A 144,179-nucleotide genomic window follows, 5' to 3' on the forward strand; every position below is an offset into this window, starting at 1 on the left:
GGTTATGGGGCGATGCCTAAAGTGGATCAGACGCTTGCTAGTTATCTGTCCCCTGCTTCGGCATCGTCCCTGAAGGCCCCCACGCTCCCCACTAAACCATTAAAGACAACATCAGGGCTAGTGGGGAAAGCATACACGGCAGCTGGGCAGGCTGGTGCATGTTTGCATACAATGAGTATTTTGCAAGCGTACCAGGCTGAACTGCAGGGGGAATTGGGTGGCGGTGAAACAGTGAGCCCTGAGGCAGTTCGCGAACTGCGTCGGGCCACAGATTTATCTCTGAGAGCCACCAAGGAGACCGCTAGAGCTATTGGGCGGTCTATGGCAGCCTTGGTGGCGACAGAGAGACATCTGTGGCTCAATTTATCTGACATTAAGGATAAAGACAGGGCTTTTCTCCTTGATGTGCCAGTTGAACCCACTGGTCTGTTCAGCGACGCTGTAAATGAAGTCGTCGACAGATTTCAGGAGAATAAAAAACAAGCGGAGGCTTTTAAAAAATATCTCCCGTGCCGCCACCAACCCTCTGGGGCTGCTGGGCGTGAGTAGCCCCAGCCGTCTAGCTCTTCGTACAGGCAGCAGCAAAAAGAGAGTGTCGCATCTGGTGCTCCACCTCAGAGATACGGTGGGCCAGGTCGGCACTCTCAGCCGAAGCCTTCTAAGCCGAAGATCGACCTGAGGGTCGTGCTTCAGGCGAAGAAGGCTTCAGGCCAAAAGAGGTTCTGACGCCAGCAGCTTTAGGTCCCCGAGGGCGCCCCCCCGCGGGGTGGATTGGTGTTCACCTCAGTATACGGTGCCCACTCCACTTCGTTGCCCTCAGGGGACCGTTCTGCCAACCCCGCCACCCTTGGTGCTTCGGGGCGCATCGGTTTCCAGCGAGCTCGTGACTCGGCGTCCACAGGACAAGGTGTCACACTCGCAGCCTCCAAGGAGGTTAGAAACGCAGCCAGATCGGTTAGGTGCTGCCAGTACGCTTCAGGCCACCGAGATGGTTGCAGTGGAAATATCAGAGACTAGCCTCGAGAGGCTGGTTCCCTTAGTAGATTTTCTGGCAGAATGGAAACGTCTACCAAATATATCGCTATGGGTCCTGCAGACGGTAGAAAAGGGGTACAGAATTCAGTTTGGATTCCACCCACCTCGTTTCAACGGAGTGCTGGTAACATCAGTACGTCCCGAGCAGGCTCTGATAATGGAACAGGAAGTAGAAACCTTGTTAAAAAAGGAGGCTATAGAACAGGTCCCTGTTCAGAACAGAGAGTCAGGTTTTTACAGCCGGTACTTCTTAGTTCCAAAAAAGGATGGAGGGTTGCGCCCCATATTAGATCTTCGTCGTCTGAATTGTACAGTCAGAAAACTAAAATTCAAGATGCTGACGCTAAGTCAGATTGTGACCCAAATCAGATCCGAGGATTGGTTTGTCACAATAGATCTGAAGGACGCATACTTCCATGTCTCCATCCTTCCACAACACAGGAAGTTCCTGAGGTTCGCTTTCGGGGGCAAAGCGTACCAGTATCGGGTTCTTCCATTTGGTCTAGCTCTCTCACCCCGCACGTTCACGAAATGCATAGATGCAGCTCAGGCTGCAGGGCATACGCATTCTGAACTTAGCGCTTAGCGCTGCATTTGATACTATCGACCACAACATTCTTTTGAATAGACTCGAAAATAATGTAGGTATTAGTGGAATTGCTTTATCATGGTTTAAATCATACCTATGCGACCGTTATCAGTTTGTAGTAGTAAATGAAGATATGTCACACCGATCGCAAGTTCAGTATGGAGTACCACAAGGCTCAGTGCTAGGACCGCTACTCTTCACCCTGTACATGCTACCACTGGGAGATATCATTAGGAAGCATGGTGTTAGTTTTCATTGTTATGCTGACGATACTCAGCTCTATATTTCTTCACGCCCTGAAGAAACTTACCAATTCACAAGATTAACGGAATGCATAGCTGATATAAAACATTGGATGACTGGTAATTTCCTGCAACTCAATTCAGAAAAAACTGAATTTTTAATTATTGGACAAAAAGCTCCACAAGTAGTAGCCTAGACTACTGTCTAACACTTGATGGCTGTTCTGTCAAGTCCTCGTCGTCAGTGAGGAACCTGGGTGTGCTCTTTGATACCAATCTTTCGTTTGAAAGCCACGTTTCTAGCATCTGTAAAACTTCTTTCTACCATCTTAAAAATATATCTAAATTACGGCACATGCTCTCAATGCAAAATGCTGAACAGTTAGTTCATGCGTTCATGACCTCAAGGCTAGATTATTGTAATGCTCTACTGGGTGGTTGCCCTGCTCGCTTAATAAATAAACTCCAGCTGGTCCAAAACGCAGCAGCTCGAGTTCTTACTAGAACCAGGAAGTATGACCATATTAGCCCAGTTCTGTCAACACTGCACTGGCTGCCTATTAAACATCGCATAAATTTTAAAATCTTACTTATTACTTACAAAGCACTAAATGGTTTAGCTCCCCAATACTTGAGCGAGCTCTTAACATATTATACTCCATCACGTCTACTGCGGTCTCAAAATTCTGGCCAGTTGATAATACCTAGAATATCCAAATCAACTGCAGGCGGTCGATCCTTTTCCTATTTAGCTCCGAAACTCTGGAACAGTCTTCCTAACATTGTTCGGGAAGCAGACACACTCTGTCAGTTTAAATCTAGACTAAAAACACATCTCTTTACTGTGGCATACACATAAAACACTTTTTCAATGAAATGATTGTTAGGCTGCATTAACTAGGTCAGCCGGAACCGGGAACACTTCCCATAACACCTGATGTACTCGTTACATCATCAGAAGAATGGCATCTAAGCTAATGATAGTCTCTCTGTTTTATCCCGAGGTTTACTGCAGTCAGCTGGATCCGGGCCGGATCCAGTTCAGATGGTGGACCTGCCCAGAGAAGACCAACACAGGACCCCGAAGTGTCTGCAGAGACCGTGATTAGACTCCCCCTGCAACTGCCTCATCGACACGGCATCTCAATAAACCCGTCTCCGGCGTGTTGACTCAGATTGTTCGAATATTACAATTAAATAATACTTAAATCGATATGTCATCCTCAATAAACCCGTCTCCAGCGCGTTGCCTCCGATCATTCGAATATTGCACTTTAATAATTATTTAATCAACATCATCCTCAATAAACCCGTCTCCAGCATGTTGCCCCCGGTCCCTCGAATATTCCGATCTATTATGACCTCTGAGCTGTAAAGCTGCCAGAATAATAATAATAATACGCTGTTTGTTAATTGGCCAGAGGAGAACTGGCACCCCGACTGAGCCTGGTTTCTCCCAAGGTTTATTTTTCTCCATTAGGTCACCTAATGGGGTTTTGGTTTCCTTGCCACTGTTGCCTCTGGCTTGGCGTGCTCAGTTGGGGACACTCAATTTTTCAACTAAACATTGAAATAAATCTAATTAATAAACTAAATTAACCATTTAAACTAAATTACTGATCGAATTATTGATCTAAAGCCCACACTGTCACTGTATGATAATTGAAATGAACTGATGACATCAGCGTTTTTTCCAGAATGGCTATACAGCTGAATAAAATTATGCTGCATTATTTTCCTGTTTAACACTGTAAAGCTGCTTTGAAACAATCTACATTGTTAAAAGTGCTATATAAATAAAGTTGACTTGACTTGACTTGAACTATATAGACGACTGGCTGATTCTGGCACAGTCGCAGGAGATGGCGGTTCGGCATCGAGATGTTGTCCTCGCGCATATTCAAAAGTTGGGGTTGAGGCTGAACGCGAAGAAGAGTGTGCTTTCTCCAGTACAGAGGACCACTTTTCTAGGTGTGGTTTGGGATTCCGTAGCAATGCGGCAGTGCTTTCACCCACGCGCATTGCTGCGATTCTGTCAGCTGTAAAGAGAGTAAAACTAGGCCAGTCATTCACTGTCAAGCAGTTTCAAAAGTTGCTGGGGTTAATGGCAGCGGCATCCAACGTGATTCCTTTTGGCCTGCTGTACATGAGGCCCTTACAGTGGTGGCTCAGGCCCAGAGGGTTTTCCCCGAGGGGGAACCCTTTTCGTATGATCAAGATCACGCGGCGGTGTCTCCGCGCCTTGGTCATATGGAAGAAAGCCTGGTTCCTGTCCCAGGGTCCGGTGTTGGGGGCACAATGTCGTCGAGTCACCCTGACGACAGATGCCTCTCTCATGGGCTGGGGAGCGGTAATGGAAGGCCGCTCAGCTCAGGGTCTGTGGGGGGACCATCATCTTTCGTGGCACATCAACTGCCTGGAGATGATGGCAGTCTTCAGTGCGTTGAAGTTCTTCCTCCCGGACCTGAGGGGCCATCATGTGTTGGTCCGTACGGACAACACATCGGTGGTTTCCAATGTAAATCGTCAGGGGGGTCTGCGTTCACGCCCACTGTGCAAGCTAGCGCACCAGATCCTCCTGTGGTCTCTGGGGAAGTTACTCTCCTTGAGAGCAATCTTTATCCCGGGGGCCCAGAATATAGGAGCGGACATCCTGTCGAGACAGGGGCTGAGGCCAGGGGAATGGAGACTTCACCCCGAGGTGGTGAAGCTCATTTGGGAGATTTACGGCCAGGCGGAAGTGGATCTGTTTGCGTCTCAGAATACGACGCACTGTCCACTCTGGTTCTCGTTGACACATCCAGCTCCTCTGGGACTGGATGCCATGGTACACACGTGGCCGAGGCAGCGTCTGTACGCATTTCCCCCAGTTGTTCTGCTCCAGGGAGTTCTGGAGAAAGTTCGCCGGGAGGGGATAAGTCTACTGCTAGTAGCTCCTTTCTGGCCAAGCCGGATTTGGTTCTCGAACCTCGTAACACTGCTCGATGGCTCACCTTGGAAGATTCCGATCAGGAGGGATCTTCTATCTCAGGCGGAGGGCTCAATATTTCACCCCCGCCCAGAAATGTGGAACCTGTGGGTTTGGCCGCTGAGGGGGCCGAGCTCATAGAGTCTGGTCTCTCTACCGAGGTAGTGGAGACCATTCTTAGCTCCAGAGCTCCATCCACGAGGAGACTATATGCCCTGAAGTGGAGGTTGTTCACTTCTTGGGGTCAAGAACGACAGTTAGATCCAGTCAACTGCCCTGTTGGTTCAGTGCTAGATTTTCTACAAGAGCGATTCTCTTCTGGGTTGACCCCTGCTACACTAAAGGTGTATGTTTCATCTATTTCTGCTTACCATGCCCATGTGGATGGTATTACTGTGGGGAGGAACCCGTTGGTAACTCGTTTCCTTCGTGGCACTAAGAGGCTGAGGCCTGCGGTGCACACTAGAGTTCCTACTTGGGATTTGGCTATAGTGTTGGAAGGTTTATCTGTGGCTCCGTTCGAGCCACTTGACATCCTCTCAGAAAAGTCTGAAAACCATCTTCCTTCTTGCCATCTCTTCTATTAAGAGAGTAGGAGACCTTCAGGCCTTATCAATATCCCCTTCGTGCTTGGAGTTTGCACCAGGGATGGTTAAAGCTTTCCTTTACCCTAGATTAGGGTATGTTCCGAAGGTGTTAACCAATGTTCCACAGCCTATAGTGCTGCAAGCTCTCTGTCCTCCTCCATTTGTTAATCCAGACCAGGAAAGATTGAACCTTGTATGTCCAGTGCGAGCACTGGATGCTTATGTCCACAGAGCTGCCCTGTGGAGGAAAGCAGATCAATTGTTTGTTTGTTTTGGACCTCAGAACAGGGGTCTCCCTGCGTCCAAACATACAATGAGCAAGTGGATAGTCGAGGCTATCTCACTGGCTTATGGGTCTTCTGATCAGCAGTGTCCCTTAGCTGTCAAAGCCCACTCTACTAGGAGTATGGCGGCCTCTAAGGCCTTGGAATGTGCTCCAGGTTCTTCAGTGCTCCTGTCTTGAATGTGCCACAGTTTCCCACGACAGGCATTTGGTATTATGGCGTTTTGGTACTTCGTTCCCAGAGCTGTCCCTAGTGGACGCAGTGTGAAGTTCCCTCGAAAGGGAATGTCTCAGGTTATGACTATAACCATAGTTCCCTGAGAAGGGAACGAAACACTGCGTCCATTTGCCATACTCCCTGCATCCCTGTGATCCCTTGCTTCGGCAGTTTAGCTGAAGTGCGATCGGACCGGATGTATATTTATCCTTTCCTGGACGTGACGTCACCTGCCCGTGACGCTCACTCTCGCCATTGGCTGAGTTGACATACGTGCATCAGACGCTATCACGCTGTGGGCGTTCCCAGAGCTGTCCCTAGTGGACGCAGTGTTTCGTTCCCTTCTCAGGGAACTATGGTTATAGTCATAACCTGAGACATTTTTAACAATATGCATCGCTTTAAAGTTTTAAATTAGTATGTGGAAATGTTACATGTGTGTAAAAACTTTCTTCAAATGTAAGAAAAAACTTTCTTTAAAAAAATCACCATGATGATCACCATGTTTACTACTCACGTTTCGTGCTTTTTAAAGTTTAAAGCGTTTAGTTTTGAACAATTTAAACTTTTTTATATTTTTTAAAGTAAAACACTCGAAGCGCCAGAATTCCAAAACTACTAGAACAGCCGCGAGGGGTCATTTTGACCGCTATATTATAAACTCTATAATCTCTAAATAAATTGTCCAAATGAGAGATTAATGTATTAACTGTGTTAGGATATCTTTAAAAAAACAAATAACATCAACATGTAAATTTTTTATTTAGTTAAAAATGATAATTATACATTTAGAAATTTTCGCATCATTTCATGGTAAAATGTAATTATTGCATATTCAGTATTTCTCTGTATTTATTTTACATAACTCAGAACAACAAAATAACATTTAAAATGATCTATTTGATTATTACATTTTTTTATTTTACAACATTTATGATACATTATAACACAGAACATAAGCTGGAAACAAGCAGCTCTAAAGTTAAAAAGAGTCACGAACGAAGTTTGGAGCCATAAAACAATTACGCTACAAATTTTATATCAAATAAATATATGATATATTATATATCTATATCGTGCTCGGCTATTTAAGATTCACAGTCAACACAAGTTACTTCTGTTCTTCTCGCACAATTTCCACACACGGGTTTGTGGCATTTGCAGCAGGTGTCGTGCGTTTTATTTTGTTTGCAGATTCTCCGCACCTGGCACTGTCTCTGTTTTGGTGTCAGTTGCGGGGGTTGATTTTGCTTTTGTTTGGGACCTTGTGTCAACTGCGATGCTGCCCTTTTTCCCTCCATGAACTCCGCTCTCAGCTCCTCTGCCAGTCGCAGCAGGAACTTCCTCCAGGCAATATTGCTGCTGGTGCACTCCTTGAAGAGGATGTTGCAAAATACAGTCACTGGCCATCTACGCGTACCGCCTTTCACAGAGTATGCCCGTGCCATCTGATCTAGGACATCCACCCCATACTTGGTGTTGTTGTAATAGGTCACCAGTGATGGGAATAACGGCGTTACAGATAAACGGCGTTACTAACGGAATTATTTTTTTCAGTAACGAGTAATCAAACGAATTACTGTTCCTCCCGTTACAACGCCGTTAGCGTTACTGAGGAAAAAAAAAAGCGGCGTTAGTCGCGTTACTATAATTGAGCTCACTGAAGCGCTTTTCATCCGAACAGGCTCTCTGTCAGTCGGACCTGCAACGTGTGTGTGTGTGTGTGTGTGTGTGCGCGCGCACCAGCCATGCGTGTTGGGGGTGGGTGCGGTGGTGCACATAACTGATGATGATTGGTGGGTGGGAGACAAGGTTGAAGTTGATAGGTTGAGTTCACACCTATTTTTTTCACGGTCTATGGTTCACACACACACACACACACACACACACACACACACTAATGACGCACACGCATATGCACATTCAGCGATGGTCCAACGACTTCAATGGTAGCTTTCGCAAACTGGAAGTATAAGCGCTACTTTTCCCTCGTTGAGGTGAAAGGTAAGAATATTTATGTAACATGCAACTTATGCCCAGGAAGAAAGAGTCTCTCCACGCCGGTGGCAAGTGATTCTGAAGCGCCTCACATCATCATATGCCACAAAATTAGTGGCTAAAAACCCAGGTGATAACGTGAGCTCCACTACCAAAGGAAAGTATAGTACTGATAATATTTACACAATATTTACACTATAGTAGGCCTACTGATAATATTTACAATAATGCATTCAATTTGATAGGTGTCTCTTACATTGTCCCACAGCAACATTACAATAGTGTACATTAATGTACAATGTTTTATAATAATAATTTATTCTATTTAGTGTCCAATTCATTCATTTAACATATCTAATATTGGGGGCATCCAAGTTATTTGACATATTTGAACATTTGGAGAAAAAAAAAAAAGTAACGCAGTAATTACTTTCCATGGTAATTAGTTACTTTTATAATGATGTAACTCAGTTACTAACTCAGTTACTATTTGTAAGAAGTAACTAGTAACTATAACTAATTACTTTTTTAAAGTAACGTGCCCAACACTGTAGGTCACAGACTCCGGCTTTGCTTTCGGCCCATCGGTGATGCCCACGCTTGTGTGCACGGAGCTCAAAATGCACACATTCTTCCTCTGCTTTCCCTGGTATATCGTGAGCGTCGCAACCGCACATTTTAGCACTTTTGTTTTATACAACTCCGCTTGCTCTTTTGCGGAGGGGGGCAACTCGCGCTTACTTTTTCCCATAGTGCCAACCAGGCTGGTCTTCTTGGCCTGTAAGGCGATGGCCAGTTTCAGTGAAGTGAAGAAATTATCCGTTGTAATATTTCTTCCCTTGCCCAAGAATGGTTCCGCCAGTTTCAGCACCACACTCTCTCCCACGAGCTGACCTCTGCTCCGTTCCTCTTCTTTACCCAGATACAGAGCCCCGTTCAGCATGTATTTCGAACGGACATCAGCAGCCAGCCAAAATTTGATGCCAAATTTATCAGGCTTATTCCCCATGTACTGAAGAAATCTGCACCGGGCCTTGGTGGGGAACAGCTGCTCATCTATGGTTATGTCGGCACCGGGCTTGTAACAGGCTATGCTGTTCTGAATAAACTTGTTCCAAGTGGCCGATACCAGGGCAAACCTGTCATCCTGCAGACGCACACGTCGGGTTTCTTTTTTATCGAACCGCAGGAATCTCATTATCTACCTGAAATGATTTCTGGCTATGGTTTCTTTGAAAAACGGGAAGCCCCATTTCTCCGACCAAAGGCTCCCCAATTCCATGATCTTCGCACCCTGTGCTCCACGGATATACAACAGTGCTATGAAGGCTTTCAGTTCAGCCACTGTCAGGTCCCATGAGCTGTCACCACGGTGCTGATGTGCCTCAGCCACAGTGCAGTCCCTGATGTGTTTCAACATGCCATCGTCAAACAAACACAGAAAGGCAGTGAGCGCATCTTCGATGTTGCGCTTCGCGTGCGCGGTGGGACCGGCAGTTTCAGTCAGAACATTTTGGCTATGCCTTCTCCCTGGATGTTTAGTTGACTGAAGGATGGTCCACACCGTCCCATCCTTTCCCTTTTCCACAGCCACCTCCGGCCGAGATGACTCTAAGGGCGGGCTGAGCACTCCAGCTTGCTCAAGTGCAGGTACTGGTTCGGGAAGGCCTAGGATATCTGGTTCCCTAATCTCCGAGGAAGGTAGCCGCGTCTTTTTCCTTTTTACGGACTTTGACTCACTCTCTGATGAGGATGAACTGTTGTCTTGCACCCAGGAATGGTCGCTGTCACTTTCTACCTCAGACAGCACCCCTGCATCAGAGTCATCACTGTCCAGATTGTGAAGTATTTCCAAGGCCATGGCAAAAGTCATATTTCTCTTCATTCTATTATTTGTATTAGACATTTTATAAACGCTCCCTATAAACTCTTTATAAATCAATTTTTTAAAAGGCAATAATAATTTGTAGTCCAAGAATTTGTATTTATAATCAAATGAGCGCTAATAGTAGCCTAATGGAGACGCTGACAGAGACAATAAACCGCGGGAAAGAACAATAGAATCGCGCGAGATTTAGAGCGGTCAATATGACCGTTATGGCTTTAATAGTTAGAAATGCTCATATTTTTTTTGCCTTTTATGTAATTTATATAAAATCTATTGTAAGTAAAAATAGAAACACTTTTAGGAAAAGTCACAAATCAGCAAGATTGTATTTTTTTCTTCAACAAAGTTATTGTACATATACATTTCAAAACGGTCATTTTGACCGTCATGGCAGTTCTAGTGTTAAAGAACTATTATTTTTATAAATGTTATTTAATTATTTTGCCAACATTTAAATCTATGTGTGTGTGTGTGTGTGTCATTTGTTAATTATATTACTGTTATATTAAATCTGTATGGACTGGGGTGTATTCTTCTGCACCAAGGGGAGTGGTGGTGGGGGGGGGGGGGGGGGGGCGGAATCTGGGGGGGTTTACACACAGCTCCCCATAATCCATTCATGTTTTCATCGTCAGAGAGAAAGGATGCATTCGCTTTTTTCCTCAACTCTATAAACATTTAACCGATTGCAATTTTTTTGTGACTCCATTTTATTTAAACCGAAATGGTAAGCATACCTGCTGATATCCATTAGTACATCTCAGAGACCTACGCCATCAGAGGAGGGCCACTGGGGGCCAGCAGCTAATTAGGGCACTTCAACTCTGTAAAAGTAATTTGATGACACTGATGTGAGAGATTGATATTCACGCTTCACCTCACTCTCCGTCCACTCGAGCGTGCTGTTTACCTCCCGAAGCAATTAGACACCAAGCAACTTATTTGCATTGAAGATACAATACACCACCATCAGTCTATCAGCACAATCAACAGCTTTCTAAACACTTTAAACAAGGTCAATTTCAACACAACATTAATAGTTTGAAATTACCATTGTTTCCTCTGAGCAGTGTTTATCTAGTGCTTTAGGGAAAACTCCATAAGCAAAATCTCTGTACATTTTAAAAATCAGAAAATGGAATCAGGTAGATATAAAGATAAGTGATGTACAAATACCCTCAGAATGCTAATTTCACTCCGTGTGAAGGAGTGTCCTGATGACGATGTTTGTCTCAGTAAAAATGTAGACTTGCTTTCTTTTTCTATTTTTCTTTCATAGAGTTACAGTGTCCTCTAGTGACAGAATAGGCTTTAGAACATTGGCAATACATGATAATCAAATAATCTGTTTTGTAGTAATTATAACAAAAAGTACACTGTAAAACCCAACAAGTTAAGCTAACTCATTTAATTTGAGGAAACTGATTACCTCAATTAAATTGAGTTTAACAAACTTAATTTGTATGTATAACCAGAGCATAAAACTCTGAATGAGATAAGTGATTTAGTCATTACATTACGATAATATCATCAGCAAAAAACAACCAACACCATTTGATCACATTTCCTCTTGGCTTTTCTTATCATAACAAATGTGCTTCGTTAAAGCAGCCAGAGTAAGACATGTTTTGTCAAGGGTCAAGATCCCAACAAACGCAAACACTGAACACCATCATGGTGAATTCAAACAAAACTATTATTTTCAATATATCAGAAATGACAGAAATAAAGTTAGTCTGGTTAGTAATGTGTGAAGCTGGTAGTGCTGTTTGTGGAGTTGTTTAATCCTCCTCTGCTGAGATCTTCAGAGATTTAATGTCTTCTTTTATCCTAGTTGATTTAATCTAAAGCTGTGGCTGAAGTCTGTTGTAGTTCTTGTGTTTCTATTTCCTTCAGTGATTCTGCTCGTTACCATCATCAGGTGTCACCATCAATTTGCAATTATCACTTATTTAATCACTTAACAATACAATTATTATCCAATTATCATGCTGGGAACTAGAAATGTTCTATAACTCATTTATTTTGAGTTCTGTTTCAGTCATTGTGTCCACACAACATTCGGTAATGTTTGAGTGCAGTGAACTCATTTTTATTTAGTACATACAACTGTTAGGTTTTACAGTGTAGCAGCTTTGCTTATACCATGGCAGTTAATGTACATTTTAGTTACACTAAAAAAAAAGTACATTGCAGGCAATGCTGTCACTGTACCACAGTACATACACTCAGGGGTGGGGCCAGAGGGGGGGCCTGGGGTGGCAGGGGCCACCCCCAAAATGTAATTGGCCACCCCAACTAGCAAAGAATTAATACTGACAAGTCCAACAACATATTACATATTAGGGGGCATATTTACAGTGCATTGATTTATTTATATTTAATTTTATGCATGCAAGTGGCCACTGCACTCATCCCCCTGTTGTTGTTGTGGTTGTGGAGTACCTCCGCACTGGGGAGGAACCACTCTACCATGACGTGTTGTTATCGGAGTAAATAGTGGGCACAAACGGACGGCGAAGTGCGGTGGTTGGTTTCTCTGCTTTAAAGCTTATAAAAAATCATTTGCGCACAAAAAAAAACTAAAATTAAAGCTGCAAGCAGCATTTAGCGGGGTTCAAGCATTCAAGGCCTTTAAGGCACACATGCATAAAAAGTTATTATGTTTTATTTAGCAAGCTTATAAACATCTTGATCATTTATGGAAAAGACCATTTACAGCCAATACAGGCAATTTAACATAGGAAATGCATGGTTTTAAAGCTTTTTAACAGTTATTGCACCAGTTATAGTCCGATATGCATATTGTGTGGATATGTCAAACACCACGTGATTACAGAGCCAGAAAACTCGTTAGCGCCAACTAGTGGCCGATTTCTTTCAAAATTCTTACAGACCTCTAGGACCATGAGTCGAACATACCCACGAGTTTCAATCCGATCGGCCTCCATTAACCTTGTCTAATAGGTGCTCAAATTTCATTGGCCGATGACGGACATGTTTTTAGAGATACGGCAATGTCCTCATAGACATACATGGCATCTTGGACCAAGACACTGCATACCAATTTTCAAGTCAATCGGACTAACGGTCAAGTGGTCATAGACCTTTTTATGTTTTTTTCATGTTATAGCGCCACCAGGTGTTCAATCGTTGTGATTTTTTTTATCGTTACCAAAGACTGAGCCCATAAACATGTAGGCCAACTTTGGTGAAGATATCTCATTGCATTCTTGAGTTATAGCCATTTTAGTAAAATAGGCTCCTCCCACAACATTCTTTTCCGCCCCTTAGCGACCGTGAATCGTAATGTCAACTTTTTTTTTGATAATTATTGATATTCAGACTCCAGAGAACATTTCTGCACTGGTTTGGTTCCGATCGGGCGAAAAACCTAGGACTAGTTTTCAAAAGAAGTTTTTTGACAAAATTCTAAAGGGCGGAAAATCTATCATGGCGGTAATGAAATCGGAGATATACATATATTTTGTTCGGCATTGACTCAGCTTTCCAATGATATAAGACACTTGAGTGTGAACCAAACGGTTTAGGAGTTATGAGCCATTTTGCTCTTTTGATCACTGTAGCGCCACCTATTGGCCAATTGGGGTCATACTTTGTCAACCTCTCCTCGATTTTTGTACTACCATCTGACAAAGTTTTAAGTCTCCAGCATTTACGGTTTGGTCTGCACGATCACAGTTTAAATATGATTGAACAATAGTAGTCAGAAGGATAAGCCAATGAGTGGCCTTCTGCTGCCCTCTGGTGGCTTTATGGCAATTGTATGGAATGTTTTCCATATTAACTAATTTAAACATGCTTACACACATCTATATTTTGTTGCAGATAAAGATTTAGACATTTGATATAAATTATTTTGACAAAATGTGATTTTAAACGTTATAATTGTGATTTTATATGAATTATAGAACAACATCAATGAGTAGAATGACAAAATGACTATTTTAACCAGCAGGGGACAGCAGAGTATGTATGTTTGTTTATATATATATATATAGATAGATAGATAGATAGATAGATAGATAGATAGATAGATAGATAGATAGATAGATAGATAGATAGATAGATAGATAGATAGATAGATAGATAGATTTGAAATACATTATTTGACAAAAAATGATTGTAAATGTTATAATAGTAATTTTATAATGTCTAAATATAAATTATAGAACAAAATGTCTATTTTTTTGTAGATACAGATATTTAAAAATGAATGAGAAAATATTTATTCCAGGTTTCCCCTTTAAAACATCATGTTCAGGTCTCATTGTAAATGCAATGTGTTATTATTGCAAAAACATACCACAAATAAAACAACAAAGTAAACCTTGACATAAATGTGATTTTTAATATTACTATAATGATTTTGAAAAATTTAAATGTGATTTTATATGAAATAAAACCTTGAAAAGAACAATATGAATGAATGAGCCAATGACTGGTATTTTGGTGCCATCTGGTGGTTTTAATGGGGAATTTCAGGGAATGTGTTATTAAAATAATAGGAACAGTTATTTTTTAAATGTTATAGAGGCACCTATTGCCCGATCTCTTAAAAATGTTGCATGCTTGTTTAGAGTCATATGTACTTACCTCTTTTTGAGAAGATCTGAGCATTCGTTGAGGAGTTAAAGGCTCTCGGGGACATTTGGTCAAAGCCACATATTGATATAACCCTATTATAGCCATTCAAGTGCAAAAGTTTTTTTTGTGGATAATTATTGACCTAGAGAGTCAGAATGAGTAGATCTAACAAATGATATGAACATTTTATGATCATAAATGAAAAAAGACCATTTATAGCCAATGAAGGCAATTTACCATATGAAAATGCATGGTTTTAAAGCTTTTTAACAGTTATTATGCCAGTTATAGTCAGATCTCCATAAAAGTTTGTATTCTTCTTTATAGTCACAGGCTGCACGTGCCCACCTATTTTTGTGAAGTTTTGAGTTTTTGTTGAGGATTAATAGGCTTTTGAGCATGTTTTGCCACACCCATTCTCTAAATGACCCTGTTATAGCTACCCAAAGGGTAAAGTTCAACATTTTGTTGATAATTATTGATCAGGAGAGTCCAGAGAATCATACTGCAGTGGTTTGGTTTCGATCTGGCAAAAAACCTAGGACTAGTTCGCAAAAGTAGGTTTTTAACATAATTGCAAATATTTAATGAACGATTTGATTGACAGCAGTGGTTCTTGAGGCAAAGTTGTTTAGCATGAGGAGATCTTTTAATTAATATGCATATTGTGTGGATATGTCAAACACCACATGATTACAGAGCCGTAAAACTCGTTAGCACCAACTAGTGGCCGATTTCTTTCAAAATTCTTACAGACCTTTTTATTTTTTTATTGTTTATTCATATAAATATATTATTTTTGTTTCCCACAGGATTTTTTGAGACTGTGCTGTATAGACATTGGTCCCTCTAGGCTAGGGATGTGCTCCCCAAAAGAAAATTTTGTTTATTTTAAATTTAAATGCATAAATCTGGTGCATTTTGAGAGAAAAATTAAGTGACTAGATCCATGAAGAAATTTGTTTTTTGTAAACAATTTTGTACTTTAGTAGTAATTTATTTATTGGTTGCATAGATATGAATGGTGATGGTATAGGGCACATAAATGATAGTTCATAAATGGTAAAACATGTAGGAGTATGTATTCAAACCATTAAAAATATACAGCAAAAGAGGTTCCTTTGTTGAATTAACTTATTTCTAGAATAATTAGGGGGGGCCTGTAATACACAGGGGTGGAAATGGGGGGGTTCGCGGGGGGGACGGAGTCCAGGGAGTGAATTTCGAGGGGGGACGGAGTTCCAGTTGAAAAAAAAATGGTTCAATTTTATTTTATTTTTAATTAAAAGGATTTTTATATTTTAGCAACTGAATATTCTACAATATAATTGCCACATATAAACGTAATGTAATGTATAATAATAAAAACGTAGCGGAATATTCTGTGATAAAGGCTGCGCAATGTCAACTTTTGTGATTGGCCAATACCGGCAGACTGCAGCCAATGGAAATGCTTCTCCATTGGTGCGTGCTTGAGGTAAATTATCTGGAATGATGAACTGCGATTTTTGATCGAAAACCCGTTACTTTAACAGATGCCATAACAGAAACTTTGAAATGATAAAGCTGTGCTAACATACCTGAAATGATCCTGTCTATAAATATAATAATAATACATAGATGGTCATCTAAAAATGATCCGGCCATCTTTCCCAAAAAGAGCTTGAATTTCCGTTATATCGAGTGAAATCAGATCCACAAGACACACACAAATGGCGACCCATGCTGGTCAAAATTGGAAATGCAATGAAAACACAGGCCAAGCATGTAATAATACCTGGAAAATAAAATAAGGATTAAAAGGGATTTAAGGTAATAAATAAAAAATAAATAAAGAAATAAGATGGGTAAAAGCAGTTCTAGTTTAATTGTAGCCTAGATGTGAGGTAATACATTTAGGCTAAACTCTTTGCAAATAGTATTTTATTTAAAATATGCACGCATTCAATATTCACTAATATGTCAAAAGTCTTATAACATATTTTAATAAAATATGGCGAAATTCCATAAAAAATATGAACAGTTTCCATCACTGTATTATTACTGTGGATCGTTGAATACATCTATCATAAACAGTTGTCAAATATTAAATGTTTAGCTACTTATATCTAAACACGCACCCCAAAAATTATAAGAGTCGTTTTCATTGTTATAATAATGATCACTGCCAGTTGTATATTGTGTATATAACTGTGTATGTGACAAATAAAACTCTTGAATCTTGATTGTCTAAAATGTCTAAACATAAAGGTAAAAATAGTATTATTTTATAAGTGTTTTATAAGTTTTATAATTATTTTTTAATTTTAAAAGTGTTTGTTTTCCAGTAGATGGCAGCAATCCTCCACTGAACCAAAGCACATGTTCACGTTATCATCATGAATGAAAATGAGAAATGTAGATATTTTTTAAAAGTGGATTTTAGGGTACATAAAATGTTGCCATTTTATATAAATGTATTAATTTGTAGTAATTTAAATAGAGGCCAAAAAAAAAAAAACATAAATCCCCCTTAAACTGCACAACTTTAAGGCCTGTACACACCGGGACGAATATCGCGCGCGCTTATCGCCAGCGTTTTTCGTGCCGTTTTTCGGCGCGTCTTGAGTGTTCACACCCAAGCGATTTTCACTGGCGCTGCGCCGAGTGAACGTGCACATTCAGTCGATGCGCTCCCGGTACACAAGATGGTGCTGCGGCACTTTAAGCCTCTGACACTCGCTTGTCACACAGAAGGAGAAGAGAGACAGTATTTACGTGCTTGCCAAAACCATAGACATATTATGTATATGGACAAAACCATTCACACACTTTTAGCTAACTGGCAAGCAGCATTAGCAGTTCATCTTCTTCTTTGTCTACTTACTACTTCTTCGTCGTATCAATGTGTGCTCGGCAAGACCGTTTTGTGCTCGAGCGCCACCAAGTCGTGTTTTACTGTCACTTCAGCAGCTCCAGGCACGTGAACAAAAGCGCCGATCTCATTGGTCGGACAGTTTTTTACGCGCCGCGTCAAAATAAAAAAACGAACCCGAGGCGTTTTTTTAAAAATGACGCTTTTACGCCTGGCGTTTTGCGCGTCGGTGTGAACACTCACATTGGCGCCCATTGTTTAGTCCCGAGGCGTTAAACGTCGGCGATAAACGCGTGCGAAAATCGTCCCGGTGTGAACAGGCCTTTACAGTAAAAACATTAATAAAGCTTGTGATATTACAATGTGTGTGGTGTGTGTGGTGGTTACGGCCCTGCTTGTCTTGTGTTTTTTAGCGGGCTTAGCTAATGAGGCCAATTAGAGAGAATTATTAATATTTTCTTTCATTTCTTTCATTTCTTTCACAACTTTAAGGCCTGTACACACCGGGACGAATATCGCGCGCGCTTATCGCCAGCGTTTTTCGTGCCGTTTTTCGGCGCGTCTTGAGTGTTCACACCCAAGCGATTTTCACTGGCGCTGCGCCGAGTGAACGTGCACATTCAGTCGATGCGCTCCCGGTACACAAGATGGTGCTGCGGCACTTTAAGCCTCTGACACTCGCTTGTCACACAGAAGGAGAAGAGAGACAGTATTTACGTGCTTGCCAAAACCATAGACATATTATGTATATGGACAAAACCATTCACACACTTTTAGCTAACTGGCAAGCAGCATTAGCAGTTCATCTTCTTCTTTGTCTACTTACTACTTCTTCGTCGTATCAATGTGTGCTCGGCAAGACCGTTTTGTGCTCGAGCGCCACCAAGTCGTGTTTTACTGTCACTTCAGCAGCTCCAGGCACGTGAACAAAAGCGCCGATCTCATTGGTCGGACAGTTTTTTACGCGCCGCATCAAAATAAAAAAACGAACCCGAGGCGTTTTTTTAAAAATGACGCTTTTACGCCTGGCGTTTTGCGCGTCGGTGTGAACACTCACATTGGCGCCCATTGTTTAGTCCCGAGGCGTTAAACGTCGGCGATAAACGCGTGCGAAAATCGTCCCGGTGTGAACAGGCCTTTACAGTAAAAACATTAATAAAGCTTGTGATATTACAATGTGTGTGGTGTGTGGTGGTTACGGCCCTGCTTGTCTTGTGTTTTTTAGCGGGCTTAGCTAATGAGGCCAATTAGAGAGAATTATTAATATTTTCTTTCATTTATAACAAGGGGTTATCAATGATGCGTAGGCTATATTATTAAACTAACCCAAGACAAAATGTAGAATTCAGAAAATAATGTAGAAAATGTTTTTTTCCAAATATTATACTGTAACAAAGCCTTGTTTGTGTAACCTTTTCCCACACAAGTTTGAAATGTTCCAAATGACCCCCAGACTTTTTTTATAATAGGTTTGTGTGAATATTGTTTTAAGTTCACTTGGAATTGATATAGCTTTTATTTATACAGTAATGTTGAATGTCTATCATTAATGAAAAAAATTCAGAGACATCGGTAGCAGTTTTCATAGAAATATGCCATTACAACAAATATTTCAAAAGTTGTTTCTACATACATTTGGAAAAAAATATTAAAAATGCAGATGTTGAGTGTGCAATTAATTAGTTACTTTTTTAATCAAGATTTATTTTTTAATCAAGATTATATATATATATATATATATATATATATATATATATATATATATATATATATATATATATAAACTGCCTTACAACTAGATTCACCTTTACATGTTTAATAGTTAATTTTCAAAGCACTAAACTGAGATGTACAGTAACCATCCAAAACATTCAACAGATTTATTTAACCTGAGGACAATTTATTTAGAAGGTTTTTGTGACCTCTTAAACTGTGCAACTCAAAAAAAAAAACTAAAAAAAACCTTTCCAAACTAGAGTCCGCCTAGTGAATTTCAGCCATTTCAACCACTGGTAATATAGGCTATAGGGTGTAACTGTTCAAATTACTCATGGTTCAGTCTGTATGTGCTATATTCAGGGGGAAAAGAACTACTGTCAAATAAGAATAAAGAAAATAAAAACAAATAATCTAACTATGCAAAAGCACAAATACATACAATCAGAGCAAAGATACTTATAAAATAAACAGTGCTTTTTCTCATGTACAGAAATTGAATATCAGTAATCAAATGTAAAATGGCATTGCATATTTGACTGTATAAATTAAAGATTGTTATTAAAGTTACAAAATCTAAAGTAGTGAGTGATTTCCTTGTCTTTTGTTGTTTGATTAATATTAAAAGCACAGACAGCAGGAATATTAGGCCTATTTTAATAGAATACTCAAGACGCTCATGTTGACAATTTCTGTGTGAATTTGTCCGTTTAAGCGCAAGACTTTAAAGAGAACTCAATATTTGCTCGCTATCTGAGACGCGGGTTTGCGCGCCTCGGATGAGCGCGCACACACACACACATATAAATAAATCAATGCACTTTAAAATATTATTTTTAGTTTAGAAAACCGCTGGAACTACTAGTAAAGAATTAATACTGACAAGTCCAACAACATATTACCTTCCGACTCTGATGGGTGGGGGGGCATTTGGGGTGGCCAATTACATTTTGGGGGTGGCCCGTGCCTCCCTCTCATTATAATACGTTTTGTTATCAATAATATACAGTATTATTACCTCCAGTGTAGGACTATTTACTGGTTCACTTAAATGTGCCACCCCTCTCTAAGTCGAAAAATTGTCTAGACCCGCCCGGCCCCTGCATACACTGTAGTACTTGTAACAGATATACATAGTTCTTGTATCTGGCAGTGCTGTGATGCGATGTGATCATGTACGATACTGAAACTCATGTTCCATGGTATTTATAAGATACTTTCAAGAATACAATGGTACTACCACGATACATGTCCATAAAATACATGATACCACATAGTACTTTTTAGTATTTTTGCAATTAAATGTAATTGAGCATCAGCACCATATTACTATCATTGTACCATAATACCAAATCTTTTTTGTAAGAGTAAAAAAATGCACACAAACACACACACAAAAACGTTACCGTGGTGCTTCGTTTTTTTACATGTCCCAATGCTATTTTTTGAAGTGCCATATAAATACCATTTGTTTTTTGACATGGAACCATATGGCACAAGCTATTCTTAGAAATATCTTAAAGAGCCATGCAAATAATAAGATGTGCTATGATAGTGACCAGGACTCAAATGGCTCATTTATGAATTTATTAAAAAAATAAAAAAGGACAGTGTCATTAACAGTTCTATTACCAAATAACTGACGTGGTATAAAAAAAGTATTCCAAAATCTACCCACTGCAACCCAGAATAAACATAAATAAATGAAGCCACTGTAAACAGTCATATCTAGGGCACCCTTATAAAAGTATAAGGGTACTTATACTTAAATTAACACCAGTACAACATCCTACAGCCATGATGGAGTTCCCACATACACAAATACAAAACTTTAAAAGAAAAATTAAGTTGAAGCAAAACCATTCACTCAACACAAACAAAAGAAGTCTGGGCAGCATTTCTTTTGGTTTCATTAGAATATTAGAATAACGCACTTGTGGTTTCAAAACAAGACTTTCTATTGTGAAAAACAGACAAATGCAGTTTTATATATATAGTTATATAAATACATCAAAATAGGTTAAAATGTTGTAAAAACATTCTTAGATTACAAAAACAATGCCAAATAAAAGCCTGTGTAAAAACTTCAATAATTTAAACAAAGCAAACACTCTCACATTATGTTCCAGCCCTGATTACACATTTTCTGCTTTAGTTTCACACAATTTATTCATTTTGTCCATTTGTTCCAGCATCACTTAGTAATTATGCTGGGTATAATTCACTAAAATGTATAAATACTATAAAAATGTATGTACAGAACACATTACTGTAAATCTTCAGATTTAAGTTAGTGTTACGTGATTTACATTATTTACAGAATTTCTGTGGAAATGAGACTGGAGTGGAAGATATGGAGTAGCAAAAACTACAGAAGTCACACAGCAGGTGCCAGTCAGGAATGACGGTTACGAAGTTGAAATATCCCTGCATTTGCCAGTCTTAGTCAATGTCACTGAGGTCACTAACAGGTTCATCTTGGACATGACTCAGGTGGTTCATGGCACGGTTGAAGGCGGTCTGAACAGCTTTGCGGATGGCTGAGGTGCGTCCCTCCATCATTTTAATCTTGTCGATGGTTTTGTCAATACCGAGAGGAACCATCTTGGATTTAGAAAGCCACTGCCTGGAGAAGGAAAACAGCACACAACAAGCCTATTAGATAAAGCTTCCCCAGATACAAGTTGTTGCTCTTGCCTTTTTTATGTGCTTTAATGAAGGTACATGTTCAGCCCAGTGTTGCCCACACATAGACTAATTTGTGGCGGTGCGCCACAGAATCAACACTGGCCGCCACATATTGCGTGTCGTTATTCATTAACTGTTTTAAGGCTATTTAAAACACGCAGCATATTCGTTCATTTCCTTTCCTTTCCTTTCCTCTCTCTCTCTCTAACCTGCCTTTGATATGAAAGTCTAAGCTTTTAAAATTTAATACAAAATTAAAACAATAAATAGCGTTTTGGCGCTAATTTGTAACAGTTAAAGCCAGAGGCGTTGAAAAACAGTTGTGACATGCTCTCATCTCTCTCCAGCGCGCACGGTCACGTGGTTCACGGAGCGCTCCAAAGTTCTAAACAAACCAGCTGTCAATACATTTGAATGGCTTAAGCAGATACACAACAGCTTCACATCACTATACAGGTATTTGCAGCAATTTTTGGTAAACAGTACAGCATAGTGTGCATTGATTATTACATGATACAACATCGTTAAAATTAATTTGAATGTTTTTCTTGTATTTAGCCCTCAGGTATTCCTTACTAATTGGTCACACTCATACTCATTGGTGGTCAAATGTGACCATAAACCTTAACTATTTTTCAATTAAATAAATGTTCTATATTTTAGTTTAATAATATTTATTGATTTTGAGGAGATCTTTTGGTACTAAATAGGCCTACTATTTGTGCAATAATTATGGTCCATTAAAGACCACTTAAAATATTTTTTATTATATATATTACAATTAGTGTAGTAATTAAGGTTCAAATAGAGAATTCCAATGCAAAGAGGCAAATTACAGCCATTTTGTGGCTGGAAAAATAATAATTTTCATTTGCAATGCCACACCAGGTGCCTGTATTGCTCTTTAATAAAAGTCTAGTTGCTCAAAAAAGTATTGCAGATCATAACTGCTTACTTATTTTTAGGTTTTGCATTTGAATAAATATTTAGACATGATCAAACACTAGATTTCTTTAAATGTGAAATTTTGAAAAGTTAATTACCTACATCCTAATATTTTTAATGATACTTATATAAGCAAGCACACACAAGTGAATATTAATGAATGCAAGCTTATATAATTTAACCCAAGAAAAGTTTAAAATAGTGCTAAAAAGGCAAACTTATTTTCCCTTATACTGTATGTACAGTAGGCTATATACATATGAATTGATACTGAATCAAGATCGAAATCGATACTTGTGACAGTCACCAACCCCCTCCCCCCAACCCCCAACGCACATCACGCACATAACTTTCCATTCCCATCAGCACTTTTTTGGATTTGCGTTCTCACGCTAATTTGCCCTGTATAGTAAATCTGGCCCTTAATAGTAAAAAAAATAATAATAATTTCCTAAAAAAACGTTGAATACAACGAATACACGTTTTGCGCATATTTATGTGACGCGTGTGTTTTTAGTGATTGAATCATACTCTACCACATTAAAAGCCAGGTATATAAACATTGTTATCTGATAATGATCAAGTAACTGAAACCACATTTAGAGGAAGTCTGGCACCTGATTATGACACATTTAATGGCTTTTCAGCTAAATAAGTAATATGTAACTTTTTTTTAAAAGGGTTGGCCTGGGGAGATCACGTGACGCTTTCATGGGCCCAGACGCACATTAGCCAAGCGCCGCACATGTAGCCCTTATTTTTTGCTATTTGACTCTCCTTCTCACGTTTGGGGTAGTTTTTTTCGTTTGCCGTTGTTTTGCAAATGTCGCACAGTCGGAAACTCGCCTATCTTTCACAAACATCCTCTCCAATAAAGAAGAAAACTAAAGCAACAGCCGCGGCAGGACGAACGGACATGGACGACAACATGGCGATCACTATAAAGCGATTTGAGGACATTTTGAAAACTGAATTAACAGCAATGCGCACCGAATTCGCCTCTCATATGACCATAATCCAGAATATGTGCTCTATAGTTGACTTTTTATCTGGTGAACAAAGAGAGCAGAAAAGACTGGTCAACGATCACACTAGGCGTCTGGATTCCCTCGAGCAACAAGTGACTGATCTACAAGATCGTAGCAGACGCAGTAATCTCCGGGTACTAGGGCTACCCGAAGGGGCCGAGAAAGATGACCCAATTGGCTTTCTGAAGCGGTCACTACCGATCTGGATTCCATCACTAGCGGGCAAAGATATCGAAATCAAAACGTGCGCACCGAATTTACTCCAGAGCTTCAACTGATCACGCCAAACCGCGAGTATTTATTTTCAAACTGTTACGCTACAACGATAGGAATCTGATTCTAAACGAAGCAAGACGCCACGCACCGCTAAAAACCAACGGCGGTGCAATGCTGAACTTCTTCCCCGACTTCTCTCCCACGACGGCAAAGAAGCGAAGCTCCTTCATACAATACGGAAGGAATGTAAAGAGGCAGGCCTGCAGACCTTTCTTCAGTATCCAGCTACGCTGAAGATCGTCATGAAACACGGTGAGACTAAACTACTATACTCTTCGGAAGAAGCGTGTCAGTTCCTAAGCTCGATTCCCGGACCTCACTCTTCAAGGATGGACATGGCAGAAGGGATTGTTAATACTGAGTGACTCGACTCCTGATCCTGATCTAATAATATAGATCTAACGTTGCATATGATGATCGTCTACTGACAGTTTCTTTTTCTTTTCTTCTTCATGTAAGCTAGGAGACAAGGTATCACTAATGTACTATTATTTACGTTTGCATCCTCTTTTAGAGCATTATTTTATTTTATTTTTCACCCCACTTCATTACTGATGTGAATTTAAGGTGATTCTATTCTCTTATAATAGGGCTATTGGCGGTGTACTAATGTTGTACAGGCTGTCATGTTGCTGTCACTGATAATGACAGGGGAGGGTGACAGCCTGGGGGTTGTTCTTACCCCAGTCTGTAATAGTTCTAGAGGGTGGGTTTTCTTTATGTTACAGGGTTTTTCAGTGGGTAAGGGAGGGGTTAAAGGTAGACTTAAGATAATTCACTTGCAGTGGTTTTACTTTGTCACATTTTTTCAATTCACATATTTGTTTGATACTTATGACTGAATTGAATATTCTAAGTTGTAATGTAAATGGTTTAAATGGCCCCCATAAATGTACAAGTTTTTTAGAATTATTGCGACGAAGAAAAGTGGACATTGCTTTAATCCAGGAATCTCATTTACGGAAGGATGATGTTCATAGATGCAATAATAAATATTATGAGGTGGTCTCTTTCGCAGCGACTGACAATAAAACTAAAGGTGTTTTAATAATTGTTAGACGAAATTTAAATATCTCCATACTAGAAAGAAATGGTGATAATGCTGGCAGAATAACTTGTATAAAAACTGTGGTTGAAAACAGAAAAATAGCTTTTCTCTCAGTTTATGCACCATGTAGTCCAGATCCAACTTTTTCCCCCGAATTATCTACCTATCTCACTGATCTAACAGACTTTGAGATAGTAATGGGAACAGATATGAACGCTGTAATGTCCCACAACCTCGATAGGTCTGGTGACAAATTGTCTTATTCCCAGACTGTTTCTACGGAACAACTTAAACAATGCATTTCCACTTTTTCATTAATAGATGCATGGCGTTTATTTAACCCTTCCCAAAAATCATATACATTTTTCTCAGCTAGACACAAATCATATTCACGGATCGACTACATTTTTGCTTCCTCTTCCTTGATTTCAGTGATACTTGAAGTCAACATTTTTCCACTATCTTTGTCAGACCATAGTAGCAATTTTTTGAAGCTTTCAATTACCCAGCGACCTCCACGAGCCCCCAGGTGGCGTTTTAATACTAACTTGTTAAAAGATGAGGTTCTCTTACGAGAGGTTCTCTCGTATTGCGTAAGTTTCCTTACGCATCGGGAAAGTATTCTTTCTTCGAGATTTCTGAAAAAACCAAAATTATCCTTAATTTTGTAACATTGTCAACGCAGTGCGGCAGCCTGGCAGACCATAGCAGGCTATTCCAGCGTGCTATTGGCTGCTCTGCTGGCAACTGCAGCAGCCTATCGGTGAGCCCGCGTGACGTGGCGACCAATGAGGGCGCTTCGCGCCCACCTGGCTTCATTTGCCTACAGGTGGGGCGTGGCCACGTGTATATAAGCGGGGCTCACGGGCTGCGTATTCGATTTTCTTTTCTTCAGCGAAGCCCTTCGCATCGCTGGATCTGGAACCCGCCGCCGTGATCGTGCAGACGAGCAAGCAGAGGACAGCGCCTGAAGAAGCCGGCAGCATCGCGCCACCTTCAGCCATCCGTGCCTGCTCTGCTATCCGGCAGCCCATATCCTTTTACGCTCAAGTGTTGTCGCCGCTGCGTCACACTTTCTCAAAAAGAGCCGAGCGTTTGATACAAAATGTCTCGTTCCACCTGCGGCTCGTGTCACGCGCAGCTCAGTTCCGGGGACCGGCATGTGATCTGCGCTCTCTGCCTGGGCCGTGATCATGCCGCCGCCGCACTACTCGCCGGCGGATGCCCGGAGTGCGAGGAACTGACGATGTCGACCCTGCGGGCTCGACTCAATCAGTTCGATGACGACATCCCTCCAGTCCCTGCTAAGCCGCGCAGAAAGAAGCGCCGCTCGCAGCGGACTCCGGAGTTCGCAGAGAGAAGCTCGCCGGAACCCTTCCCGCCGGCTTCACTCTCGCCTTCCCCGCCCCCACCCCAGGCCGCCATTTCTGTTGCCGCCTCCGGGGATGAGGCGGATGCGGCCGCGGAACGCGCCGACAGCTGCTCCATCATGGCTTCCGACAGCGAGGACTGGTCTTCCGCGACCTCTTCAGTCCGGGCCTCCGGACGCTCTCGAGCGGGTGAGGACGCGGAACTGTTGCGCCTTCTCACCCGGGCTGTCGAGCAGCTAGGCCTCGAATGGGCCCCGCCCAAGGTGGCAGCGCTGAATCGACTTGACGGATGCTTCCTAAACAGTCGCCGCCGTGCGCCCACCTCCAGGACTGCACCTTTTCTGCCAGAGCTTCACGAGGAGCTCGCGAAGTCCTGGAACGCGCCATTCTCCGCGAGGGTCTCGTCTCAGGCTTCTTCGGCGCTCTCACAAGTTGACGGCGCGGCTGAGAAAGGCTACAATGCTATCCCTCCAGTGGAAGAGGCGGTCGCAGCGCACCTTTGCCCGCCTTCTGGTTGGCGCTCAAAGGCTGCCCTCCCGTCTAAGGCCTGCAGAGTGACGTCATCGCTGATCGGCCACGCTTTCGCTGCCTCCGGTCAAGCGGCATCTGCTCTGCACTCTATGGCCGTGCTGCAAATCCTCCAAGCTAATCTCCTCCGCGACCTGGACGAGAAAAGCTATGACACTGAGTTGGTCACGGATTTGCGAAGCGCGACAGATCTCGCCCTTCACGCTACCAAGACCGCAGCACAGGCCCTCGGACGCTCTATGGCCTCCCTCATGGTAGCTGAGCGCCACCTCTGGCTCACGCTCGCGGATATGCGAGAAACAGAGCGTGCAGCCTTTCTAAACGCCCCGCTCTCCCCGTCTGGGCTCTTCGTACCAGCGGTCAAGGGGATCGTCGATCGTTTCTCTGAAGTGCAGAAGACGACTCAGGCCATGAACCTCTTCCTGCCTCGACGCACCGGCGCTAGCAATAGCTCCGTTGCTCGCCGTCCTCGTGACCAGCCAGCACCGAGCTCCGCGCAGCGCCCAGCGCGGCCCCCTTCGTCTCAGCGAAGACCGAGCGGCCGCCCCAGATCGCGCTCTTCCAGCCGTGGTAAGCCGCCTCCCCCTCGGGGCCCCCGGCCTAGGATCGTGAAGAAGTCCGAGCCTCCAAAGTCCTCCTAGCCAGAGGCGAGAAACGACGGTTAAGTCCCGCCGCGGCCGGACCACCGTCAAAACTCTCTTTCCTGTCAGCCCCCACCACTGTGGCTGCTGCAGATGGATTTCACACAGCCAACGAGCTGGCAAAACTGCCCTCTCGCCTGTCAATAACCGCCGTTTTTACGGCGAACCAGAGAAATCACAAAAGTTGCATTATTTCTGGTTGCACGGCTCACGCCGTAGGTGTTTCAAATGCAGTAAATGTGTCCACTTTTCTGTGTTCACCCCTGCACACAAGCACTATAAACCCCGTGTCTCTCACTCACATAAAGCGGCCACCGGCCGCTCGAGTGCTAGAGTTAGGTCACGTGTCCGCTTGTTTGCATCCACGCCTAACCACCACACGCGCTGTCACACAGCCACTCTTAACCGGTCATGTTCCACGCGTAAGAGTTGTGCCCGCTCAAACGCGCGCACACATTTTCGCGAACATTATGCCTCAGGCGCTACGCGCCGCGCCACACACCATTTGTTCTCCGCCCAGGGTGGCCGGAGCGATGAGTGTAGGGCAACACACAAGCCACTCCCCGCTCGAAGCGGCAGAGATACAGTGTGTAGAGCGATCGGCTGGCCCACAGCACAGAGAGCGCGCGCACTGCGCCCGCCCCTCCTATACAGGCCGTCAAACCCGCGAAGCGCGGCGTTTCGAGCCCGGAGGCCAGTAGCACATCTACTTCGAGCAGAGATAGCCACGCTGCTGTGCAAAGGGGCTATAGAACCGGTTCCCCATTCTATGAACGAGTCAGGCTTTTACAGCCGGTATTTTCTCGTGCCAAAAAGGGATGGGTCGCTCAGACCGATTCTGGATCTGAGGCGTCTGAACAAAGCTCTTATGAGAAGATCGTTCAAGATGCTCACGACCAAGCAGATCCTCGCGCATATTCGCCCGAGAGACTGGCTAATCTCCCTAGATTTGAAAGATGCATATTTTCAAATCAAGATAACGCCGCGTCACAGGCCATTCTTACGATTCGCCTTCGATGGCCAGGCTTATCAATACACCGTCCTTCCGTTCGGCCTGTCACTAGCACCCCGTACATTTACGAAGTGCATGGACGCGGCCCTCGCTCCCCTGAGAAGTCGAGGGATGCGAGTATTGAACTATCTGGACGATTGGCTCATCCTGGCGCAGTCAGAGACCGAGCTCCTCGCCCACAGGGCAATGCTGCTCAGCCATCTGGACAGCCTGGGGCTCACGGTCAATTGGACCAAGAGCTCATTAGTGCCCACGCAATCAACCTCATTTCTGGGTTTGAATCTGGACACTGTGGCAATGTCAGCCCGCCTGTCACCCCAACGCGCGCGCCAAGTTTGGCGCATGGCTGCGTACTTCCGGCCGGGCAAAATCGCACCTCTCAAGCTCTTTCAGAGGATGCTGGGACGTATGGCCTCAGCTGCAGCTGTGCTCCAGCTGGGCTTAATGCGCATGCGCCCGCTGCAATGCTGGTTAAACGCCCGAGTGCCTCACAGAGCCTGGACGTCCGGAGGCTTCAGGATCAGAGTGACTCAGGGCTGCGTTTCAGCCCTAGAGCCCTGGTTAGTAGCCGACTGGTACCAGCGGGGAGTGACGATGGGAGCCATCTCACACCGCAAGGTCATCTCGACGGACGCCTCCACCTCGGGTTGGGGCGCCGTTTTCGAGGGCAGATCGGCCTCGGGCCTCTGGTCGAGCGGAGAAAAGCTCCTACACATAAACTGTTTGCAGATGATAGCGGTAGAGAACGCGCTCAAGCAGTTTGTCCCGCTTATACGAGGACACCACGTGTTGGTCCGGTCGGACAATACCACAGTGGTGTCCTACGTGAACCGGCAGGGCGGTGTCAGGTCCAGGTGTCTGGGCAATCAGACAGAACGCCTGCTCGTGTGGGCACACAGCTCGCTGCGCTCGCTGAGAGCTGTGCACGTACCGGGCCACCTCAATGTGGGCCCGGACAAGCTGTCCCAGGAGAATGGTCCCTGCACCATCAGACAGTCCAGCTGGTATGGCGCCTATTCGGCAGAGCGGAGCTCGACCTCTTTGCAACAAGAGAGAACGCCCGCTGCCCGAGGTTTCTGTCCAAAAGCGAGGATGCGCTGTCCCAACCTTGGCCCAGCCTCCCGCTGTATGCTTTCCCGCCGATTTCCCTATTGCCCCAGGTCATAGCGAAAATCAGGGAGACGCGCCGCCCGGTGCTCCTTATAGCGCCGCGCTGGGAGAACCAGATTTGGTACCCAGAGCTGGTGAAGCTGTCGCACTCACCCCCCTGGCCAGTTCCGCTGAGAGCAGACCTCCTCTCTCACGCAGGAGGGTCAGTTTGGGATCCCCATCCAGAGCGATGGTCTCTGCATGTATGGGTGACCAACGGATACCCGTTGACCTGCCCGAAGGGGTTATGAACACGATTTCACACTCTAGAGCCCCCTCGACGAGGCGGTTATATAGTTGTAAGTGGTCGGTGTTCACTGAGTGGTGTGTTTCCAAGGGATTGGACCCACAGCAATGTGGGGTCCAGCGAGTGCTCTCCTTCCTCCAGGAGCTTTTGGAACTGGGCAGGTCCCCTTCCACGCTCAAAGTGTATGTGGCGGCTATAGCAGCGTTCGCTCAGACGACGCTAGGTAGCACGCTAGGAAGGAACGAGCTCATCATCCGTTTCCTCAGAGGAGCCAGACGGATGAATCCCCCGCGGCCCCCATCGGTTCCTATATGGGATCTGGCCTTGGTCCTAGAGGCCCTGAAGGCTCATCCCTTTGAACCGCTCGAGACTGTGGAACCAAGGTTCCTTTCGCTAAAAAACGCATTCCTGATAGCTCTGGCTTCAGTAAAACGCGTGGGGGATCTACACGCGCTCTCAGTGAGCCCGACGTGTATGGAGTTCGGCCCGAATGACTCCAAGGTCATTCTTAGGCCGAGGCATGGTTATGTCCCCAAAGCAATAGACACTCCCTTCAGGGCGCAGATTGTCTCCCTCTCGGCTCTGCCAGCATCCGATGAGGGGGACGGTGGCAATGTCCTCTGCCCTGTCAGGGCATTGAGGGTTTACGTCACACGCTCCGCCGCCTTCAGGCGCTCTGAGCAGCTATTTGTTTTGTTTGGAGGGCGCACTAAAGGTCTCGCCTCCTCGAAACAGACCCTGTCCAGGTGGATAGTGGACGCGATTGCAGCAGCTTACGCTTCCAAACACCTGCAGTGCCCGCTAGGTGTCAGAGCACACTCCACTAGAGGCATGGCCTCTTCGTGGGCTTGGGCCAGAGGGATTTCCATCCACGATATCTGTATGGCGGCAGGCTGGGCCTCCCCGTCTACGTTCGTGAGATTTTACAATCTGGAAGTTCCTGCCTTACAGGCGAAAGTGTTATCAGTTCAATAGGGCTGTTGGTTCTGCCCAGTGATTCTGGGCAGACATAGCTCACATACTGGTAGTAAGTTCGGTACTAGGCTTATGTGAATTTGAAGGAGACCGGCGGTGCCGTTCCCTCATTTACGAGACAAGCTGTTGTGAGTTTGAAGGTGACCGGCGGTGCCGTTACCTCACTCATATAACAAGATATTGTGAATTTGAAGGCAACCGGCGTTGCCGTTCCCTCATTCATGAGACAAGGTGTGGCGAATTTGAAGGAGACCGGCAGGTGCCGTTCCCTCATTCATGGGACAGGGTGTTGTAACCACCCGTTGTAACCACCCGTCAGTTCGAATGAAGTGTCTGTATATGTGGTGGCCCGTTTTCCTTACCGGCCACCCTGCCCGAGCAGTGTTATGGTCCCCGGTTCCCTGGGATACATATGCTGTACGGGAGGCGCGCACGGCGTTGACAATGTGTTCCCGATGCGTAAGGAAACTTACGCAATACGAGAGAACCTCTCGTAAGAGAACGATACTCGGTTACTTAACGTAACCTCGGTTCTCTCTAGAAGAGGGAACGAGTATTGCGTTCCTTGCCGTGCGCCCAGCGGGCTTTTACGCTTCAGAACTACGAAAACCGACTACGCAGCCCGTGAGCCCCGCTTATATACACGTGGCCACGCCCCACCTGTAGGCAAATGAAGCCAGGTGGGCGCGAAGCGCCCTCATTGGTCGCCACATCACGCGGGCTCACCGATAGGCTGCTGCAGTTGCCAGCAGAGCAGCCAATAGCACGCTGGAATAGCCTGCTATGGTCTGCCAGGCTGCCGCACTGCGTTGACAATGTTACAAAATTAAGGATAATTTTGGGTTTTTCAGAAATCTCGAAGAAAGAATACTTTCCCGATGCGTAAGGAAACTTACGCAATACTCGTTCCCTCTTCTAGAGAGAACCGAGGTTACGTTAAGTAACCGAGTATCGTTTTCTGTGATCAATTCAGAACTAAGCTTTGTGAATTTATTGACATCAATAAAGGCTCGGTAGATGACCCACGAATACTGTGGGAGGCTACAAAGGGCTTTATAAGGAATTTCTCAATTTCCTTTGTTTCTTTTTTCCAGAAAATTAATCGTAAGAAAATATCTGACCTAGAATCCAAACTTCGATCACTAGAACAGGCAAACCAACACTCTTTTTCTGATAATACTGCAGCTAAAATTGAAACCGTTAGGAAGGATCTTAATTAATTATATAGACACAGAGCGGAATTTCTTATTCAAAGATCCAGACAAAACTATTATTTTCAAGGTAGCAGACCTAGCCACTTACTGGCTTTAAGAATACGTAATAGCGAAAAATTTGCAAATATTACAGCAGTGAAATCTCAAACTGGTGTTGTTCTGACTGACCAGAAGAGTATAAACGACACATTTTGTTCCTTCTATTGTGAACTATACAGCTCCAGCTCTAAATGCGAATCTACCTCCTTTTTTATCTACTCTTAATCTTCCACGCCTGTCAGATTCAGACTCTGAGTTTTTAGCCAGACCTATATCACTTGTCGAATTAGAATCATCGGTCAAAGACATGAGCAAGGGAAAATCCCCAGGCCTAGATGGCATACCAGTGGAGTTTTATTTGACCTTCTGGTCCGATTTGGGTCCACTTATGCTGGATATGATGCATTTTTCAATTGATCAAGGATCCTTTCCACAAAATATGAACATGGCCATTATATCTCTTCTATTAAAAAAAGATAAGGACTCTACATTATGTTCTAGTTACCGCCCACTCTCTCTAATTGGTACAGATGTTAAAATATATGCAAAAGTTTTAGCCTACCGTCTAGAAAGCTATATGACCAAACTTGTTCATCATGATCCAACAGGGTTTATCAAATCTCGCTCTGCCTGATAACTTGCAAAGACTACTTCATATAATTCACTCATCAGAACAATTGACCTCTCCCTCTGCAATACTTTCCTTAGATGCAATGAAAGCATTCGACCATTTGGAGTGGAATTATTTGTGGGCAGTGCTAGTTCACCTAGGTTTTAGCTCTATCTTTATAAACATGATCAAAATCCTGTATGCTAAACCCTCAGCTTCCATTCTTACTGGCCAGGTATGTTCACAATCTTTTCCAATTGGAAGAGGCACCCGTCAGGGTTGTCCTCTTTCACCTTTACTGTTTGCTTTATCTTTAGAACCTCTTGCTCAAGCTGTACGTCAGTCAGAACTTATACTTCCTATATCGGTTAGGAACACCTCACATCACATATCTTTATTTGCAGATGACATACTGCTTTTTTTAGACAATCCAGTTCATTCAGTCCCTCACGTTTTAAATTTATTTAATCAGTTTAGTAACCTATCTGGGTATACAATTAATTGGACAAAGTCATATCTGCTCCCTCTTAATTTCTGTGTTGGATCTGTGACGTTTTCTGATTTTATTCCGGTGGTACATTTCTTCAAATATTTAGGTGTAGATATCTATCCGTCTATGCAGGATATAGTTTCAAAACATTTTAATAACAACTTGGCTAGTCACCTCAGATCTTGCAAATTGGATGCACCTTCCTACTTCTTTACATGCAAGAATATCTGTTGTTAAAATGAACATCCTTCCTCGCGTTCATTTCTATTCCTCTATGATTCCTTTACCCCCACCTGCTGGCTATTGGAAAAAACTTAATTCAGTAATTTCGCATTATATCTGGAATGGTAAACGTCCCCGAATAAAGCTATCTACTTTACAGCACAGCAGAACAGATGGTGGCTTGTCCTTTCCAAACTTTAAGTTATATGCTATATCCTTTACTCTCTGTGCACTGTCAACCTGGTTTAAACCAAATGTGTCAACTTCATGGTGGGCTATTGAAGAATCCCTTGTATCTCCTCACAATATAAAACATTTGGTTTTTGCTGGTGTCTCACTTAGACAATGTAAACTTAGTTTTGGCCCCATCATAACACATTTTATTTCTACTTGGAGAACGGTTACCAGAAAGATGGAGCCAAATCTGAAGTGGCATCGTCATTCACCTCTGTTCCATAATAATAATTTTTTATCAGGAAAGAACCCATTTCACTGTCCACAATGGGCCAAATGCAAAGTAAACTCCTTTGGTGACATCTATGCACAATTGCCTGTACATCCCTTGCGAAAAGTAATCCTTCCAACTGATAATTCTGTTACTTCTGCCTCAGGTATTTACTCTTTTCTCCTTAAAAAATCCTACCAACCATTATCAATATCATCTGGTCTAAGGATATCAGCGGTGACGCGCAAACCTTATTTTCTGACCAAACTTGGGAGACAATTACATCATCCTCAAAAAATCCAAATCATCAGGGGCCTCATTTATAAACGTTGCGTACGTACAAAAGGCGTACGCCGCTCTCTACGCAATAATTGGTATTTATAAAAAGCAAACTTGACGGGAAAATGTGCGGTCCTTCACGTAAGCTCTGACCCAGGCGTACGCACAAAAACGGGTGAAATGAGAAATGGCGACACCGTCGGCAGATGGAAGAAACACGTGAAAGTGTGTGAAACTGTAGACCGTTGTGTAAAAGAAATGGCAAGCTGCCTCTCATAAATAACATAGACTTCACAAAGCAAGTCTTACAATTAAAAGCCTACACGAACACCCGTTTGATCGATCTGCAGTGTAAAACAAACTAAATCAAACGAAAATTACAACAGAAATGCAAATTAACACATATTTGTGAAATATGTTCTGCAATAATATTGCCATGTTATGCAATTCATCCTCATAAATAATATGGTAAACAGAACAAAATAATGTACAAAACTGATATTCTCGTCAATGTGTCCGTCTGGCGGAGCAGATAAAGATGCAATTACAGACAGACAGACAGACAGACAGACAGACAGACAGACAGACAGACAGACAGACAGACAGACAGACAGACAGACAGACAGACAGACAGACAGACAGACAGACAGACAGACAGACAGACAGACAGACAGACAGACAGACAGACAGACAGACAGACAGACAGACAGACAGACAGACAGACAGACAGACAGACAGACAGATAGATAGATAGATAGATAGATAGATAGATAGATAGATAGATAGATAGATAGATAGATAGATAGATAGATAGATAGATAGAATTGTCCACTGGGGATAGTTGTTTTCATTGTATAAAATTATTCATCAGCTACGGAATCATGGTATTCATGCATATGCCTTTAGTTTGTTTTATTTTTGATCAAATAACGTATGATATGTCTCAACCATTCAGAAAGCTGCAAGAAATTACATTTGCACTGAACTATTTCCCATTTCCACGTAGATTATAACCGACATCTGTAGCTTGTCAGATGCAATTAAATGGATGGAAATAAAATGCCCTATCACAATGCGAAATGCACAATGGCTGATCTTGCGCTCTTAGAAGATGTGGCAAATGGAAGGAGTCGGAGTGAACACATCTTCAGACAGCAAGAAGACTTTCTGGCAAACGAGGACACACTCTGGCGATGGAGCGCTAGACGCTTTTTTGCCTCGACTTAGATGTCCGACCATTTCTTTTTTATTTCGGCCATGGTCCGAGGTTGTGAGGCTACAGTATTTACGGCTTCTGCAACCTTTTGCCACTCAAGTGCCTTTTTGGCATTAGTAATGCCCACACTGTGCCCTCCAAAACAACGTTTTTCTCCTCTTTTCTCCACCTCGCCAACGATAACTTCTAATTCACATTGAGTGAAGTTATGTTTTTTGATTTCCTCTCTGTGTTTTCCATGATTTCGCAATCGATGAATATTAACTTGTGGGCGTTTCACGGACTATATATGGGCAACTATGGGCGTGACATGAAGCCGCAAAAGCTGCGCTACATTTAGAATTGATTGTGATTTATTAAGGGAAAACTGCGTAGGATGTGCGTGCGCACGGTTTAATAAATCCGAATATTTCTGTGCGTACGCACGTCCTATGTTTCATCCATACGCCACTTCTGACGCAAATCCTACGCAAAGTTTTATAAATGAGGCCCCAGATGATCCATTGGAAACTTCTACATAGACTTTATCTGTCACCTTTAAAACGTTTTTATAAGCATCTGTCTCCTTCCCCAAATTGTAATTTATGTCCGCAGAGGGTTCTTGGTTCATATTTACATTTTTTTTGGGAATGCCCTGCACTCTTTCCCTTCTGGACTCAGCTTGCTCATGACATATCATTCCTGTTAGATAAGGTTATGGTGTTGACTCCGGAACTCTTCTTCTTAAATAACTTCTCTGATCTGGCATTGTCTTCACAACAGAGGAACTTGCTTTTAGCTGCTCTCACTGCTGCAAAGAAAATGTTAGTCAGTCGCTGGATTCCTCCACATACGATGTGCAGGCGTGTATGGGGCCTATGTATATTTTCTATCTATCTGATGATCAGGTATTTTACTTTTTCCACTGCAATGTCTTGTAATTCCCCAGTACAATATAAGTCTACCGTGGGTGGGTGGGGATGTGGGTGATGGCTATTATGTAATATGCTGTATTTTCTTTATATTGAACTGACTACGCAATAAAAATAATTGTTCACAAAAAAAAGGGTTGGCCTGGAAATAAAATGTAATGTTTTTTTGTTTTTTAAAGTAACGTAACTTTGTTTTTATGTTATTTATTCTTATTTAATTGTTTCCTTGTTTTATTGTCTTTAATAATGTTTGAACTTTATATTAGTTAGACGTAGTTCTTGCTGTGGTATCAAAATTGGAATTGTGAATTATGAAATTTAACTGGTATCTAACATTTTTGTCATAGCAGCAAACAAAAATTAGTTTTCTTTTTTGTAATAGTAATTATAATAATAGTGATTCTTGACTTGGCAAACATTAATAATTAACCTCTAAAAATCTCACCAGCTACGTTTGTTGTCAAAGAAGAGAACAAGGTAAAGTTTCTCTTCGGACTTGTACTGCATCTGTTCTCCGATCCGTAGCACGTCCAGTGGGGGCATTGGGATAGAGACTCCATTGTGCTGGCACCCCACCCGTGGCATATGAGGGTCTATGATCTGTAATAAAACAATAACATTAAAGAAAATCATGACAATCCGGGAAACAGTGAAATAACTAGGGCTGCCCCCTAATCATCAATCAAGCGTTAGTCGATGAGAAAAGGTTTGTTCGGCAACATTTTAATTAGTCGGTTGGTCACAGAACAACAAAGCTCCACAAGAAGTGGCAAAGTCTGTGGTGGATAAATCGTTAACACAGCAGAATTTTTTTTTTTATGTTTGTATAAAAGCAATATCATGTTTGCAATCATGCTTAAATTTGTGAAAACAGCTCTCTTGCTCTTGTGATATTGCTTAATTATATCACGTTATAATATAAAAATCCAGATCTCGTACAAGTACTTTTTTGCAACATTATATTGAATTTTGTGAGCATTTGTATTAATTTTAGTGACATTTTTGACAATCCTTCGTTAATTTCTGAAACGGCATATTTATAACTTGTAGAAATAAGTTATTGATTGCATCGAAGCAGCCAGTTTTACAATCCAATCATAGTAATGATGTTAACAAATGAATCAGACAATGCGCCGGCAATTTAGTGATATCCTCGCAGTTGTGGTCTTGACCGGTCTTGAAACAAAATCCAGAGACCTCCAAGTCTGAGACTGAGACAAGACAAGAGTCTCGATTACTACAAGTGTAAAGCATGTAATGTGCTTGCAGTTTTGCAGACTTGGTCTGAAGATTAAGTAAAAGAGTGAGTGGTTTCGCTAGGTATGCCTCAAGTACCACTTTTAGTGAGTAAACATTAAAAAAAAAACTGTAATATGTATTTATATGTACATCTCCACATTCATAGGGGACAGCAGAACAAAATAAGAGCAATAGGTTAATTATTAGTTTATCGTTGTTAGTATGACTACAGGGAAAACTAAATGATCAGACAAAATGGCCCCAATATGCTAAAAAATTACTTCTCCAAAAAACAAACACAGAAATTGCTGATAGAGGACAGGTAACTGAACAGACAAGTGTCACTCATTCAGAAGATGCAAATTCCCGATGTGAGCCGTCAGCTCCGTTGCAATTTCGAACGGACAGCAAGAATAATTTCTCAGCAGACTGCTTTATAAACGAGGGTCAGTATAAAGCAGGTTTTGCTAATAAGCTGCTCTTGAAAAAAGGATTGTGTTCCTGCTGCACCTCAGGAAGAAGTGAGTGTAACGTTTTATTAACCTTTATATTAATCTTTGCAAATCGCTTGCACGCTTCACGATGAATGAGGCTAAAGTTTAAAGGGTAAGTTACATTACGGCATGCTTTCTGTGTATGACGTTCTCAATATAATTCATAATCCCACGTTTATAATGAACAACGCGTTATGGTTGTTATTACAAACTGTGTACGTGGGTGATAAAGTTAACATGGTAATACTACACTAAGCTTACTTTTGTAGATGGTTTATAACGGTGTCTGTTACTGATTAAGAAGTAATGTCAAAAAAAAATCTTATAACAACATCAATCTGTCAGTGAACTAACGTAAACATCAGTAAACACATAGCATTCGTATCTCACTACGCTACTCTGCCAGTACAACGATAGATCAAAGTGACATGACGTTAACCAACCATTCAGAAACGTCCGGTTCGAACTTCGTTGGGTTCGTCATCTTGTTCCTGGTCCGACTCTGGTTCAAAATGATAAGGTTGCTCAGATGTGTCCTCAGAGACTCCCGTTGCCATTATTTCTCGAAAATATACCCTCAACTGTTGTCAAGGCAACACTCCACGTGTGTTGTGGTGTTGTCGAACCGAACAACCCACAGAGCAGAGGGGCGGGGTGAGCAAAGCTCATTATCATTTAAAGTCACATACACTGAAATGACTTGCTGAAAACAGAGCTGGTTTTGACCAGGTAAAAGGAGTGTTTTCTTACAATACTAATGAGAATTTTTAATTAAAGTATATTACAAACTTTTCATTTAGACACTAAAGAATCATATTACCTTTTACAAAAATGGCATTATATGACCCCTTTAAAATGGAAATATTTTCAATATTTACGATTCACATTTCGTGAGCATCCTTTCCCATGATAATAAAATTAAGTAAATTATTAAATAAATTATAAAAATAACAATTAGGTAAATATTGCACATGAAACTGAAAAGTATCTAGTAAGATTTTATCTAATTGGCTGGCTCCAACTTGTGGGAATGAAAGCATACAGGTGTTTTTTAACAGTCCATCTGGACTCATGTGACAAGTGCCAAGGTTTGCAATATTGAGAGTTTGAGAACACAGCCAAAAGCCCAGGTATAAATGGCTTTCCACTTTCTGCTCCATCTTGTGCACAGTTTAGTGTGCAAGGCTGCAAGCCTTTCAAAGTATACTCCACTGACTGTGAATCTGGAGGGACATGTTCACCACATACTGATGGATTTTGCCGATGACAAAAATGTGCACACTCCCCAATAACTGATAACTTAGATATAATGCTAAAACATTTTTAAACACAATACTAAGGCTTTATAAATCACATTCTAAAAAATACAGAGGTAAAAAAGGAAAAATACACTGCTACACTCACAGAGTTTAGCCAAATGAACATGTAATTCAGAACTATTAATGTCTAAGTCTTGATTACAAGACTACAGCTGCCTAACTAGGAGAAGAGCTACTAATAAGCCCAATGAAAATTGTAAGTTCAGTTGTTACTGTATATTTTGAAATATTATAGAAAGCATGGTAGATGCATTAGGAATGACCCAACATTTCAGCCACAAAAAAATGTCATCCGAAAATGCAAGAGAAAAATGATTGGCTGAATTTTTTAATAAAAACCATTACTTTAAATTCCAATAACAAAAAAATGACATGGATAAAAAGTGTGAAATTATCCCTGCTTTATGTAAACAGTGACTAATGATAGATGCTATATTGACGGCAATAAAGTTGAGCATACAGTTGAGATATGCACAACCTCTCTCTGTCTGTGAGTGTGTGTAAGGAGAGAGAATATGGAATAAAATTTGTGCCATAATTAAACAAACAAATCCATCATTTTGCAAACAAACACTATCTGCTTCGCAAAGGAAATCTCGACTTGCAAACAAATAGAAAGTGATGTGCAAATACAAAGTCAGTTTGAGCGAGAACGCAGAGGAGTAACAAACATGTGTTGTGTTTTGCAAATAATAAATGAGTGAGCACACATCATATCTCACAAATAAATACAAACCATCCTACAAATTACATGTAACCTTTGAACAAATCTAGTCCATACAAATGCAATATCTGTCTGTTACAAGACTCGCGCAGATTTTCTCACAAATGCAGCTCGCGCAGATTTTCTCACAAATGCAGCTCGCGCAGATTTTCTCACAAATGTAGAGCAACTTCCTCTTCCAAAACAGCAGATGGCGCTTTGGGTCAATTTACACGATTCTGGTCTCCCCCGAGAAACCCTGAAACCAACACTTTTCCAGCTGACGAAATGAGCGGTGAACAGGTGAGTTTCTGTATAATAACCCATTTTGAGATGTTCTTTTGCTAATTGTTCATTACATATCTAAACAACAAGCCACGTTAGCACTTATTAGCAACCCATTATCTGTATATAGGCTATAGTCCTGCCATCATAGGTTGCTTTTTACATCGTGTCTACACTGCATGCGAGCGACGCATTGCAAACTATAGTGAATGTGAACTTGCATATGACATATGCAGTCCCCAAATTATTATTTTGGACAGAAAAATTAAATCCACTTTTAAATTAGATTAAAATGTTCCTATTAAGTTATTATAGAGAACAACAAACTTGTTCAGTGTAGACCAGGGTTATTCAAATCTTGCCCTGGAGGGCAAATGCACTGCAGATTTTAGCTCTAACCCTAATTAAACACACCTGAACATGCTAAACAAGGTCTTCCGGATCATTAGAAAATCACAGGTAGGTGAGTTTGAATAATCATTTTAATCTAATTTAAAAGTGGATTTAATTTTTCTGTCCAAAATAATAATTTGGGGACTGCATATGTCATATGCAAGTTCACATTCACTATAGTTTGCAATGCGTCGCTCGCATGCAGTGTAGACACGATGTAAAAAGCAACCTATGATGGCAGGACTATAGCCTATATACAGATAATGGGTTGCTAATAAGTGCTAACGTGGCTTGTTGTTTAGATATGTAATGAACAATTAGCAAAAGAACATCTCAAAAAGGGTTATTATACAGAAACTCACCTGTTCACCGCTCATTTCGTCAGCTGGAAAAGTGTTGGTTTCAGGGTTTCTCGGGGGAGACCAGAATCGTGTAAATTGACCCAAAGCGCCATCTGCTGTTTTGGAAGAGGAAGTTGCTCTACATTTGTGAGAAAATCTGCGCGAGCTGCATTTGTGAGAAAATCTGCGCTAGTCTTGTAACAGACAGATATTGCATTTGTATGGACTAGATTTGTTCAAAGGTTACATGTAATTTGTAGGGTGGTTTGTATTTATTTGTGAGATATGATGTGTGCTCACTCATTTATTATTTGCAAAACACAACACATATGTTTGTTACTCCTCTGCGTTCTCGCTCAAACTGACTTTGTATTTGCACATCACTTTCTATTTGTTTGCAAGTCGAGATTTCCTTTGCGAAGCAGATAGTGTTTGTTTGCAAAATGCTGGATTTGTTTGTTTAATTATGGCACAAATTTTATTCCATAAGAGAATCTATTGTTAAAAAAAAAAAAAAAAAAGTTTAACGGAAAAATTCACTAAAGCTTCTGAAAGCATACTGTAGTAAAACTAATTTAAAAGGGATAGTTCACCTAAAAATGTAAATTCTCTCATAATTTACTCACCCTCAAGCCATCCTAGGTGTATATGATTTTTTTCTTTCAGCCAAACACAATCAGTTATATTAAAAAAATATCCTGGCTCTTCCAAGCTTTATAATGGGAGTGAGTAGAGCCTGAGCCTAAACTAACCATTTAAGGCCCCATCCCTGATAGTTATAACTTAAAGGGTTAGTTCACCCAAAAATGAAAATTCTGTCATTAATTACTTACCCTCATGTCGTTCGACACCCGTAATGCTGCGTTCACACCAAACGCGAATTGAGCGTCAAAATCGCGTCTACCGCGTCTAGTTTCACGCGCGTACATTTTGAATGCATTCGCGCGTCAGCAGAGAATTGGACGCGCGTAGAAATCGAGCGCTGGAAGCGAAATTGACGCGCGTTCAAGGCACTCCAGGAGAAATATGTCATAAAACACCACTCTGCCTCTTTTCATTTTCATTAAACATATATATTAAGCATTAATAGCCACACAAATGTGGTCCAGGCAACTCCTACATTATCTTCACTGCATGTATGTTTAAATATCCTTAAAATATAAAGTTATGAAACTTCTCTTTGCCCTCAGTCAAAACGATTTGGCAGACAACAAATTATATATTCATGAGAGCAAAGATCGCCCGTTAGATCCACACAAGATGAACCACTACAGGACATCAGAGCCAGCGGCAGACGCCAGAAGGACTGGCCGAGGAAAGGCTGCCTTCGCTGGGGTTATGAGCAGTGATTGCCCGGTGATAGCCTGGATCTCACAACTCCAAAAACACAAGATTATTTTTTTTAAATAGGCGCTCTCTTTATAAATAAACCACAGATTTGAGCTTTAAACAACTACATTCCCACCTGAAAACGTCTTAAAACTACATTTTGTGACACAATACTACTGTTTTTAATTTATGCAGGGTTTCTCATACACGTCACTTTACCACGTGACAGCAGCGAGCAGGCTCCTGATTGGTTAACGCGGCGCGAATTGACGCCAAAGTTCAAATTTTTCAACTCGGGCGTCAGACGCGAATTCGCTTCAAACGCGTGAATGCACAAAAGCACCATTCGCGTGTAACGCGCGTATCGCGCAAGACGCTCAATTTGCGTCCAATTCGCGTCATTCGCGCGAACTGGACGCGCGAATGAGGCGGATTCGCGTCCTTCGCGCCGCGCGTAACGCGCCTCCCGCGCCGCGGGACCTCCAGACGCGCGTCAACGCGCCTTTCCATTGACTTAACATTGAAATCACTCGCGCCTGACGCTCAATTCGCGTTTGGTGTGAACGCAGCATTAGACCTCCGTTCATCTTCGGAACAGAAATGAAGATATTTTAGGGTCACTCTCAAGACCCTTAAAAGGTACTAAAGACGTCGTTACAAAGTCCATCTCACTACAGTGGTTCTAAAATAACTTTATGAATCGGCGACAATAGTTTTTGTGCTATAATCAGTGAGCCGAATGATGATTCGGATCGCGTGTCAAACCGCCAAACTGCTGAAATTTGGCGATTCAAACCGCTGAATCGACTCGCTGATTCATAACGCTTCGAAGCTTCATGATGCCTTGTTTTGAAATCGTCATCACTATGTAAGTCGTTATTTAGGGTTTTTTTGCGCACAAAAACTATTGTCGCCAATTCATAGTTATTTTATAACCACTGTAGTGAGATGGACTTTGTAACGACGTCTTTAGTACCTTTTAAGGGTCTTGAGAGTGAACCGTGCCATTGTGTCAATGGAGGCCTTTCAGAGCCATCAGATTTCAACTAAAATATCTTAATTTCTGTTCCGAAGATGAACGGAGGTCTGACGGGTGTCGAACGACATGAGGGTAAGTAATTAATGACAGAATTTTCTGAAAAAATTTGCTTTAATAAAAAAAAAAAAGAAGTGTTTACTCTTATTTGTGCAAAGGCTGTTTAACACAAAATTAACGCTTTACACGATAGAAAACAAATGGTCACATGTTTTACTTCTATCTGTAATGTTAAAACAATTGTAAGTATTATGAAGAATTAATAAAACATTACATGAATTTATGTTTATGTTTTTGTGTTTTTTAAAGCAATTTTCTGTAGATAGGCTTCATGAGTGTCCGTAGATAGAAAATAGGGAAGCTTGCACGATTGATAAGAAGAAAAGAGTGAAAGAGAGTCCAAATAGACATCACAGCTCATGCACAAGACTGAAACTATAAGCACAAAGTGGAGTGGCCAAATGAGCATCAGCTCAACAGTTTACATTTTATGTGAACCATGCAGGAAGGTGGTGCTGGAGGTAGAGGTAGAGGTAGAGAGAGAGAGAGGTAGAGAGAGAGAGAGAGAGGTAGAGAGAGAGAGAGAGAGAGAGAGAGAGAGAGCTAGAGAGGTAGAGAGAGAGAGAGGTAGAGAGAGAGAGGAAGAGAGAGAGAGAGAGAGAGAGAGAGAGAGAGAGAGAGAGAGAGGTAGAGAGAGGTAGAGAGAGAGGGAGAGAGGGAGAGAGAGAGAGAGAGAGAGAGAGAGAGAGAGAGAGAGAGAGAGAGAGAGAGAGAGAGAGAGAGAGAGAGAGAGAGAGAGAGAGAGAGAGAGAGAGAGAGAGAGAGAGAGAGAGAGAGAGAGAGAGAGAGAGAGGGAGAGAGAGAGGGAGAGAGAGAGAGAGAGAGAGAGAGAGAGAGAGAGAGAGAGAGAGAGAGAGAGAGAGAGAGAGAGAGAGAGAGAGAGAGAGAGAGAGAGAGAGAGAGAGAGAGAGAGAGAGAAGAGAGAGAGAGAGAGAGAGAGAGAGAGAGAGAGAGAGAGAGAAATAGCTAGTTTCGACACATGCACACTCACCAGAGCAGGGTAGGAGGGGTAGCCACTACATTTAGCCCAAACTAGTTTGAGAGGTTCCAGCATAACTGTGGCAGGACTAGAGGGCATCCAAATACTGCTGTTGCCAACTTCTATGAAAGCAGAAATATCAACACACCATGTTACGATAGTGCAACCATTCAACAATGATACTGTCAATTACTTTAGTTAAAGTATTAGTTCACTTCAAAATTAAAATTTCCTGATAAATACCCCCATGCTATCCAAGCCAATTCCATGTTCATTTCTTTCTTTCTTCAGTGGAAAAGAAATTAGGTTTTTTGAGGAAAACATTTCAGGATTTTTCTCCATATATAATGGACTTCAATGGCAACCAAAATGTTGAAGGTCCAAATCAATGCAGTTTGTAAGTGCGAAGATTAATACAAACATCCTTTAGCAAAAAAAAGGTTAAAAAATGATGTTGGGCGATTTTGAAGTTGGAGGTTTTTTTTGTAAAGGGCGTTTGTATTAGTCTTTGCATGTTTGCTTGGGGTCGTACTTCCGTCTACGTCTAGCGTGACCTTTCCAACGTGATTGCGCAATCTGTGGCATGTCGCAGAGCAGCGCAAGATGAGCAATTTAATAATAATAATTTGTTACATTTATATAGCGCTATTCTGGGTACTCAAAGCGTTTTTACTTATAGAAGGGGGGAGTCTCCTCAACCACCACCAATGTGCAGCAGTCACCTGGATGATGCGACGGCAGCCATATTGTGCCAGAACGCCCACCACACACCAGCTAAGGTTAAAAGTTTTAGGTTAAAAAGTATATTTTTTTTCTTGAAAATGACAGATGGTTTTGCTAGATAAGACCCTATTCCTCAGCTGGGATTGTGCAGAGCCTCTGAAGCCCTTCGAAGCCCTTTGAAACTGCATAGATTTGGACCTTCAACCCGTTGGTTACAATTGAAGTACATTATGTGAAGAAAAATCCAGGAATGTTTTCCTCAAAAAACATAATATATTTTCGACTGAAGAAAGAAAGACACAAACATCTTGGATGAGATGGGGGTGAGCAAATTATCAGGAAATTTTCATTTTAAAGTGAACTAATCCTTTAAGACTATTAAGTCCTATATTAGGACTTTACCTATTAATGATTGCCAAAAAAAATCTCAATATTTTAGATAATATCATGTAGTATTTATTTACACTGATTTTTTTTTTTTTTTTTACTATCAAATAGCTACTATAGACAATTTGATTCATAAGGTTTAATGTGAAAGTAAAACAAAAGTTAAATCTTTAAAATAATCAAGGCACATTTTCATGCATATGGACAGTTTTCATTAAAACAGTTAGCTCTGCCTAGAAAAGAGGCATCCCAATGGTGTTGATACAATTCTGGATAAATTAAGAATCACAATTATTTTACAAAATTCTTGTCATTCTAAAGAAAAATGTTTGGTAACCGTTTATTTTAGGGTTCAATTCTCACTATTAAATAGTTTTTTATTTGCATGCATATCACTAGTACTGTATATTGGCTGTTTATTAGTACTTATAAAGCACATATGAATGCCTCATTCTACATCCCTTAATCCTACCCAATACCAACTGCAAACTACCTTACTAACAACTAATAAGCAGCATTAGGAGTTTGAGGCAAAAGTGAATATGTGTTTCCCATACTAAAATGTTACCAAATGATTTAAAAAACCCTGATCATTAGGCAATTAAACAAAATAACATGTAACTCACTAGAAGTTCAGACAAAATGTTAGTCTAATAAAAAATAAAAATATACATTAAAGGTTTACATACATTGTTTAGCTTACACCATTTGAAGGTAGTCTGACACACTTACTTATACAAAAACATTAAAGCGCAAAAGCGTAGCCATGTTCGTTTACATTGAAATGCGGAGTTAAAAAAAGACCTAGCCCATCCACTGTTATTTGTTGTTTAGAAAGAAATGAGAATGATTTATTGCCAAACTGGGAGATGTCGTCAAATTACAAAAGGTGATTTAATCTATTTTTGACTGCAATTATAGACATCAGTGTTTAGATCCTTACAAAAAAATTGCTTCTGTTTGTAATATACCAATTAAAATTGTTTGTGAAGCAGTTTCATATATGACAATGGCTTCGTCTGGGTCAGTGGCAGCATGCCAGATAAGAATGCATGGGTGTTTGTAATTAACTGTGAAGTGTAAACTGGAGCATTTCTGTATTTGGACCTGTTTATCTGTGTTTCACACATGCTATCAGAAACAAAAGGGTTTATGGTAGGGATGTCCAGATCCGATCACGTGATCGGAAATCGGGCCCGATCACGTGGTTTCAGACTTGATCGGAATCGGACGTTACCTCCCGATCAGGACTCGGATATACGTATATGTATATATATTCTCATAATTTTTTAACACATCTATAGTTATGCAGTGCACAGAGTTAGACCCTTTGACTCCACTTTGTTGCAGAGACGCTATTGGTTAAATAAGGTGAATTAAATAAAAAAAATAAGGAACATTCTGGATCTGTTTTTTCGCTCTTCTTTATTCTTTTTTTATGTATTATAGAAGTATCGGATCGGGACTCGGTATCGGTAGATACTCAAAATCAAATGACTCGGACTCAGACTCGAGGGCAAAAAAACCTGATCGGGACATCTCTAGTTTATGGCTTTGTTTGTAAGTTGTAACTATATGGCGGTGCAGGGATGACGTCAAAACCCGGAAGACTAATTCACTGCTGGTTCCCTTGAGATTTTACTACAAGGTTTTATAATGTGGTTTTTCCATTTATGAGTAAAATAAAGCCTGTGGTAAACATAACTTGGTGATACTTTGACTTTTTTTTTTTCTACAAGTAAATGACACATACCGAAAATGCTAATTTTGAAGCAGTTATGTTCATTTTTGAAAACATACATTTCTAATAATTAACTAGATAAGACAGTTTGGGGTATGAGTGTGTACAGTGTACGTTGTAGAACAAAATATCAAAGTATCGTCAAGTTATGTTTACCACAGTAACAGGTTTGTTTACCCATGTTTACACATTATAAAACAGCAAAAGACAATCTCAAAGGAACCACTGGCAAATTAGTCTTGTCAATGATAAATACAATAGCCAACTTGCTAATACAATACTAACTTGTTTATAGAATTGTTGTATAAAAACAGTTTCACACACATAACTGTGATTACATTTTTCACTGATTACAATGAACAAATTGCACAGGAGTTAAACAGATGGCAAATACACATCAGTAAAAAAGAATCGAGATGTGGATACCTACCAGCAGCTATTCTAGCAGCTTTGGCAAAGTTTCTACTCTCGATGCAAGCAATAATATCACTCTTGTCCTCCACTGTGTTCCTCCGGATGAGGGCTGGCTTTCCCTTCCCACACTTCGGAAGGTTAAGTGCGATACTGCTAAAGACAGATGAAAAACATGATGGTGTGGTGTGCGAGAGGAGCTAAAAAAACCCCACATGAAAATAAGAATAGTGCAGGGATACAGGGATGTGCATTTTGACTACTCCAGTACTTGACAGTTAAATCAGATGAGTATTCAGAGTACGGTTGTCGGTGCAATATGTGTTCCTGTAGCTAAAACAGTTGAGCATGGTGATAGCAATGTCACGGTCATGGGTTTGATTTTCAAGGGATGAATTAACTGATAAAAATGATTTGGAAAAAATATGCAAATATAAATATGTTCCAAACCGAACATTGTTGCTGACCTGTACTGAATGTCACTATGCTATACAGTTGATGTCCCAACTCTAACAAATTGAACCACAGTGTACTGCTCAATATAAAAATGAAAATGTTATAATAATATTTTTACTTAAGAAAAAAAGGTTTAGTCAGAAAACACCTTTTCAATACAGTGCCATGGAAAATGTTATGGTTTTTTTATGCTCATGGTCTTTCATTCAAAATATTAACAAAAAAGTGGTCCACATCCAGGTTTGTGCGCACACATTAGGAGCATTGAGTAGTGAACACACAACTATAGTGGAACTATAGAACCGGCAGTCTGACTCTCTAAAAAATAGAAATCCCTTTAAAAAGAATCCCCCCTTTGGGCCAGGGGACTGATATGTCCATGGTAAAAGCTTCATTTTGTGGTCAGTGAACCTTTTTGTTTTTGTTGATTTTGAGGTGTGCTTTGAACCATTGTTCTGTTGGAAGATCCTACCACAGCCCAGTTATGCTTCCCGACAGGTTTTGATATCTACCGGAGTTTATGATACCATGTGTCCTAACAAGTTGTCCCGGGTGTTTGGGGAAAAAAATAACCAAACATAAAAAGTATGAATATTTTGCAGAAAAACATTTATTTCATGTTGTCCATGTTTATTTTTTGTCTAATTTTACTTCAATTGACGGTTTGATTTTTGTGAATATTTTGAATCAAAGACGAAGATGAGAAACAGTAAAAAAAAAAAAAAAAAAAACTCACTGTTTAATATTATTGTACTGTACTGTAAGTGACAGATTGTTTTTAGAGGGATCTCAAAAACATGGACTAAATGTGACAATTATCTGGTTGTATATTTCAATGTTAATCAACTACCATTGAGGATTTTTCCTTGGAATGTATAAGAGAAACTGTATATTATAGTTCAGTGATGGACATGATTTGTTTTTCTTAACTATTTAATTTGAAATGTTCCTGCAATGTAAAAAAAAAAAAAAAAAAGTAGTCGAGAGACTCCATGAAATAAGCACAATGCTATTGCAAAAAGTTTTAGATGGAATATGTTACATCAGTACGTCATCCTCTCAAAAGTACTTTGTCAACTTCCTACCTGCTGCTGGAAGACATGCTGGATTCAGATGCACACCTGCGACGAGGCTCCAACTGCCTGCTAGAAGACGACAACTCCTTCTCCTGATTCAGGCCAAACCCGTTTGACAGCCCTGACAGACACAAGGAAGAGGGAGAGAGAGCACATTAGCCTTTTACAAAAGTGCCAACACTATTAAAGGAACACTCCACCGTTTTTAGAAATAGGGCTTATTCAACATCTTTCCTACATTTAGATATGTGGGCAAATGCATTTTTGTCTCAGTGCATGCATTGTTTTAGTTTGGCAGGGTCGCCGCTAGCTTAGCTTAGCATAATGAATGGAATCCTATGTTGCCAGCTAGCATGTCCAGAGTAAAAGTGATTAAAAAAAAAAACACCTAATTACTTCTTGTGGCCTGCGTATTCACAACGAATACAAATAGCGATGCAGATTAAGACTAGGCGATTTCCTAGGCAGATATTGACTTGGGACTATATTATGGGGAAGCACAGGCGAAGCACTGCTACTTGGGCGCAGAGATATCACGCAACACATGAAATCCCCAAACTTCCGTCAACATACTGGCGTGCAATTATCTTTTGGATTGTTTCTTTTGAGAAGTTACAGCTACAGTTACAGCAAACATGGTAATTGCCTGCATAGTAAAAGAACAAGCAACGGACATACACTAATGTAATGTTTCACAGAATACCATCGAATGTGGAACTGAGAAATAAACGGCTAGCTGCTCTGGATATCTGTACTTCAACGCCTCTCTACAAAATTAAACAGCATTGTTTTTGCGAAGAGCATTTTGCACCGGAGGACGAAAAAATGCAAAATTGGGGCAAGAAAGAAGGTACTACGTCTGAAAGATATGGCCGTCCCATTCATTTTCAAAGCACAGGCAGAACAAAGTGCACATGTGAGTTGCCTTTTATTACTCTTCCTTATGTTATTGTTTGTCTTTATTCGGTTGTAAGATAGATGCTGAGAAGCTGTAAATAGACTACGGTTCAAATAAAGTTAGCCTCCTCTAGTATAACCATGTTGAATTCTACCTGTTTAGCGTGAACAACCGAAACTAAAATAAAAAACGATGTTATTGTTACCTATGAAATTAAATGAATGAGGGCTAAGTTAGCTATTTTTCTCTCACCGAGTTAGCCTGGTTCTTTTGACTCAGGAGTTTTAATATAACTACCAAAGAGAAGGCTACAAGCAGTTTGAACAAAGGAAGTAGCAGAACAGTCTTCAATGTTTATGTAAATTTTATAAGTTGACATATATGACATTGCATTCATGTTGAGCGATCGCAACCTCCTTCTCCTGTTGTTCTATTTCCAAAGCACGCAGGCGTAGCTCCTCTTCTGAAAACTCTGGATCATAGAGTTATGGTTCTGGATCTTGACTGTCTAAGAAGTAACCCTCTTCGTCTCTCACAAAATCAGCCATGTTAATCGCCATTCATGTACTGTATGAAAAATAGCCAGCTACTATTCACGCCGGTATGTTGACGGAAGTTGTGGGATTTCATGTGTTGCGTGATATCTCTGCGCCCAAGTAGCAGTCCTTCGCCTGTGCTTCCCCATAATATAGTCCCAAGTCAATATCTGCCAAGGAAATCGCCTAGTCTTAATCTGCATCGCTATTTGTACTCGTTGTGAATACGCAGGCCACAAGAAGTAATTTTTGGATCACTTTTACTCTGGACATGCTAGGTGGCAACATAGGATTCGATTCATTATGCTAAGCTAAGCTAGCGGCGACCCTACCAAACTAAAACAATGCATGCACTGAGACAAAAATGCATTTGCCGACATATCTAAATGTAGGAAAGAAGTTGAATAAGCCCTATTTCAAAAAACGGTGGAGTGTTCCTTTAACTTGCATTTATATCAATCACAACGGTCTTTTTGACTCTTTTCCTGCAGATTCTACCTGTGTCCAGCCGTTTGATGGGAGATTCGTCCTCACAGCTGTCTCCACTGGCACTCCGTGGCCTCTTCCTGGTGTGGAGTAGCGTCTCCAAGCGCGGTATGACGACTGACAGGAATGTTTTTGTACCTAGCCGAGAACTGTCCTTGGGAGTTTCACCGTCATTCATGGGCTTATGAGGGCTTGTGCTTTTTGATTTGCGGAAAAGCACAGAAGTCCGTCGGTTTACTGGGCTTGATGGCTCGGCCAGAGTTGAAGTAGCTACTACACTGACATCGCTGTCCTCTATCTGCAGATGGGAGTGTCCATTGAGTGGTTGGTAAATGCCATCCCTTTGGCGTCGGTGTTTGTCGGGACAGGGTTCAATAGGTTTCAGTGTGGGTGGTTCAGAGTGATTTTCCGTGTTAATGAGGGGCAGCAGAGAAACAGATGGCTCAAGCTTAGGTGGGACAGATTTATCACCTGCCAAGAAACAAGGAGATACTGTCACACATCGTATAAACTGTCAGTGCATGGAATTTTTTAATTTTCTGAGAAAAAAAACGTAAGCTGTATTTTATGCAAGTGCAAAAAGTCTACGTCATGACCATCCCAACGTGCATATGTCACACAAGAGGTTGTGAACTCAACCCTCTCGTGAACAAGCATCACAGAGCTGAACCAAGACAAGCATTTGTAGTTAAAAAGGTTTTTTGTTTTTTTTTCTGAGCGTTTCAATAGAGAAGACCACTCTTCTTGGACGGTTTTGGGGAAAGTAAATAAGCAGGACGTTTTCATTTTTTAACTATCCCTTTAACTGATGGACTTAAAGAGCACCTATCATGGCATTTAAAATGTTCCAAATATTGTTTTAGAAGTCCCCAACAACAGTTTTGCATGCATGCAATGACAAAAAAGACTTTAGTTTTCTTATAATGTGCATTTATTTTTACCTGTTTTGACAGCGATTCTCAAATGATTCCTTTAGTGATTCACTTTTCAAAACCCCACCTTTACGTGACGCTAATCTGCGGTGATTGGTCCAATGACCCAGTCAGTTGTGATTGGTATAGTCTGTGCAGATATTCTCGGAAACGGAACGCCCATCAAAGTCTTATAATGACAGTAATTTGTTAATATGTGTCAGGAGTTATGAATATGAAAACCGCGTCGGTACTGTTTGATTGTAATATGAGCCTCAGCTGATCTCATTCATAAAAAAACTCCTCACGAAGACTCGCGACAAATCAACATCCCTCAGGGCTTTTAGTTCAAAAGTGTGCAGATGAGGAGAAATATTGGTAGATTCTCAGATGTCTGTCAAATTTCTAAACAGAGGAGTATTTTTTATTCAATACTTCCTCAAAATGGGCAGAAATAGCCTAATCGTGAGCGATTGAGTCTCTTATGTGTTGTTTTCAATTCATACTGGCAGCCGGAGGGCGCTCTGTGCACATGTAATCCATATATGGTACAGACAGACGAAGAAGAAACCATGTGCCATAATAAAAGTCCATAATAAAAGCTTCCTGAGATCGCGAAACATACATTTGACGACTAATAATAAACACTCAATCGCGACGATGTATGGTTTGTCTTCAAGCGACTTAGTCTTCAAATGCTCATCCTTGGGCAGATGAAAAAAGTTTGCTTTTGAGTCACACTTCAGAACACAGCGTCTCGTGGCCATGATGTTTTCTAGTTTTAACTGGCGTCTTGGAGCGCAATAAGTGGGCGTATCGTATTCAAATAACTTGACAAGTCGACGTCATCTAGTCAGAGAAAAAGCTTCGGTCTTCTAACGATTCTTAAAAATGACTCCGAGTCGACTCTTACTTTTGAAAGAAAATAACTATATATACGGTGCACTGTCATATTTCAAGCTATCACAGGATGTTTTTGTTCACTTAGATCTATGTTACACACTACATGAAAGGTAAATTTCAAAATTCCATGATAGGTGCTCTTTAAGAACTTTCACAGTGAAACCATGCATTAAAAAATAATGACTTCAATGAGCTCTGTTTCTGCCGTAAATTTAAACATTGTTAGCTAACTGCGCGATTTGTATATGTACATTTCTGAAATACATTACTTGGACACAATTACCTCTGATAACATATCACTCTAAATTGTAGACATGCATTTTTTGTAAAGCCGCTTTGAAATGATGTGTATTGTGAAAAGCGCTATACAAATAAATTTTTTATTGAATTGAAGTGAATTTAAACAATACATCTACATCTACATCTACAAACCTGGACTAGAGACAACAAAGCAAGATGAAAGAATTCTCTCTCTCCTCAATCGTCTTCTATCCTGAGCTTATCTCTCCCAAGTCCACTAGGCTCAGATCATTAAAAGTTAACTCATAATGCCAAAAGTTTACTTAGAATGCTTATACACTGTAAATGTATTATTCTTGTCATAATATATCCAAGTGCGATTGGTAAAATTGTGTCAATTTCACAGCGGATTAAAAAAACTACACTTTTTGCACAAGCAATCATAAAGTGCAACCACTGACTATACTATACTGTGTATACACCAATCAGGCATAACATTATGATCAGATGAAGTGAATAACACTGAGTCTCTTCATCAAGGCACCTGTTAGTGAGTGGGATATATTAGACAGCAAGTGAACATTTTGTCCTCAAAGTTGATGTATTAGAAGCTGGAAAAATGGGTAAGCATATGGATTTGAGCGAGTTTGATAAGGGCCAAATTATGATGGCTAGACGACTGGGTCAGAGCATCTCCAAAACTGCAGCTCTTGTGGGGTGTTCCCGGTCTGCAGTGGTCAGTATCTATCAAAAGTGGTCCAAGGAAGGAACTGTGGTGAACCGGCGACAGGGTCATGGACAGCCATGGCTCATTGATGCACGTGGGGAGCGAAGGCTGGTCCCATGTGGTCCGATCAAACAGACGAGCTACTGTAGCTCATATTGAATTAGTTAATGCTGGTTCTGATGGAACGGTGTCAGAATACACAGTGCATCGCAGTTTGTTGCATATGGGGCTGCAAAGCTGCAGACCAAAAGCGGTGAAAAAAAAAATGAATTATAATAATTGAAATGGGAATACAGGAATAATCAAAAATCTAAATCAATAACAGAACTAAAATTTCAGAACTAAAATTTTTTAATCATTAGAAACTGGAGCAAAATTAAAGGTCCTGTTCTTCGTGATCCCATTTTTCAAACTTTAGTTAGTGTGTAATGTTGCTGTTAGAGCATAAATAATACCTGTAAAATTATAAAGCTCAAAGTTCAATGCCAAGCGAGATATTTTATTTAACAGAAGTTCCCTTTCAAAGCCTACAGCGAACGGCCGGTCTGGACTACATCCTGGTACATCCTGCTTTAATTACATCAGTAGAACAGTTTGTCGACTAACCTCCGCCCACAAGAATACGTGAAAAAGGGGGCGTGGTCTTGTTGCTCCCTCGTGGAGAAGAGGAAGTGTTGCGTTCGGTTCGGTTCGGTTCGGTTCGGTTGCGTTTGTCGCCATGTCGTTCAGACGCTGTTATTTTCATCCCGGAGTCAAATCACCTTTGTTTGGCCTTCAGGGGCTGTAGTTTGAGCGCGTTCATCTAGTCAAGTCAAGTCAAGTCAACTTTATTTATATAGCGCTTTTAACAATGTAGATTGTTTCAAAGCAGCTTTACAGTGTTAAACAGGAAAATAATGCAGCATAATTTTATTCAGCTGTATAGCCATTCTGGAAAAATTTCAAGTATCATACAGTGACAGTGTGGGCTTTAGATCAATAATTTGATCAGTAATTTAGTTTAAATGGTTAATTTAGTTTATTATTTAGATGTATTTCGATGTTTAGTTGAAAAATTTAGTGTCCCCAACTGAGCACGCCAAGCCAGAGGCAACAGAACTAGTATCTCCCCGTTATGGTAAGAGGCGTGACCTTTCCGGGCAACGTGCGCTAAGCTGCTGTCGAATCACAACACGGGAACCGCTGGCACAATCAGAACTCGTTACGTATTTCTGAAGGAGGGACTTCATAGAACGAGGAAATTCTCAGGCCGTTTTGAGGACAGTGAAAACAGCAGTATACAGATAAGTAAATTGTGTGAAAAATACTGTGTTTTTTTACACATGAAACATGAACACATGTTATATTGCACACTGTAAACACAATCAAAGCTTCAAAAAAACACGAAAAACGGGACCTTTAAACATGTAGCTAAAATTAAATTAAGTGTACTTTACAGAAACGCAAGAAAAAGACCTGCTAGCAGAATACATTCAACTATGCTGTTGTATTCTGTTGTTGGGCTAAGAGGTGGTACATACAATAGTCACGTTTCCACCGCGGGAACTTTCCCCTGGAACTAGGGACTTTGGGGTGGTACTCAGTGTGTTTCGACCGCAGGAAGTGGGGTCTAAAAGTTCCGGGTAAAGATTTCCCCATCAAAACGGCCTTGTTCAGGAACTTTTTGGGGTGGGACTAGGGCGCTGAACATGCTGATTAGTTGAGCTCACACTTTATTACGTTTATTTGCGGAGGACGAAATCCAGTGGGCTCTGGAAAGTCATGCGCAGTCCTACGTCACCGGACTAATCTTCACGGTACTTAAGACCGCGATGGAAACGCAGACAGCAGCAGGTCTGAGGGAAAAAGAGTTCCAGGGAAAAAAGTTCCTGGGACAAATTGTTCCAGGTAATTTTGGAGGAAATGGGGCTAATGTCTTGGAGTCTCTACTAATGAGTTGAATAAGGTGTCTTTGATATAGGAAACGGTGAAAAATGATACATCCAATTGATTAGAAATGTATTATCACATCTGGATACAAACAAGTAGCTGTTTGTTTGTTTGTATGATTTTAATAAAGGGTATTTCGGGGAAACATTCACACCAAGATTTTTCAAACAAACCTTTTTGAAGAATATGACCAGCTTGTTCCTCAGCATTCTTGTGTTCAACCGCAGGAAGAGCTTTCCTCAAACTCAGCTCCATCCTCACGTCACTGATGATTTTCTTGAGCAGCTTCAGTCGTCTGCTCCGTGATGGGCTAGATTTCATTGCTGTAGTTAGATCCAACTTTTCTAGTAGCTCCTTCAGCTGCTCTTCAAATGACATGTGCTCCCGGTTGGCTGAAATCAATAAGCGGTCCACTGAAAGAAGCAGAATTGTTTATTAAAGCCACATTTTTTGATTAATTTGCTAAAATGTAGGGATGGGAACTGCAAGGAATTTAATAGTTCTGATTCCACTTAACTATTCCGATTTAAAAATTCCATTAGTGATTCTTAGTTTCGAGGAAGCACTAACTTGACCAGTACTAGTACATCTAGGAGTAGCATGTAAATTAATGCCATTGCTTAGACACAAAGCTTGAATAAAATACACTTATTTTGCTATATTTTTAAAAGCAGAATAAAGAAAAACAGTGTGTGTGTGTGTGTGTGTGTGTGTGTGTGTGTGTGTGTGTGTGTGTGTGTGTGTGTGTGTGTGTGTGTGTGTGTGTGTGTGTGTGTGTGTGTGTGTGTGTGTGTGTGTGTGTGTGTGTGTGTGTTTCACAATTTGCTTTACACGTAAATCCAGCAAATTATCTCACACCATCACATAAGGTGCAGTGAGTTAAGTTTGCTTTATGTCCATGAGCAATTCCCTTTTACATGCAGGTTCATGTAATTTTGATATTCCCAAACCACTGTGGTTACAGATTAATTGTCACATGCACAAATTGTAAATGTGACAAAACAACTCTGTACCCCGACCAGTATTCCAGTATATTTTTTGTGCATTTACCATCTTCCCAGGAGAAAGATGCAGAGGGCTCAATCTTGGGCTGTTCAAGCAGGTGCATGCCAGTTTCAAAATCAAAGCCAATTGTCTGAACATCTCGACGAGTTTTCCTGAGCACAGCTCCACCCTGGTCCCTCAATCTAACAGCTGCCCTGTAGAAGAATGTATCCTTGCCATTGTACTTCATGCAGTTTTCGATAATGAGATTAAAGTCTGCTTCAAATTCATCCAGATATTTATAGCCTTGTGCATCAATGCGTTTGCTCATGGTGGAAAAATCCATTGGGTATATGATGTGGTCCATATAGTCAGGCACCTGTGAGAGAAACACACAAAATAAGGGTGAAATTCTTATCAGTGATAAAGACTCTCAAGCCTCTTTACATAAAATAATCCTAGACACTGTCTTTTTACCTGTATTTTCAAGTCATATATCAATAGAGGAATTATCATTAAATGTTGTGTGTGCTAAAAAAATCAGGTATGGGCTGATTTGCAGAAATAAGTTATCAGAATCAGATTGGTAAAGGATCTGAAAAAAAGTGGTATTGGTACTAGGGCTGCACAACCGAAATTCGAAATGATCTAAATATCGCAAATGTACATATCGCAATAAGCATATCTCAAGGGCACGCAATATTTGAATGATTTTAATAGGCTACTTCAACATTGTAAAAATGTAACGTTTTAGGTTGATGCATATGGCAGAGAATAGACTGGGCACACGACTGTTACTTATGTGACTTGCTTGAAGTTAAAAAGAGTTATTAAACACAATAACTTGCGAAAAACAACTCCTTGCAGTCTCGCGCTGTCTGCTGTCTGACACACACACCGAAATGTGTGCACAAGCCGTTCTTTTTTTCGTGTCTTGTTACACACTCAAATACACACAGTTATGTCAAAATGGCCGTCTTGATGAGTATTCATATAAACATATCAGTTGGGGAAAGAAACCAAATGTGTGTCAATAGGATCCGTGCATTAGGTCTTAAAGTGACAGCCTGCTAATACAGTAAACCTGCCGCTGTCTGACAAACAACAAAAGAAAAAGAGAAAATCAATCTGCTCTTGGCTGAACAAACTTTGTAGCTTTATTATGTATCAGTGCATATTTAATTAATGTGAAGACTACTGTTTTTAGTTCTAATTTTTATTAACAAAGATAAATGAAAACAAAAATAATCGTCCACCCCTAGTAGTTCAGGTGTCTTTGTTTACCTGGATGTCCTTGATATTAAGTTTTAGGTTGATGTAATATTACCAAGCAAAGAGTTTTTGGTATTTAAATATTGGCATTACATGTTTTGTTTGTTTACGTTGATGTTAAAATTATATTGTCAGATTTGTGACATAAAAAACACTGCTGGTCACTTTTAGAAGTTGTAGCGATGCTTTCTTTTCCCAGAAAGAATGTGAAACACAAATGTTAATGTTTTTAAATATTTCTTTAAATATAATTTAAATAGATTTTACACACTTAAAGCAATATCGTATCGCATATTGAATATTGCATTATTTAACAAGGATATCGCATATTGTATTTTTCTTCAACATCGCACAGCCCGAATTGGTACACAACTACTTGTGAATAGATTTCATCACGCACTATGTCAGAGTGTTAAAAACATAACAATAATTGCAAATGAAAAAGAACATTTGAGATGCTTGTCTTCTTATTGGATATAAATGTATGTGCATCTTGGCATTTCCAGCACGCTTTTTATGTGATATCCCAAAATGTGCATAAAAATAGGTGGATGGAAACATGAAAGCGAAACAAAACTGCTGTCTGTCTCCCTTCTTCCCCCTTCACTTCGCTTAACAAAACCACTTTTTTAGCATTTTTCAAAACTGCATTGAGAACTATCAGAACTGAAACAGGCTGTTAGATGCCCGTTTGATTCAAGTTGGGTGCGACATGCAAGACCCATATGCAGGATGTCCAAATATGGCAAGCTAAGTCTGGCTACGACTTTTTGACCATTTCAGTAACATGCTTGTCTCAATTATTAAGTGTAAGTGTGGAAATATGAATACTTGCGATACTGATGTTGTATCGAGAGAATCGATCCTCACATTAAAAACACTGATACAAAATACCATTTCAGTACCAAACAGTAAGTTTGGTCATTTTATTACTTATCAGTAATAATTTATTAGCTTTGGGAAGATAGGGAAAAATATGTGAATATTGTTTGCTATAATTATAAATTTTCTCCAGAAATTGAATTAGAATGAATGAATGATCTGTATTGGTGATATTGGCCTTCATTCACAGTATTTAGTAAGAATATGCCATTAAACAAGTACTTGTGTGAAAATATATTCATGAATGCAAATTTTTATGTTGGGTGTGATTAATCATGATTAATTACAGAAAGGAACCTGTAAGACTAATTACTTTTTAATCGATTCACATTACTATTATTTTCATCTTTGTAAATAAACTTTCATCATTCAAACTGACTATATTTTGTAGTGCAATGGCTGCAATAATAAGGCAGGCAGCTCAAATTCAAACTGTACTTTATTTTTAAACACATTAAATAAAGTTATATTTCATAAAAATAAAGTGCAGTGAGCTGTTTGGTCATTCCTATAATGGTCTTAATAGTGGTTATATAGATACTTTACAGTGTATATGGTTCACTGTATTATTAATTTACATACTAAACCTTTGTTGTGTAACCGGATCATGACCCACTGACGTTTATGCTGTGTCTCTGACCTCGCTCAATTGTTCATTTCAAATAAAAAATAATGTCTTTGTGTCATTGTGTGTGATGTTCTTTTTATAATTTTGATAATGTTAAGAAAATCTGTGTTTCAATTAGGGGTGCACCGATCCGATATTAGGATCGGATATCGGCCGCGATACTGACAAAATAGCTGGATCGGGGATCGGAAAAATTAACAGATCCACAAGCCGATCCAGGTGTTTTTTTCCGTCGCAGCAGAACCTACGTCATTCGTCAGCTTCACGTGTGTCGCATGCTAGGAGCAACATGGAGCGAGCCAGAGAGTCGGCTGTGTGGAGGAGATATTTCACGCTTGCCACGCCAACTAGTTCGTCGCTGTTTCGAGGGTATTACTGCAAAGTCAGGGTCTTTCCTGCATTGACATTTTTTTGACGGCCAAAGCCTAATTTGATGAGTTATTGTGATTTACGAGTGATGTAGAACAGATGCTGCGCTTGTGACTGAGTGACAGAGAGACCGATCTGAGAGCTCCTCCCCCGCGCGCGCTCTCTGGGTCTTCAAAATAATCAGTGTTCGCTCTCATATTTCACATATTAATCCAAATCAAAAGCTCGGAAGACCGAAACCATGTTGCACGTGACACATTCGGACAATTTTGTCCTTGAATTATCACTGGGTGTGAATTGCGCTCAAAAAACATTGACTCTTCTCTGACCAGCTGACATAAAGCATACTTTCAATAAGCGGGAGACAAATTATATCCAGTTATGAAGTGTTTTCTGTGTGTTGACATCTTTCGCGATGTTCTAACAGACGGGATTCGCACACAATCCCTGCTAATGTCTGCTAATGTCCGATTCGTGACCTAATGACTCCTTTGAACCGAATCATTTTAACGACTGGCCAGAACAACTGATCTGTCCAACACTGAACTCATGAACTCAGTTTATTAATTTACTCAGAACGCAACTGAAATGAGAACACAAGTGTGCTTACCCATTTTAGCAAGAGTGGGTAGTAAGAATTATTTTTAATTATCAACAGTATTTCATCTTATTTCTGTTGACAATGTGTAGTAAAATAAATAGGCCTAGCCTACAATCATTTAATCTGGAGTGAGGTGAAACCAGAACAAAGTTGTTATTAGCTAGCTGAAAATTTTTATTAAATTGCATATGGTAGAAAATTAGACTATTTGTTAATTTGTAATGCTACTTTTTAATATTGATATGATTATAAACCAAAACAATTATCTGTAGTGTAAAAAATGTTTGGTAACTGTCAGATTACTATTGTATGTTTGACCAATACACTGTTTTTTGTTTCCACTGCTACATTTTATTTATTTAAAGAAGTTAGATTACATTCTATTTTAGATTTGAATGCACAATTGTTTTTTAAATAAATAAGAATTCAACACCTTACATACATCTGTTATTTTGTCTTAGTTATGTTTAGTTAGTAAAGTCTGGTGCCTTTAGTCTCTTCAAGGAAGGTATAAGGTGGAAGATATACAGTTTATTATTAATTCAACAATATATCGGATCGGTATCGGGTATCGACAGATACACAAAGCCCAGGCATCGGTATCGGTATCGGGACTGAAAAAGTCGGATCGGTGCACCCCTAGTTTCAATGCCTTAATTTAGCTTAATTTATCATGGGTTGTAGACTCTTTATTTGGCAACTATTCATTATTTAAAGGTATTAATACAGGAGCTGTTTATATTAATTTTCAATTCATATTTCTTCTAGGTAAAAACCTGATAAATATTGTGCACCCTGATTTAGCTTGAAAAATTCTCCAAACAAATGTTTTGCTTGAAAATCGTGCTTGTTCTATGTTTCTTTAAAATACATTTCTGTAAAATTTGCTTTCATATTGTTTTGCCTTCCAACTTCTTTTAAAGTTAAGGAAACTGCAGACCAACCTCTTTAATGCTGACAGGCTCTGCAAAAATGCGTGCCTGATCTTTCTCCTGTAACTGATCAAGCACAGCCCTCAGAAGGATTGTGAAAGGAGTGAGTTGGAACTCCATTAAAGTCTGCTGAAGCTTTATCTGCAACAGAATCACAAGAGTCTTCATCCAAGAACACGTACATGCAAACAGTAAACATTAGCAATACAAATGCTTATCTTGACCTAAAGCATACCTCCTCTCTCTTGAGTTTCTCTCTCTTCCTAATCAGCTCCAGCAGGAGTCGCGCTCGCTCAAGGTCATGTCTCAACCGTTGCCACTCCTTCAGCTGCTCCTTCAATGCTTGAGTCTCCTCCTCTGACTGTTTCTGTCATTACAACGTTTTAAAGTTGAGTAAACTATTATTAAAATTCAAAAATTTGCATCACCATATTCAAGTGCTGAGTAAGGCTATATTTACCGGCCGTGTGTTTTTCTGGGAATGTAAGCTAGTTTGGAGGCGTCTATTGAGTGGCACTCCATTCCTTGATTGTCTTTTAAGGGTCCAATAGTTCAAGACAAGTTCTCCAAATGCCGCCTTCTTCTGTAGAGAAACTTGATTGAGGATTGTGTTTAACCTGTAGGAGAATGACAGTGTACAATGAAATTAAATATTATAATCAATCTTGTGATCTGATCTTGTAGCTATTGCTAAAAAATAGCATAGTTTTAATTTTGCACAATCATTGTAAAATAATATGGTGTGACAGAATGGCTAAAAACATTAGTTTTTTAGCCTTTTGGTGATTATGCCAATATATAATCTTGATATTTGCGCTGAAATGGCTTAAAAGGGTCTGATATCTCATAAACTTTTGCAAAATCTACAGACTCGAACATACCTTTCAGCTGAAAAGCTGGGTACAGACACCGATGGAACAGGGGCTACAACATCTACCTCACTGTTTTTAAGTCTCTTCTGTTTTTTTAATCCTGTCCTGCTGCTCTTTTTGTCCACAGACTGACAAAGTATGTCATTTGTCTTAGTTGCATTATATATTGTAAGAGGTCTTTTAACGGAGCCGTTTGGGGTGTGAGCCCCACAGTAGGCTGTCTTTTTTACTGAGAAGGTGAGGACCCCTGAGTCAGTCAACTCTTTAATGGGCTCCATCTTCATAAAGAGACCGGCCTTCTGCGCACAGCTGACATGGAAAGCGGTGTAGCAGTTGGCTTTGTGGCACTGGATACAAGCCCCAACACCTTTTTCTTTACAGAGGTAGCAGGTAAGCTTCCATCGAGCAGGCGGAATGTTTGAGACACCATCAATAGGCTCAATGAATACCGTATTGGAGAACCCAACCTCTGGAACCCATAAAGCACAAACCACGTGACCCCATCGGTCATCTTCTGTCTTTTTGACCGCTCCTCCCTTGTTAGGGCAGAGGATGCAGTTAGCGGGTTGTGTAGGAGACTGCAGACAATGTCGGCAAAGCCACTGGCCCTCTGGAATATACGGAACACCATAACAATCCTGATGAACGGCTAGGTTGCACATATCGCAGAAAAGGATGGCGTTGCTGTCCATGCAATCTCCATCTGTACATATGCAGCAAACAGCATCTTCATCGATTAAGGACTGGAGGTTCTGTTGGCCCTGACTCTCTAAGAATGATTCTTTTTCAAAACGGTCAAGAAGGAATTCGAAGGCATTGGGGGAAACCTGGTTAAGGCCTTCACACTTTCTTTTCTCGTTGACCAGCTCAAGCCAGGCAAAGTCTTCTTCGTCCATATCATACTCCACCTCCTCATTCAACTCTTCTAAAGTTCTCTCCTCATACTTGTAATATGTAGAAGGTCTACTTGGGATTGCGGGGAGATTGTAATCCACTGTGCGGAATTTGGGTTCGGGAAGGGTGCAATCTTGAACCAAAGTCTTTTGTGCAGTGACAGCAGCGTTCTTTTTCTGCTGGTTGTTTTTGAGGCGTGCAGAACGTACCAAAACCTGCTGGTGTTTTTCAGCATTCTCCTTATTGCTCGTGCACTCTATAATTTCCTGTGCCATGGGATCCTCATCCGTGATGACATCAAGCTTGTCAAAGATGCTGATCCGGTGCAGCCGGCCGTCGACTTCTAGTTCCACCATCCTCTGGGCCTGGGCGTAAGTCAGTGTCTCACGGTTTGGGGAATGTTTGATGGGAGAAGGCAGCCGCTGAGGGATGGATACTTTGTTAGGCAGAGATTTTCTTTTCATTGGGGATCCCTACAAAGCTGAAAAGAGAGAACAACTACTGTTATTCCGAATACAACACTGAATTAGATGTAGATGCATCCCTCAAAAGTCAAACCATGCTTATTTACTTGACTGTTTCTTAAGAACTTATCCATGCCATCAAGGAGGAAGTTATTCAAAGGTACTGTTGCCATGGTACTATGATAGTATCAGAAAGGCTAGCAATACTATGATACTTTTAATGTATAACATGGCAGTGAAGTGTAATGTATTTTTAATTATACTGCAGTTTTACCACGGTATTGTTAAGGTACTACAGGAGAATATTGATTACTGTTGCAGAGTAGGTGCAATTCAAATCGAAGCAAATCCGGCATCACAGGCGAGTGATCAGAGACACGTTTCGGACGTACGAATCAAATCATTCTGGTCATTATATGTGCATTGCAAACATTCGAATCGAAGCTTTTTTTCTTTCTTTACAGGGCCGCGTCTATGATCCCCTACAATGCTGTCTAGGCAGGCATTTCCTTATGTTTTGAGACACCAAGGATGCGCATTGAAACCGTATCGCTTTATAACCCCATGCATTATAGGCGTACCCCTGCAAATCGCAAAACATTGGCCGATATTTTAGGATCGTATTACCTCTGATATCTGTTGGATAAAGAGAGGAGCAGCTTTGCGATGGCGAGATGGCCTGCAGTGATTCCGTACACAATGTCCTCATCCAAAGCCCACTATTTTAGTTCTGTATGGATAAATCTGGAATGCTGCCCAACCTTATCCACAGCTGCCGCCAGGACTATAATACTGGACTAATAATCACTAGGAAAACACTTGGTGTAATTGCCATTCAAAGGCAGTCTCGTTCCCTTTCCTGCAACGAGCGCCTGCAACCAACAACAATGCGGATGGTTCACTACGAATAGACGTCCCACCCGCAACGCACTACGTCATGACGTACTAGCAATAGGGCACAGGCTAGCCGCTAGACAACATTGTTATGAATGATATTTCATAAACAAAATTTATTTTATTAATTCGGTTCTGTCCAGACAACCTTTTTAAAATATTTTTTTTAGTCTATACAATTGTTTTACTTTCTGAAGAAAGAAAGCACAAGGAAGGGTGATCAGAAAACGTGTGACTTAGTTTTATTCATTTGAGTTTATACTACTGTTTTGAATTTGCACTGTTTATATTCTTAATTTACAATATGACCATGATTTTTGCTTGTAATGTTATGCATTTTCAATTGTTTCAACAACAACAAAATCCCAACATTTATACATTCATGAGTGTAAGTTTTCTAACAAAAAGCCCCTTTTCTCAGTAGCCCTCAAATAATTTGAAAATGACTTCTCTACTATTCAAACTAGTACTAATGGAAAAGCTATTAAGACTGTTCATCTGTTTACTGTCTTTAAAATCTTTGAATGATACAAAGGTCTTGTATCTCTGTGAATGTTTTTTTTGTGTTGTTTTTGTTTTTAAATATATGTATTTATTTATTTATTTATTGTTCTTTTTCTTTTATGCATGTGTGTTATTTGCTCCCCTGGCTCCAAAGTGTATGTTGTATTGTTTTGTTGTCCAAAGCATAATAATATTTTTTTTAAAAAAAAGAAAAGTCCTTATACATTTTTTTAAAAGGCTAGACAACCTTACTTCCTTGTTATGAATATGATATTTCATAAAGGAAAATGTATTCATTTCAACTTTTTTCATAATTTTTAGTCTATACCATTTTCTTTCTAACTTTCTAAAGAAAGAAAGCAGAAGGAATGATGAAACGCGTGACTTAGTTTTATTCATTTGAGTTTATAGCCTACTGTTTTGTATTTGCATTATTTATATTCTTGTTATTTTATAATATGATCATGATTATTGTTTGTAATGTTATGATTTTTCAAAACAACAAAAAAAATCCCAACATTTAGGCTATACATATGATACATATACATTTTGATCACTTAATTGCAAACAGGAAGTATACATTATAGAACGCTGGACACGGACAATCGAGTATCTCTTTATCAGCAAATATACCACGTTTTTTTCCACTGTCCTTAATACATTTAAATATCAAAGGGCCTGGTGTTTTGCCCCACCCCTTTTGGTGCCTGACTGCCCCTGAGAGAGACCCTCGGGTCAAGAAACCCCGTATGTTTGCTTTAGTGAACAAGCTCTGCCCTTGTCATTTTGTAGTTTTCGTTGTCTTTGATTTGAATGTCTATACACGAGTATACAAAATGCAGAAGCAAGTGCTTCGTAATTTTATTTACATGATTATGACCTTTCATTAGCTATGGAACAAAATGACTGTAGTTTTGTTTTGTTAACCCCACCCACCATATAGAAAGCCTCTATGACGCCATAGCTCCCTGTTTCTTCCGTCTGACGCCGTGTGGCGCTACTACTGCGCACTGTTTACGGCACAGGAGACAAAGCAACCAACTCAATTACAACACTGGATCAACCATACGCTTTACTTAACCATTTCACAGCCGAAACTCACTTAAGTAAACCTCAGGACACAAAGGTAAGCGATACGTATGTCTTTAATCGAGTGCTTTACATAGTCTCAGACGCATGCATGATTTTGGTTTAGATCTAGTGATCCGGGTAGTTCGACGAGCTTCTCTGTTTTGTGCGACGAGGATCCGGTTCTGCCTCATCAGGTTATGTCCTGTGTGGCCTAACGTAGCCACACCATTGACTTGTCACTGAGTCAAAAATCCTCATTCTACGACTTTAAATGATTCAGTGTAGGCATTTTAAAACCACAGGCATTCGTTTTTACAAATTTAGAAGGAAATACAAACAAATAAATCGTGTCGCTTATATCGTTATGGTAAGAGAGAAGTGTTTTCCTGTTGTTTTGTCTGCGAGCTAATGCACTAGCCGCTAGCATGTGTTGCTAGAGCTAGCACATACATCTCGCCAGGTCGCGAGAGCGTGCGTTGATGAGTAGCTCGAGCTGCACTGCAACTTCCTCAATAGAAACGCCTCAGATCAATTGTACATATTTTTATTAAAACTATATGTATATATAATTGCATTCAGTTATTATTAAAGTTGGTTGCCCAAATGTACATTTTTGGTTATTCGTTTTATTTATGCCTTAATCGTGACAACTGACAGAAAATGTCAGTTGAATACATTCTTCGAATACACCAATTCAAATAGTAATAGTTTATATAGATATATGTCTATAGGGTTCCTCTTAAAGTCAAGGATTACAAACTCTTTAATCAATAAACACTATTGCAGTTCATTAAATTAGGTACCTGTGAATATCATAGTATAGATTTTTCATACTTTTGTTTAGTGCACAAATGTTTTTTGCTATAGATACATTTTTGCTAATGTTTTTTTGCATGAATGGGATAATAAAAAATCAAGTTTTATTAATCTAAACACTGAATGAATCGGCAGAAGAATAACACAAACCGCACAATACATAAATGTGAACTAGCCAAGAGCAACTGAAACACAGGGGTATATAAACTGGGGTAGAACAAAGAAAAGTAAACTAGACCTATCTGAAACGTATATGTAACTATAGAAAAACGAGGACATAATCGGTAACCACTGAAACTAAACAGAGCAGGGAGACAGGAATAAAGGAAAAAGTACAGAATGTCAAAATAAGGGTCCAAATAACAAGAGCTAAAGTTATTAACTGTCCCGATCCTTGAATCTGACTGGACGAAAACTGCTGATATTTCCCTGTAGTATCCAGCATCAGCACTGCTGTCTTTGAGTGAGTCATTAAACCGTTCATTCAACTAATATGTTCAAAAATGCTGATTCATTCATTAATGAAACAAGGTGTTAAAATTATTTTAACTTTGAGCACCACTTTACAAGGCTCAACCAAACAGCAATGCATCGCCGGGGTAACAATGAACCTGATGCTTCACTTCATGGCATTGATTCAATACATTGACCAGCACTAATGCCACTAAATCCCGTTAAACGTTGATAGGAAGCTACAACAAAGATTGCTTTCCTTTTCGTATATGGCATCTTGGCAAATTTTTTTTTTTTTTTTACAAAGATATGACTTGACCTGATGAAGGACAAACACAGGTAATCGCACAAGCTAAGTCGATCTCTCTCTCACTCACTGTCTGTTTAGCCTCTGTACAAATCACAATGGTACACCGAGTCTTAAAGGGTTAGTTCACCCACAAATGAAAATTCTGTCATTAATTACTTACCCTCATGTCGTTAGACACCCGTAAGACCTTTGTTCATCTTCGGAACACAAATTAAAGGGTTAGTTCACCCAAAAATGAAAATTCTGTCATTAATTACTTACCCTCATGTCGTTCGACACCCGTAAGACCTCCATTCATCTTCGGAACACAAATGAAGATATTTTAGTTGAAATCTGATGGCTCTGAAAGGCCTCCATTGGCACAATGCACGGTTCACTCTCAAGACCCTTAAAAGGTACTAAAGACGTCGTTACAAAGTCCATCTCACTACAGTGGTTCTACAATAACTTTATGAATCGGCGAGAATAGTTTTTGTGCGCAAAAAAACCCCCTAAATAACGACTTGTATAGTGATGACGATTTCAAAACACGGCCTCATGAAGCTTTGAAGCGTTATGAATCAGTGAGTCGAATCATGATTCGGATCGCGTGTCAAACCGCCAAACTGCTAAAATTTGGCGATCCAAACTGCTGATTCGACTCACTGATTCATAACGCTTCGAAGCTTCATGAGGCCGTGTTTTGAAATCGTCATCACTATATAAGTCGTTATTTAGGGTTTTTTTGCACACAAAAACTATTCTCGCCGATTCATAAAGTTATTTTAGAACCACAGTAGTGAGATGGACTTTGTAACGACGTCTTTAGTACCTTTTAAGGGTCTTGAGAGTGAGCCGTGCATTGTGCCAATGGAGGCCTTTCAGAGCCATCAGATTTTAACTAAAATATCTTCATTTGTGTTCCGAAGATGAACGGAGGTCTTACGGGTGTCAAACGATATGAGGGTAAGTTTAATGACAGAATTTTCATTTTTGGGTGAACTAACCCTTTAAGATATTTTTGTTGAAATCCGATGGCTCAGAAAGGCCTCCATTGGCAGCAATGTATTTTGCACTCACAAGACCTATAAAAGGTACTAAAGACGTTGTTACAAAGTCCATCTCACTTTATTCAACAAGTTCTTATCTTCCGTCTAGGCCTCAGAAACTCACAAAGCACCATGACGTATGCGCGAGAATAGAGCCAGAGTTCTGACACATGACCCAGAAGCGAGGAGCTTTGTTTACAAGCTGAGGAACACGCGCCGTATCTAAGCTGTTGAATTCTACATTGATTGTGCTTTAGGTCTTGTCGTAGTGCTCAAAATGGGGCTCAAGTGTGCATTTCCTGAATGCCCGAACGCCGGCGCTGCGTCATATTCTCTGCCATGCGTTGTGGTGCTTCGTGAGTTCACATCTGAAGCCTAGACAGAAGACAAGCACTTTTTGAATAAAGTCGTTATTTTGTTTTGTTTTTTGTGCACAAAAACTATTCTCGTCACTTCATAAAATTATTGTAGAACCACTGAAGTGAGATGAACTTTGTAACAACTAGAGATGCTCCGATCAGCATTTTTGGGGCCGATCACGATTACCGATCACCAAGATTATGATCTGCCGATTGCCGATCACAGAATGGCAAGGGAATGGAAATCTTTTATCTATAATCTTGCAGAGTTTGCACCATTTGTAGAAATGAAACTAACTCTAAATTAACTGTATTGAGAAAAAAAACTGTAGAAATAGGCTAGAGTCAAGATCTTGAAGAACCACCAAGTGTTTATTTTAGAAAATGAGATAACTTAAGGCTATTGTAGGCCATCTTTCCCAAATAAATGTATATAATAAATGTATATAATTCTCACCTAAATATTTGATCATGCAGTGCATTTTTGTTTTTAAAGACAAATTTTCAGGTAGGTCTAACATTAGTATTGAGATAAGAAATACTAAAGACATTTAATAAGAAATCAAATGTAAATTAATATTGGTCTTCCCTGAATAAGTTAAATTAGATTAATCCTTACACTTAAGGTTGCAAAAGTTAGTCATTCAAGAGCAGTGAGTGTCATAAAGGTTCATCAAACAAGACAAAGAGAAACTCAGAGACAGCAGCAGTTTATTCGACAGCTGTCACTTTAAGAGCGAACACGGTTACAGTTACATGCTGCACAAACGTTCACTCGCGAGTCACGGCGGGGTTTACGTGCACACTCGTCAAGACGGTAATTTAGTACATACATTTGTGTGTATCTGACCATTTCAGCGCAATTTGTACTCGCAAGCTTTTTGTGAGATGGCCTGTGTGTGTGTGTGTGTGTGTGTGTGTGCGTGCGCGCTCGCTCACGGTCTGGAGAGCGCGCGAGTGCTGAACGGTTTGAACACTGGCAAGACTTAAATAAATTAGTAAATTAAATAAATGCAAATGATAAACTTTAGTGACGATGCGACACTGCCTCGATTGTGCAAGTGGCAAATCCTGTGTCAACTGTGCATCTTGATTTTAGTGCAGATGCGCTGATGTGAAGCCATTTGAGCATTTTGAGGGAAAGAGAGAGAGAGCACGCGCACGCGGTGATTCACTCGCGCTGTTTGTGAACTTACGTCTCACAGAAAGTTTTCAAATGACTGCGTAAGTTATTTAATATAGAAATATGAATTTTACCTCACCTTCAGCATTATAATTATTTTACCCGCACCGGAAAGAGAATGAGACGGTGTCGCTGCATGTCATGCCCTAGCTCTCACGGCAGGCACAGGGTTTTATGTGTCGTCAGCATGCGATCGGTTCATGAGATCGGCCTTTTTAGAGACCGCCGATCAATCATCCCAAAGCGATTATCGGCAGATAGAGATCGGTTGCCGATCAATCGGAGCACCCCTAGTAACAACGTCTTTAGTACCTTTTATGGGTCTTGTGAGTGCAAATTACATTACTGCCAATGGAGACCTTTCTGAGCCATCGGATTTCAACAAAAATAACTTAATTTGTGTTCCGAAGATGAACAAAGATCTTACGGGTGTCGAACGACATGAGGGTAAGTAATTAATGACAGAATTTTCATTTTTGGGTGAACTAACCCTAAGGAAAAAAGAGCTAGTTGGTGGAAAAAATTTTATTCTTCACACTTTTTAGAGGTGTAACGGTACACAAAACTGACGGTTCTGTACGTACCTCGTACCTGTTAGGTACAGCAGTTTTACAAAATTGCTTTTTATTTATTTTTATTAAACAGTGGTTTACTGAAAAAATTGTCTGTCCTTAAATTAATTCAAACATAACAAAAATGTTCTTAAAGATAATGCTGTAATCTATATAGGGAGCCCTTGCACATTACTATAATATTAAAGGACAGAGCCCAAACTATTAGCCTAAATTCAGTTGCCATTTATTTTTAGATTAAATAATCAGCACTCAAATAACACATTGTATGCAAACGTGTACCGTTACACCCCTACTTGTTATCATTATTAACTTAAATAACATTCAATACACATGCATGAAGTTTAAAACATGAGCATATCGCAATATTATATGTGGACTCGAGTCGCATGACTTGGACTTGGCTTGGACACGAGTCCTAAATTTGAAGATTAGCGACTCGACTCAACATAATCATAGACTTTACGACCTGACCTACACAGATGCGCCAGTTGTAGCACAAGCACTTGAAGTACATCAGAAATAGAATGGGGCATCAGTTTACTGTCGGGAATTTGTCGTGTCATGCCACTTGCATCTTGTGTAGATACCGTGTGGCTGGCACTGAGTCAGAGAGGGACTTACTCTGCCAGTGCTTGTCATATAGCAAAACTGCTTAGTGTTTTCTTTTCAACCACATAATGTTTATTTTAAATTTCAGACATACATGCACATAAGTACTAGCAAACCATTTATAATTTGAAAGAAAAAAGAGTACTGATGTTAATGGAAGCGCCATAATAAACCTTTCAAACTTAATTTGAAGACTTCCACTCACATTTATATTTTTCGTCTTTTGGGAGAAATGGATGAATTTGTGATGTAAATTCGAAAGGCACTGGTAGCGCATATAGCCCCTAAACTTAGCGATCAACTATGATCATCATAAACCTATTTAAAACACAAAATACATTTACTCACATATATTTGAGAATCGGAATATCAGATATTAAAATCTAGTTAAAGGTGCACTATGTAAAAAAAATTCTGTAAAATTTCCAAAAATCACTAGGCCAGTGTTATATATTTTGTTCAGTTGAGTACTTACAATATCCCAAATGTTTCCAACTATTTGTAAATCGTGAGAATTTTAACCAAGGAACCGGGACGTGTGAGGGAGTCGCCTGTCGATGGCATCATATCTGTGTTCCCCTCGGTTTCCGGTTTTATTTTGCAGAAACGCTTTACTCTTACTGCAGTGTTCAACCAGTGTCATAGCAGCCGCCGAGCGAACGCACAGAGTAACGTCATTACATCATTTTCAACACACTCAGATGTATCTAATATGACAAACAGAGCTGTGTTACCTAGGGGTGTAACGGTACACTAAACTGACGGTTCAGTGCGTACCTCGGTTTTGAAGTCACGGTTCGATACGGGTTCAGTTCAGCAGTTTTACAAAATTGCTTTTTATTTATTTTTATTAAACAGTGGTTTATTGAAAAAAAAGTGTCTGTCCTTAAATTTATTAAATTATAACTAAAAATGTATTGAAGATATTGCTGTAAACTATATTAATCAATATTAAAGGTTAACAACAGATCCCAAACTATTAGCCTAAATTCAGTTGCTATTTATATTTAGGTATAATAATCAAGACACAACTAACATGCTACGCAAACATGTAAACTTCACACAAGGCAGTTTTTGCAATAACTTCTAAATCTAATTATAAAATAGTTTTTTCTCCAATTCGTTGTTGAAATAATCATTTATACACAGTGTCTGTCATTTTCATGACAGGTTTATTTAAACATACATTATATAGTCAAGACATCACTAACAGGTTAAGTATAATATAATGAATATATAGGCTAGATATAGTGCATATATTTAGTGAAATAGTTGATTTCTCTAGTGAATAAAATTCTGTACTGAATGACTGCCTGAGGTAGGCCTAAATGTGATGCTACATGACATTTAGTTTACAAGCAGTTATTGAGGTCTGTCTGCCGTTGAAACACTGATTGAGCGATTACACCACATATGACTAAAAACTCAGCTCTTCCGTGAGCACTTATCCTCATAAAAAAATAAATAACCTTTCTTTTCCTCTTTTTCCCCCTCTTTTCCCCTCCCTACTCTAGCCTGTGCTACACTGAGCAATGTACACGGTCTCAGTATTTCAGGCACTTGTTGCACTTACTCGACTCTTCATGACCAATCGCTTCGTGTACCCCCAAGTTGTAAGTCGCTTTGGATAAAAGCGTCTGCTAAGTGCATAAATCTAAATATGATCCGTGACAGTAAGTTGTAATGTATCCTCAACATACCTTCATTCACGTTTATTCTTTAGGAAGAGATGATCGATCGCGTTCACAGATGATCGCGTCGCGCGGCCGCTTGAACTGTGATCTGTGGTCATCAGTCACGCCACATTAAACAGCGTCAAAACGGCAATTTATCGTTTGAATGTTGTGATAAAATGGACTGTATACTTATGTTCATGTCGGAACTCAGATTGAGGAACTCAGGTTGCCTGGGGTGGCACGGGCCACCCCCAAAATCGAATTGGCCACCCCAAGTGCCCCCCCCACCCATCAGAGTTGGAAGGTAATATGTTGTTGGACTTGTCAGTATTAATTCTTTACTAGTAGTTCTAGCGGTTTTCTAAACTAAAACTAATATTTTACAGTGCATTGATGAATTTATATTTAATTGTATCCATGCAAGTGGCCACTGCACTCATCCCCCTGTTGATATGGTTGTGGAGCGCATCCACACCAAGGTTATTATAGTTTTGCATTTTTAAAATAGTTTTTATTTTATTATCGCTTTCAATTTTGCAACAAATTTCAGTTTAGTTTTAGTTAGTTTTATAAATGATTTTGTTAGTTTTAGTTTAGTTTTTATTTTGTAAACACATTTCTATTTAGTTTTTATATATTTCGTTTCAGTTTTAGTTTTAGTAATTATAGTTTAGCAGAGTTACCAGAACAAAGTGTAGAGACCAAATCAAGATTTTTAATTTCAGCAAAGTTTAATGTTTGCACCAATTAGAGTTCTTATGCAGACATCTTAAAGGTCCCATGGCATGAAATTTTCATTTTATGAGGTTTTTCAACATTAATATGAGTTCCCCTAGCCTGAATATTGTCCCCAAGTGGATAGAAATGTTGATCGGTGTAAACCCGAGTTCTGGCTGTCTTTCTCTGCCTTTGAGAAAATGACAGGCCAGACGAGCCAATCCTGAAGTCTCCTGGTTTGACGTCCAAGCAGGAACGGTTACCTTCCTTTCCTCCGCCCAGAGAATCTGGCACGCCCATGCAAACGCTCGAGAGATCATGGGTTGTGAACGAGTGAACGCTGGCAGTTACTCAGTGTTTGGATGTACAAATGAAAACAGAAGTCTTTTTTCAGTTCCTTCTGATCTGTGATCAGTGATTTCTGATGTGTAGCTAATTATTTATTATTCGTGCACACACTGCAGCTCTCTCTCTCCAGACAGAACGGTGTTTTCTATCTTGTGAGTCAGTGTTTTTGTACGTCCTCGTCGCGTCTATCGGTTCTAAAATGTGCATACAGTCATGAGTTTCTGCTCAACATCGGCAGAGTCAGATCTTTAGAGATAAACTTCACACACGCCGAAGCTCGGGCTGCACTGGCCGGTGGCCTTCAACATCCCCGACCCCCAGTACTGCATCTGGCCCACAGCGGAGGCACCAAACGCAGCGTGAGATTAAGCAGAAGGGGGGTAAGCGTGAGCATATTCGGGCTAGCCAGCCTAGCCCCACAATAAACTGGATTACATTCGATTACTGCTGTTGTGTCTTTGTTTGCGCTGTGTACTCAATGCGCGTCACTGACGCTTTTATTTTATTTTAAAAATAATGCTATTATCAACACTTTAACTCGTTCATCTCGACAGCTGTAATGGTACTTTGCATGTGTTACAAAGTTGGTAATAATGATGAAGACGGACTCGGTGTGACTGGGACTCGTGTTTATTCAGAACTCTCAGATACAAACACAATAAACTCGCGCTGACTGACAGCGCTCCCATAACTCAGTAGGTACTATAAATAACTTTGTTAGCAATCGCTCCGTCTCTGGTACATTAGTGATGTCCGGTTCGCGAACGATCTTTCTTTTGAACCGGTTCTTTTTAGTGAACCGAATCAGTTCACCAAACCGGACTGAATCGTTCTAAACGGTTCACGTCTCCAGTCAGCGCTGATCCATAATTTACTAAAGTTACTAACTTTCTGACATGAGTGACAGCCCCTCCGACTAGAAATAGACTAATAACCTGAAGTATATGCTGTAACTACAACAGTTCAGACATGCTGAGAACTGATGTGAAGTGAACTCAGGTCCATCCGTCTCTCTGGCAGCAGCTCGTGCCTGCTCGTGCCTCGTAGACCTCGTTAAACCACGCCCCCTCCGCTCATTTAAAATGCAAAGATGTCAGCCAATCACAACAGTGGGCGTTTTTACTGAAGTCTCACTGCAGACACGCCTCTTGAAGCAGGGCATTCAGCCACAGGGCAAACAGCAGTATAGAAAAAATGCCTTTTATTTCTAAATTATGACATTTTATGATGTAAAAGTCATACTAACAATATAAGTACACCTCAGGAAACATTATAAAATAATAGAAAAATGCCATGCCATGGGACCTTTAATAATAAAAATAAAATAACGGAATACAGATTGTTTTGTTTAATGCCATGTCAGCATCTAAGGCTATATTCATGGCAAAACTTAATTACAAAAATACAAATATCATATAAATACAATAAAACCAAGCAAACAAACACAACACGTCATTATACAAGATTTTTTTAAATCAACTTATGATAAAAAAAAAAAATCCAAAACCTTTTCATGCATAATCTTACTAAATAAGTCCTTAAAGTGAAATAACTTAATAAAAGAGCATTCTTGTTTTAACCCAGGACAGTCCAACAAAACATGTTTAACGGAGAGGGGAATCTTACAAAACATGCATAAAGTTGGGTCTTCACCTTTAAGACTCAAACTATGACCTATACGACAAACAATGGTCTGAGATTGAACAAAGAACCAAATAAATGCAATGTAAAAATATGAAAGTAAAAATGATAAATTCCAGACAAACTCATTCATATTAAAGATGAAATATTGTTAAACAATTAAAAGCTTATTTATTTAAAGATTATTTCTTCTGTAGTAGGCTACAATGTAGGCTAGCAGTGTGATCACAGCTAAAGTCGTCTGACTACAGCCAACTTTGTGTGGAAATGTCTCCACACGGATGATAATATTATTAGTAGTAAATGATTTGTAAAAACAATGATAACACCTTTGAGCCTGTCATGCTAACATGAAATCTCAAACACACAGTAGCTACTATAGTTTCTGTTGCACCTGCGTCTCTCGTCGCGCGTATGAAACAGTGTTCTAAAAGCAGTGAACTCAAGTTCAACGTGCATCTCGTTTCCTTGTGTCATTTACCATTTCATTGCCACGAACGCATTCTTTGTGAACAGCCGTTTAGGACTAGCGATGTGTGTTCACTGCACGCGTCGTGTCACAGGACAGCGGTTAATCTCCTCAGATCACTTCACGCGCAGTAGCGCCATATACAGACACTCCCTCAACCACCACAGGTCAGATTTTCCGCCACAGTAAAGAGAGCTTATTAAATACGAAAACGAATATTTATTTTTGCTAATTATTATTTTATTTCAGTTAGTTTTTCAGTAAGAGTTGTTAGTTTTGTTTAGTTTTAGTTTTTCATTTATTATGATTTTTTAATTTTATTTCAGTTTACTAAAATGTTTTTTGACCAATAGTTTTAGTCTTAGTTTCAGTTTTCGTTTACGAAAATAACCTTGCTCCACACTGGAGAGGAACCACTCTACCGCGACGTGTTATTAGAGTAGATGGTGGGCGCAAGCGGACGGCGAAGTGCGGTGGTTGGTTTCTCTGCTTTAAAGCTTATAAAAAATAATTTAGGCACAAAAATAAACTAAAACTAAGCCAATTCAGGAGCCAGAAGACGTGAATGAGAAGTTGCGCTCGCTCTGTGAGAAGATTGTGTGTGTGCGCTCATCCGAAGCACGCAAATCCTAGTCTCAGATAGTTTGCAAATATTGAGTTCTCTTTCGAGTCGTGCGCTTAACCGTCTTGAGTATTCTAGCAAATTAATATTCCTGCTGTCTGTGTTTTTAAAGTTAATCAATCAACAAAAGACAAGGAAATCACTCACTGCTCTAGCTTTTGTAACTTTAATAACGATCTTTAATTTATACAGTCAAATATGCAATGTTATTTTACATTTGAATATTGATATTCAATCTCTGTACCTGAGAACTAATGTTAGACCTACCAGAAAAACCTGAAAAGCACTTTTTTTTTTTATAAGTATCTTTGCTCTGATTGTATTTATTTGTGCTTTTGCAAAGTTCGATTATTTGTTTTTGTTTTCTTTATTTTTATTTGACAGTAGTTCTTTTTTCCCTGAATATAGCACATACAGACTGAACCATGAGCAATTTGAACAGTTAGACCCCTAGTAGCCTAAATATTCACATAATAAATATGTATTACAGGCCCCCACTAATTATTAAGTTAAATTCAACGAAGGTAACCTCTTTTGCTACATATTTTTTATGGTTTGAATGCATACTCCTACATGTTTTACCATTTATGAACTATAATTGATGCGCCCTATACCGTCACCATTCATATCTATGCAACCAATAAATAAATTACTACTAAAGTACAAAATTGTTTACAAAAAACAAATTTCTTCATGGATCTAGTCACTTAATTTTGCTCTCAAAATGCACCAGATTTATGCATTTAAATTTAAAATGAACAAAATTTTATTTTGGGGAGCACATCCCTAGCCTAGAGGGACCAATGTCTACCCACCACAGTCTCACAAAATCCTGTGGGAAACAAAAATAATATATTTATAATGTAATATATGAATAAACACTGCTAGCTTCTTGTTGAGCTCAAAAGCCTTTCTACTGTTGTCAATTATGTTGGTCCATCTTGTTTAAAACTATATACAACTATGATGGAAAAAAATCTTGCTTGCATTGCATTTACCACAGCCCATGTGCTTCTACTTCTACTATACTGTTGAGTTATTTATTTCATATCACATTTGAAGTTGCTCATTTTGAATTCCTTTTCACTCATTATAATACGTTTTGTTATCAATAATATACAGTATTATTACCTCCAGTGTAGGGCTATTTATACTGGTTCACTGTTTACATGTATTTAAATGTGCCACCCCTCTCGGGGGTCTGTGTCCCAGCCTGGCCCCCCCACGAAAAATTGTCTAGACCCGCCCCTGCCCAATACTAACACGCAGTCATGAGGAAAAATCCAGCAGAACACGCATTCGCCGTGTTCAGAGGGTTAACTCCACTGAATGAGAGGAGGTGGGTGCGTGTCAACTCGCTGTCGGTTGGAGAGGAGAGGAGAGAACAGCTGGTATCGATACTGTAGAAAAGGAGTATCGTTTCAGATATTTCAGTATCGATACATATCGAAATATCGATATTTTTGACAGCACTAGTATATTATATTGCATTTCTGTCAATAGATCCTCATAAATACTACACATTGCACCTTTAAAGGATTAGTTCACCCAAAAATTTAAATTCGTTCATTAATGACTCGCCCTCATGTCGCAAGACCTTTGTTCATCTTTGGAACACAAATTAAGATATGACCCCTCCATAGACAGCAATGTACAGCAATGTATTCTTGTCGCTTCATAACAATGAACCACTCGAGTCACATGGACGATTTTACAATGTCTTTCCTACATTTTTGGGCCTTGAAAAGTGGTAATTACATTGCTGTCAAAATGGCTGAAAAGCTAAATTCAAAATTATTTCATAAATATTAGCAAGGCAATATTTAAATGTTAGAGGGAAAATGTACTGTATTGTCTCCTATGGCCACAGGAGGGCGCAAGCGAGCGCAACAAGCAAATGTAAACCAAATGAAGCATTGCATATCAGGGCTCTACGCTAACATTTTTCTTGAGGAGCACTTGTGCTCCTAATTTAAAAAAATTAGGAGCACAGTCAAAAATTTAGGAGCACTTTCTGATCAATAACACGCATTCCAATTATAACTTTCCCATTACAGGACTATCTTTGTCCCTTTAAATTAATGTCCAGGGGCATTTTTACCATTATAAGAGCAATTTTTTCTAATCTTATTAAATATATGGATCATCTTATCAATTTCTTCAATTAAAATAAAAAAGTTGTTTTTAAAATGTTAATTTAAACAATAAATTCAGTTAGAGCAATAAGACACAATCAGACTGTTACCAATCTAATTAAATCAGCATCAAAAGATCCATCTTTGCAGTGTAGAAATGGCACAGCAGCTCTATCTGAAGTGGTGTTTAGACACGTTTACATAGATTTAATGCAGCTCATGGGTAAATAATGTTGTATGAATGTTTTAAATATAAGTTTTTGAATTTAGAAATGGGTTATGTACAAGTTAAACTTTAAAAGTTTGATATTTTAAATAAAAAGTTCATGCAAAGTATAAATATGAAAATAAAACCGCCAATAGGGGGTGTCAAGTCTATGTGGGAGTCATTCATTCAATCGTTCAAACGCAAATTAATTCGAATCGCTTGGAGATGCGCAACAGTTCTGATGTAGTTTTGATTTTCACGAAATAAACAGTATTGTGCCTAAAACGTTGTTACTTAACATCAGCTTGTCTATTGGACTTTTGTACAAGGTCAGTATAACATTTGCATAATGCCAACTTGGAGCAATAGAAGTCCGTAACTTTAGGCGCTCTGGCGCTTAATAAACAGAACTGCATGCGTCTCGCGGAAGAACATTGCAGCCGGATCTACTTCTCTCTGTGTGTGTCTATGGCGAGTCACACAGGGACTGTGCTCCTCCGCAGCGCTGCGAACCAAACTGGAATAAAATAGTCCGAATATAAACACGTATTATATGTGTACCGTAGTGATTCAGGGTAAGATAAAAACACGGTTTGGAAAATGGATTCATGATGTACTCACTCATATATACATCTCAGTGTTTCCCCTACCATTGTTTTGGGGGGGCACCCCGCCCCCCCTGAATGAATGACAAAAAATATTTGTCATTACGGTCGACAATAAGAATTGCCCGATGGTTCAGTGCCAGCGTGAAAGACACTCCCAGAGCTGCATCTTCACGGATACTGATCATTTGCGCATTTTTAAGCCTTGCCAATTTAAATATTCAAGCGCTCCTAGACGAGAAAGTATGTCTCTCAGTTTGATACTCGCGAAGGGCAGCAACACAACACACACACGCACGGCCGGCCACGCGTCTCACAGCGTGCGAATATTCACACAAAATTATATCAAAATGACTGTCTTGTTGAGTATCATCGTAAACATAGTCGGTTAGGTCTTTTAAATGAACGTAAACATGAAATTAGCCAGTCACCGCCAGCATTTATGGTCATTTTCACAAGTTTTAATGGTCCACAGAATATCTAAACATGCAATATATCAAAAGAAAGAACAGACCCACTGTTTTATTCCAGCTTCATATATTATTTTTTTAATCAACACTTGAATGTTGCAAGTTTCATGAAAAAGCAACATTTTGAGCATAAAGCTGAAAAAATCACGTTTTTGTAAAAGACTAACGTTACGTCCGAACGATGAACAAAACACAGATGTTGTAGATCGTGTCCATCAACACCCCAAAGCTTGACAGTCCTATAACTCGTCCTGGGTTGACATTTCATTCAATAACATTAGGCAGTTGTGATTTATATGCTGTTTAATGGTGATGATCGCGTTATTTTACATATGCATCTGCTTAAACATGATATCGCACGTTGCTTCTTCGGCTGTGTTTTGATCACGAGATTCTGTAAAAAAAAAAAAAAATCCCTCACTGCTCTTGACTGAATAACTTTTAATAAGGGTTCATTTGTATTTATATGCAGTGACATATAATTTTATGCAGAGACTATGCAGTGATATTTTACATTTGATTACTATTTTTGTACCTGACAATCTAGTTCAGACCTACATGAAAATAACTGTTTATTTCATTTGTATATGTTTGTTCTGCTGTATTTATTTGTGCTTTTGCTCATAATTTGATTATTTGTTCTTATTTTATTACTGACGGTCTTTAACAATGTAAAAAAATTATATGAGTTAGGATATTAGTTTTTAGAGTCATAACCTTATTTATTAAGCTTATATGGCTCAAAAACAATACTAGGCCTATTTTATTTTATTTTATTTGTCGTTTTTTTTGGTGGTGGGGTCAGTGAAAATTCTGACAGGGCAAGCAAAAATTTGAACCCCTGAAAAAAATCCTAAGCATTGAGCCCTGAAATAGACACGCTTCAACAGGCAACGTAATGTGGACACAAAATAGCAAACGGACATTCAGAAACAATCCATTTCCACTCACTAAACATCTACATATTGTTGGTGAAAAACACCAAACAGTCAACTTGACCTGCAGTTGTGCAGTTGGTATGATCAAGTATGTCTTTGGCAGCTGCGCAATATGCGGATACATATATACCGCTTGATTTTTGCCACCAACTGAGAGCATTTTCGTCAGCATGTAGCGTATCTTCCCTTTCATTTATATCCATCTCATGCGCCAAAGCCCTGATTGCCTTCTTCTGCACTGCACTGCACTGCTCTGTGTCTGACTGAATACGCCGTTGAAAACAGGTTGCCCATTTTTTACGCATTTTTATAGCCGCACCGCGCTAAACTGGATAAACAAACCGCGTCAGTTACGTCATCACCATGTCTCGCGTGCCTCTACCAAAAATTGAATGTGCACTTTTTTTGTAAATTCAACGAATATTCGAAATTCTGATTTATTTATTTTTGACAGCCCTAACTTGGAATATAACTTTTTAACCAGATCGTTAATATATAGAATGCTACTTAAATCATATTGTAGATATGTTTTTAAGTTGACTAGTTAAACATTTAAAAAATATGTATAAATAGCGAATCGGTCAATTGTTCTGAAACAAATCTAGATTTTATTTTAACCAATAGTAATGCTGAATCTCTTAGGAGTCATTTGTTTTGTTTTGTTTTGTGTCAATGTGTATAGCATGTTTTATCACGCATGCAGAGAACTTTATACTGTTAATTGTATTTTTAGTTATCTTAATGTTTTTCTATCTCTTATCTAATTTTGCAGATTCTACAAATGAACACAAGTGATTTACAACATCCTAAATGGAGGTCTATACATGTCTGTTGCATCTGGGCTCAGATATAACATGTTAAAGTGAACATCTGGATGGAAGAAAGAACCACACCCATGACACTTGAACACTTAAAAAGCTGCTTTGAATAGAGAGAGTTTTTTCTTTCACTGCAGAAATTCTTTCTGCAATAATGGACGGAGAGGACAGCCTCTCAAAGAAGACTGAGGATGCAACCTACGAGCATAATGGCTCCAAAGATAACAAGAGAATAGAGGCCAAAGGAACCTGTTTAAAAATCGAAGGGAAAGATGGTTATGTGTTCAAATCATACAGAATTACTCCTCAAGAGATATTGGAAGAAGAACCCCATACCTGTCCCTCTGAGACACTGGAAAAAAACTCTTCTTTGGTGTCTTTGTCATTTGAGGGCGCAGAGGAAGATGGATCTTCTGAGGTTGATGGGCTTTCAACAGAGGATTCAGCAGCAGAAATTTGTGAAAAGCACGACTCTCAAACGTCTCCAGCTATTTCAAATAAGAGCCAGAACATTGAAATCAATAATTCAGAAATTGAAACAAGTGTATGTATCAAAGCAGAACCAAATGAAACGGGTGAAATCATTCAGGATGATGAAAAGTTATCATTTGATGGAGCCTTTGGCCCCTTTGCCACTAGAGGTTATGATGATGATTATGGTAACTTGTTCAGTGGGTACTCAAGTACTCTTTATGATGTTGCAATGGATGCGGTCACACAAAGCCTTCTATCATCCATAAGAAGTCCCCTTAACCCTAGAAAAAAATCTCCTGCCTGGAACCATTTTTTCATATCACCACGTGATAGTACCAAAGCAATCTGTATGTACTGTATGAAAGAATTCAGCAGGGGTAAAAATGAGAAAGACCTCAGTACTAGTTGTTTAATGAGGCATGTGCGAAGGGCTCATCCCACTGTTCTTCTGCAAGATAGTGATTCATTAAATAATTTGTCCAGTTCTTCATCTTTAATACCTCCCAATAAATCACCAAACAATGGAGACTCGTCTGTAAGCATCAAGCAACCTACAGACAACCATACTCCACTGTCCTCCTTTCAAGCTGAGGCCACAGACATAGTGTCCAAAGACTCTTTACAAAAGGTCAAACCAAAAGCAGAAAAGAGTGTCAAGAGTGACTCTAGTGCGGTTCCTTCCCCACATTCCTTTAACAACCATAATGACGATGCCACAGACTTGTTGACTGAATCCCCTGGATCAGCCCCGAAGAGCTCAAGTTCTCGGCGGCGCTCAGCAGTGTGGAAACACTTTTATTTATCCCCTGCTGATAGCTCAAAAGCAGTGTGTATTCACTGCATGAATGAGTTCAGTCGTGGCAAAAATGGGAAAGACTTGGGGACGAGCTGCCTTATTCGCCACATGTGGCGGGCCCATCGAGATATAGTCATTGAAGAAAACGGACAGGGCTCAACCATTCCTCCGCCTTACACCACTCCGCCAACATTGCTGTCACGCTCACAAGAATCCACAGAGGTCAAAAAGGAATTCCTCTGTAACTCACATCGCCCTGATACCATATCAGATGAAGTGCCCAATGATGACAGCGAGCACATGACTCTTGAAGATGAGTCAAATGATGTTACATATCAATCTGGACAAGAGTCCTCACTTGATGCATCTTTTAGACTGAAAGTGGAAAATATACCTCTGTCATCCTCTCCAGAAGAACACATTGAGGGGCACAGCGTATCCCAAGATCAGAGCTCGGTCTTTCAACAAAACAAGAAAATAATGAAAAGGGTGAAATCAGAAGTATGGCATCATTTCATTGTCTCTCCTGTTGACCAACTCAAAGCTTTGTGTCGATATTGTCCTTGTGTCATAAGCCGTGGCAAACGAGGGGACTTTGGCACAAGCTGTTTAATGAGACATTTGATGCGGCGGCATCCTGATGTTCTCAAAACGCAAAAAAGCACAAGTGACAAAGTTTCCTTACCTCAGTCACCTCATTCAACTCCTGCTGCAGAGGACGACATGACAACAAATGCAACGGACAGCCCTACTGTTGAGAACAAACCCCATACTCTGCCTGTTTTCAGCAAAAAGACTTCAAAGCTATGGAATCACTTTTCTATTTCCTCTGCGGACCCAACTAAGGTGGTCTGTTTGCACTGTAGCCGCACAATTAGCAGAGGGAAAAAGACAACCAATTTAGGCACTAGTTGCTTATTTAGGCACATGCAGAGATTTCATGGACATGTGCTTGAAAATAATAGTAATATCTCAGGTGATGTGTCATCTGCTGAAATTCAAGTTAAGCAGGAGCTCATGGACATTTCTACTTATGAGGAGAATGCAGGAAAGTTCAGTGAATGCCACCCAGCTGCCAAAAAAATTACCAAACTCATTGCAGAAATGCTTGCATTGGATCTTCAGCCATCAACTCTAGTGGAAAATCTTGGCCTGAACCGGTTACTGGAATACCTCCAACCTCAGTATTCTCTACCTTCCTCATCCTACTTTACCAGCACTGCAATCCCAGAAATGTATGAAAGTGTGAAAGAAGTAGTTCTGACCCACCTAAAGGAGGCTGAAGGTGGAATCATCCATTTCACAACAAGTGTTTGGGTGAGCAGCCAAACTCAAGAGCACTTGATTCTTACAGCCCACTGGGTAACATTTGAGTCTCAAGTTCTAGCTCAGGGTCAAGATTTCCACTGTTCGGCCCTCCTTGGTGTTTCCTCAATTGACTGTGACTACAATATGCTGAACGTACAGAAGCAGCTTGAATATCTTTGGGACACCTGGATTGGTTCCTCAGGCCTTAAAATTGGATTTACTGTAACAGATAACCAAACTATTGGAAGCATACTAGAGAGCAGTGACCACACCACCATGCAGTGTTTTGGTCATAACATAGACCTCATTGTTAACGAAGCCATAAAAAGTCAGAGGATGGTTCAGAACTTGCTTAGTATTGCTCGAAAAATCTGTGAAAGAGTGCATCGTTCTGCTAAAGCAAAGGAGAAGTTGGCAGAGCTGCAAAAAGCTTATCAGTTACCTGAAAACCAGCTGGTTCAGGATGTTCCCTCTAAGTGGAAAACATCATACTTTATGCTTGAGCGATTAGTAGAGCAAAAGAAAGCCATTGATGAGATGTCGATAGAGTGCAATTTCAGGGAACTGATAAGCTGTGACCAGTGGGAAGTCATGCAATCGGTCTGCAATGCTCTTAAGCCTTTTGAGGTAGCCTGCAGGGAGATGAGCAATCGCACTGCAACACTAGGTCAGGTCATTCCACTCATTCACATACTTAACCGAAAGATAGATATGCTTTTTGATGAGACGATTGGTATTGATAATATGTTGAAGTCTTTAAAGGAGGCAATGGTGACTAGAATGTCCCCTACACTTCATGACCCAAGGTACATATGGGCAACCATGTTGGACCCGAGGTATAAGACATCCCTCTTTACTGAGGAAGAAGCAGAGCAGTGTAAGCATGACCTCATACAAGAGCTCGAGGTGTCTGCATCTAACTCTGTGGAGACCAAGACACCACTGTCAAATGGATGTAGTGAAATACCAGCTTCATCAAACAGCATGGCCTCAAACAAAGAGAACCTCTGGGCTCTAATGGATGACATTAGACAGAAAATCAAGCAAGAGGAGAGACCAAAATCACTGGAGCTTGCTGTGCTGGAGTATTTGGAGGAGGACATTCTTGACCAGAGTTGTGATCCTTTGGATTATTGGAACCTGAAGAAGTTACTGTGGCCTGACCTTGCCAAAGTAGCTGTACGCTATGTGGGTTGTCCACCCAGCATTGTACCAGCAGACACACTTTTTAGCACATCAAGTGTCAACTGTGCTCTGAATCAGTCCCGACCATTGCTAGAAAATCTTGAAGGACTTCTATTTTTAAAGGTCAACCTTCCTTTGATATATTTTCAGTACTGATGATTATGTATTTATATTTGCAAGGCTGTTTCTTAGACTCTGATGAACTTCAAACTAGGACCACTCGAGTAACTTTCTGAGAAGGCCTACTTAACCACAATTAATTTGACTGTGGTTCATATTCAATACGCAGAGCATCTGAATATTTAACTGAATAAAAGACTGCTTTGAGTACTACTGTTGAGTACACTTGATAACTGGAGTCTTATTCCTGGTGAAAAGTGTTTTCAGGGAGGGAGGGTTATCTAGTTATAGGGGTAGTTATTGTTTGTTGCTGTACTGATTCTTTTTATTTGATAAAATGTATCGTTGTCTTCTCTCTCCTTGTGCCTTATACAAACTACTTCAGGTCAACATGCTGTAAATATTAATTGATGTGCAAAGCAAGTCGTAGTCTTCTGATTTTATAAAATTGAAACTACATGCTGAATACTGTTTTTATATAAATACATGGCCCAAAATAAATGCTGTGACAGAGATGTTTTAAATGTATTTTATTTAATTCTTTTATTGTGATTTTTGTGGCTCATGGTACTGTTAGAATTAGTTTATTTTTATTTTTTTGCTGATGATTTTGTTTGTATTTGTTTAAAGAAAATGTACATAATGCTGTACTTTCAGGTTGAAATCTATTTGAAAATTTGTCTCAAGCACAAATCGTTTTTTATATAAATCTAAAGGGTTAAATTATGGGACATCAAGGAAATGTACTGTACATTTATAAATACTTTCCTAAAATATAATTTGATAAGAGGAAAAAATCAAACTGGAATTTTTTTTTTTTTTTTTGCAATTTGTAAATAAAACTTTACACTTTGAAACAATGTTGCTTTAAATTTTTTTTATATTTCAGGTCATGATTTTTTTTCCTTGTTATTTTCACTTGATGCATATATTTTCCATATCTGGATGATCTTGCTAAATCTATTCTAGATCTAAATCTAATCTTATTCTAATCCAAACTGAAAAATGTGATCGTAGTTGTATTTCTTTAAAAAAACGGGGTTTTTTGGCCTTTGTTGGAGAGGGCAGTCTGACAGGAAAATCTGTATGACTTTCATTCTTCTGTGAAACATTAAAGAAGCTATTCTTAAAAATATATTTTGTGTTCCACAGAAGAAAGTCAAACTTGTTTGGAATGACATGAGGGTGAGTAAATGACAGAATTTAAGCGTCACGTTATCATTCATGCAAAGGATACAGTTGACGCAAACCACTGGGAGGTGTAGTAATAACATGCTAAAGTGACTGCAATTGCAAAAATCTTAAAGTCTGCAGAAGAAGCCACAATTAATAAAACATTTTTTGGTAACACTTTAGAATAATGGTCATTAGTTAACATTATTTAATGTATTAACTAACATGGAACTAACCATGAGCAGTTCATTTGTTACTGTATTTGTTAATCTTTGTTAATGTCAGTTAATAAAAATACAGCTGGTTTGTTCATGGTTTGTTCATGTTAGTTCACAGAGCATTAACTAATGTTAACAAGATTTTAATAATGTATTAGTAAATGTTGAAATTAAGATTAACAAAGATCAATAAATGCTTTATAAGTGCAGTTCATTATTAGCTCATGTTAACTAATGACCATTATTCTAAAGTGTTACCCATTTTTTAAAAATGTGTGTGCATACTATGAAATTAAGCCACAGTGAAGAGTATTAAACTGCACTTAGAATAAACCCGCTCCCCTCTCAGTAAAACAGACCAGCAACAGAATTCAGATAAACAATTCTGTAAACATTTATTGGCCTTATGAAATTCAGTTTTTATTATTCAATTTCACTCCAAGCTTTTGTTATCTAGGTTCATTATTTAAATGTCTTTCTAGAAGCACAAGTTTGTTGTTTAGCTTGATTTTGAGTGTTGGAAAGTGGGACATCTCAAATACAAGGCTTTGGTATGCTGGGATGAACACCAAAGGTTTGTAAGAGTCTTTGAGCAGCAATATCTTAGTTGCATTCGCTTCCATTAACAGGTGTGAATACGTTTTCATAACTTGATCTTCAAGGGTCAAATCCTCTTTCTTGTCATATCTAGGAAATTAAAGGAAAAACATTCAGACAAATAACTCGTTGCACAATTATCTTTGATAGTTTGATGGTCACACACCTCCAGTTACTATTTAGCTCCAGAAAACGTGAGACTCCCGTTTGTGCAGCAAGTACATCAATGTGTAATGACACATCTGTGTGGAAAGTGTGCAACTTAATCAGATTACTTGGATTACAATAATAATTCAATATTAAATATGCAAAAAAAATTACATACCTGCTGTTGCTGGTATTACTCTATGCAGCTCCTGCATTGCTTTCCCTCCTGGGTAGTTATGATGGGAAACATACAGAGAAACACTTGAGTATACTCCATTTAACATCAAATGTCCAACCACAACTATGGAGCCAATTTTATACATCCATGACTTTTGGTAGTTCTTCAAACTGCAATAAAACAAAAGAGAAATAAAAAATGTGGTGATATAAAAAATATGACCAATATAGGAGCAATTCATTTGCAAGATTTAATATTTTTCTGAAAGTCAAATCTGATACTAAAGCCCCTAATAAATACAGCATATATTTGCAAAATGCTGTCTTTTTTAAATTATATTAATATTCATTGTACATTAGACTATATCAACATTTGCCAATATACGCTAATAAGAGGATAACCATCCTTTGTTTGGAGTTAAGACATCAATTCAATTGCTGGGGGGGGGGGGGGGGGTAAGGGTCAATTATCGATTTTTTTTAATGCCAAAAATCATTAGGATATTAAGTAAAGATCATGTTCCATGAAGATATTTAGAAAATTAATAAAAAATAATAAAAGTATTATTAGTAGTAGTAATATGCATTACTAAGGACTTAATTTGGCCACCTTTAAAGGTGATTTTCACAATATTTAGAGTATAATTTTTTTTGGCACCCTCAGATTCCAGATTTTCAAATAGTTGTATCTCGGCCAAATATTGTCCTACCCTAAAATCAATGGAAAGCTTTTATTCAGCTTTTATATGATGTATAAATCTCAATTTCCAAAAATTGACCCTTATGATTTTGTGGTCCAGGGTCACATTTAGTCTGGCTCCATTTTGGTAATGCTCACTTTTTATGTTCCAATAAAAATCCACAAATTTTATTTTGCAACAAAATTTCTTAGATGGAAGAAATAAAATCTTATCATACATTTCTCATCCAGTATTGTTTCACTCTAAAATGTTCCACATTAAGTGGAGTTCCAGCAAGAAAACTCATTACTACTATTAATAGGGGTGTAACGGATCATAGTTACATAGACAGATGATCTGACCCAAATGTTCAGGACGCATGTGATACATGGGTAAACTGCTAACTATCATAAAGTGAAAGACGGTTTCCAGCCAATGTTACTTTTTAAAGTAATAATTTATAATAAGTATTAAATTCGAAGCAGAGTTGCAGCTACAAAAGCAGTCCATCTTCATGTGAATAGGGCACGTTAAGCATTGATAATAACAGTCATAGTCAGGTATCATCATGCCTCATAATGCACTTTAATGGGGTCATGAAATGCAGTTTCAGATTTTTATTTTAAGTTTTGTGGGGTTACAGATTTTAGAAAGTACATTGCATTTAGCATTTTAGGTAAAAATGATGATATCAGATGAATTAGTCTGCTACGCAAATCTTCCAGACCTGTTTTACTGATTTCAGAGGCTCTAGCAAGAATCTCCTTTCCTGCCAGACCTGTTTTCTCTATTGTGTTTTAAATGAGTCAGATCACTGAGAGTCCACCTTTCGGAGACCAGACGTTGCCCCTTTTGTCTTTAATGGCTCTGGGATGGCTCTTGGAATTGGAGTTCCTGGCCAGAATCAGTATGCGAATGGTTATGCTGATTCAATGGGACTGGTAGGGATTTCATAGTAGGGTGTGTCCTTTACCTACACAACATATGCATTCCTTTGTTTGAATGTCTCCTTCTCTGCTGTATAACCCTTCCCCCTGAAATGCAGATAAATTGCATTATTTTGTACTGTTAAATCAGACTGTTTTCGGACGACCTGCAGCACAGAGAGTTCTCATTAAAAGAATCATTTCTGTTTTGATCCCGACGTCTCCTGGGGCCTATACCATGAAGCCGGTTTAGCTGGCTAGCCAGATATGTTTAAGCTTAGTTTGTGCCAATCCTGGGTTTTAGGTACCATTAAAGTGGTTTGGATTTTAGCAGTTTTTATCGCCATAGTAACTAACAACAGCTGTGTTCTGAATAAGAGATCTCAAACTGAAATTAGACCAATCAGCTGTGAGCACACCTCTGATGCAATAAAGCCACTCCTCCTTTTTCTACTCCAAATTAAAGGTCACTTTATATCAAATGGTTTATAAAGACTAAAGCGTCTGGCTTTTAACAATGCTTATTTATAATGATTAGGGGTGTAACGGATCGCAGTTGATCCGTGATCCGTACGGATCACGACCCACGGTTCGGCACGCGCGTGACCCGCGGATTTATTGTGCTTTTTTTTTAAACTTGTGGATTAATCTGAATTGTTTAGCGATCGCAGACTAAAATACAGTTTTTCTGCCGATATTGCTTAAGTGATCTCGTTCCTTTAAACTCGATGCTGAGTTTCAGAGAAACACATGTGTTCACGTGAACAGGGCATGTTAATCAGTCAGCAGTGGCTAGCGGAGAAGTAGAAGAACTTGAAAAGCCTCCCGCATCATTCAAATCCCGTGTATGGGAGCATTTTGTCTTCCCTGTAAAATATAATGATGACGGAAGAAGGGTGTGGACAAAACTCTAACAGTATGTAGGCACTGTGGCACGAGAAAGCTGTATGAAAGTGGCGCATACATCGAGCATGGCACCTGCTGACTCCCGTTTCGCACATACTCCGTTTGCAGTGCGTATGCGGTGCGTATTTTTTCCGTACCCTTGTTAACGGATACAGCTTTCACTGCACGCGGCTTCGGTCCGTCAGTGCGTTCAGGAGCGTGTAGCCATACAGCTGTGCTGCCATCGTTTCCGCACAGAGTCTATTGTTTGATGTGCTGGCGCTGAATTAAAGTGACAGATTTAAAAACGAAAGAAAAGCGTAGTTTTAATTTAAAATGTTTATTTTAACATAGTATATTGTCTGTTTTGCAATTTGCATGAGCAACATAATATATACATCTAAAGTAGGTATTAGGCTATATAAATACAAAGTAATGAATTCAATAAAACGTTGTTTAAGTGTAGTGCGTTTAAACATGATATCTATAAAATAGTGTATAGGCCTACAAAGAGAATTGCAATGCTGACAAGTGTGAGAGGTCTACTCTCTCCCTGAGAATGTTGACATCCTAATCTTTAAAAAAAAAAAAAAGAAGAAGAAAAAAGCTCATGCCCATTTTCACGTCTCAGGCTGTTTTTAGTCAAATTTGATTTATTCAGATGGTTATTCATTTATTTTATTTTTGTTAACACCAAAAGTTCCTTGTTAACCTATAAACCATATAGGTTATGTTAACACCAAAAGTTTTCATGTAATAAATGGAAAGCAAATAAAAATAGTCTCCTCCCCCTTTTATTCTGATCCGAAAAATTATCCGATCCGTGACTCATGATCCGTAGTCGATCCGAACCGTGAGTTTTGTGATCCGTTGCACCACTAATAATGATAATTTTGAATGATTTAGATATAATTTATGTAATTATATCCTTAAATCAATTAGCCTACACATATTATTTTAGTTAATCAATCATTAATAGGCACTTAGTTATAATTAATATAAATAGCCTATATAAAAGGTCATACAAATAAGCTAAAATCAATAATAAAGCTATAAAAATTACTACATGTGAGCTTAAATGTTCAATTCTCTCTATACATCAACTAAACTAACTTCATAACTTTTACTTGCATTGAAGTAGTAAGATTTTATCTTTAAGCTGTAGCTCTTTTCTTCTTGCTGTGTAAATTAGTTTACATTTTTAATATTTTTCAATCATGTAATATTCTGCAGAAGAGAGAAATGAATCTCAGTTCCACTGATCCACAGCATGTGATTGGCTGTTCACTACTGATGTCACAGCTAAACTCCTAAACTCAGGATCAAAGCCTGAGTTAACAGAGAAAGCTGATGGTCAGCATCATGGGACCAACAAAGCCTGAATAGATTGGTTTGGTTTTGTCAACTCTAAACTAATCCTGAAACCTTGAGTTTGTTAAACTACCATCATGGTACATGCCCCAGGTCTCTATACTTCAAGAAACAACAGAAGTTCACAACAGTTTCTCAAGGTCAGCTTTTAAGGTTTTAAAGTTTTTTGCACTACAAAAGGTCAAATATTTGTAAAAATATATATAAATTTTCCATCCTCAGCTGTTAAACATTAAACAAATAAATGTATTTACCAGCGTTGCCTCTGAGGACAAAATGCTTGGCACTGCCATATCTTTTAATAAAAGATATTTTGAAAAGACTTTGAGAATAATCTTCCAATTTCATATCTGTTTCAGAAGGGTAGAAATAATTAATATTTTAAACTGGAGAGTTAGTTGAGTTCTGAAACTTGCAGTATGTTTTTATTGTAGAGTAACCTATTAAATGTGTAAATATCAAAAACATTTTGATTCTCTATTTCATGACCCCTTTAACAAATACTAATCAAAATATGTTCTGCTTACATGAAGGAACAACCGCAGGAAGCAATCATGTTGAACACAGGGAAGGTGTAGATGATAAAACGGAGCTCCTTGTGGGGCAGAAGAGAGTACAGTAGAATAAAGCCTACAGTTACAATGAGTAGTTTTCTTGTCCGTCTGTCCAATAGGCCAAGTGGGATAAAAAATATTGTGCTGCCAAGAGCTCGAGGAAGAGCAGAGTAGAAATACCACAGAAAAGGGGAAGTTTGAGGCACGGAAGAAGTCAAGGAAAGATACAACATTTTGACAGGAGACCGAATCATGCAGAAATACTTTTTTTGTGAAGTTGGCCCAAAAATTAAAATTCTGGGTAAATGTTGACAATCTCACATTTATCCATGCTGTAGTTTACAAAAGGATATTCCCCAGTTGGAGCTTTTATTCAAGACGGTGTTGTACCACAGTACCTGACCCTCAGGCCAGAGCAGCTTATTCCAGAAAACGGTGTCGACCATGACTGTGAGACCTACAAAAGAAAGCAAACACACTTCAGTCTATGAAGGCTGTGTCAAGCAGACAAAATATTGACAGAATTAAAAGCATCACTGACCTAAAGATAAAACACCAGCAGGTATGGCATGGTAAAGCAGCTGTAGAAAATTTAGTTTCCTGCTCAGGAGTGACATCAACAACATCAGGCCGAATAGGAGACACAATTCAGAGCGGAACACAATAATGGCCAAAGCAGAGAGCCAAATGAAGGCACTGTGTCTCTGGGCCAGCCAAGATGTGAATGCCAGCAGAACTATTCAATAAAACACAATTTGGATGCTGTTACAATGCCAGTTTTATGAATATGATTCTTATTGTGTTGTTTTAACCACATACTGCAAAGGTTTGGGAGTGATGACCACTTAATAAACAGGGTTTCTGCAGGTTTTTATTAAGGTAAATTTAAGACCTTTTTAAGACCAATTAAAGAAAATTTAAGGAATAAATAGAAGAAAATAACACATCAATATGTTCTCTAAATGTATATGTCTAAGCACACAATGAGTTGTAAGTTTGAGTTAAAATTTTGAAAATACAATTTCCAAAAGATCTCCATAACTTTTTAATTAATTTTACAACAATTAGGCTAACTGACCGTTAATCATGAATATAAATATAGTACTCAAAACCACTCAAAGCCTAATAATGAAGGACAATGACATTTCACGCAATTAGTAGTAAACAAAACTGTGTTATATTAAGACATGTTGCTTTAGCTTTGTTTTTGTTTTTAAACCAAAAGAATGAAATGGCTCCATGAAACTCCACCTAAGAACCGTATTTACTGGCAGTGTTATATGTGAACTTTGTTCTTTATAGCCTGTACCTAAAGGCAAAACGATCATATTTGGGAGGGTTCTGGTACTGTAAAACATTAGATGGAACTGTGTAGTGCAGATGACGCAGAACAGTCTGGCCACCATTGACCCAAACTGCCTCCGGACCTCTCTCTGCATCTGCCATAGTGACAGAATCACACATAGTCCAAGAACGCCTCTCACTGCGGAACAGAGAAAAAGTTAATGAAACAGAAACAACAATTTGTAGCTTAATATTCTAAAAAAAAATTTATCTCAGATATACCTAGGATGAGAGTGTAAAACTTTGGTGTTTGAAGGAGAGCAAGCACACACTTCATTGGTGCACTGAGTGCTGATATGAACAGGGGTCCAAGAAATGTCCGTGGAACAACACCAGGAAACTCATGATGATCATACTGGAGAAACCGTAATAACAAGGAATTAATAGAGACTATGCCATTTTGTAGTATAAATATTTAAGTATTTTATACTTATATAATATATATAAGTATTTTGTCTAGTTTTAGAAAACACAAAAGTGTCGAAGTACTACTACAATATTTTTTTTGAACATACACATATACTGTATGTATAATTATATAATTATATATATATTAGGGCCATCAATTGATTAAAATTTTTAATCTATTTAATTACATACTCTGTGATTAATTCATCGAAATTAATCGCATACATAATTTTTGTTGTGAAAGTATTTTAAATATTTCAATTCAAATGAATCAATGAATAATCAGCATTAGTGATATTAAAGTTCAAAAACTCTTTTATTATTATTTTCACTGTTCAAATATTGGCCATAACAATTACCTAATATGCTGAGAAAAATAAATTAAAAAGTGCTTCAGGAAGAATATTTTTTTCACTGTACATACAAACAGGGCTTCACATTAACTTTTTTCCTCACCAGCCACTGTGGCTAGTGGTTTTCCAAAGTTACTAGCCACTCAGCATTTTCACTGGCCACAATTTTGCTGCTTGGAAATTACATTTTATATGGTTAAAGTTGAATTTGGCATGCTTAAATTACCAGATTTTGAGTCATTTTACTTGATTTAGAAGATTTAAAACCCTTTCAAACTTTCAATGCAGAGTGACCACCCAAATCAAGACTGCATTGTATATCAGCTGGTATGTGCAGGTGGGCTAATATGAGAAATTGAATATAGGCTAAATAAAAGAACAAAGAAGCAAATTACAAAAACAATAATACATTTCTTTAAAAAAATATACAGATACAGTAGGTTTATTTAATATGTATACATTTATTTAACACCTGAAGTTGTTTGTTTAACAACAACAATGACAGACAGGTATTCATTTGGGCTGCTGAATGCATGGACGTTGTAATGCTGCGTTCACACCAAACGCGAATTGAGCGTCTGGCGCGAGTGATTTCAATGTTAAGTAAATGGAAAGGCGCGTTGACGCGCGTCTGGAGGTCTCGCGGCGCGGAAGGCGCGTTTCGCGCGGCGCGAAGGACGCGAATCCGCCTCATTCGCGCGTCCAGTTCGCGCGCGAATTGAGCGTATTGCGCAATACGCGCGTTACACGCGAATGGTGCTTTTGTGCATTCAGGCGTTTGAAGCGAATTCGCGTCTGACGCCCGAGTTGAAAAATTTGAACTTTGGCGTCAATTCGCGCCACGTTAACCAATCAGGAGCCTGCTTGCTGCTGTCACGTGGTAAAGTGACGTGTATGAGAAACCCTGCATAAATTAAAAATATTACTATTGTGTCACAAAATGTAGTTTTAAGACTTTTTCAGGTGGGAATGTAGTTGTTTAAAGCTCAAATCTGTGGTTTATTTATAAAGAGAGCGCCTATTTAAAAACAAATAATCTTGTGTTTTTGGAGTTGTGAGATCCAGGCGATCACCGGGCAATCACTGCTCATAACCCCGGCGAAGGCAGCCTTTCCTCGGCCAGTCCTTCTGGTGTCTGCCGCTGGCGCTGATGTCCTGTAGTGGTTCGTTTTGTGTGGATCTAACGGCCGAGCTTTGCTCTCATGAATCTATAACTTGTTGTCTGCCAAATCGTTTTGACTGAGGGCAAAGAGAAGTTTCATAACTTTATATTTTAAGGATATTTAAATATACATGTAGTGAAGATAATGTAGGAGTTGCCTGGACCACATTTGTATGGCTATTAATGCTTAATATATATGTTTAATGAAAATGAAAAGAGGCAGAGTGGTGTTTTGTGACATATTTCTCCTGGAGTGCCTTGAACGCGCGTCAATTTCGCTTCAAACGCTCGATTTCTACGCGCGTCCAATTCTCTGCGGACGCGCGAATGCATTCAAAATGTTCGTGCGTGAAACTAGACGCGGTAGACGCGATTTTGACGCTCAATTCGCGTTTGGTGTGAACGCAGCATAACGAGTAGGAATATAGTGTGGCCCCTTTAAGAGTGTGCGCCTCCTGTTGAGAATGCGTATTAATCAATAGTATCCAGCTGCAGCCAAGGGCTCTGAACCGGTTCAAGGAACGAAAACGAAAACCGGAAACGAACAAAATTTTAAGAGGAACAAAAACGAAAACGAAATCAAAATCAATTTGAATCGTTCTGAACAGAAACGTTAATTTGAAATGACCATTAACCGGTTAATAACGTTATTTTATCGTTCTTTTAATATTTTAATTTGGCAGTGAACAATCATGAATTGAGTAGTCCAGCATGTGATGTGACGGATCAAGCGTGAGTGAAATGCCCGCGCACCAGTCTATGAATCTACCGTCAGTGCAGAGCGTGCATTTTCATGCCTCAAGTACATTTCTTTCCCCGCTGAGGTCTACAATGAATGTGCAGGTATTGGAGGACATTCTTTTCGAACGTTTAAATAAGCAGTACGGACTTTAAGCTCAAATAGACTGATTTAGGCTAGTTTATGGATTCTGTTTAAGCCTATCCAAGTAGGTTACTAGCATCTATCAAACATTTTTCCTATAGTCTTTCAGATTGCCAATACAGGACAGCTCAATGTTTTCTATATAGACGGTTGATGCTTCGTATTAAATGGTATGTTATATTGCATTAAAAGATCAAGCTTTATTAGCTGACTGAATTTCATTGTGTGATGCAAGGACGTGTTGCGCAGTGTTTGCTTTGAAATTAGCAGTTGACGGTGCATTAAAAGAGCAATGGTTCTCCAGTTTATTTATTCTTTATTCATGCAATTTTTAAAACAAGTCGTGTTGAAAAAAAGTTATGTACAAAGAATGTTATCACTCTTCTGAAAAGAATTAGGCATAAGAGGGCCACTTTCGATTGTCTAACGCTCCATTAAAACAGGTCCGCTGTTTATGCTTTGTAATTAATGCATGTATTTCTGTTGTGGTTTTAAAAATGTTATGAAATAAATATTCAAGTTTAATTACCATGCATGATGCGTTATATTATTATTGAGTGAAAAATAAGTCTATTTATACATAGTTGTTTAAAGTATAGGCTAAATTAAAATAACGTTATTAACCGGTATTTTTTCAAATCAAACCGTTTTCGGAACAGTAATGTTTATTGAGGAACGCAAAAACGGAAACGCTATAATATCGATTCTGCTCGGAGTGAACCGATTTATATTTTTTTTCCGTTTTTAAGCCCTGCAGCCCCGCAGCACACCAGTTTCAGAACCCCATCCACAGAACCGGAAGTGAGGGGCGGGGCTTAAACAGTCATATAGCCTATTGATCATGCTTAAAGGGTTAGTTCACCCAAAAATGAAAATTCTGTCATTAATTACTTACCCTCATGTCGTTCGACACCTGTAAGACCTCCGTTCGTCTTCGGAACACAAATGAAGATATTTTAGTTGAAATCTGATGGCTCTGAAAGGCCATTGGCACAATGCACGGTTCACTCTCAAGACCCTTAAAAGGTACTAAAGACATCGTTAAAAAGTCCATCTCACAACAGTGGTTCTAAAATAACTTTGTGAATCGGCGAGAATAGTTTTTGTGCGCAAAAAACCCTAAATAACGACTTATATAGTGATGACGATTTCAAAACACGGCCTCATGAAGCTTCGAAGCGTTATGAATCAGTGAGTCGAATGAGCAGTTTGGATCGCCAAATTTCAGCAGTTTGGCGGTTTGAATCAAGATTCGACTCACTGATTCATAACGCTTCATGAGGCCGTGTTTTGAAATCGTCATCACTATAGAAGTCGTTATTTAGGGTTTTTTTGCGCACAAAAACTATTCTCCCCAATTCATAAAGTTATTGTAGAACCACTGTAGTGAGATGGACTTTGTAACGACGTCTTTAGTACCTTTTAAGGGTCTTGAGAGTGAACCGTGCATTGTGCCAATGGAGGCCTTTCAGAGCCATCAGATTTCAACTAAAATATCTTCATTTGTGTTCGGAAGATGAACGGAGGTCTTACGGGTGTCGAACGACATGAGGGTAAGTAATTAAAGACAGAATTTTCATTTTTGGGTGAACTAACCCTTTAAATCAATGAATACAAAGACAGCAGTTTATACTTCATGGAAACAGGCTAAAACTATACACAGTTTGTATAACGTTGTAAAGTGTTTCCCATTTGACTATAGAATAATAATACTATATTAGTATTATTTCGTTCACATTCATGTTGTTACAAATAATACTGACAGAAAATAGCCTATGAGATTTAATGTTAATGGACACAAACACTGTAGTTTATTGTTACTTTAACAATTCTACAACTTTTTTTATTATTTTAAAAATATATTAGGCCTAATTTAGGCCTATTTGTAACATGTTATAAAGTGTTTCCCATTTGATTCTATATTCAATCGTATTATTTCGATTGAAAATAATAGACCGAGAATGAGACATTTCTATTTTTCAAATGTCAAATAAAAATAACCATTTAATGCAAGGCCTTAAAACGAAACATGTGTTTCTCTGAAAGAAAACAAATAGGACGTATATAAAATATTTCTAAAATAATAGGTTTAAAACGAATTTAAATGGCATAAAAATAAAAACATGCAAAAAAAAAAGTTATCTTAATACACAAAAACTTGTGACACTTCAGCCTGCATTTCTGCATTTCTGCAGAAATACTTGAAAAGATGAAAGTGTTTTCATCCCTGAAAACGAAATGAATATGTTTTATTAATTAATAATTATTTAATATTAAGACAAATACTATATTTTGACAAATGCAAAAAAAGCTTTAATGATAAAACGTGAAAGACGTGAAAAGATTCAATATTCGTTCACCACCACTTGTATCATGACAGAAATATCACACACAACTCTCCTTCTCCAACATATTCATGCTTCTATTCACATCTCCCTGGCTTAAATGCATGTTTCTCTTGTTCAAGGATATGAATAGAAAAGTAACTTTAAAATCCATATGAAAACAACGTGTATGGGTAGCGCCGCTCACTTCCGGTGGATGGGGTTCTGAAACTGGTGTGCTGCGGGGCTGCAGCTGGATATATCTTGTATTAATAGTACAAGTGTGCAGTGTCGTGGATAGTGGACATTTTATATAAATAAAATACAAACATGTCTCTGGACATGTTCCACTACCATGTTCTTTTAGTTATTTTCAAATAACGTACACATATCATGAATAGTATTCAATCTGGAGCATGGTAGACTATTACAATCTGATATAATACAAACGTGTAATATATAACGTTATAATACAAACATGACTCTGGACATGTTCCACTACCAGGATGTTCTTTTAGTTTTTTTTTCAAATAACGTACACATATCATGGAATTTGAATAGTATTCATTCTGGAGCATGGTAGGCTATTACAATCTGATTTGTAATCTGATGAGTATATTAGCCTTCCGCCATAGTAATTTAGTTTTCACGGAACGATTTCACTAAAATGCTCAAAATCCATCTAAACACGTCATCATCAAAGATCACGAACCTCTTGAGTTTCACACTTAACATATCAAACAGAACACAACCCTAACCCTAAACGTGTAAAAAGCGTCGCGTTTAACTTACCTTTTCGATTTCAAATCCGTGATACAGAACATCGTGAATTGCTTGTAAATTAAAACTTTCTTCGACTTTAGTGTAGGGACAGGTAAACAGATGTAAAAATACAACACCGATCATTAAAATTAGGAGACGTGGCTCATTCACAGCTTCCTTCCGCGCCATCTTTGCGCGTATACACGTTCACAGGGGCATGCGCAAAACGTCTGGGCTAAAGAAAAGAGTGGGTAGAATCGAATTTTGACAGCAAGGCATGTTATGAAATGGGCGGGGCTTAGGAGCCCGATCGTTTTCTCGAGAGGGAGTAAAATCTTTGCTGGGCAGGGGGAGCTGCCACAAAAACCTGCCAGGATTAAGGCAGCTGTCACAAAACCCGTCACTGATCAAGGCAGCTCCTCTTAAACCTGCCAGTGCTGGCAGGGGCGGGTCTAGACAATTTCTCGTGGGGGGGCCAGGCTGGGACACAGACTCCGAGAAGGGTGGCACATTTAAATACATGTAAACAGTGAACCAGTATAAATAGCCCTACACTGGAGGTAATAATACTGTATATTATTGATAACAAAACGTATTATAATGAGTGAAAAGGAATTCAAAATGATCGACTTCAAATGTGATATGAAATAAATAACTCAACAGTATAGTACAAGTAGAAGCACATGGGCTGTGTTAAATGCAATGCAAGCAAGATTTTTTTCCATCATAGTTGTATATAGTTTTAAACAAGATGGACCAACATAATTGACAACAGTAGAAAGGCTTTTGAGCTCAACAAGAAGCTAGCAGTGTTTATTCATATTTATATTACATTATAAATATATTATTTTTGTTTCCCACAGGATTTTGTGAGACTGTGGTGGGTAGACATTGGTCCCTCTAGGGCGCATCAATTATAGTTCATAAATGGTAAAACATGTAGGAGTATGCATTCAAACCATCAAAAATATGTAGCCAAAGAGGTTACCTTCGTTGAATTTAACTTAATAAGTGGGGGCCTGTAATACATATTTATTATGTGAATATTTAAGCTACTAGGGGTCTAACTGTTCAAATTGCTCATGGTTCAGTCTGTATGTGCTATATTCAGGGAAAAAGAACTACTGTCAAATAAAAAAAAAGAAAATAAAAACAAATAATCTAACTATGCAAAAGCACAAATAAATACAATCAGAGCAAAGATACTTATAAAATAAACAGTGCTTTTCAGGTTTTTCTGGTAGGTCTAACATTAGACGGCAATAGGGGCGGCAGTGGCTCAGTGGTTCATGTAGGTTGTCTACAAACCGGAAGGTTGGTGGTTCGATCCCCGGTTCCACCTGACCAAGTGTCGAGGTGTCCATGAGCAAGACACCTAACCCCAGCTGCTCCCGACGAGCTGGATGGCGCCTTGCATGGCTGACACCGCCGTCGGTGTGTGAATGGGTGAATGTGAGGCAAAAATGTAAAGCGCTTTGGATGGCCGTAGGTCTGTTAAAAGCGCTATATAAATGCAGTCCATTTACCATTTACCATTAGTTCTCAGGTACAGAAATTGAATATCAGTATTCAAATGTTAAATAACATTGCATATTTGACTGTATAAATTAAAGATCGTTATTAAAGTTACAAAAGCTAGAGCAGTGAGTGATTTCCTTGTCTTTTGTTGCTTGATTAACTTTAAAAACACAGACAGCAGGAATATTAATTTGCTAGAATACTCAAGACGGTTAAGCGCACGACTCGAAAGAGAACTCAATATTTGCGTGCTATCTGAGACTAGGATTCCCACTGAGCAAAGGCGTACGTTGAAAAGACGTCCACTGAGGAGCCAGAATGAAAGTTTTGATGACATCTGTTTTTGACGTGTTCTGCACGTCCGATATAGAGGTTCATGGAACCTCAAGGTTAAAAACTAGTTCAAATTGTGGACATATTTTCCATTTGTAATTGCAAAGCACCTCACATACAGTGTGTGTTTGTCCAGAAATCATGAAAATAAAAGAAACTTAGCTCACACCTTTAGACACTTTAGACAACTTAGCATCTGTAATTCACACATCTTTGGATCGTGAGAGAATCGTGGGATTCAATCCAGGATCTTCTTGCTGTGAAGAGACAGTGTTTGCCACTGAGACACTGGTGCTGCCCTTAATCACAGACATAAGACACACTTTGACTATTTCTGTCAGACGTCTACAGAAGCTCTTACTGAGAATTAACAGAGCTTTAGATGTTGATGTTTATGTTTCATTTGAAGTCACCATTGTGGTGGGAAGTGTTTGCTTTAGTTGGGCTCTTGGTCCCCGTATTTGTGTTAGCATTTCTTTGGATGTTATAACTGTGTGTGTAAAACACAATATATGGCTGAGAAAGCAAAGATAAAGTGACTTCAGGTGTTGTCATCTCCTTGTTGATGACTAAATCATCAGAAGTCTAGAATCTGATGTCCCAGCAAACATTGCTCCGATGGCAACGTCGTGTCCCTGGCCAAAAATAGTCGCGGTAGGATGGCATAAATCGGTAAAAGTATGTAACACAGAACATTTCTTAAAAATGCACTCAGATATATTTGTACATGTCTACAGTTCTCTCCGGTTGCATGTATAATAATTACTTTGACTTTTAGCTACGTGTAGTTCAATATATACCCTGTTGTGAATCCGTCGTGAGAGGACGTCACTATGGTGACGTCTTTTACACGTGAGTAGTAAGTATGCTATACGTTATGTCAGAATGATTTATGGCTTTGACCTTTGACCTTTAGGGGGCGGGGCTTTCCGGGTGAGGGGGGCTATCCGGTATAGGTCATAATGACCTTTGACCTGGTTGTTTCCCTTCCCCTCCCCTCCGGTATAATATATCATGTTTTGACAGAAAGTTTGAGTTTTTGACATACGTTTTTTTTGTTTGAAGTTAGTATAATATATCATGTTTTGACAGAAAGTTTGAGTTTTTGATGTCGCTGTACTGTGAAAACTGAAGTGTATTTCACACAAACAGGATTCACAATATATCATGTTTTGACAGAAAGTTTTTATCTTTGATGTCAGGATCTCCCTCCCACCCTCCGCATTTCCATAGCATATCTGGCTGTGTTGTGAAAACTGAAGTGTATCACACACGCACAAGCATTCTGTTCTTTTAAAATAATATTGATGAAAATATAGCTCGCAAAAGTTGAATGTTTATAAAATAGCTTACTAAAAAATCCAAATGTTTACAGAGTTGAAGGAAAACAAACCTGCTTTTGAAGCAGCACAATACATCATGTCTTGACACAAAGTTTGAGTTTTTGAAGACTCAGGGTGTGTGTGTGTGTGTGTGTGTGTGTGTGTGTGTGTGTGTGTGTGTGTGTGTGTGTGTGTGTGTGTGTGTGTGTGTGTGTGTGTGTGTGTGTGTGTGTGTGTGTGTGTGACAGGTTCGGGTGAATAAGCATACCGCTTTAGATCTCTCCTAATTTATTACCCAATTATAATCTTTTAGCAGCGTAGTAGCCTACATCCTTAGGATCCCCCTCCGCATTCCAGAGTATACAGACTGTCTGTGACAGTCTGAAGCGTATCACACACACACAAACATTCTGTTCTTTTAAAATAATATAAATGAATGTGCTTGAAACGTTTTAAAATTTGAGAGATTGTGTTGGGATAACAGTGACAAGATCAGGGAATAGTTTTTATTAAACAAAGATTGTATTTCACATAAAACTTTGTAAAAAGTCAATGTTCAATCATTTAAAATGTTTTTAAACATAAATATAAAAACAAGTTAAAGAATATATTTGACGTACGGTTTGTAAAGATAGAGAAAACGTCTCCGGTTACGTATGTAACCTAGGTTCCCTGAGAACAGGGAACGAGACGCTGCGTCAGCTTGACGCTACGGGGAACGCCTCCAGCGTGACAGGTGTCTGAACTACTATCGAATCACGGCAATCCTATTGACCGGCGACAGCCTATGATGTCATCAAGGTGCGACCAGGAAGTATAAAAGGGCGCCTTGCCAACATGACACCGCCCTTCGTCTGAAGGGACTGTTTGGCAGGCAAACCCTGAGGCATGGCAAAGCGACGCAGCGTCTCGTTCCCTGTTCTCAGGGAACCTAGGTTACATACGTAACCGGAGACGTTCCCTTTCGAAAGGGAACTCGCGCTGCGTCAGCTTGACGCTACGGGGAACGAAATACCAACGCCGCCATGCCGAGGGGAGTGCATGCCTACTGGCAGTGACAACTGTCAGAACAAGCAAATTCAACTGAAATGCCTGAACCACTCCCCCTCTGGTCACATAAGGCTGTCAGTGACAGCATTCCCTACGGTCATAGCCCAAGCTATAAGCCTGAGTAGGAAGCTTCGAACACTTAGAGAAGTTCTACCCAGGCCGCTCAAAGGCCTGGATCCGACCCATTCGAAAGAAGGGGGCTCCTTTAAGGGAATGTGGCTAGGGGGCCCTAGGGCGCCCCAGCCAGCCACTACTGCCACCAAGGAGGCCTAGCTTGGTGCCTTTTTTAACGGGCACTTCAGCCGGGCCATCCCTGTATGTTCGATAACAGAGCCTCTGGACACTCGCCTCCTGAAGAGGCATCCAGTCCCAGGGACTGCAGAATGGCAGTGGCCTCCTCGGACCGGATCTCAGAGACGGGAATCCCGGAGAGCAGCACTCAGCTTAGCGCTTTCTACCCTTGCCAGCGAGGGGAGTAATCTGCTCAATCCTAGGATCTACTGAGCTATTATCAGATAGAAACACTCAGGAGGCCAGACTGGCCTAAAAACTGATCTAATTGGGAGGCCACCCTAGGGGCCTACGACCACCCGATCAGGCCCAGGCAGCCTTGGCTCACATATGACCCTTCCGAAAGGAGGGGAGCTTAAAGGGGGCTGCCCGGTAGGTAAACCAGGTTGCAGGCTGAAATCCCCTCCTTGGGGACCAAGTAGCAGAAGCGACACCAGTCGCGCTAGGGTGACCACTAGCTGTCAGCATCATGCCAGTTAATAGTCTTTGTACTGAGAACCAAAGACCCATTAGGGAGGCCTAGTGAGGCCCAGTGTATGCCAGAGAAGCCTGAGATGCTCAGGAACTCGCTTAGAGGGAGGCCTGGTGAGGCCTACTACCTGATAGCAGTTGAAGCCGACTGTCAAAGTAGCTGGAAAACGGAAACTTGTTTTCTCAGGGAGGCCTAGTGAAAGCCTACTACCTGAAGGTCAAGCTACACCAGCTAGCCGAGTATCCTGACTCGGGAACTCGCCCTCAGGGAGGCCTAGTGAGGCCTACTACCTGATAGCAAGCCTTAGGGAGGCCTGGAGGGGCCTACTACCTGATAGCAAGCTATGCTAGCTACCCGAGCATCCTAACTCAGGAGCTCGCCCTCAAGGGAGGCCTAGTGAGGCCTACTACCTGATAGCGGGCCTGCAGGGAGGCCCAGTGTGGCCTGCTACCTGCTAGCGACTCGTGCTAGCTGTTTCTCAGGTGACTGGAGCCCAGGAACATGCCCTTAGGGAGGCCCGGTGAGGCCTACTACCTTACGTCCAGTCTTCAGGGAGGCCTAGTGCGGCCTACTACCCAGCAACAGCCTAGCAACTCCTGTACTAGCTGACACGGCGACTGGCAAACAGGAGCCCTCCTTCAGGGAGGCCTGGTGAGGCCTACTACCTGCCAGCAGTTCATCACAACCTGCCAAGTGACTGAACCCAAGAATGCGTCCTCAAGGGAGGCCTGGTGAGGCCTGCTACCTCATGCCGAGTCTTCAGGGAGGCCTGGTGCGGCCTACCACCCATCAACAGCTTAGCAGCCCATGCTAGCTGACACAGCGACTGGCGAATGGGAGCCTGCTTTCAGGGAGGCCTAATGGGGCCTACCATCTCACAGCAGGCCTGCAGGGACGGCTTCCTGGTGACAGGAGTGAAAAACTGTGATGTTATAACCTTGGGCTGACAGTAGCTTCTCTGCTGGCTGACAAAAATTAACATCCAACTGCTGACAAGGGTTAAAGTTGGGAAAAACTGGTACTTGAAAGCCGACATCGTTGGGGAGTAATATATACCGCAATACACAAGGGGCCGAACTTTGCAGAGGCCTACCAAGGCTGACTACCTATGTTCAAGGTTGCAGCTAGTAATTTGCCAACCTCCCCAAACGTCGGGACTCACTCGCAAGGAGGCCTAACTCTGAGGCCTACCACCTGACCTGGAGTCTACTGCCAAGACTGCCCCAGCTGGCTACCCACAGCCAGCTGGCCTAAAAATCATCCCAGCCTAGCTGGGTGACCCATCCCGGAGGCCTCCAATTCCTTCTGGAGCCAACTGTACAATGGTGCAGTCTTATCGGCAGCGCCTACAAACACTGGAACCTAATCACATTGTCCATAGCAGGGTACTCGGCAAACCAAACGCCTTGTACCCCCTAAGCGGGGGGGAGTACCACATACGCCACCCACCTCATGAAGGTCCTAGCTTTAATAGCGCCTATCATACCGTGTGAGGGCGCCAGCCATGGCAATGCTCTGGCTACAAGGGAGCTCACGACCAAACCTACATAAACCAAAAGGTTGTGAAGTGCTGCTCAACCCGAGCCATGGGTGAGGCAGAATGATACAGAGCTGGGTGTGGAGGTACTCAAATCTACCCTGCCTTGTCAGGGGAGTACGACCAACTGGCCAGGGCATGTACAAGAAAGGCCAGCGCCTGCCAAAAAACTGGAGGCCTCTAAAAACTAGCTCTGGAGGGCCGGGTTGAGCTATGCATACGGAATTTTCGTACTTGCATGAAAAACGCCTTAACCCTGCCCCACGACTACTGGCTAAGTCGCTATCAGTTCTGCACAGCACCAACCTGCATTACTAGCAAAGGCCCCAGAACGCAGGTAAGGGGGCGGGCCTTGGCCGGACTACTCTGCGTAAGAGGAGGCTACATTAGGGACAACTAATAAAGCTAAGTTCAAAAATGGAACAGCTACCCGGAGCGCGACCGCTTCTTGGCGTGCGACTCCGTAATCCCTAGAAAGCCTAGACCAATCTAGATCTATACCCGAGGTCCAAGAAAGGGCCGCTACTATTGCACCATGCAAAAGGGGCACTCGGGTAGAAGTGCCAGTCGTTAAATAGATCTGGCTCTAGATCTAACTGTAGTTCTAGCATGGTCTGATCCTGTATTCTCCAGAAATTTACACTGAGAGAAGATACAGACCGCCTTACCCTGAGGCGGCTACCAGTTAGCAGCTTAATACTAGGAGGAAAAATGCCTAGCCTTCCCTTAACACAAAAACCCCCTTTTTTTTTTTTTTCTTCTTTTTTTTTTTTTTTTCATATATAACCGCTACACACCCGCAGGAAATGAGTGGCATTCCCAGCGCTAATTCTAGCGCATCTTAGCTTTTTAGGTCTGGGAATAAAAAGGGCTGTACAGCTCTCACAGCGTGTACCATATATAGTGTTTGCTGGCTTCCACTAGCAATACTAGCTCACTTATTCCAAGCTTAAGCAACTGGTAAATAATATTTTATCGTTCTAGCCAACCTAACAGGGGAACTACAGGCCCTAGGAAATATCCAACGATCCACAGCGACCCCCGAAGCCCTCTACAGGGAGCATAAGTCAGAAAATATATAATATTTTTCCCTCTTATAGGGGACTTACCCGCTCGCCTGCGGCGCGCCATGATATCCACCCACGAGCTTAATTCACATGTATGCTTAGGTGTACCACTACCACGGGCCTGAGGGGGCGCACTCACAAACCAGCCAGGCAGGGCCCTAGCACATCATCGTGGACCCACCTAGGCCGGATGTAAGAAGCGCCTGGGGAGATGATGAAGAAGAGGAGTGAGGGTCAATGTAATTTCTCATCTCACCCTCAGGGAGGAGATCCATCATGAACGCTGACTGCGTTTTGTGATACACAGCTCCTACTTCACTCGGGAGCCCGCCTCTCTGTGCCCCACCCCCGACTGTGGGGGCGCACGAGAGGCAATGCTGGCCATTGGGCCCTGTCTCCGGTCCTCGGACCGTGACGCCTCCCGCCTGCCTGGGACCCGGATCTCAGTGGCATGCAGGTCCTCAGACACTGCCAAATGTTCGCTATTCCTCGGCGATGCTGGCCCTCAGGCCCAGACTCCGCCTGTTGCGCAACCACCGCATCAGGAAAAAACCTTCCCTGATCGAGATCCCTCAGCAAACCGGCCTGGTGCACATGAAACACCACCATGGTGTAAGAAGTAGCACCGGGCTGACCCGCTGCTGTGTATGCCCTGCCATTAAAAAGACACATCGTTTAAGTGGCAGGGTTGGAGCGCTCAGCTTCCCAGAGATAAACATCCCATTAATCGGAGGCAACCATATTCTACCATCCTCCCGACATCAGCGGCATACTGCTGATGTCATACCGCTGATATCAGTGAACATGAACCGAACATAGGTTATTCCATGCCCTCTCGATCTAATTAGGAAGATCAGGAAGGAATGAAAGCCCAACTGAGCCAATGATTATGGCTGGGGAGAGATCGATCATTTATTCCAACATGAGCGATCTCTCCTCTAACGCAACAACACAGCGGCCGCAGCCCGCCTGCAGCGCGTTTCATAACATTAAATGGCTCAGCATACACAGTCGGGATGGCTGAGAAGATTAATCCTCCTTCTCACAGCCATCCTAGAGCACTTGGAAACAAGTCTCGTCAGCCGCCAGATCGTCAAAGGGAAGAATGCCTTCCCGTGACGATTCAGCGAGCTCTATCCAGGAAACCATGACGTGAGTCCGCGCTCAGCCTCGGCATGAACGGGGACCGCATCATCAGTCTCGGATGCCAAACCCTCTTCCCTCAGGAAGAGAATCAGACGAGAGCAGAGCGATCTCAGATTGACAAACGCTCACTTTAAACAAACAAACAGACAACTCGATAAGAGCTGACTGTGCATGCTCTTGATCCCAGGCAGAAACACACAGCTTGTGTGTATACAATAATGAATTTGGATTACCTTACTCTAAGCAATTCAGACAAAACAGTCCCTGAAGACGAAGAAGCGGTGTCATGTTGGCAAGGCGCCCTTTTATACTTCCTGGTCGCACCTTGATGACATCATAGGCTGTCGCCGGTCAATAGGATTGCCGTGATTCGATAGTAGTTCAGACACCTGTCACGCTGGAGGCGTTCCCCGTAGCGTCAAGCTGACGCAGCGCGAGTTCCCTTTCGAAAGGGAACACTGTTTTCAAACAAGTATATGCATTAAACATATCAAAGAAATGTGGTTAAAAATCACATCAAACAAACAATGTTAAGTTGTTTCACATTACATCTTCAAAACATTACATCTTACTGAGCTCTGCGCGAAAGCGTCCTTCCAAGCTGTTAAATTTGTATTTAGTTTAGGCAAAAACAGTTGTTTCTTACTCACTAAGAAGCAAATACATCCTTTCTCTCTGACGATGAAACATGAATGGACTCTGGGGAGCTGTGCGTAAACTCCCCCAGACTCCGCCCCCCTTACACTCCCCTCGGCACAGAAGAATACACCCCAGTCCATACAGATTTAATATCACGGTAAAATAATTGAACAAATGACACACACACGTAGATTTAAATGTTGGCAAAATAATTAAATAACATTTATAAAAATAATAGAGTTTTACTTAAAAAGTACTACAAAGTAAAAACTTTTTACTTAAAAAAGTTTAAACTGTTCAAAACTATGCGCTTTAAACTTTAAAAGCGTGAAACGTGGTTAGTAAACATCATCATGGTAATTTTCATTAAAGAAAGTTTTTTTCTTACATTTGAAGAAAGTTTTTACACGCATGTAACATTTCTACATACTAACTTAAAACTTTTAAGCGATGCAGATCGTTAACAACTAAAACATTTCTTATTCAGGCATTTATCAGAAAAAGTCAAACGTGTTTCTGAAATAGTATAAAACTATATGATTTTAAAATGGTAAAAATGTGAAACAAGGTTTTGAGATTAAAGATTCAGGGGTTGTTTTTATTAAAAAATCTTGCCCCATACAGTTGGGGTGGTAAACATTGTGATCAAGAATAAAGAACGTTTTTCTTACATTTGAAAGTTTTTTCACACGCATTTAACATTTTCACATACAACTAAAACTTTAAAGTGATGCAGACCATTAAATACAAAAACGTAGCCTACTATATTCAGGAATTTATCAGAAAAGTTAAATGTGTTTCTGAAGCAGTATAAACCTATATGCTTTAAAATTATAAAATGTGAAAAGTTTTAGATTAAACGCTGGATTCAGGTTTTTTAATTAAAAATCTTATACTTTTGTCTCCAAACAGTAGGCTACGATCGACGGGGGGGTTTTTTTCATTAAAGAACATTTTTATTACATTTGAAGAAAGTTTTTCACACACACTTTCACATATAACTTTAAAACTTTAAAGTGATGCAGACCTCTAAATACAAAAACGTAATATATTCAGGCATTTGTCAGAAAAGTAAAAATGTGTTTCTGAAGCAGTATAAAACTATATGCTTTTTAAATGTGAAACTTTTGAGGTTAAACACTGCAATCAGGGTTGTTTTTATAAAAAATCTCTTCACACAGGCCTACATTTGAAGAGTGGTTCCCCATTAAAACATTACACAACATTAAAAATGCTAAAAACTAAAAAGTCAAGACAGGATAGGATAGGTACAATGTTTTCACATGATGTAAACAATTTCAGAAGAGGTAAAATGTGTTTCTAAACCACTGTTTCAAACCAGGTTTAACGCAAAGTTGAAATGTTCCGTTGCCATGAAAGGTACCAGATGAACAGATGCACCAGTAAGTTACTGTAAGTGACGATTACAATGCGTAAGCATTAGACATATCACGCAACAGTAGTTTAAATTTTTCCAACGAGCAGTTTTTAACATTTAACATCAAATAGCTTAATCTGTTCTGTTTGAGACGTCATCACACACAAACGACAAACGAGGATAGAACTGGTGTGTATAGCTGTATCTCCCCGACCACAGTAAAAGGTAGCCCCATGCAAAGTGTAGTTTTTTTAGACTTTGGTAAAATAATTTAACCAAATATCGTTTTAAAATGTTATTTTTAGGTAATTTAGTTATTTACTCATTCTTTGATCTTTCAACCATCTAACACCTTGCACACACACACACACACAAACACGCACAGACAGTTGAACGTCTAAACTTTTACGACATCATACAGAATGTAAATACTTTGTATCATGCTGTTTTGTATTTTTCTGTTTTTGTGTACGAGAAAGGATGTCTGGTCGGAACATGGAATCAGTAAAGCGTCAAAGGCTGTAAAACATGGTCTAACGATGTTTTGCGATGTTTTACAACACAGCTCTGGTAATTCGGCAAGGGTCTGGCATCGTGAACTCTAGATGGCATTGTGAACTTTGGTTGGCATTGCAAACCTTTCGGTTTCTCTCAAGAAATTGATTAGACATAATAAAAACATTAATGCAACTTTTGATTGACCAAGTAGGCTACGGTTATGTTACTAAAACAAGACAAAAAGTCACTTACACCCACAGTTATCTTCCCCCAGTAAGCCATATAGTTATTCCTTTATTTCTGTATTTTTCAAAACTAAAACCATGATGCTCTAAACCATGTATTCCAATTAAATGACCCAAAGTCGATTTAAACATTTATACATGTTGTGTCACAAAAGCAGAACACCTACATTTCAAATTAATTACCTGAAGTGTTTAACAACCACAGGGAATACCTTCTTGATTACACAGTAGTTGTGCTAAAATCAGATGTTTTTATTTTTACACACCTACATATTTTGTCAGGGAAATGTCACAACGCTGTGATGCAAAGTTCCACACTCGTGTAAAGGCTAAGATAACTTTCAAACATAAACTCTACACAGGAATTATGTGTATCTAGAACATCCATGTAAAATTCAAAAGACTAAATAACTAAGAAAAGAGGGCACAGCACATATTGTGAAGTACCAATTATAATAAATATACAAAATCCATTCGTGAGCAGTTTTGGAAGTTTGCAAAATGTTGCAAAAGTTAGACAAGTTTTTAGTCATCTTGTTCAGAAAGCAGACGACACTGTTCACATTTCACTGTTTTTAGGTGAAGACTCTTTTTGAGAGCTGTCAACATTCAATGTTTATTGGAATAAATAAAATAATGAATTTAAGTAATAGTCCTTGCTGTTTGAGAAGGTTTGAACAACTTTACAGCTATTTATGATGTGGGGTCCCATGAAGCATCAACACAAATGAATTTGTGCAGTTTACACTTAAAACAATTACATCTGAATCACATCTGACTATTGTACTGAAAGCCTCACATTCATTAAAGTTTGAGGTTGTTAAACAAAGGTACAACTCTGGTAAAACCCGTAGACAAAATGAGAAGAAAAAAAAAAGATGAGTGTGCAACACACCATGTAAATTCAAGACCCCCAAATAAATAAAATATAGCTCAAATATACACCATACAAGAAAAGCACTTGGGGTTACTTGACTGTAACCCTGTTCCCTGATAAAGCGGAACGAGATGCTGCATAAGCTTATGCAAACGGGAATGTCTTTGACATAACCAGCTGTGAAAATAGTGTGAAAACACGTCAATGAAATTGACCCGGAGGTATTTATAGCCTCGGCCGGTGACGTCATAGGCGCACCTGCTGCACGAGGCTATAAATAGATGAGCTTCAGCTGGAGCAAACCAGATCTTCTTTGTTTGAAGACCAGTCCTGAAGCATCATCAGCACGGCCTAGCAATGCAGCATCTCGTTCCGCTTTATCAGGGAACAGGGTTACAGTCAAGTAACCCCAAGTGTTCCCTTTCAAAAGCTACACTCAATGCTGCATAAGCTTATGCAAATGGGAACGAGAATACCCACGCCGCCGTGCTTGATGGTGCCTGGACCCCTTACGGTTGTGTAGGTGTGCACAAGAACGCAAGAAGCCTCAGGCATTAGCCTGTGATGTCGACTCAAGGACATGAGAGCCCAGAGTGGCATGAGCATCCAAGCTATAAAGTCTTAAGAATGTGTGCGGAGAGGACCAACCTGCCGCATCACAAACACTTTGTAAGGGAGCACCCCTTGCTAACGCAGTAGAAGAGGCGACTCCCCTGGTGGAGTGAGCCCTTAATCCTATAGGCGAAGCTTGACCGCGCACCTCATAGGCAAGAGCAGTAGCATCCCTGACCCAATGTGACATTGTTTGATGGTGGCAGAACCTCTGTTACGGCCCCCATGGCAAACAAACAGTTGCTCTGACTTACGCCACTGGCTAGTGCGGTGGACGTAGGCCTGGAGAGCATGGACTGGACACAGTCTATGAAGTTTCTCCTGATCCGGCGTTGTGAACGGCAGAGGTCAGAAGGTTTCTAGAGTGACAGGATGTACAGTCGACAAAGGAACCTTAGGCAGGTAGTCAGGGTGGGGATGCAAAATCACTTTCACCAAACCTGGGGCAAAGTCTAAGCAGGATGGCGATATTGACAGAGCCTGCATGTCCCCAATTCTTTTCAGAGAAGTTATAGCCATAAGAAAAACCATCTTTAGAGTCAGAAGTTCGTCATACGCTGATTCTAGAGGTTCAAAGGGGGTCTCAACCAGACCCTCGAGGGCTAAAACTAAGTCCCATGAAGGGATCTTGGCTCTTAATGGAGGCCACAACTGCCTGGCACAACAAAGTGAGCAGGCAGAAGATGCCTCCCAAGCGGCACCCCGTCCACCAGGGCGTGGCAAGCCAAAAGAGCGGCCACATAAACCCTGAGAGTGGAGGGGCAAGCTAATGTTTCAAAGGGGGTCTCAACCAGACCCTCGAAGACTAAAGCTAAGTCCCATGAAGGGATCTTGGTTCTAACAGGTGGCCTCAACCGCCTACCCCACGAATGAAGCGAGCGAGTAGAGGATGTCTCCCGAGCGGCACCCCATCCACCAAGGCGTGGCAAGCCGAAAGAGCGGCCACATGAACCCTGAGAGTGGAGGGGCAGGTGCCTGATGACAACTTTTCTTGCAGAAAATCCAGAACTGAAGTTACCTGGCAGTTGACTGAATCTACATTGTGTCGTACACCACCATGTTGAAAACTAACTCCTAACAAAGATCTCGAGTTGAGTCATGAAAGAGAGAGAGAATTTTTTTTTTTTTTTTTTTTCAGAGACTTTGTAACACACCATAACACAGAGTTGGTCTGAAAACAAAAAGACCTGGTTTGCTCCAGCTGAAGCTCATCTATTTATAGCCTCGTGCAGCAGGTGCGCCTATGACGTCACCGGCCGAGGCTATAAATACCTCCGGGTCAATTTCATTGACGTGTTTTCACACTATTTTCACAGCTGGTTATGTCAAAGACATTCCCGTTTGCATAAGCTTATGCAGCATTGAGTGTAGCTTTTGAAAGGGAACACTGTTTATAATGCATTGTGGTTTTTCAAATGGTGTTTTTTTTACTCGATTTATCCACCTTGTCCAGATAGCATAACACTGTTCACGTTTCTTTGTTTGCTGGAGTGAGTTCTGTTTTAGGTGAAGATGCTTGTTGTCAACAAAGAGTTGTGAGTTCAAGCTATTCCTCACATGGGAAAGCGTGTGTTGAACGCAGACCTTTCATTTAAGAATTTTTTTTAAAATATATGATTGAACTTTCTCTTTTGACAAACATTTCAAATATATTTTTTTCCCTAAAGTGTGTAATGTACACAGAATGGTTTCTTTCAACATCCTACTTGACATTAAAGATTACAGTATTTTTCAACTATCATCATCATCATCATCATCATCATCATGCAAATAAAACTACTATATGTGCTAAAAATCTTTGCACATTTTTGCTCTTCTGTGGGATTTGTTATATTAACTATGCCCCACTGCTGTAATAAATACATTTAAGAAATTTTAAAGACTATGGATAAGATTCAAACATCATCTTTATACAGAAATTATGTTTGCACAAAAGTATATTCAAGAGAGCAACTTACTAAACATAAATAGCATGAACCATTTAAAATGAATACAGAAAATCTTCTCTCCTGGTCTATTGTGAAAATTTATGTCGATTTGTAAGTGACATTTTTCCTCTAGTCGATGACGATGTTCACATTTTGTTTCTTTTGTTTTGTACAGTTTGTAATACATTCATAGGAAACATGTTCATAGGAATTAATTAAAAACACAAACAAATACAGCATAAAGAGAATTAAATGACAGTCCTTCTACATGAGAGTGTTTAAGACTAAACAAATTATATTTCTTTTAGGACATCTTTCTGGTTTGTCTATGCTGTGGACATGACACCTCAACATGAAAAAGTGAGTCTTTCTGTTTTTCTGTTACAACTAATACATTTCAAACTTTTCTAACCATTATGCTTTAAGCTGTGCATTTCACAGCAGTCATACACATTTATTTTTTGACCGTCTCTAAACAACGGCTAAGTAAATTAATTACAGTTGATAAGTAGACATTTTAGGTGAAAGGTGGGATGATTCATGTTTTTATTTTATTTATTTATTTTTATTTTTATTTTATTCGCTGCACACCAATTCTGTAACACCAGTGTTTTAGGCGTCTGTCTATTAGGTCTTGTCCAAAAACCGACGTGCGTTTTATGTTTTAATATTTTGTTTTCTTTATAAGAAAATGCTAAACATATGGTAAGCAGTTTTTGTCCTCATCGGCACAATACCAAAATGTTTTTAACATATTGTACATTTCAATAGTTAGCTAGCAACTGCAAGTGAAGTCATTTACAGTAATGTGAAACAAACACATCAGAGTTGGGTTCTTGTTTGTATTAAACAGTTACTACCCACAGCATGTTTATCAGTGTTTGCCTGCTTAACAAAGTTTACACAAGGCACAAAGTTTTCATTGTAGTATACTGACTCTGAAACCATACCAAACCGTTATGCGTGTGACAGTTTGGAGATATTTGTGTGTCATGCATCTTAGATTTTGTTTGCATTTCTCTTGAAACACACTGCTTTTGAAATCATTTACCAATTTTTAACATCACCATTCTCAATGTAATGCGTGCGTGTGCGCGTGTGCGTGCGTGCGCTTTCCTTACACTTTGTCCGGAAGAAATATTTTATCTTGTAAGACATGTAGGTTTTGAACTCATTTAAGATCATTATTTTATTATTCAGATAATTAAGATTTTTATTATGATTATTTATTTATTTTATTTGTATTTTTACCCCCCTAAGAACCAGTCTAATGAATCCTTTGCTGAATAATCTCACTTAAGTGTTTTAAAGTGCATCTTAAGTGTATTAAAGCAGCTGGTGTTTAATGAATATTCAAGGTCACCGTTTGAGATATCCAATATTCGTTCGCATTTTAGCATCTTCCGTATCTTTGTTTCATGTTGACCGAGTTTGGTGGAGATTGAATAAATCGCCTACGAGGAGAACGTAAAAACTCAGACCCCGATTTAACCAAAAATTCACCTTCAAACCAAAATATCTGACTTCCTGTTGGTCGGAGCTAATGACTGTAAATTAGAAAGTTGTCCGGCTCGATGAGGTCAATATATATACTGAGTTTGGTGATTGTAGATGAAACGAAGCCCTTCACTTTTGTCAAAAGGTGGCGCTAGAGAGCCCCTCATCCCCGCCCGTTTCTGAGGCTTTGCCCATGTGTACTGACTGACATCTCTGATGTGTGTGTTGAGTTTCAAGCAGTTTCAAGCAATTTCAAGCATGCTAAGAGCCTCAAAACAGCCAAAAGATTATTAAACTTTGACACGTTGCCATGGCAACAGTATTTGAAATTTTAGGAATCCATTTCATACGTCTCTATCTGTCATGTTTTCACATTATACTGATGAAGTTTGAAGTAAATCAGGTGAAAATAAGATGGTGATTCAAAGCATTTTTGAAAGTGACACACTTCCTGCTGCCAGTTGGTGGCGCTATAACTTTGACTCACAAAAGTCATATCCATGTGATCGGCCTCTTACAACAAACACACAGCTGAAGTTTCATCCAAATCAGTCAATATTTGCACAAGTTAAAACACACTTCCTGTTTCCCTTTTCTCGCCATAAATTCGTTGCTTCGCCACAGCCAAACCATTTGACATATAAAAAATCCGCTCGCAATTTAGCATCCTGGATATGTTCACTTCATGCTGACCGAGTTTGGCAATGATCGAAACAATGGCCTCGGAGGAGTATATTAAATTCCAGAGCATGGGTTTTCCGAACAACCCATAATAGCTCACTTCCTGTTGGGCTGACGCATAACTATGAGCACGAAAGTTGTTCGGCCCGATAAGGTCTATATGTGTACCGAGTTTCATACATGTACGTGCAAGTGTGTTTGATATATGGACCAAGTTTCTGAACGCGTTCTAGGGGGCGCTGTCGAGTCCCCCTGCCACGCCCAGGTACCAGCTTCAGCCCGGCTCTGATGGCCGCGCATTCCGACGTGTGTGCAAAGTTTCAAGAGTTTTCGAGCATGTTAAGTTCCCCAAAAGTACCCGAGAAGTCGAAAAAAAAAAGAAGCCCAAGCCGGTGGCACCGCCACGCCGGTGGCATCAGCATAACTGTGCACGGCAGGCAATATGCATTTAAACAGGATAATTTTTTTAAATCGCTCGAATATGTCACATTTACCGCAGCAGCTGGTGCCACTATCACCACAAGCCACACCCATGATGTAATTTAAATGTAGATGATTTTTAATGTCATGGGATGAAATAGATCTCTTTCAAATATGTGAAAAGTTATCTTTTCCTGCTCAAAATGTTATAAGTCCAGAAGGCCAGTATTTAATTCAAGGTATTTGTATAGTTCTTTTTTTACTTATTCACAAGTGATAGTTATTTGTGATAGTCTATGATATGAAAGGGGTAAATTATCATCATCAAGAGAGAAAGGCACACACACAAACTCACAGGGTGAGAGAGAGACCCCCCACACACACACACCCAGGGTGAGCCTGAGAGTGAGGGGGGAGGGGAAGGACTGAGAGAGAGGCAATCTGCACATTGAACAAGATTCACAAGATTTTAACAACAAAAATAAATAAAATCTAAATGGTGGGAGAAAGTTTTTTTTTACTTCAATCTCTGAAAACATTATTTTGAATATATTTGAAATCACAGATGTTGGGTGATGAGAATTGTAACTCAAATATAATTTACAAAAACTAGTCCTGTCTGAATAGTGATATATCAGTGAGATCAGCTCGGGCGCGCACACCGTCTATGGGTGATGTCACGTATTTTGCGAAATGCGCAGTTAGGTGATGTGTCGCCCTCCACGCGTTGCGAAACAGACTCCGAAATGGGGAAATGTAAATTTGCGGACTCCTGGTTGGAGTAGGATGAGTTTAAACAATGACCGCAGGGTTTTTCTATGGTTTTTCCTGCATAGCGGCCGCCTCCGTCACATTTCGTGCCACCTCCGTCGAGTAGTATGAAGCTGCAGCCTCGGAGCCTGCTGCATCTACAGTCCCCCGCACCCAGAGTCCCGCATTCTCAGGCCCCTCGGTTTTCGAGACAGCGCCTCCTATCCAATTGTATCAGGTAAACATCTTTGCAACGTGAAGGATAAACGTGAGTATAGTCAATTTTATTTATCGTATTTCTTTTTTAATCAAACCACTTTATAGCTCATCGATACAAAAACATATGAATAGTTCATTTAATATGTGTAAAGATAGTTTGTAACAAAATGTGAGCCGTTAATGTAGGTTTTTTCGCCTTTTTCCCCCCGAAAATATTTTGATAGCTTAGCTAACGTTAGCCTTTAACCTTTGACTTTTTGTAGATAACAAGCCATTGTGTTAATATCAAAGAATGTCATTATTAATTAATGCCAGATGGAGCAATTATTTTACTTTATATAATTTATGTAGCCTACTTAAATTAGTACTTATAAAACGTATGTATTAAAATGAATCCATGTTAATTTAACTGTGATATGAAGTTGTTGCCAGCCATTTACAACTCATACAATTGCATAATAATCTAATTAACTATGCCTTCACTATGTATTAACCGAGCTAGAATGTGTCATTTGGCCTTTTGACTGGGTTCCTTGTTTTCTTGTTTTAATTCGTATTGACTGAAATTTGACTGTATGGGCTCTGTCAGGTGATTTTAATTTGACTCTCTCTCTCTCTCTATCTCTATCTCTATCTCTATCTCTATCTCTCTCTATCTATCTATCTCAAGATGGATGTAACAATTCAAAGGGGGAATTCACTTCCAGAAATTAAAAGATGTTGTAAATGCTGCAGTGATTTTCACTGCCCATTCTGTGCCCCCATATATTTCCAACCCACAAAGTTGTCCAAAGTTCACGTTCATCTTAAGGGACACTTCAACAGATCAGTGCAACATGAAGGTAACATTTGCAAACATATTTTTTTTGCTTTGTGAAAGATCATAAGACAGTGTGTGACAGTGCAATTGTATGCTGTTGTTTTCCAGGGTATACCATACATCGATGCGGTCGCCCCTGCCGAACCCAGCAACACTATCATTGCTTGTACTGTCAGTCAACAATTTTAAGAAAGCCAGATTTCATTAAACATTTAGGATCCTGTAAATGTACGAGGGTTAAGAAAGCAAGTGCCACTGATGACTGTAACATCACACCCACTGCTTTGCCATCTACCACAGCCATCGCTGCCACCTCTGTGCCTCCCACTGCTGTGCCAACCAGCACTATGCCACCCACTGCTTTGCCATCTACCACAGCCATCGCTGCCACCTCTGTGCCTCCCACTGCTGTGCCAACCAGCACTATGCCACCCACTGCTTTGCCATCTACCACAGCCATCGCTGCCACCTCTGTGCCTCCCACTGCTGTGCCAACCAGCACTATGCCACCCACTGCTTTGCCATCTACCACAGCCATCGCTGCCACCTCTGTGCCTCCCACTGCTGTGCCAACCTGCACTATGCCACCCACTGCTTTGCCATCTACCACAGCCATCGCTGCCACCTCTGTGCCTCCCACTGCTGTGCCAACCTGCACTATGCCACCCACTGCTTTGCCATCTACCACAGCCATCGCTGCCACCTCTGTGCCTCCCACTGCTGTGCCAACCTGCACTATGCCACCCACTGCTGCCACCTCCGAACCAACCACCTGTGCCATTGTCAGGCCAGTCACAAAAACTGGCATCCGTGTGGGTCCAAAAGTACTGCAGAAATGCCCCAAATGTCATTTGACATTTTACAGAAAAAATTTAAAAAGGCACATTGAACGAAGACACACAGCAAAAATGATGGACATTTCATCCTCATCCCATCTCAAAAGTGAATGTATAGATCCCCAGAATGGACTGTATGCAGTCCACAAAAGTATTCATGGGGCTTCTACTCCACTCCATGTTCAAATTAAAATATGGGGGGAACAACATCATGTTTCTTGCGAATTAGGTGAGTGCCAAGCTAATATGGAGTTGGCATGGAGAAGTGGACTGCGGTCATACCAGTGTGTACACCTCCGGTCAGTTTCATACTGCAAAACAGTTTTAACCTCACCCTCACTAAGAGAAGACTGTCTCAACGAAATGGTGAAAAGCAAGTGGTTTGGGAAAGACAAAATTAAACTGTGTGTTGATCGTCAAACCCTAGCCAAAGAAAATAATGCTCCACTTTCAGTTCTGTCAAAGATTGGAGCCCCTCCATCAAAAAAATTTATATCGGTTCATGAGCCAACTATTTCTTATTACAGTAGACTAGGCAGAGTCATGGTGTCTTATGATACCAAAAAAAATGCATGGCACTGTCCTTGTGCAAAGACGCAGAGATCATGCACACACAAATATATTGCGAAATGGCATTTGTTCCAAACAAATGCAGAACTCTTTCGGAAGGTCCGGAGCACTGAAAGGAGTGCTGAGGAGTTTCAGGTGACAGCAATGGAGGAAAGTGATGAAACACATGTGGGGGAAAACACTTACCCACCAAAGGATGCTCCAGCAATAAAAGGCATGGTACAATACATTTTAAGGAACAAAAAAATACCTGCTACTATTCCCGACCATTTAAGACTTTCTTCAGTGGATAAGGAATTTCCACGACACCTAATTCCTGAGGAGACATTGTGCTACCACTGCCCAAACCGCATGGTCCTCAGCGACCCAATCCCCATAACTCAAAAGGCTAAGATTCTTACAACCACAGGAATTGTCCAAGGTGGATTATTTATTTATTTTTATGGTTGTGATTTTTGTACTTCTTCTGATAATGTTACGTTTTGAACTGAACCACTCTTGTTTTTACACTTTTGTGTCTGCAGATATTTCTACATACTTCAAATACTGTCCTCAGTGTGGAGTACTGTACCGGTACCAAGAGTGGAAAGATGGTCTGCATAATTTCAATGACCATGTCCTCCTTGATTTACCTCTCTGCCTCAATATTAGACACATGTTGCAGGTGATGTTTATATTTTTTCTTTATTCTTTAATTTGTCTGTTTTTATTATTATTTCAATGAATAGTAGTAATTAATAGTGCATTTTCTATATCATAGGTCCACACTGCAGTCAGCAGAATAGTTGAGATTTTGGAGTTAAATACAGGTGTCCAGTTCCCCTCAGCCGATACAGTTTTTCATGGTTATCTTCATTTTGAAGCTCTAACAGACCATGAATATCAGTATTCTTGTGTGACTTGTGGTGACCATCCGCCTGTGGTCATAATGGACCTTCACAAGAAGGCATCTTTTCATCTGTCAGGTAAAAAACCCTTTTAGTTTACAGATTGCACATAGGTAGACCATAGTTTATTCAAATTTTTATTAATTTCCTTAGTGAGTGACCTTGCACAACCTCCGGAAGAATTTAATGGAGATGTCAATGCAGAACAGTTTTGGAAGGCACTGACAGAGGAAAGAATTGCCCGTGGATTTGTTTCAAGTAAGAAAGCAAATCTACCAGCAATTATTAAATGTTACACCTATGTAGATTTGTGTTTAATAAGATAAGACAAAAGGTAAAATGTTGATTTCTATGATATACTGACATGTTTTGTTTCACAAAGGTCAAAAAAACAATCCATTCAGTGTTCCTCCGAGTTTTCACTTTTGGGCACCCTGGATAGGGAGAAATACACGCCGCTCAGACTGTGTTCTTAACACAGAATTTCAGAAGATCCGTCCAGCAAAAGCAGCAGAGGTCTCTGAGATAACTGTCTCAGAGGATCGTCTAAGAGATGAGCTCTACAAACAGAAGGTAAAATCTCTATTCAATGTTGTCATTATTTTAATGTTGTTGTAGTCCTATTAAGGGTTAAGGGATTCACTGACACATATTTCCTTTGATAGGTGCAGGTGATTAGAAATTTATGCAGAGAGTGTGGTTTGGATACCACTGGATCTCGAACTGACCTCCTTTTAAGACTTTCGCAAGAAATGAAGTCACGAGAGGCATATGACAAAGTTTTTGAGAAAATTTGGGCTGCCTCAGGTAAACCTCATTATTGCAAATGAGAACACTAATAACAGTAGCTCTAAAATATACAATGTGATAACATGAGTATAGAAAGGATTACTGTTTCTAAAAATCTGCTTTTCTTTTATGTATTTGCATTTTAGGTGGTTGGGCTGTGATTATGTGTCCATGTGGCATTGTCTACAGTTTGAAATGCAACATCCGAGCAGAGAGCCCGCGTGATTTTGCGGACATGCTACTTTCATGGAAGCATATGCCAAACATTGTCATCTACGACTTTGCACGTGGACTGTCAACACACACTAACCTAAGACAACCACAAGCAATACCCTTCACACCATTTGAAGGGAGGTTAATGGACCCAACTGCAGAAAACATAGCGAAAGCCAAAGCTGGAAAGGTAAAGGTGTCACTACCCTGGCTGACATGCAAAAAGGAAAATCCAGACCCTGATGGCCACCCTATTACTGGTTCAGCAGAACATTATGTTCTTTATGACCGGTTCCATGAAGACAACACAAAGGACGCTCGAGATTCACTGCGGAAGCTTCGCCTGGTCCCGCAACTGGCTGGAAAAGTTAACAGCCAAGTCGTGGAACAGTTATTTTCCAAACTAAAAAAAAACAACTACTTCCTAAACATGGCTTTGCCGTCGACTCATGTGTTCCTCATGCGAAGCATAATTCACCATTACAATATTCGCAAAAATGAAGAACGACTTAAGCACATGAAAAAGGAGTTTCAGACAAACATTCTAATGAATGTCCACAGTCAGGCTGTTTTGGGTAATTTTTCACTGTACTTGTGCACTTTTGTTATGAATGTAACACTTTATAACTCTTTGGACTGATCTGTTAATTTATGTTTTTGTAGAGCATATAACATCTGAGGAATCCATGGATGTGTCAGTAGGTAAGTAAATTGTTGTGTCCAGTCCCCTCCCTCAGGTGGAGCTACACAAATTACTTGCTCACTAAGTGCAAACAGGCACACTAACTTAAAAATTTAGAGCATACACAAAGTTTATGATTTCTAAGCTTGATTGTTTTGTTTTTTTTACCTTACTTTCAGTAGCAGTGCCAGACACCATTTTAAAACCCTCAGCAACAGCAGCAACCATTGCCATCCCTGCAGTGAATGAGACTGCATCACCAGCCATTACAGCAACCATTGCCATCCCTGCAGTGAATGAGACTGCATCACCAGCCATTACAGCAACCATTGCCATCCCTGCAGTGAGTGAGACTGCATCACCAGAAGCTACTGCTTTGGGACCAACAACCCTGATGGAATATTCTTCACCAGTAAAGCCATGGGAAAGGGACTGGCATCCAGTGCAAGAAAAGCTGGTAATTTTTATTCTTGAAATTTAATGTGCATGCATTTGCAGTCGAGCACTATTGTTTGACTATTTAACAATTTTTTTTTATAGCTTGATTATGTGCTGGACGTCAATCGGCCTGGAGCTGAAATTATTGTCAAGGAGGGGAAATTGTGTCTCATTAGAGAGGAGTTTTGGAGCTTGGGTTTGCTGAGGGATATGGATTCCCACGTAAGCAGTCTGCATTTGGAAAGCTATATTTGTATTTACACATTCACTAATGAGTGACTATTTTAATTATTTCTTGCAGATTGGAAACGCCTGCATGCAGCTTATTATTGAAATGGCTCGGAATATTGTATGTATATAAAATATTACAATGTAAACTGTCAAAGAGTATACATGTGTCTGAATCAACCTACATTTTTGCTTGCTTTCTTGTTCCATAGGGCAAAGATATATACATAGAGAACTTTTATGTTGTTCCTACTTGGAAGAAAACCCCAAACATTGTTACAGCATTACCGGTGAGTGTATATAGTGAGTGGGAGGTAAAAACTATAAAAAGGCATAATTTCATTTTTTATTTTATTTCATAATTTCTAAAATAAATTTTAGGAGGATGCTGATATGAAAGACTTGCTAGTCTTCCCAGCATGGACAAAAGCTAATGGCCCTGACCACTACGTTGTCTGTGTAAGGAATTATCTCTTACTAGATATTGAATGTCGCATACATATGTTGATTACAGCGTAATTGGTGTGTTTCTAAAACTAAACTAATAATCAATGCTTCTTCCAAGAAAATGAAATCTTTTTACACCTTAACACATTATAGATTATGAGGCCACTTCGAAGGGAGATAGTCTTTTTAGACTCCCATTACGCAGAGCACGAATCCGGCTTTGGAGATGAGGAATACAGAGCAATGTTTAGGTCCATCTATGAATTTAGACAGCATGCAGTTCAGACAGTTTCAGCATCTTATTTTGGCTGCGTTCCTTCAGCCATTTCTAGCTTTTGTTCTACTATACAATTAGCTATGTTCAACGTTTAAAGGCCAGGTTTTCTAGCCTTTACTCAAAATTTTGGCTATGTTCTCCTAGCCATTTCTTGCATGTTTTGGCTACGTTCATTTAGCCTTTTTTTGCATGGTGTGTCTGTTCTCAGGTTACAGATGAGCTGTCATTTAAACTTGATCAATCATAATAATGTTTCTTTCTACAGACAAATTGCCAACCAAATTGATCCAGGGATCTGGACAGAAATGACTGGAAAGGATTTTTCGGTGATAATTTTACTGCAAAAATTATTATTTTGCACACAATCCTTTTATCTATTATTAATTTCTAAACTGACTCGTTCTCCTTTCCTCAATCATAGGCTTTGCCACGTCAGACAAGAGGGAATGACTGTGGGGTTTTTGTGCTGATGGTAGGGTCTTTAATATGTATATAGTAAGGTCTAGTGAACAGTGGTAATGACAGCTTGTCTCCTGTATTTCAGTACACCCTCTCAATGGTCTGTGACATCGGGTTCGATTTCCAGGAGGTAAGTTAATAAAAGGACATTTCTGTTTATTTGATTTACTTTTTAAAGTTTATTTGGTAAAAGTAGAAAACAGTATGATCTTTAACTGGGCATTTCTTTCAGGTTGACATGCCCATAATTAGAAAATGGTGGTGCCTTGTGCTAATGGAACGATTTCAAATTGACGGGTATGTCAAAAAGGATTGTACATTTTGGTAAAATTTTATTCAGAGGTCCCATATATGAGTTAAGTCTGTCATATTACTTTTGAATATTTTGTCAATACAACATTTTATTTAGCATAGAGTAACAAAATACCCTTAATAACTCTCTTAAGAGACAATTTCACTTTTTTCTTTTTTTTGTTCCTTTAATTGCTCCTATAATTTTTTTTTTATTATTATTGTTTGCAAGCTATGGGCGCAGGTTTGCCTTCTGGACAGATGAGGCAAAATGCTTATTAGAGGCAAAAACACAACCTCTGTTTAGGCTAAAAAGAAAAACCACACATGATGCCCCACAGCACATCCGAGCAGTCCAAGATCGGACAAGAACAGAAGAACGACTGGTGGACTGCATTGTGACTTCAAAGGCAACAGAGCAGCATTTAGTGGTACTGAAATGGTCCTTTTTCACCATTTAAAGATTAGCATTCCTAAATGACTCAACCAGGGCTGTGATCATTGTCAACTTCAACATTGTCAATTGATTATCCAATATGCTCTTAGCTATATTCTTAATTGTTATGCCAATTATTAATTGATGGCTTGTGTGTGTATATATAAAACAATACTTTTTGTTTGCCCCGCAGGATGTTCTCAATGGGAAACCATCAAAGTGGTTCCCCCTAAAGCCCCGTGTGCCAGTTTACATGGACAGCGAGCAGCAGTGTACCATTCTTTTTGAACACCTCAAAGCTCTGCTGGAGAAGACTAAAACTCAACTGAACTTCACAGATGAAGTGGAGTTCATTTGTAGTTTTCTTTTTCCTGAGGTAGGCCCGAACATGTTTGTCAATTGGATTGTTTCTATTATTGCCATATATGCAATGTTTTATATATTAATTTATTTATTAATTTATTTATATGGACAGGCCATCATTCATGGCCTATCTGAAATGCAGGCATTATCCTGGCAGGAGGCTGAGAAGGTGTTCCTCCATGGCCCTACTTATCACCCTAGGTATGCTTGTAATTTGCATTTGCAAAAATAAATATTATTTATTATTGCACAATATTTTTGACAATGGCATTCATCTTTTATTTTAGTGAAGTCGAGGAATTTGACAGGGCGATTGTAAAAAGAATGAAAAAAGAAGGAATATTCGCCTACCAGAAAGTAATTATTTTACCTAATGCATTTATTCATTTAGCAGACGCTTTTATCCAAAGCGACTTTTAAATTAGGAGATTTTTTTAATGCAATTGAAAAGTAAAGTCACTAACACAATTCTTTCTTCCTTTTTTCTTTGCTTTGTCCTGTTTACAGCAAGATGATGTTTAGGTGATCTTTAAATAAAGTACAGAATTGTTTATAATTGGTGTTTTGTCTATTCTTTTTTGAGTTTTGCTTCGCATTCAAAATATCAGAAAAAAGTTTTTTTAATGTTAGCATGCTATGTTAATTAGACCATTATAGGTTGAACAGAAAGAAACATTGAAATTTGAATTTAAAAAAAATCACAATATTTTTTTCAGAAGATAGTTCAATCTATAATTGTATCCCTTCCATCAGTAATTTACTTTCAATTACACCCATGTTCAAAAAATAACCACTTGGTAATTTGTTAGTCAGAGCACAATGAGTGTTTGTTTTGTTTTTTTGGCACATGCATTAATCATGGAACACAAATATTTATTTGGATAACTTTAAAGGAGACCGTGATATTGCATCCTATTGTTCTCAGTGGCATTTGGATAAGGGTGTTATACAATCTTCCGAACACCAAGAGGCGCTGTCTCAAAAACCAGGGGCCTGAGAATGCGGGACTCTGGGTGCGGGTGTTATACGATCTTCCGAACACCAAGAGGCGCTGTCTCGAAAACCAGGGGCCTGAGAATGCGGGACTCTGGGTGCGGGTGTTATACGATCTTCCGAACACCAGGAGGCGCTGTCTCGAAAACCAGGGGCCTGAGAATGCGGGACTCTGGGTGCGGGTGTTATACGATCTTCCGAACACCAGGAGGCGCTGTCTCGAAAACCGAGGGGCCTGAGAATGCGGGACTGTGGGTGCGGGACTGTAGATGCAGCAGGCTCCGAGGCTGCAGCTTCATAATATTGCCTCCGTCTGTCGACAAAACTCAAGACAGGCAGTCACTTGCTCAGATTAGGCATGTCGTGGTAATTAAATAATCATCAGAAATATATATTGTCACATGATCTTTCAGCAATCATTATTAGTATTTTATGATTTGCTAGTACAAAGTCATCTAAAGCCATTCCATAGCTGAATGTCTTTCCTCCGCTGTAGCTGTCCATCATTCTCCGTTCAGCATTCAAACTGCGCGTTGTGTTTGGTTACAGTCAGTCAGCTGCTCGGTAAAGCTCACTCCAAGATGATATATTCCCGTTATAATACTTGATATGCAGATAAAATAATTTATCTTCCTGGAGTTTATCTAGCGGTTTCTGAACGATGTTGTGCTCCCTACCCGGGTGACAACACAAGGCATCACACGCACAATAACCGGAATTTAAAACTGTGAAGAAACCGACCGATATACATAGTAGACTAGGATTTGTGCGCTCAACGCTCATCGTCTCTTTATGAGATATTTTGAGAAGGTCTTAAAAAAGTCTTAAAAAGGTATTAAAATTTACTTCAGGATTCCTGCATATACCCTGCATATGCATCATATGTGATCTTGGCAAACACAGCACATGACATTTTTATTTAAAATTAGAAAGTTTTAAATGAGTTAAATTAGATTAGTTAAATTAGAAAGTTGTCCGGCTCGAAGAGAACAATATATGTACGGGGACACATGAAATGTCTACAAATGTATGTCCTCAGAAATCACAGAAGCACACACACACACACACACACACACACACACACACACACACACACACACCACACACACACAGAGAGAGAGAGAGAGAGAGAGAGAGAGAGAGAGAGAGAGAAACAAGGTTTTTTTTATCCTGCTTCAAAACTAAGACAATGCTGCCATCGTGTGTTCATTGAGGGAAGGGCAGCACACATTCCCCTTTTTTGTCCTTATTTAATCCCTCGGCATGGCAACACCGTTTGAGATATCCAAAATCCGTTCGCATTTTAGCATCTTCCGTATCTTTGTTTCATGTTGACCGAGTTTGGTGGAGATTGAATAAATCGCCTACGAGGAGAACGTAAAAACTCAGAGCCTGAATTATACCAATATTCACGTTCTAACCAAAATATCTGACTTCCTGTTGGTCGGAGCTAATGACTGTAAATTAGAAAGTTGTCCGGCTCGATGAGGTCAATATATATACTGAGTTTGGTGATTGTAGATGAAACGAAGCCCTTCACTTTTGTCAAAAGGTGGCGCTATAGAGCCCCTCATCCCCACCCGTTTCTGAGGCTTTGCCCAGGTGTACTGACTAAGATCTCTGATGTGTGTGTTAAGTTTCATGCAATTTCAAGCATGCTAAGAGTCTCAAAAACAGCCAAAAGATTATTAAACTTTGACACGTTGCCATGGCAACAGTATTTGAAATTTCAGGAATCCATTTCATACATCTCTATCTGTCATGTTTTCACATTATACTGATGAAGTTTGAAATAAATCGGGTCAAAATAAGATGGTGATTCAAAGCATTTTTGAAAGTGACACACTTCCTGCTGCCAGTTGGTGGCGCTATAACTTTGACTCACAAAAGTCATATCCATGTGATCGGCTTCTTACAACAAACACACAGCTGAAGTTTCATCCAAACCAGTCAATGTTTGCACAAGTTATAACACACTTCCTGTTTCCCTTTTCTCGCCATAAATTTGTTGCTTCGCCACGGCCAAACCATTTGAGATATCAAAAATCCGCTCGCAATTTAGCATCCTGGATATGTTCTCTTCATGCTGACTGAGTTTGGCAATGATCGAAACAATGGCCTCGGAGGAGTATATTAAATTCCAGAGCATGCGTTTTCCGAACAACCCATAATAGCTCACTTCCTGTAGGGCTGACGCATAACTTAGAGCACGAAAGTTGTTCGGCCTGATGAGATCTATATGTGTACCGAGTTTCATACATGTACGTGCAAGTGTGTTTGATATATGGACCAAGTTTTCAGACCCCACTTTAGGGGGCGCTGTCGAGCCCCCCTGCCACGCCCGGGTACCAGCTTCAGCCCGGCTCTGATGGCCGCGCATTCCGACGCCCGTGCGAAGGTTCAAGAGTTTTCGAGCATGTTAAGTGCCCCAAAAGTACCCGAGAAGTCGAAAAAAAAAAACAAAAAAAAATTAAAGCTGCGAGCAGCGATGACGGGCCCAAGCCGGTGGCACCGCCACGCCGGTGGCATCAGTTTAACTGTGCACGGCAGGCAATAGGCATTTAAAATGGGAAAACATTAAAGGTCTATGTCAAAGTCATCTGAATTCACCACATTAACTGCAGCTGTTGGTGCTGCTATGACCACAAACCACAACAGCCACATCTATGAGATCAATTAAATTTATATGAATTTCATGTCAGATTATGTCAAAGGTCAAATTGGAATGAGTTCAGAATACCATTCGAATGCTGATGTTGTTTTATTCTAACACTTCTCTTCATGTGTTTTTGAGCTACCTTAGCTACTGTTTGTGCACCAATCTTATGCACCATAAAACATGCTTTCATTTCAATATGGGTGGTCCAATAAATTTTTTTTTAATAAAAAATGTATAAATGGAGCCAAATCACAGAAACTGCAAAGATGATTTTAATATCAGTGTCAGGTAAGAGTAAGATGCGTGTCTACATTTTATGGAAGTTTATTATAAATAGCCACTTTTATAAAATCATGTGAAATTTATGTTTTAATACATTTATATTATATCAGTAAATAATTAATTTAAAGACATGTGCATCATACGTGATCTTGGCAAACACATCACATGACGTTTTTATTTCAAGTGATAGTTATTTGTGATAGCCTATATGAAAGGGTTAAATTATGATCATCAAGAGAGAAAGTCACACACACACACACACACACACACACACACACACACACACACACACACACACACAATGATAGAGTGAGAGTGAGGGGGAGGGGAAGGACTGAGATAAAGACACACACACACAAACTCACAGGGTGAGAGAGACCCCCACACACACACACACAGATAGAGAGGGGGAAGGGGAAAGACAGGCAGATGGCATTCCATAGACTTAATGGTTTGTATACTGTACAAACTGTACATTCTATCCCCCTACACTACCCCTAAGCCTACATATCGCACACACACACACACTACCCCTAAACCTACCATCACAGAAAACATTCTGCATTTTTACATTTTTATTAAAAAATTGTTTAGTATGCTGTTAAAGCTATTTTGATTTACGGGGACACATGAAATGTCTTCATAAACCATGATTATGTTGTAATAAACACCCCTCCAACACACCCATTTCTGAGGCTTTGCCCATTTCCACTGACGGACATCTCTGATGTGTGTGTTGAGTTTCAAGCAATTTCAAGCATGCTAAGAGGAATTATACAAATATTCACGTTCAAACCAAAATATCTGACTTCCTGTTGGTCAGAGCTAATGACTGTAAAGTAGAAAGTATTTAAAATATCAAGAATCCATTCGTATGTCTATATCTGCCATGTTTTGTCATTATACTGATGCAGTTTGAAGTAAATAGGGGGAAAACAAGACAGTGATTTAACATTTTTGAAAGTTACACACTTCCTGCTGCCAGTTGGTGGCCACACACACACACACAAACACACACACACAGTGAGAAAGTGAGAGTGAGGGGGGGGGGGGGGGGGAGGAAAGGCAGAGGACATTGCATAGACTTAATGGTTTTTATACTGTACAAACTGTACATGCTATCCCCCTACACTACACTAAATATACATGATAATGACATGACGGAATATACACAGTTAAGAACTGTATAACTATACTTATAAGTTACATTTGTATAATGTAACCGTAAACCAGAGCTTATTGTACCATATATAGGCGCTAAATGCAGCTGCATTAAAAGGAGCGGAGCTGCCGCTGCTAACAAGCGGTGTCCGGTTACAAAAGTGTGTGCCCAGGTTTAGCTCTATATAACAAGTGTTAATATGCCGATCAGACATGATACATTTTTCCATCAACATACATTACAAGCAAATATTTTCTATAAACGAATAAACATTGTTAATAACTGAATGATTATTCAAATAGGTGAGCATTACGCTATTGTATGTTGACACAAAAATACTTCTGAGGTGACATCAACTGAATTACGCGATGACACACTCTGAAACACATCCACAATGACAATAACTATTATTACTTACGGAGTTATTAACGCACAGAAATACCACACAAGGAAAAACAGACTTTTGAGGAATAAACAAGCCAGGAAAACTCCGTATAACTCTGTTACTGGAGCTGCTGAGATGAAAACTCTCTGCGCATGCACCAGACAAGTCTGAACAAGTTGACGCGCACAGTGTTAAAACCGGTTAAAACGCGAAAGGCGAAGCTTGAATTTACGGGTATGTCCCTCTTTGGCTAATGTACTTTCGAGATGGAGGGGCAACATGGCGACCATTGTTAGATCCCATTACCTTATGTATTTTCAATGGCATATTATAAACTTACGAGAATACTTTATTACTTGAAAGAAGTAAATATACATTAATGAGCACATATATTTTTGAAAGAACTAAGTGTTTTTAGCTAAGAATAGACTAAAAAAGTTACACAGTGTAGCTTTAAAAAAATCTTTACATAAACCCAAAATAATAAATGTTATATTTACCCATGGCCTTCCCTGTTATACAGAAATGTAATAGTTATCAAACCTTCCTTAACTGCATAAATAATAAATGAAATATAGATGAATCATCATTAAAGCTACAATTTTCTCTGTTCCCGTTGTTCTTTGATGAACATTAATGACAGGCATCATCAGTGCTCCTGTCACTTTAAGAACAACCGCGGATCTCACGCGCGGTCCCGCGCATCTCATTTCCTCACAACTCTTTAAAGTTCATTTAAGACGTTATTTAACTAATTTAAGACTCTAATATGAGAATACTCAAAATCCTCTGTGTTATTGTTTGTTCAAGAGCAAAAGAGAACTCGATGTGAGCAGGAAACTGACGCGAGTCTATCTATGCGTCGAGTGTGTGTGTGTGTGTGTGTGTGTGTGTGTGTGTCAGTGTCCCTTGATTAGCTGACATGAGACGCATCCACACAGATAGGACACTGACAGACACACACACACACACACACACATGTTTGTTTTTGTGAAATGTGAGGACATTCCATAGGCGTAATGGTTTTTATACCGTACAAACCGTATTTTCTATACCCTTACACTGCCCCTGCCCCTAAACCTAGCCCTCACAGGAGACTGTGCAGTTCACTTTCTTTGAAAAAAAACTCATTCTGTGTGATTTATAAGCATTTTGAAAAGTGAGGACATGGGGAACGTCCTCATATTTCACCCTCTTTTTGTAATACCTGTGTCATACCCATGTCATTATACACATTTGTGTCCTGATATTTCACGAAAACATGCCCACACACACACACACACAGCACACACACACACACACACACACACACACACACACACACAGCATACCGCAGCATAGCCATTTAAGTTCACCCACACTTTATATTAATAAAAAGGTTTACAGTGCAAATACTGTTGTTGCATATACTGTGCATAAAATTTGAAAACATTTGCAAAAAACACCACTGTATCATAATTTTTTTTTTAAACCTTTAAGTAACCATTTTTTAAACATCTATAAACATTACATTTACATAGATAGACGGACCAGATATTCCTAACACTTTGGGAATACTTAAGGGTTACTAGTTGTTTTGTAAACTGTCTATAAACATTATCTGGATGGTTATTGTAAAGTTGCAACCGATGACTATAATACCTTGTTAAATAGTTTAATAAACAGTACCAGTAAAACGTGGGCAGTACCAGTAAAACATGTAAACAGTACCAGTCAAACATGTGGGTTGTCCTGATACTGTACTTCAAAATGTAATAGTGTAAAAATTGCCACAGAATAAAGTAATTGTTCAAGATCTATTGGTAACTCATAAAAATAATGTCATATTTGCATAAACTGTCACTACCGTATATATCCCGACACTAGCACATTAAGATAAGCTATGAAAAAAATCATGTTCCTCTGCCTCTTTCTGGTTAAATAATGTTTATAATAATTGTTAATATAGCATGCTATATTAACTATTCCAGGTTATTTATGCATAGCATAAATAATAGTTAGTATATCATGCTATGCCACTTTCATCAAAACATATTACAAAGCTATAGCAATCTCATGTCATTCCGTCTGTTCGGAAAAAAAGTTGCACTAACTGTTCGTTACAAGCAGCATTTGCCGTCAGGCAGGTAACGATAGCTAACATAAACATACTTTTGCTAGCCTACCTGCTGCAAACTTACACTTTTTTCGTACAAGACAAGTAGAGCTATTTTATCCAGTGTAATTTATCACATACCACTATCTTGTTTTTTCTTATCCTCCTCTTCCTTTCTCTTTTTTCTTTTCTGGCTTCCTGAAGCATAAAATTCCGCTTCAAATCCGAAGATTTTGTATTTTGCCGACAGCAGAGATCGCGTTGTTGGCTGGCTGCTGTCAGCGACTTCTGAGAGGGGCCCCTTAAGGGGGATCCCGATAACAGTGTCATTGCACTTTACTGCATTGACTATCAATGGGGCGCTCACACAGTTTGTCGTTTCATTTTATTCTTAACCTGTCGCTGTCTTGGGGCCCCAGGCCAGCTTGAGGCCCCAAGCAATTGCTTGGTTTGCCTGCCTTGTCGCGACGGGCCCGCACACACACACACACACACACACACACACACACACACACACACACACACACACACACACACACAGACAGGACACTGACACACACACACACACACACACACACACATAGGACATTGGCATACAGCGTGTTCTCTTGTGTCTTGTCGCGCTTGGAAGCATTTACATGAATAGGAGCGTGATCATGTAACGCTAAGCAAAAATGGATATAAAAACGGACGCTGCGTTATTTGCGTTAAATATTTTTAATGCGTTAAGCTTCCGTTTCACGTTGACCGAGTTTGGTGGAGATTGAATAAATCGCCTACGAGGAGAACGTAAAAACTCAGACCCTGAATTATACAAATATTCACGTTCAAACAAACTTTCTGTGAAAAAAGACACTTATAAACAGACACTTGTAGAAAATAATGTGAATTTTTTTTTTTATATAAATTTGAACTATGTCAGTAAATAATGAATTTAAAGACAAATGTGTCAAAAGTGATCTTTGCAAACACAGCACATGACCTTCTGTAAAGCACATGTATAGAAAACACACTCTCTCTCCTCTGTTTTAAAAAAAGAGTTCTGTCTGAATGTGTATATGAAATCACGGCTGTCAGGTGAAAAGAATTGTAACTCAAATGTCATTTAGAAAATTAGTCCTGTATGAGTAGTGATATAGTGTCATAGTTCATGTCCACATTAACCACTACGTTGTAATACCAGTGTAATACCCATGTCATCATACACATTTGTGTCCTCATGAATCACATTAACAAGCACACATACAGAGAAAGGGAGTTTCAAAAATAATACAACACTGCCCCCTTTTGGTGATAGAGGGGAGGGCACACACACAGCCAAAAACATTATTAAACTTTGACATGTGGCCATGGCAACATTATTTGAAATATCAGGAATTCATTCATATGTCTCTATCTGTCATGTTTTCACATTATACTGATGAAGTTTGAAGTCAATCGTGTGACAATAAGATGGTGATTCAAAGCATTTTTGAAAGTGACACACTTCCTGCTGCCAGTTGGTGGCGCTATAACTTTGACTCACAAAAGTCATATCCATGCGATCGGCTTCTTACAACGAACACACAGCTGAAGTTTCATCCAAATCAGTCAATGTTTGCACAAGTTATTACACACTTCCTGTTTCCCTTTTCTCGCCATAAATTCGTTGCTTCGCCACGGCCAAACCATTTGAGATATCAAAAATCCGTTCGCAATTTAGCATCCTGGATATGTTCTCTTCATGCTGACCGAGTTTGGCAATGATTGAAACAATGGCCTCGGAGGAGTATAATAAATTCCAGAGCATGCGTTTTCCGAACAACCCATAATAGCTCACTTCCTGTTGGGCTGACGCATAACTATGAGCACGAAAGTTGTTCGGCCCGATGACGTCTATATGTGTACCGAGTTTCATACATGTACGTGCAAGTGTGTTTGATATATAGACCAAGTTTTCAGACCCCACTTTAGGTGGCGCTGTCGAGCCCCCCTGCCACGCCCGGGTACCAGCTTCAGCCCGGCTCTGATGGCCGCGGATTCCGACGTGTGTGCAAAGTTTCAAGAGTTTTCGAGCATGTTAAGTGCCCCAAAAGTACCCGAGAAGTCGAAAAAAAAAATAAAAAAAAAAACAAAGAATAATCCTTAGGGGAACAATAGGGCTCTGCGCCCTTTGGGCTTGGGCCCTAAAAAACAAAGAATAATCTGAGGAAGAACAATAGGGCTCTGCGCCCTTTGGGCTTGGGCCCTAATAATAATCCTAAGGAAAACAATAGGGCTCTGCGCCCTTTCAGGCTTGAGCCCTAATTAAAGCTGCGAGCAGCGATGACGGGCCCAAGCCGGTGGCACCGCCACGCCGGTGGCATCAGCATAACTGTGCACGGCAGGCAATATGCATTTAAACAGGATAATTTTTTTAAATCGCTCGAATATGTCACATTTACCGCAGCAGCTGATGCCACTATCACCACAAGCCACACCCATGATGTAATTTAAATGTAGATGATTTTTAATGTCATGGGATGAAATAGATCTCTTTCAAATATGTGAAAAGTTATCTTTTCCTGCTCAAAATGTTATAAGTCCAGAAGGCCAGTATTTAATTCAAGGTATTTGTATAGTTCTTTTTTTACTTATTCACAAGTGATAGTTATTTGTGATAGTCTATGATATGAAAGGGGTAAATTATCATCATCAAGAGAGAAAGGCACACACACAAACTCACAGGGTGAGAGAGAGACCCCACACACACACACACACCCAGGGTGAGCCTGAGAGTGAGGGGGGAGGGGAAGGACTGAGAGAGAGGCAATCTGCACATTGAACAAGATTCACAAGATTTTAACAACAAAAATAAATAAAATCTAAATGGTGGGAGAAAGTTTTTTTTTACTTCAATCTCTGAAAACATTATTTTGAATATATTTGAAATCACAGATGTTGGGTGATGAGAATTGTAACTCAAATATAATTTACAAAAACTAGTCCTGTCTGAATAGTGATTTGTCAGTGAGATCAGCTCGGGCGCGCACACCGTCTATGGGTGATGTCACGTATTTTGCGAAATGCGCAGTTAGGTGATGTGTCGCCCTCCACACGTTGCGAAACAGACTCCGAAATGGGGAAATGTAAATTTGCGGACTCCTGGTTGGAGTAGGATGAGTTTAAACAATGACCGCAGGGTTTTTCTATGGTTTTTCCTGCATAGCGGCCGCCTCCGTCACATTTCGTGCCACCTCCGTCTGTCGACAAAACTCAAGACAGGCAGTCACTTGCTCAGATTAGGCATGTCGTGGTAATTAAATAATCATCTGAAATATATATTGTCACATGATCTTTCAGCAATCATTATTAGTATTTTATGATTTGCTAGTACAAAGTCATCTAAAGCCATTCCATAGCTGAATGTCTTTCCTCCGCTGTAGCTGTCCATCATTCTCCGTTCAGCATTCAAACTGCGCGTCGTGTTTGGTTACAGTCAGTCAGCTGCTCGGTAAAGCTCACTCCAAGATGATATATTCCCGTTATAATACTTGATATGCAGATAAAATAATTTATCTTCCTGGAGTTTATCTAGCGGTTTCTGAACGATGTTGTGCTCCCTACCCGGGTGACAACACAAGGCATCACACGCACAATAACCGGAATTTAAAACTGTGAAGAAACCGACCGATATACATAGTAGACTAGGATTTGTGCGCTCAACGCTCATCGTCTCTTTATGCCGTGAACTTTTTAATGTGCACTGCGCCCTCTGACTCCATGTTGCTTTAAGCGCATCATTCTGCACCCGGGATGCGCATAAGCGCATTGTGCCACGCTTTCATATATTTTCATAGTTTTGTGCACTTAAAGATGATTAAAAAAAATCTTGTTCTCACGTATCTATCATATATTTGTTGCCCCTTTACAGAGCTGCACATTACGTTTACAATAAACTATAAATCTTGAAATGTTATATTATTTGTGTAGGCCCATATAATTATTTACATTCATATATAAATTAAATATAAATTGTTTTTTTTATAAATGTATTTAATAAGAACACAAAGTAATTTGTACCTTTTCATTAACATTTTTAGATTTTATAAAATTAGTCCAGAGATGTTTTTTCAAGAATTACTTTTTGTTATTGCAAATTTTTTTAACTATCCACTCACCTAATTTAATATATATTTTTGTTATAGCTTATGATTATATATTTTTATTTTATTGCTCAACAGTAGTTCTCATCGTCGATGAGGTCTTTAAATATTTTGAGAAGGTCTTAAAAAAGTCTTAAAAAGGTATTAAAATTTACTTCAGGATTCCTGCATATACCCTGCATATGCATCATACGTGATCTTGGCAAACACATCACATGACATTTTTATTTAAAATTAGAAAGTTTTAAATTAGTTAAATTAGATTAGTTAAATTAGAAAGTTGTCCGGCTCGAAGAGAACAATATATGTACGGGGACACATGAAATGTCTACAAATGTATGTCCTCAGAAATCACAGAAGCACACACACACACACACACACACACACACACACACACACACACACACACACACACACACACACACACACAGAGAGAGAGAGAGAGAGAGAGAGAGAGAGAGAGAGAGAGAGAGAGAGAGAGAGAGAGAGAGAGAGAGAGAGAGAGAGAGAGAGAAAAACAAGGTTTTTTTTTATCCTGCTTCAAAACTAAGACAATGCTGCCATCGTGTGTTCATTGAGGGAAGGGCAGCACACATTCCCCTTTTTTGTCCTTATTTAATCCCTCGGCATGGCAACACCGTTTGAGATATCCAAAATCCGTTCGCATTTTAGCATCTTCCGTATCTTTGTTTCATGTTGACCGAGTTTGGTGGAGATTGAATAAATCGCCTACGAGGAGAACGTAAAAACTCAGAGCCTGAATTATACCAATATTCACGTTCAAACCAAAATATCTGACTTCCTGTTGGTCGGAGCTAATGACTGTAAATTAGAAAGTTGTCCGGCTCGATGAGGTCAATATATATACTGAGTTTGGTGATTGTAGATGAAACGAAGCCCTTCACTTTTGTCAAAAGGTGGCGCTATAGAGCCCCTCATCCCCACCCGTTTCTGAGGCTTTGCCCATGTGTACTGACTAACATCTCTGATGTGTGTGTTAAGTTTCATGCAATTTCAAGCATGCTAAGAGTCTCAAAAACAGCCAAAGACATTATTAAACTTTGACACGTTGCCATGGCAACAGTATTGGAAATTTCAGAAATCCATTCATATGTCTATATCGGCCATGTTTTCACATTATACTGATGAAGTTTGAAGTCAATCGGGTCAAAATAAGACAGTGATTTAAAGCATTTTTAAAAAAAAGTGACACACTTCCTGCTGCCAGTTGGTGGCGCTATAACTTTGACTCACAAACGTCATATCCTTGCGATCGGCTTCCTACAACAAACACACAGCTGAAGTTTCATCCAAATCAGTCAATGTTTGCACAAGTTATAACACACTTCCTGTTTCCCTTTTCTCGCCATAAATTCGTTGCTTCGCCACGGCCAAACCGATTGAGATATCAAAAATCCGCTCGCAATTTAGCATCCTGAATATCTTGTCTTAATGCTGACCGAGTTTGGTGCCGATCGAAACAATGGCCTCGGAGGAGTATATTAAATTCCAGAGCATGCGTTTTCCGAACAACCCAAAATAGCTCACTTCCTGTTGGGCGAAGTTTATGACTATGAGTGCGGAAGTTGTTCGCCCCGATGAGATCTATATGTGTACCGAGTTTCATACATATACGTGCAAGTGTGTTTGATATATAGACCAAATTTTAATAGGGGGCGCTGTTGAGCCCCCCTGCCACGCCCGGGTATCAGCTTCAGCCCGGCCCTGATGGCCGCAGATTCTGACGTATCTGCAAAGTTTCAAGAGTTTTTGAGCATGGTAAGGGCCCCAAAAGTGCCCACTTAGTCGATAAAAAAAATAATAATTAAAGCTGCGAGCAGCGATGACGGGCCCAAGCCGGTGGCACCGCCACGCCGGTGGCATCAGCTTAACTGTGCACGGCAGGCAATATGCATTTAAACAGGAGAATATTTTAGAATCGCTCGAATATGCCACATTTACCGCAGCAACTGGTGCCACTATCACCACAAGCCACACCCATGATGTAATTTAAATCTAGATTAATTTTAATGTCATAGGATAAAATAGATAAAAGTTATCTTTTCCTGCTCAAAATTTTGTAAGTCCAGAAGGCCAGTATTTAATTCAAGGTGTTTGTAGTTCTTTTTTACTAATTCACACTAAAGTGATAGTTTTTTGTGATAGTCTATGATACGAAAGGGTTAAATTATCATTCCCAGAGAGAAAGGCACACACACAAACTCACAGGGTGAGAGAGACACCCCCCCCCCACACACACACACGTGCACGCACACACACTCAAACACACACACAGGGTGAGCCTGAGAGTGAGGGGGGAGGGGAAGGACTGAGAGAGAGGCAATCTGCACATTGAACAAGATTCACAAGATTTTAACAACAAAAAGAAATAAAATCTAAATGGTGGGAGAAAGTTTTTTTTATTTCACTCTCTGAAAAAAATATTTTGAATATATTTGAAATCAATATGTGTGGTCCAATATAAAAAATAAATGACAAAATTAATAAATGGAACCAAATCACAGAAACAGCAAAGATGATTTTAATATCAGTGTTAGGTAAGAGTAAGATGCGTGTCTACATTTTATGGAAGTTTATTATAAATAGCCACTTTTATAAAATCATGTGAAATTTATTTTTTAATACATTTATATTATATCAGTAAATAATTAATTTAAAGACATATGCATAATCCGTGATCTTGGCAAACACATCACATGACGTTTTTATTTCAAGTGAAAGTTATTTGTGATAGCCTATATAAAAAGGGTTAAATTATCATCATCAAGAGAGAAAGTCACACACACACACACACACACACACACACACACACACACACACACACACACACACACACACACACACACACACACACACACACACACACACACACACACACACAGTGATAGAGTGAGAGTGAGGGAGAGGGGGAGGGGAAGGACTGAGAGAAAGGCACACACACAAACTCACAGGGTGAGAGTGAGGGGGAAGGGGAAAGACAGGCAGAGGGCATTCCATAGACTTAATGGTTTTTATTAGGGGTGTAACGATTCGTTTTAACAACGATACGATTCGTATCACGATTTGAGGTTGTCGATACGATTCAAGAACGATATTGGTTAATTTAGAACGATACGATCCGAAACGATTCAGTGACTTGAAATCGATTCAGTAACTTTTTAGCCAAAAATTGTGTGACTGAAATAAATATCTGGATACTGGTCAGTGCAGGTGAAATTTCCAAGATTCCTGTTGTTTCTTGTAAGGGAATCCGGTATATCAATTAATTATGGATATAAACAAACAAGTAAACAACAATTAATGGCAAATGCATTAAAATTTTATTTGAATAAAGTGCAACCAACAGTTTAGGATGAATTAACAGGAAGTTAACCTTTTCTGCTCTCATTTTCAATATTCAATACATATTCAATAAAAGCACAGTAAGTGCAACCAACATTTCAACAGTAGGTTAACCTGCTACTTCTGCTTTTGTTTTCCAACATAAAAATATTACAATATTAATATCAAAAATAAAGTGCAACTAACTTCTCTTCAGGTTTAATTAATAGTAAGTTTACCTGCTACTTTTGCTGTTGTTTTTCAACATTAAAATAATACAAATACAATATTAATATCAAAAATAAAGTGCAACCAACATTTCTTCAGGTTGAATAAACTGGCTGAACCTGCTACTACTCTCAGTTTAATAAACAAACAATATTTAACAAAAGATAAAATGTAACCAACTACTCTTCAATGACTCTACAGATTTCTTTTTCAAAAATATCACCATGATCTGACCTCAGAACACTTCTCTGTGCGTTCACTATGTCGCCAGCAGTATTAAAAACTCGCTCTGCTGGCGCACTGGTGTCAGGAATGCACAGGTAACAAGCAAGGGTTGAAAGTACAGGTAGCGCTTTCTCTTGGTGGCTTGATAATTTCTCGCTCGTTGGCTTCTCCTCTGCCATGCGCCATGCTATGTTTTGTTTTCTCAAGCCCCGTTCACACCGCCAGCGACACGCAGCGACAAAGCGACACGATCCCATTCATTTCAATGAGCGCTGCTGCTGGTGCGTTGCGATGATGTCACAGATAGGCAGACTGAATCGAGTAACGTTTAACGCCTTTATCATTAAAAGTGCTAAGAAAAAACATCCATATAAAGTCTGACGTGCTTAAATCCAATGCGTTATTTCCTATGATCGATACAATCGATTGATTACCTTTTAAAACGATGTTAGATCGATATATGTCGTCCGGAAGGCCAACTTGCCGAGCACAGATCGATGTAGTTAGATCATAGGAAAATAAATCGATACATCGATGTAGTAGATGAATCGTTACACCCCGTTTTTATACTGTACAAACTGTACATTCTATCCCCCTACACTACCCCTAAACCTACATATCACACACACACACACACACACACACACACACACACACACACACACACACACACACAGGGCCGTTTGAAGAAATTTGGGGGCCCCAAGCAAAATGGACATAGAGACAGTGCAAATACTGTTGTTGCATATACTGTCCATAAAATTTGAAAACATTTGCAAAAAACACCACTGTATCATTAAAAAAAAATTTGTAAACCTTTAACCATTTTTAAAACATCTATAAACATTACATAGATAGACGGACCAGATATTCCTAACACTTTGGGAATACTTAAGGGTTACTAGTTGGTTTGTAAACTGTCTATAAACATTATCTAGATGGTTATTATAAAGTTGCAACAGATGACTATAATACCTTGATAAATAGTTAATAAACAGTACCAGTAAAACATGTGGGTTGTCCTGATACTGTACTTCAAAATGTAACAGTGTAAAAATTGCCACAGAATAAAGTAATTGTTCAAGATCCATTGGTAACTTATAAAAATAATGTCATATTTGCAAACTGTCACTACCGTATATATCCCGACACTAGCACACTAAGATAAGCTATGAAAAAAAATAATGTTCCTCTGCCTCTTTCTGGTTAAATAATGTTTATAATAATTGTTAATATAGCATGCTATATTAACTATTCCAGGTTATTTATGCATAGCATAAATAATAGTTAGTATAGCATGCTATGCCACTTTCATAAAAACATATTACAAAGCTATAGCAATCTCATGTAATTTCGTCTGTTCGAAAAAAAAAAGTTGCTCTAACTGTTCGTTACAAGCAGCATTTGCCGTCAGGCAGGTAACGATAGCTAACATAAACATATTTTTGCTAGCCTACCTGCTGCAAACTTACACCATTTTTGTACAAGACAAGTAGAGCTATTTTATCCAGTGTAATTTATCACATACCGCTATCTTGTTTTTTTTCTTATCCTCCTCTTCCTTTCTCTATTTTCTTTTCTGGCTTCCTGAAGCATAAAATTCCGCTTCAAATCCGAGGATGTTTTGTATTTTGCCGCAGCAGAGATCGCGTGGTTGGCTGGCTGCTGTCAGCGACTACTGAGAGGGGGCCTTTTAAGGGGGATCCCGATAACAGTGTCATTGCACTTTACTGCATTGACTATCAATGGGGCGCTCACACAGTTTGTCGTTTCATTTTATTCTTAACCTGTCGCTGTCTTGGGGCCCCAGGCCAGCTCGGGGCCCCAAGCAATTGCTTGGTTTGCCTGCCTTGTCGCGACGGGCCTGGTGTGTGTGTGTGTGTGTGTGTGTGTGTGTGTGTGTGTGTGTGTGTGTGTGTGTGTGTGTGTGTGTGTGTGTGTGTGTGTGTGTGTGTGTGTGTGTGTGTGTGTGTGTGTGTGTGTGTGTGTGTGTGTCAGTGTCCCTTGATTAGCTGACATGAGACGCATCCACACAGACAGGACACTGACACACACACACACACACACACACACACACATACACACATACACAGACAGGACACTGACACACACACACACACACACACACACACACACAGACAGGACACTGGCATACAGCGCGCTCTCTTGTGTCTTGTCGCGCTTGGAAGCATTTACATGAATAGGAGCGTGATCATGTAACGCTAAGCAAAAATGGATATAAAAACGGACGCTGCGTTATTTGCGTTAAATATTTTTAATGCGTTAAGCTTCCGTTTCACGTTGACCGAGTTTGGTGGAGATTGAATAAAATCACCTACGAGGAGAACGTAAAA

The 144,179-nt window shown here is 39.9% G+C and overlaps 4 protein-coding genes across 5 annotated transcripts; 2 read left to right on the plus strand and 2 right to left on the minus strand.

The window, feature by feature from the left end:
- Positions 1-20,556: 20,556 nt before the first annotated feature.
- On the minus strand, positions 20,557-64,742 carry brd1a (bromodomain containing 1a). Of its 2 annotated transcripts, none has more exons than XM_079817702.1 (13): positions 64,446-64,742; positions 62,470-63,835; positions 62,049-62,205; positions 61,824-61,955; positions 61,601-61,729; positions 56,971-57,283; positions 56,094-56,333; positions 51,223-51,681; positions 49,300-49,411; positions 47,778-47,914; positions 44,509-44,618; positions 36,764-36,918; positions 20,557-21,611 (listed from the first exon to the last, which is right to left on the minus strand). In XM_079817702.1, exons 2-13 carry the CDS (start codon positions 63,816-63,818, stop codon positions 21,428-21,430), a joined length of 3,477 nt encoding a protein of 1,158 aa, XP_079673828.1. In that variant the 5' UTR covers positions 63,819-63,835; positions 64,446-64,742; the 3' UTR covers positions 20,557-21,427. The 2 variants fall into 2 exon arrangements, with proteins under 2 accessions (XP_079673828.1, XP_079673829.1); XM_079817703.1 differs by having other exon boundaries at positions 20,558-21,611; positions 47,778-47,911.
- Positions 64,743-66,199: 1,457 nt separating this feature from the next.
- Positions 66,200-87,036, plus strand: zbed4 (zinc finger, BED-type containing 4). The gene is made up of 2 exons (XM_079817708.1): positions 66,200-66,342; positions 82,222-87,036. Exon 2 carries the CDS (start codon positions 82,422-82,424, stop codon positions 86,184-86,186), a length of 3,765 nt encoding a protein of 1,254 aa, XP_079673834.1. The 5' UTR covers positions 66,200-66,342; positions 82,222-82,421; the 3' UTR covers positions 86,187-87,036.
- alg12 (ALG12 alpha-1,6-mannosyltransferase) lies at positions 86,976-100,544 on the minus strand. Its single transcript, XM_079817709.1, has 9 exons — positions 100,145-100,544; positions 94,445-94,577; positions 94,188-94,361; positions 93,420-93,614; positions 93,230-93,335; positions 92,852-93,073; positions 88,464-88,633; positions 88,305-88,380; positions 86,976-88,228 (listed from the first exon to the last, which is right to left on the minus strand). The coding sequence occupies exons 1-9, from the start codon at positions 100,301-100,303 to the stop codon at positions 87,991-87,993; spliced, it is 1,473 nt and encodes a 490-aa protein (XP_079673835.1). The 5' UTR covers positions 100,304-100,544; the 3' UTR covers positions 86,976-87,990.
- Positions 100,545-119,430: 18,886 nt separating this feature from the next.
- LOC307126272 (uncharacterized protein) lies at positions 119,431-126,883 on the plus strand (the record flags this gene model as incomplete). The annotated part of the gene is made up of 23 exons (XM_079816737.1): positions 119,431-119,436; positions 119,523-119,580; positions 119,715-120,238; positions 120,920-121,241; positions 121,345-121,413; positions 121,684-121,785; positions 122,189-122,280; positions 122,373-122,514; positions 122,643-123,284; positions 123,373-123,411; positions 123,571-123,848; positions 123,932-124,051; positions 124,131-124,178; positions 124,270-124,347; positions 124,439-124,516; positions 125,047-125,107; positions 125,203-125,370; positions 125,473-125,537; positions 125,764-125,962; positions 126,161-126,343; positions 126,443-126,531; positions 126,618-126,687; positions 126,838-126,883. The coding sequence occupies 16 exons, from the start codon at positions 119,431-119,433 to the stop codon at positions 125,065-125,067; spliced, it is 2,619 nt and encodes an 872-aa protein (XP_079672863.1). The 3' UTR covers positions 125,068-125,107; positions 125,203-125,370; positions 125,473-125,537; positions 125,764-125,962; positions 126,161-126,343; positions 126,443-126,531; positions 126,618-126,687; positions 126,838-126,883.
- Between the last annotated feature and the right edge of the window lie 17,296 nt (positions 126,884-144,179).

Source organism: Gobio gobio (genome assembly GCF_949357685.1).
Source record: "Gobio gobio genome assembly, chromosome: 5".
Taxonomy (NCBI): Eukaryota; Metazoa; Chordata; class Actinopteri; order Cypriniformes; family Gobionidae; genus Gobio; species Gobio gobio.

Bases quoted from the DNA above. Each gene is read 5' to 3' on its own strand.
- brd1a (XM_079817702.1), bottom strand. From the start codon at position 63,818: ATGAAAAGAAAATCTCTGCCTAACAAAGTATCCATCCCTCAGCGGCTG. The intron at 56,334-56,970 runs GTAAATGCACAA...TGCTTCTTTCAG, and splicing joins ATCTTTCTCCTGGGAAGATG to TGGACCGCTTATTGATTTCA. The intron at 49,412-51,222 runs GTAGAATCTGCA...TGTGTCTGTCAG, and splicing joins CATCAAACGGCTGGACACAG to GGCTGTCAAACGGGTTTGGC.
- zbed4 (XM_079817708.1), top strand. From the start codon at position 82,422: ATGGACGGAGAGGACAGCCTCTCAAAGAAGACTGAGGATGCAACCTAC.
- alg12 (XM_079817709.1), bottom strand. From the start codon at position 100,303: ATGGCGCGGAAGGAAGCTGTGAATGAGCCACGTCTCCTAATTTTAATG. The intron at 94,362-94,444 runs GTATATCTGAGA...TCTGTTCCGCAG, and splicing joins GTTTTACACTCTCATCCTAG to TGAGAGGCGTTCTTGGACTA. The intron at 88,634-92,851 runs GTAAGCAGAACA...GTTTTATTGCAG, and splicing joins TCCTGCGGTTGTTCCTTCAT to TTTGAAGAACTACCAAAAGT.